Source organism: Juglans regia, chromosome 5, assembly GCF_001411555.2.
Source record: "Juglans regia cultivar Chandler chromosome 5, Walnut 2.0, whole genome shotgun sequence".
NCBI classification, from domain to species: Eukaryota; Viridiplantae; Streptophyta; class Magnoliopsida; order Fagales; family Juglandaceae; genus Juglans; species Juglans regia.
Genome location: NC_049905.1, coordinates 22,082,318 through 22,223,221, shown reverse-complemented (window position 1 = coordinate 22,223,221; position 140,904 = coordinate 22,082,318). Strand labels below are relative to the sequence as shown.

The window sequence follows — 140,904 nt, the reverse complement described above, 5'->3', positions numbered from 1 at the left end:
TCATTTTGGAGTATATGCCATATGGTTTGGATTTTCCATTGGGGCATTACAAATGGTATCAGAGACTAGCCCAACTAGAAATGTGAGACTTGAGCCATGCCACCTACAATAGACAGGCCCGACGAGGATGTCGAGAATTTAAGGGAGGTAGATTATGATACTCCATATGATATGAATAATGGTAGGTGGTGTATGAGATCTCACATTACTTAGGAATGAGAAGTTCTTGCTCTTTATAAGGTTCCAATAAGGCTTCAATTGTATCATTGACTAGTTCTTTTGGAGTATAGACCATGTGGTTTGGGCCTTTCATTCAGGCGTTACAAAATTGTGATATCTCATATGATATGAATAAGGGTAGGTAGTATATGAGATCCCACATTGTTTGGGAATGAGAAGTTCTTGCTTTTTATAAAGTTCCAATGAGGCTCCAATTATATCATTGACTAGTCTTTTTGGAATACAGACCATGTGGTTTGGGCCTTTCATTGAGGCGTTACAAAATGCTTTAGAATTGGTCAATGCATCCATATAACTCATATCTCCTTATAAACGAAAACATGTATAAAAACTTATTAATGTAAAAGAAAGTTAACAAGATGTATTAAATATAATAACTCAAACATAATGTGATTACATAATAAAGAAAGAAAACTAATTGTTATGGCCATATGCATCACTAATAAAAAGATCATTGTCTCCATTAGGTTCTACCAAATGTTTAGACGTTTGATAGGTACGTGACTCTGGATGCTAGATTCAGGAAACAATTTTGGGCTGAAGTTGTGACGTATGCCTACCACCTCATCAACCAATTACCCGTAGCTGTCAATGGCAGGAAGACACCAGTTGAAATGTGGAAATGTACTCATGCTACTGATTATGACTCTTTACATTTTTTGGATGCTCACCTTACTATCATGCTAAAGAAAGTAAGCTTGATCCTGTAGCCAAGAAAACAAAATTCTTAGTCTTTAGTATTGGTGTAAAAGGGTACAAACTCTGGTGCATAGAGTCAAAGAATGTAATAATCAGTAGAGATGTTACATTCAACGAGTCTAAGATGCTCCAGTCACATGAGCATAAAGACTCCCTTGAAGACAGCCATGATAGCGAAATACCTTTTGATTCGTAAAAGGTAGAGTTTACTAATCCAAAAGATTTAGGAGTTGCAAATGGAGAATAGAGACAACTTGAGGTTGATAGTCAAGTCACAGTATCTCCAAGCCAACCTGAATCAATTGCAACAAACAAGCCGAGAAGAGAGACACGTTTACCGGGACGTTATGTAGACTTTGTGATGTATGCATTTCTAGCTGAAGGAGATCAAATTCCAACTATTTACAAAAAAGCCATACAGTCTAGTGAACAGACTGAATGGAAAAGTGCAATGAGTAAGGAGATGCAATCTCTTTAGAAGAATCAGATATGGGAGCTTGTGCCGCTTCCAAAAGGAAAGAAGTCAATTGGTTGTAAGTCGTTTTCAATCAGAAAGATGATCAAGCTGCTAAAAGTAGAGTGTGATTCAAAGCTAGATTGGTGCCAAGGGTTACGCTTAGGCTGAAGAAATTGACTATAGTGAAGTATTCTCTCTAGTTGTGAAACATTCATCCATTCGGATATTGCTAGCTTTGGTTGCACAATATGACATTGAGTTAGCCCAACTTGACGTGAAAACAGATTTCTTACATGGTAATCTGGATGAGGAGATTTATATGTCTCAACCGGAAGGTTTTAAAGAAACTGGTAAAGAAAAATGGGTTTGCAATTTAAAGAAATATCTCTATGGTTTGAAATAGTCATCTCGGCAATGGTACAAACGTTTCGACCGCTTCATGATTTATGTGAAATATACTCGTTGCCAATATGATCACTATGTGTATTTCAAACAACTTATAGATGGATCTTTCATATATTTGGTTTTATATGTAGATGACATATTGATTGCATGTAAAAGCAAGGTAGAGATAGATCGATTGAAAATTCAGCTGAGTCATGAGTTTGAAATGAAAGAGCTAGGAGAAGCACAGAGAATATTGGGATGGAGATTGACAGAGATAGGGTGAAAAACACAATTCACCTTACTCAGAAGCAGTATCTGAAGATAGTACTACAACACTTCAACATGGACTTGAAGACGAAGCCAATAAGTACTCCAATGGCCCCATATTTCAAGCTCAGTGCATTGCAGTCTCCGAAAAGTGATGAAGAGCGGGACTATATGAAAAATGTCTCGTATGCAAGTGTTGTGGGAAGCTTAATATATGTCATGGTGTGTACACGACCTGATATCTCTCAGGCCGTTAGTTTAGTCAGTCGATATATGCATAATTCTGGAAAGACACATTGGCATGCGGCATAATGGATCTTGCAGTACATTCTAGAGACCACAGATCTTGGTTTGAAGTTTGAGAAGAGTGAAGATAGTCTAGTAATTGGATATGTTAACTTAGATTATGCAGGTGATCTTGACAAACGACAATCGACAATTGGATATGTGTTCACTATGGCTGGAGGACCAGTTAGATGGCGATCTATTTTGCAGTCTACAATTACACTATCATCCACAGAGGTTGAATACATGGTTGTAACAGAAATCTTGAAAGAAGCCATTTGGTAATAGGAGCTGGTAACATATTATTTAGGCTTTAAACAACAAGAGGTTATCATTTACTGTGATAATCAGAGTGCAATTCATCTGGCCAAGAATCAAGTGTATCATTCTCAAACAAAGTATATAGATGTCCATTTTCACTTCATACGTGAGATATTAGATGAATGAGTCATTATACTTCAGAAGATTGGTACTAAAGACAATCCAACATATATGTTGACGAAAGTTGTCATAGGAATCAAATTTCAACACTGTTTGGAATTGATCAATATCTCACACTGCTAAGCACTTTCAATTACCGAACTACTTATATATTACCTCTATCTTGTGTTTGAGTGTATTTTGGGTGATTTTGGCACAACACTTGTTTGCTCCGAAAGCAATTATAAAAAAAAAAAATGGGAAATGGAAATTTTAACATTTTACCTATTCTCCTCTTTGCTTACGTGAAAATGAAAAATTTTAAAATGAATTTAGTTTCTGTGTACTTGCCAAGAAGGAGCGGGACGGCTCTCACGCCGGATACTGAAACTGCCGGCGACGATGTCAGGGGCGACTACCAAACGTGGCTGTTGGGGACGGGATGTCGGCGAAGACTACCTTATCGGCAGACGGCGGGAACACGAAGTGTAAAGGAACGATGGGGCTGAATTTATGGGACTGACGAAGTGGGGGAAAATGAAATTCGAAAAAAAAGAACTGATAAATCCGAAAAAAATAAAAAAAACTGACACGTCACTGCCAGTTCAATTTGTGGAGCCTTTTGTGGAATCCTAGCGGGACTCAATGACAAATGTTGGATAGAAGACGACTGGATCTGTATGTTGGCTACGTGGAGCAGAACCAAACACGTATCCATTCCCTCCGAGCACGGATTGAGGGACCATTCAATACCAGAGAAGACACTCTGCTTCTCTCTGAAGCTATGGCATGCACGGCCTCCCCTGTACTGCCCCTCGCAAAACCTGATTTTATTCTTCTCTCCTCTCGGATAAAAAAGAATTTTGCATCATCTTCAATCTCTTGTTGCAGAACTCATCCCCGTCAATATTCAGTTCTTCACAGAGTTTCCAAGTTTCATCCGATTATCTCAAATGGGTGTGTCGTACAGTGTCGTTCAAACGATCAGGTTGAACGTAATAGCCTATCCAGTCAGGGAACGGCAACCAATAATGATCTCACGCTTGACGTTCAAATCCGGTAATGGGTTTCGAACCTTGTTATTTTGGAAATATTCAATTTGAATTTGTCGGTCTGGTTCGTTCTGCAGGAAACTGGTGGAAAAGAAGTTTGAAACTTTTCTGTTTGCGGGGTTTGAAATAATGAATTAATAAACCAAATTGTTTATGAATTAGACATGTGCATACGGACATACGTGTGTGTCTGTGCTTAACTATAGAAAACTTTTTTTTTTTTTTTGAAATATTAACTACAGAAGCTTAAGTGCATTGCTTGTGGTAAATTTGTTCTCTTGTCCCACCTTGAGGTAAATTTGTTGACCAAGATTAAGTTCTTTGGTGTTTTCACAGTTTCACTCTTTGTTTGGGTGATACTTAAAATAGCACTTATGGCATTATCTTAGGCTTGGTTTGAAAGTTTAACTCATTTCAATTCATCATTATAATTTTTTCAAATTTTAATATAAAATATAATAAATAATTCAATTTTTTTAAATCTTAAAATAATAATAATAATAAATAATAATATTTTAACAATATTTTAACATCTCAACTCAACTCAATTTAATGAACTTTTAATCGACCAATCTTGCCCTTCCTAAACCGATGAATGTTACTTCAAACATGTAGCCTCTACATCTACCACTTTCAGCCTTTACTTAATTTCTTTTTCAAACTTAATTGCTTTTTCAACAAACACTCCTCTATAGTATTTCAGTCATCGATCTTCATTGCGAGGGGCTGTATCTTCTTAGAAAATTTGTCATTTTTTCCTCTATTGGTGATGACACAATCTTCTTAGAAAGGGCTAAAGGGGTGCATATCTTACTTGAATCTATTTACCCTTCTTATAATAATCAGCTGCGCATTTTTTTCTTTCTTCTAACAAAGAGGAAGATGCAGAGGACTAAACATAAAGGACCTCACATGCACGAGGTTCTTTTTTTTTTTTTTTTTCTTGTTATTTGTTGTGGTACCATTAAGAAATTTACCAACGGATCATAACTTTCTACGATGTGAATGACTTCGCCAAAGTTTAGGAACATTTTGTATGATGTAATGATTCCTTACTGCAAACATTGAGTATCTATAGGCTCCTTGCTTCCATAACTAGAATATTTAAACCCTTCATGATGGAGGTAATCATTCATTTTGAAAGGTTACTTTCAGGAAAGTAAGTCAATAGATCCTTTATTTTTGCATCAAGACTCAGCAGGATGGCTGACAAGACCTATCAGTGGATGAGGAAGAATGCGTTTATAGTTTGCTTCTTTAGCAACTCCTCATTTCCTTTGTCTTCTTTTCCCTTCATGGAAATAAGCCATCCGAGCTAGGCTTGGGGCTCAGATCTTATTTATTGGGTCCCATTTTGTATATGTTGTTCCATCCTTGAGAAACCATTCTGCAGATGAATTTCCAATCCTCAAATCTGTCAAATATATATGAATTAGATATTTAAAGACATCTGGCTCCAAATACCAACTTGGCGTTGAAACAGGACGCTGCTGAACCTAAACAATACATGTTTTTTAGCATTTTATGATTGTGAAAGAATTATAGTATGCCTTTATTTAATATGACCTCAACATGCAACTAGTAAATTCAATATATTTTGTTTCCTTCATTATCAATGGGTAATAAAGAGTATACTTTTAATATAGAATGGATTGAAGATGGCCTAACCACTTAGGTACCTCTAGGTTGGTGCCTCTGCATAGACATAATTATGTTGGCTAATTGTCTTGTCAATAATAGTTGGTGGAAGATTTCACTTTGATAGCATAATAACCTAGGGGCCAGCAATGAGCCTAAAAATTCAAATTTCAGTGGTTCATACCATTGAGGCTTATGTGTGGAGCCTGGTTGTGTTTGTGGCGGCCTAGTTTGATGATCCAACCCGACTGACAAGGATACGATGTGGTTTTTTGGCGGATTTTTTTTTTAATGAGTTCCTATATATATATATATAGACACATATTGTATTATTCCCTGTACGGCTGCCTTACTGCCGCATTGCATCTGCTTATCATCTGAAATAAAATCCTCTGCGTCTCCGTGGATGTAGGCACGTTGCCAAACCACGTAAACCTTGTGTCGTATGTGATTGATTCCACTTTTTTGTTTTACCTTTTGTCTTACCATTCCTAACAGTCAACTCTACTTGCTGATCCTTCTATAAATGTGGAGATCGATATGCTTATTGGGCCCCCCTTGTGGTTGTCCTTCCTAGGAAATGTGAGTCCATATAAATTACTGTAAATGGCAATCATTCACTCTACACATTTCAATTTTCTGATTCTTTTGAAGTACTATTGCGTCTTGAACATGATCTTGAGTGTCTTCATATGAATACATTTTTTTTAGATCAAGTTCTATTACCTTGTTTGAATAAAAGCTTCACCATTATTTCATGTGATTGTTACAAACGATGCAAGCTTTTATTTTGTATATTTTTGTTTTTATTTTTGGACAGAGTCAATTATTATATTTTTCGTAATTTGTCTTTTTGTCTTGTAGTATGTGGAACTGGAGAGGTTATTCTATTCGCTACCAGTACTCTGGGAACAGTGGCCCTGCATTAGTTTTAATTCATGGTTTTGGAGCAAACAGGTCTACATCAATCACATTTTGCTTCTCATTAGCAGACACCTAATTGATATAGGTATTGAATGCATAAATTGCTAAGTATATTCATTCTTCATATAAACTCATGTGCTGATTGCATGCATACTCTGACGCTTGAATTTTGGTTTAAACAAGGGTCAGGTGGGACAACTTCTAGGCATGATTAGGATTGAAACTGTTTTAGTATATGGTTTGATGGTTTGTCTTTGGTGTCAATCAATATATTTTGTATTGTGAAGTTGAACAATGGATGGACCTCATTTAATTGGTAAAACTGCATTTGCCCACTCTTGTTTCTGTCTATACAGCATTGCAGGGTAATTTTAGGAGAAAAAACTCAAGCTCAGAGCCTATGAAAGTGTTATAACAAAAAGAGTTATTTCATAAAGTTTTAAATCATCCAGATTGATTACAGTACTGATGGTCCCTTATGTGACTTGGTACTAGGTGTCACACCGTTCTATGTGATAATCAAATCCTCATATCTCATCAGTGTTGGTGTATCATACTTCTTTGTCCTCAAAATTTCTCTTGTTAATTAAACATTTACTAGTATGAGTAATATTTGTAACCCAGAATTATGAAAGTGAATTTAGTGTTTAAAAGAAACTCAGTTTTTTAATATTTATTTTTTATTTTTTTGATAGCCCAATATGAAAGTGAATTCAGTGTTTAAAAGAAACTCACTTGTTTAATACTTATTTTTGATTTTTTAGTAGTCCAATCCTCTTCGTTTCTTAGCACAGGATAAACCCCCTCCCCAACCCAATCACCAGAACCCAAATTTGGTCCCTTTGGTTCGGGTACATCCATCCATATAGGGCAGTGTGGTTAACAATTAGTTTCTGGAGGATTGATGCATGTGTTGCAACATATAGGATTATGCTTGGAGAATCACTGGTATATCATTCGGGAAGGTTCTGCAATATATTTGTAGCAATAGTCATATTTGAAGCTCACCACAGAAATGAAACATCACATTCATTTTATATTTATCTAAATTACTAGACATGATTTTTGTACTGTGGGAATGCCAATAATGAGACAACATGTAGTGACTACTCTGTTTGTTAACCACTTCATTGATCATTATGGTTAAGGGATATACTCAAGCAAGGAACCAATATAATGATTGTTGAAATGTATTAACCTGACTGACATGACATCTCTGTGAACCTTCCCTCTTGCTTATTTTTAGCACCATGCATACTGATGCTTATGACTCATAACCAATGCAAGAACACATTGACACCTTCTATTTTTTAATGAGTGGAAGCCTAACCTTCTAGTTTATGTTAAGTAAAGTACTTCATCGTGGTACCCAAGAGGCTTAATTTGGAAAAGCTAGTTCTTTGAAGAGTATATTCCACAAATAGAACTTGCATAATTCTTTGAGGCTAGCCTTATATTTCTAAGCCTTTGGTTGAGTATAGCAAAGCAAAATGGATTTATGAGCATAGAAATGAGATCATAGAAGAGAATATTTAAGTATTTAATACTACTTCAAAATCTGTTTTACATCAGGATTGCATATGTTAAGATTGCATCAATTTCTATCTCTGGTAAATGAGCAACTAGAGGCGAAGCTATTATCTATTTGTAATATGAACTTAGGATGGGGGAAGTAGCAGAAGCTATTATCTATTTATAATCACCGGTACACAATTTTTTCAAAGGCATATTTCAGAGTGGCCCCAGTCAACAGAAAAAGTACAGCACTAATGGTTATGCATCGAATGATCAGCCAAGAGTCTAGCTTCTGAAACTTATTTACATGTCCAAGGGTCTATGAAAAGGCTCAATTCCTTTTGACGGGTTCTGGTTGCAATCTAAAAGCTTGATGGTTTTTTTTTTTTTTAATTTTTGTAGTGCTCATAATTTTCATTCTTAAATTATTTGCATCTTTGGCGTGTCTGTTAGTACTTGTGACTCAATTGCGGATGGCTGCAGTGACCATTGGAGGAAAAATATTCCAGTTCTGGCAAAATCACACAGGGTATACGCAATTGATCTTATTGGTTATGGATACTCGGATAAACCAAATCCTCGTCAATTTAGTGACAACTATTATACATTTGAAACATGGGCCACCCAACTAAATGATTTTTGTAACGATGTGGTTAAGGATGAAGCATTCTTTATATGCAATTCTATTGGAGGTAAGCTCCTTTTCGTTGTTCTGGCTTTAATAAATTAGTTATTGGTTATAAGCTCTGATACTTGGCTAATTTATGCATATTCTTTTTGATAAAAGCTTAAAATCCTATTGTTTTTTTAGCAGCAATGCAAAATTATTTTTATGCAATATGCAAGTGTAGAACTAATTTAAATTTCATGACTATCAAATAAAATATAAGAAGCACAATAAATGCATTTACTTTACAACTGTTGATTATTGAGCTAGGGTCATATTGCAGCCGAGTCTTATATGTTGTAGAGATTTTTATTTCATTATATACTGGTACTCTACTTTGGGTTTAAGAGCAATGTCGCACTTTTGGGTTGATGCATGCCAACTTGGAATCAATATGGTTTACAAAGTCTCAAAAAAGGAACTTGTATTCTTCTGTCTTTGCTAATTTTAATAAGATATAGTTTCCAATCATAAAGTGCGATGCGCGCTTATTTATATTGCTTTGCTCCCTCTCTCGTTTTTTTTTTTTTTTTTCAGTACTTGCTGCTGAGAATTTTTTTTCTAGGCACAGTTATTTTTAATACATTTATCAGACAACCTGAAGGACTATCATCTTGGTGTGTGAAGGATGCTTTCTTGCTCTTGCTCTTTTCTTAGAACTTTGTGAAAAGATACTGCTGTAAAATATGCTGTCTTTAAAACCTTCACGTCATGTTCTGTCATGCTTGGTGTTAAAAACAATAGGTATAAATATTCCCATCAAAATTAGCCACCTAATTCAAACCCATTGATATATTTCTTCTCTAGTGCTATTTCTTTGGAAACAAGCCTTAGATCTAAATTTTTTATTAAATTCAGAAAATTAGGTTGATGATGAATTTAATAATAGTTGGTGATAATGATGCATTCAATGAAATTTCTTTTTCTGGTATTTATGTAGGAGTTGTTGGTCTTCAGGCAGCGGTTATGGCACCACAGATCTGCAAAGGCATCATCATTCTAAATATATCTCTTCGTATGCTACATATTAAGAAGCAGCCTTGGTTTGGAAGACCTTTCATCAGGTCATTCCAGAGTTTGCTGAGGTAAAGATTTGAGTAATAGCTTCTTTGATGGGCTATTTTTAAGGTTGCATCTGTAAGACTTTTAAAGATAGTCATGCTGTTGTGCCAGGAATACTGCTTTGGGAAAATATTTCTATAAAATTGTTGCTACACCGGAATCTGTGAAAAGTATTCTTTGCCAGGTATTCCGATATACAAATACTGATATTTCTAATCAAATTATTAGTGCTAATTACACGAAGGGCTAATTGAAATAATGAATTTTAATGAATTTAGCACTAATGTGGTAGTTCAATGCCACCAAGTTCACTATAATTTTTTAAGGTTTACAATTTTACTTGGACCTGTTCGTATGTTTTGCAAGATATCACTAAGTATGCACAAATGTCTTCAGATGTTGTTAATGGTTACCAAATTTGGCAATGCTTCCAAGTCCTCCTCAAGGATAAAATATCATTTTCTTTTCCCTACATCTTTTCCTATAAAAGAATATAAACATTCTTCCTGTAATTTTCACCATTTCGTGGGAATTTGTAACCATTCTTCTTTTTCCTTCCACTTTTCTTTCACCATGTAAATTTCATTGATTCATCATCTGTAGTTCTTTATTTAAATGGAGTAATATCATAAGAAACTAGAACGCAAACCATGTTCAGTGGACCTAGTTGAGTTCAAGATATTCTCTTTTGGAACCATAATTTTCCCTTGGAAGAGGTGTAGGTATGTAATGGATCAGGCTTTGAAATTACAAATTTGATCTGAATTTAATCTTTGAAACATTGTTGATTCAGAACCAAATCTTGTATGCATCAGATATTTGCACTTCAAGCTTGGAATAATCTATCAACCCATTGACATTTGATGCCTCAATCCGTAGTGATCAGATTGATATACATGCTTTTTTCATTCGCACAATTATGAATTCATTATTTATTCCTTGTCACAAAGTCGGGAAGTTAAAAACTTGCCCTTTTACATACAACTAGGGCCTGTTTGGGAACACAAATGTTCTAAGATATTCTCAAACTATTTCACTACTATTCACATATATTCTTAGTATCCAAACAAGCCCTAAGAAGCTTTTATGCATATAGGTGGTAAAGTATATCAAGTTCATGACCAGTTGGCATCTTTTTTATGCACATAAATGGATCCACTAACTGTATATACAGGAAAAGACAAGACAAACAAAGCTACAAATGCGACATACTTGACTGTGTTGTCGTTGATTTATGTCTGCTGAATATTTCCTGCCTAAGAAAAAGCTTCCTTCAAGAATGAACCTCAAAATTTGTAAATTTTATGGTAATTCATTTTGGAGTTGAAATATAGGAAATGCTGTGGATTTTAAGTCAAAAGAGATGGTCTAGAGACAGAATATTTACAGGTCTTTTTAGACTAACGATTGATGCCTTGATCTTAGAAAGTGCAGTAGTGTACACTAGGGACTGAAATGTTGCAAATACCTATTCTAAGTTGTGTGTTTAACTGAAAAGAATGAATCCAGCCATAACTTTACTGGTGCCGATTGCTTCTGATTAAATGAGTTTCAGTGTTACCATGATACCTCCCAAGTGACGGAGGAACTGGTTCAGAAAATACTTAATCCAGGACTGGAACCTGGCGCTGCTGATGTGTTCCTTGAGTTTATTTGCTACTCAGGTGGCCCTCTTCCTGAGGAACTTCTGCCTCAAGTTAAGGTCAGTGTGTCAATTGTATTTCAGTTTGTTAACTACATCCTACGAGTACAAAGTTGCATGAGTCTTGAGAGCAAACATCCATGCCAAAAAGAAAAATGCTCAAATGTAGGACTGTATCCAAGCCACTCTTACAGGATCCATTGAAGTGAGACCTGCATTTGTAATGAGACTAATGATCCTACTTTTCTCTTTACAGTGTCCAGTTCTAATAGCATGGGGTGACAAGGATCCTTGGGAACCCATTGAACTTGGTAGAAACTATGGGAATTTTGATTCTGTTGAAGACTTTGTCATCCTGCCCAATGTTGGGCACTGCCCACAGGTACTTCTCTCTTTCTCTCTCGCTCTCTCTCTCAGATGCACAGACACACATTGACTAACTCCCACCCACCCGCCTGCCCTCACAAACAACACATGCGGCAATGTCTTGATTTGGTGGTGTTTGTGTGGCACGATAAAGAGTATTCTACACCTGCTTTGGAGGGCTATGTATATAGTTCTATTTATATTTTGTGTAAAAAATGTTAGCTCCTGCACAACTTGTACCGTGGTAATTATGTACACAGTTCATGGACGATTTAATCCATCATTATAAGTTTTTAATCTGTTAGGAGGCATGCAATAAAACTGGAATGTATCCAAAGCTTTGAGGTGTAAGGGCTGTACTAGTAGTGGACTCAACTTAGCCAAAGTTTAGCTAGGTTGCACAAAAATCCACTATAATGGACTCAATAAATGAACAGTAATTTTAGCCTAAGATTTTTTCACTGGCCAAATCTGGCCAGCCCCTTGGGCTGGCTAAATATTATTTTCACCATAAACAATTCTCTTCCTGTTATTTGGTGTCGTTAAAAAGTGGCTAGCTAAATTTATAAAAGTGAATTCTCTAGTTAAATTTTAGCTAAACTTTGTTGAGACTACTATTAATGCTCCAAGAATCTAAACAGAACTTTCTGTGCACGTGCTATCATTTCAAGCTCTAAAGCACTGATTTCTGATGTTCCATCAATGCCAAATCATTCATTAACTGTGGAGAGAAAGGCCCTTTTCCCTATCTATACTTGAATGTAATCGCTTGTTGTTTACACTTCAATATGAAGTTAATATTGTTATTGATGATAATCACTTTTGAATATAATGATTTGTTGATGGAAATGAAGGATGAAGCACCTCATCTTGTGAATCCACTTGTCAAGTCATTTGTGGCACGCCATGCTACCCCATCTGCTAGTGTCTCCACAACTATCTGATCAATGGCATGTCAGTTTGTTGCTAGCTGCTCCTTAGTGCGTCAGAGATGTTTATGGTTTATCCTTTTTCAAGGCACTGCTAGCCAAGTTTCGATTTCCCTTTTAATCAACAGTATGTTCAATTTCAGATGTGGGTTACAGCACTTTTTTCTTTTATTTTTCTTTTTTTGGGGGGAGGGTGGGGTTTGCAATTCTTAGACTTGGACAGCATTTATTGAATATTTTTTTAAGTTTTGAACCCGATTCAACTATCTGTAATTACATACCGTAAGAAATATCAAGTTTTGCAATTTCCTTGTTTACAATCTCAATCACACGCACCAAACTCAGTGGTTGGTTTATCATCATCCAGCTTGTGCAGAAGTATTAAAGAAGGGGCGGGCTACTTAGGTGCATCTTTTTGTAATTAAGAAAGCTTATGGAGGTATTGCAAAAGGATAAAATATGGGAAAATCATGGTGGAAGGACCCCTCAATTATTGAAGTGTCAAATTTGACTGAAATTCAAATTGAAGTACTGGATTAATTTTCGTGAACCACTTCTATAACTAATTGATAGAAAATAAAGTGCTCCAACTCCTGTCGATTCAACACACAATAAATGAACATAAATTTGTACAGACTTTGTTTGCTTCTGTTTGACTTGCATTCATCTGAACCAATTGGAGGATTTTATCGGGTGGGAAATTTTTTTTTTTTTTTTTTAAGAAGAGCGGAAGTCACATGTCCAATAGTGACCTCTTCTTAAATTTATTAATAATGTATTCACTTATGGCGGAAGAATACCGTGATAACTAGAAAAAGATCATGGGAAAACCCATCAGGCCTGCAACCCAGAAAACAAATTTATGACAAACCTATGTATTGACTGATAAAACAAAACCAGAATAAACTAAACTCTTAGAGATGGAAGGCCTAAAAAATTCAAACGGAGCAAGTCAGGAAGAGTTCGCGGCAATTCACAATTATTAGAAAAAGCCAAGTCAGCGCCTAAATCACCTTTCTTGGCTAACCAATCCGCCACCATATTACCCTCACGGAACACATGTTGAAACCGGCAAAGAAGATTACAAGTCAAACCAACAAGTTCTTTCCAAAAATCCTCTAGGTACCACACACCACAACGCCCTCTCAACCCCCACGATAACACTACCATCGAGTCCATTTCTATTATCATATTAGAAATATGTAAAGCCTTGCAAAATTTCAAATCTTGAATAAGCGCCAAAAGTTTCGCTTTGTTGTTGGAGCCAAAACCAATAGGAGAGGGATAAGCCTTGACAAGACAACCTGAATCACTTCAAATAACCCCACCGATGCCACAAGATCCTGAGTTTCCGAGACTACTACTATCCGTGTTCAATTTGTACCATCCCGACGGTAGCTTAATCCACATAACCAATTTGCAACAAGGAGCTTTGGGCACAATCGGTTTAATTTGCAAGGCCTCTAATATCTTACCATCCCGGTGAGACAAACACATAGGATTCTTCACTACATGACAAAGGGAACCAAGCCACACATAAATAGAATGAACAACAACTTCATAAGATTCCCGAATACCTTCCATTCTAGCAAGGCATCTTCTTCTCCATAAGTGCCAAGTAACAATGATGAGAATGATGCCAACTATAAAACCCACCTGAGAAGAGGAGCTAGCACGCCTAAACCAAATTCCATAATTTTGCTTTCAAGATCTGCCAAGAGGAATACCAAACAGAGTGCCAAAAAAAGACCATACTTTATGAGGAAAATCACCTTCAAATATTACATGGTTAATATTTTCAATATGACCTACATTACAACAGTCACATTTGGAAACAATGGGAATACCAAAAATGGTGCAAGCGATCATTCACACTCAAGGCCATATGCCAAGCCCTCAAAAAATGAATAGACATTTTTAAAGGAAGGCTTTTATGCCAAATCCACTCATGCCAGTCAAGAGGAGAACCTCTGATACGAATACAATGCCAAGTAGATTTGGTAGAGAACATACTTGTCTCCATAGGAGTCCAAGCTAGAATGTCTTTTTCAGGAATTAGGCCTAAATAAAGAGACTAAAATCTCATCCACCTTCTCCTGCCCAACCAAATTCTCTAGAAAATCCACATCCCAACTATCCAACAATCTACATTCTTTAACTTTTAGCAGGGGTGAGCCCACTACTGACATCTCATTAATAAGTGGACCATAATCCCTCCATTTGTCATACCAGAAAAAATCTCCCATTCTCTAATCTTTCATTTAGAATTATTCAATAAACACGGAATACAATTAGCAACCATTCTCCAGAATCTAGAACTTTTCGTGGCCTCTATTAAAGCCCAAGGCTTGGAACCCAAATATTTTGCTTTGAAAAAATTAGCCTATAGAGAATTACCTTGTATAAGATTCCAAGTAAAACGCATGTGTAAAACTTTCTGCATGTCATGAAGATGTCGTAACCTATGACCTCCTTCTTCCACAGGTTTGTAGAAATGTTTCCAAGCCATCCTTTTCTTTTTCTCCCACCCCTCGATTTCTCCCCAAAAGAAGAAGCTCATCAATCTATGAATCTTGTTAATAATAGCTTGAGGATCCTGTAAAACAGCAAAGAGGTGAATCACCATGTAGATATAACATGCTTCAACAGAACTAGTTTACCACCAGTAGAGAGTAGCCTCACTTTCCAACCACTGATTTTTTGCCTCACTTTATTTATCATGCCCTCCAAATGAGACTGCTTAAGACGCCCCAAAATTATTAGCACTCCTAGATATTTAAAAGGGAAAGTTCCCTCCATGAATCCTGTACGGCGTAAAAGTCTATGCTTGCTTATAGATGAAATATTATTCAAATAATATAGCGCTGATTTCTAAATGTTGATAGCTTGCCCCAACTATCTCTCATATTGACTTCAAAATATTCTGAAGTGCTCGAACCGATCTCTGGCTCCCATTAGAAAAAATCATTATATCGTCAGCATACATCAAATGAGACACAATTGGCATACCTCGGGCTTGATAAAATTGGCCGAATTTATTATCTCTCACACAAGCATGAATCATCTTGGAAAGCACCTCTTGTTGAATAATAAACAAATAAGGTGACAAATGATCCCCTTGGCGAAGACCACGATCTCCTGGAAGGAAACCCTTAACCGTAACATTCATCATAACTGAATACCAAGGACTTGAGATACAAAAATGCACTAAATCACAAAATTCAAAAGAGAAGCCAAACCTGCGCAAAACTGCAATAAAAAAGGCCCAATCCACACGATCATAAGCTTTCGTCATACCCACTTGCAACATAATATTACCCCATGAGTACGTTTGTTAATAGAATGAACCATTTCCTGGGTGAGGCTAATATTCTAAAAAATACTTGTTCCAGGAATAAAGGCTCCTTGCTCCGAAGATATCAAGCGAGGAAGGAGACCTGTTAATCTATTCATAATAATCTTGGAGCAAACTTTATAAAAAATAGAGCACATACTAAAGGGGAGAAATTTATTAAAACCTGTAGGCGAATCCACATTTGGTATTAAAACCAAATATGAGGTTGTGAAAATCCTTGGAAGTTGCTTGGACATAAAGAATTCCAAAACTGCATTCTACACATCAATTTTAACCACCTCCCTACAACTTTTATAGAAGCCCGAACCAAAACCATCAGGACCCGGAGCACTTTGAGACGGAATGGAAGATAAGACCTAAAAAACTTCCTCTATAGAAGGTGCACGAAGAAGTGAGACATTCTCTTCCTCTGAGATGACTGAATCAATTAGCTGTTCCAGTCTAGGTGGCTCAACCAATTGCTCCCCTTGAAGGAAAGAAGAAAAATACTCCACTCCCCCTTAATGTATGCTTTCCGCTGTCTCATAAACCGCCACATTTGATCTCATTTCCAGCACTCTTTTCCTCCTCTTATTAGCAAGGCAAGCATGAAAAAAATTTAGAATTTAGAATTTCGATCACCGTCCACCTTCTATTTTAATTTTGCCATTTGTGCCAATCGTATATCTTCTCGTCGCCGCTAGCTTGCCAAATCCGAGACTACCATATGTAATTCTCTCTCCAAAATTTCCTCCCAATTAACTAGAAGCTGTTGCTCAATCTCCTTAACCTGTTTTTCCAGTGCATCAATACAACCCAATGTATGCCCAAAGACATTTTTATTCCACTCCCTTAACACCATCTTAGTCTGCTTTAATTTTCTAGTCAAAATTTGAATAGTCGAACCCTCCGCCTGAAAGGCCCAACCTACCCGAACACAGTCCAAAAAACTATGATGGTCCACCCACATTTGTTGGAAACGAAAAGGGGCCAGGCCATAGACAAAAGGATCCTTCTTGAGAGCAATAAACATGGGAGTATGATCTGAAGTAGAACGTGGAAAATATGAATAAGTAGCATTATGAAACAATGCAATGGAGGAACTATCCATGAGAGCATGATCAAGACGTGCCCATGAACAGGCAAGCCCCGATTGCCCATTACACCATGTAAACATACTTCCTGTCGTAGACATTTCCATCAAACCCCTTTGGTGAATCCAATTATTAAAATCCTCCATAGCCATGCTAGGCTGAGGCCTACCTCTCCTCCTTTTTGAATCATTACGGATAATATTAAAATCACCCACAAACACACAAGGATGTGATCCCAAAATTTGAGAACTAGGATCATCCCAATGGAGTCTTCTCTCCGCCATGGTACATTTAGCATAAACCACAGTGAGTAAGAACATCTCAGTCCCTTCACCTACTAGCATAGAAATAAATTGCACTCCCATCCGAACCACATGCACCACATAGGTACTATTCCAAAAAATCCAGATCTTGCCCCCTTCATTCTCATTAGAAATGACACTATCAAAATTCAAACAACGTACCAATTTACGAGCTTATTCTAAATTTTGAAAAGGTTCTAATAGAGCAACAACTTTTTTACTCTACTCCTGGAGGTCCCAATCCCTCTAATATTCCATACAAAAATAGAATCAATCATTAAGCAAGGTTTGAAAGTCGGGCATGAACCCGAGATGAACTTCGCATTTTAATAGACATCTTTTTCTTATATTTCTTCTTACCTTCATTAGCTTCAGACTTCGTGAGATATTCTTTATCTTGCGGGAAGACCTCTGATTGAAAATCTGGTTTAGGTTTCGATATAGTATTCTCCAACACAAGCATCTACACCCCAGAGACCTCCTCATGCTCCTCTTCCTCACGTGGATTATTCCACACGACGCACATATCCCTCTCCTCAAATAGTTCACCCCCTGGCGCAGCATCTCCCTCTGTTAACAACAAAATTGAAGCCCCTTCGTTCTCAGGAAACACCACATCACCACCCACTGACTCAGACTAAAGAACTTCCTTAGACGAAAACAACTCTTCGACCACAACAGCCCCCGCTTCCAAGCTCATCACCAATGTTTCTTTCGTAGCGGGAACATGTTTATTCGCAATAACAGATACTAGTTGCACCGGTTCTGCCCCAGGTTCTTCAATAGCCTTTACAACCTCTTGATGACTCTTCTTTTCAACCCGAGACTGCCCAATCTTTCCTGCTTTACATGTCCATGAGTTATGTCCCTGCATCTTACATGTAACACAGTATGCAGGAAGAGTCTCGTATACAACTTCTTGTTTACGACTAGCAGGCAAACCCGGAGCCCCTATCCATAAATGAGTCAAGGTCGATTTTTCTGCATCTACTTCCCCACATAGATGCGCTCCATTCGTTCTTGTTGCACAGTGAGTCGGATTGTCCCGACGTATGAACGTCCCAATAGGTGCCATGAGTATTTTCAGATAAGCTTCACGATAGAAATTTGGAGGAAGACCCGGCAGGGAAAGCCATATCGTCACCCTTGAAGGCTCATCATCTTTATTAAATTCTGGGGACCAGCGAAAAGCACGATAGAAACTTCCATTAATTTCACATACGTCCCTCAATAAGGCCTTTGTAAAATCGGCTTCATTAGCCATTCGTAGGAACACATTCCGAGGACACTATATGGATGAAACCACTAGTATAGCTGAAAGGCCCCAGCAGCTGTGAACGAATGCACGCACGGCGTCCAGTGAAGTGAGTAGTTTATTGAGTAGTGTTACATGTATATATGTTTTTATTTATAATTTTATTTATAAGATTCATTTTATTAATTTTCTTTTAAATTTTAAATTTCATGATTTTCAGCATATCAAGCGTGCGATATAAGACTCAATTTAGCATTTTCCATGTTTATTATGCACGGATCTATTTAAAATCGAACATGTGATTTACTTGATGCTTTCATTAGTCATTTGATGTCACATCATTGTATTTTCATTCACATTTAGTTTGCACTCTCTTTTCCAATTTGACTTTGAGGTTTTTCCCTTGATTAGAGTATTATTAATGAATTAATGTGCAAATATATTAGATCCGAAGTTGTAGGCCGTAGATGCAACATTTTAACTTAATTTAATTGAGGGTTAAAGCAACAATCACTAATTATGACATCTGACATATGTTAGGGACAATCTCATCTCACCAACAAAAAAATATTCCCATTTGGCCTCTAACATCTTAATTCCTTTCATAGATCAGAAAGAAAAAGTCATATCTTAAAGTTAATGTTGAGTACTGTAAACATGTTCCAATAGCTAATTAAAACTAACATGTTTTCTTTAATTTGTACTTGAGAGTTCATGTAAAAAACTTAAAACATGTAAAAGTAGTTATAAAATTATAAAACTCATGAGGAAAGTATGAAACTCAGATAATTTTTTGAAAATGGCTTGACCATGTTCATGTTCGTCTATGAACCTTGCAAAAATAGTACGCTGGCCAGCTCACAAATATCAAACATGGACCATTAATCAACCATTGAAAACGACAGGAAAAGGGGAAGTTTTCTGTTTCCATCATTATGGTCATGATCGGATCATCGGCCTGGTGGGTTTTCTCAAAATCCATGTTTGAGCTACCAACTAATTAAAGGTGGGAACTGTTTATAAATATTCTTAATTACATGTAGAAGAAGGAAGGTTTGAAAATTAAGCTAGCACGCACATATATTGATGAGATCGATCGATCGATCCCGCTAACAAATTTGCATATAACAAAGCTAAAAGTGATTAATTTGATTGTCTTTTGGTTTCTTGTGGTTCCTACTTGTTTATGTGGATCTCACCAATAGCTAGCAATTGACATGATTATTAATTAAGGATGATTTCTTTGGCCAGAATAAATTACCGTGGCTCCCACATCATCATCATTTCTAACGCACGCTTGAAACCCCATTTTTATACCATATCATAATTACATCATGGCCGGATGAAGTCATGACCATTATGCATGCATTTACTAGTGCACCAACATGCATCCCAAGGACCCTTAATTTGCAGTACTGTTAATTAAGGTCCTTTTAACTCTTCCTTAAATATTCATGATCTCTGCCTGACCTGATCTAGATTTTATGAGGAAAGCATGCATGCATGAATCATGATTATCATGTTGACTAATTATTACATAAGAAATATGGAATTAATTGTACGTGTATTTGTTCATGTTAGAAGGTTTATGATCATGAGTTGTATATATGAATTACCCCTTATATATTAGGTCATAGCCCCAATATAAATATTATAAGACCCAAAAGTAAGAAACGGATCGAGAGGCAACTTACAATAAAAGGATTATGTTATATTATGTTAATTATTAGTAAAATCCACACCCATATGGGCATACAGATGCACATATATTAAATATACCACCTCCTAAATATTTCTTTAACAAAGCTTTTGTCGGCCAAGACGTGACTCAAACAGTACTAGATTTCTTTCTTTCAAAATGGAAAGCTACGAGATCATATCATCTCAAATTCCAAAGCTCACTACCTACCTACTATGTCTTTCTACTATATATATATATATATATATATATATATATATATATATATATGGAAGATTATATATATTTGTTTGTCAGTATATTTACCACATTTTGGCTAACTGAATGAGACCAACCTGGCCGGGCACGTTTTATGCAAGGAAGAAGGATTTTAGAGAAACTCTCTCTTTTTCCATTTGTCATTTTAAGTAGTAAAGAGCTATAGAGATGCCAAAGAAGATTAGAAAGTGGCGGGTGAAAACTAGTGTGTTACTACCTCTTAAGCTTCCATTGTTTTGTATGAAAGCTTGGTTGAAGGGCTTAATTAAGCAAAGGGACCTGTTATCACCTAAGGAAAATTATACTCCTAACTGTTCAAGTATAACACCAATAACGTGGCAGACAGTAAAGCCAACATTCTTTTATTGTTGATATAACTAGCATATCAATATCTATCATGTCAATGATATTACATGAGTATTACACTTGGAGTGTTACAAGTAGCAAAGCTCTATCACTATAACCTCATTGCTTTGTATTTGGAAATGGAGATCTTCTCCATATTGAGGAATCAAGCAATCACGTTTAAATGGGAAAAAAAAAAAAAAAAACAGAAAAATGCTTGACATTCAATTGGAGACAGACCAGTGCTTTTGGCACCCAAACATTTTGGGATAAAAGTGGTGAGTCTTTTTGTCCCTGGTGTGCATGTGTGATATTCCTCCTAACAAGACTACTCTGCCTCCTACCAGATTAGTGAGAGCAGTCAAAAGATTAATGAGAGCAGTACTCAAGTCAGAAAACTGACCACTAATTTGTTTGGTCTGCTGTGTCAAGACCATGACACGGTTCCTTAGATTCCAATGATTATTTCTAAATAGGAATTTCTAGAAGAATGTGTACGGTATGATTAAGTTGAAAGCACCTTAATCATATTTGACAAATCTCACCGCAAAAATGACAGCTAGGAAACAAATTTAGCAGAATATTATAACATAGAAGAAGGTAGGAAACAAATTTAGCAGAATATTATAATATAAAAGAAATAAAGGATTTAGGCTTGAGATTTTTGCATGCACCAATTAAGTAAGACTTAAAAATCCTTTTTACATATTTAAGATGAAGGTACAACTGCAATCCTTACCTTTGTAGCAGGAGGAGCCTGTGAAGTAGAAAGAGGAGCCTGTGATCCAGTTTCTCGGTACTAGAAAAGTTTTGAAGTTGTGCTCTTGATTTTTCTGAATCACTTTCTATGGTATTGATTTTTGTATAATTATGAAGAATAAATAGAAATGAAGTTTGACAATATGATAATACTCACGTGAGGATATTTATCTCACAAATTGATGATAGATAAAGAGAATTGAGTGAAAGAATTTGTGCACCAATGACCTATATTTATAGGCCATCATGCATCGGTTGGCAAATGGCACAATCATTGGTAACTCAATGGTTGGCAAATAACACAATCTTAAGAAGTGACACAATATTTTGACTAAATCAAAAAGTTATGTCTCTTGACACTTCCTTAACCATCACCCCTATGGGGACCATCACCATGGAGATGGTATCATTTCAAGGGGCACATAGTTTGATGATCATACCCATTAAAATTACATCTCCCACTTGATCATACAAAACGGTGATGATCTAGTTGAGTATATTACCTTGGTACCAATATGAGCTTTCCACTACTCAAGTCTCATTTGCATAACAAGCTTCTACGTGCACACATTTTTCATTTTTGTCATTACCTTATCTGACCTCCCTATTTATCATGTGTGCTTCCACTGATCACATATTAGGGGTGGCTTCATTTCACTAAAAAATATTTAGTGAATGATATCAACTCTCCGTAACTAGATCAATAATCAATATCTCTGTCACAATTGACGACTTCAGCCGAATACATGACACATGTATCGACCTGTGCTGAATTTTCGTGAAGTACTTCCTCTAGAGGCTATGCCTAAGGTTTTTCCTAATCACCTTATCAACGACTTTGCAAATGATTAATCATTTACTTGGGTAATCAAATCACATGTCACTAAAATTTTAGTGAATGACACTGAATTTCCATTAAGTATTTCCTCTCATGAGTCTTTCCTCAATCACCTTATCAGCGACTTTACCATGATCAACATTTTACATGGTTAATCAACCTACACTGAAATTTTATCAAGTACTCACCCTAAGGCCAATACTGAGGTTTTTCTTGATCACCTTATCAGTGATTGTACAAATAACCAAAATTTTCATTTGGGTATCATCATAACTCTATTGAGGTTTATATAGCATAGTATAAATGTATCTTATACTATTCAATTTGTAAAAATTATCCAAAGTTTCAAATTCTCCTCTTCTATCACTATTCAAACTTTTAATGGGCTTACCAATTGGGTTTCTACTTCAAATTTAAATTCTTTAAATTTCTTGATTGCCTCATATTTATTTTTGAGTAACTAGATATGCCCATATCCTGAATAGCCATCAGTAAAAGTAATAAAGCACATCATTCCTCTATAGGTTTTAATTTTAAAAGGTCTACAAACATCAGAATGTATAATTTCTAATAAATCTGTAGATTTCTAACTTTTTGAAAAAGATTTATTACTCATTTTTCCTATGATACATAGTTCACATATATCAAAATTATCTAAATTTATTTGTGGTATTAATCCACTTTTACACATTCTGATCATCTTATTTTTATTTATATGGACTAATATTAAATGTCATAAATATGCATAATTTTTAGACACATTCAAATAATCAGAAATAGATACTTTATTAATTTCAACATTCAGTACATACATATCATGATATTTCACTCCTTTCACTAACACATTGCCATTACTTATTATAACGGTTCCAGACTTAAAACTCAATTGTGTAACCTTTCTGATCTAGTATAGGCACTGGTATTAAATTCTTACGAATACTAAGTACATACAATACATCACTAAGTAAAATAATGGAATTATTCACTCTAAATTTACATGTACCTTGTCCCAAGATATCGTAGTATGTGTTGTTGCTCATATACACTATGTGCTCTCTTATTTGTTTATCTTCAAGTTTGACAAACATATCTTTGTTCATGTATATAGGTTTTGTTGCTACAAAGTCAACCCACCATGAATCTGATGCTGATTTCACAAGCATTACTTTTGAGACTATCGTCAAAATTTCCTTGCTTTCTTGTGCTTTTCCCTTATTAGGACATTGTAAGTTGTAATGTTCATTCTTTCCACACTTCAAACAGTTTCTAGTAAATGGTTTATTTTGTTTCTTTTTCAGCCGTTTCATTTTCTTAAACTGTTTTGGCTTCATCTTGTTCTGTGTAGAACGTTTGTCCTGAGCCATCAATAAATTGGATGATTCACTATCTTTATTCATTATCTTAATCATTTCTCCTTCAAGTACTAAAAGTACTAGAAGGGATGTCATTGTTATTTCATTTACACTATGTGTTAAAGAAGTAACAATATGATCTCAAGATGAAATAAGACTATTTAGTATGGTTGTAACTTGCATTTTATCAGTGAGAGGATGACCAACATCATGTAATTCTTTTGCAATTAACTTCATTAGAAGTATATGATCGCCAATATCATCATTCTCTTTCATACAAGTCCGGTTATACTTATAGAATAATAACTGTATATAAGTATCTGACCTTAAATCATACTTTATTTCAACTGTATCCATAATTTCTTTATCAATTTCATAATTTCATATAGTGCAAAATTAAAATTTTTGCCCTTACATTGTGTTCTTCCCATTTATCTTAATTTGAAGTGCTGCTCCCACTTTCATTTGCACCATTTTCTACAATTTCAGATGATTTTGGTGTTGTTAATGTATATAAGGTCTTTTTATGGGTTAGAAGAAAAATTATATGCCTTTTATAGGCCTGAAAATTTCTTCCATTCAGTTTTTCTATCCCCAAAGGATCAATACTTTTATTCGGTGTTATGAATAATAAACCTTAAAAAATTAACAAGAAGAAGAATGTAGAAATAATAAATGTGTACTATTTAAATACAATAGTTCAAACGTGAAAAATTAAAATTATTATAAATTTAATAGTAATAATAACCCTTGGATTTAATCCAAGGTGGCAGCCTCGAAATTCTCCTATTATATTTTATATAAGGAGAATAATGAAAGTGACGCCTCGATCGAGAATATCCGCGACCTTTCTTTGATGTTTCACCTCTTTCAAAAAACTTTTGGCGATAATTTCTACGAACGTGTGCATTGTAATGTTTTGCATGAAATTTGGAGCACAACTTTTGAACGGACTAATTTGGGCTTGAAATGATCTCGAATGGCCCGAAAAAATAAATCTATCACGAACCGGTTCAAAAAATCGAGTTAATCGGTTCAGTCGGTTCAAACCGGGTTCAAGAGAAAACTGGCTGTCAGCGACTCGATTAAAGGCTTGGTCAATGGCTCGGCTCAAAAATGGGCTTGCGGCTTAGCTTGGAGGAGATTGAACAACATCATTTGGAGGTAGGCGTTGTGCCTGTTCTTTGCCGAAAACGATGTTGTCGTTTTTCTCCTTAGGTTGAACGACAATGTTGTTTAGCCTAGATGGAATTTGAATCTCTTGAACGTTGGACGAAACGACATTGTCATTTGGCTGCTTGTCGTTTAGCCCACTCACATTTTGAATCTGATGACCTTTGGACAAAACGGTATAGGGTCTTCTTCTTCCTTGCACTGGGAGTTTTCAGAAGCTGTGAAGCTCTTGTCTTCACTTTTGTCTGCTAGACGGTGACCAGCGTTGAGGATTCTAACGTGCTCCCGAGATCCATGAAGTCTAATGGCAGTGAAGGGCTTCGGCGATGGCCGAAACAGTGACAATGTGTGAAAATGAACTAGGTAATTCATTGTTTCTTTGTGTAAAATAATACTAATAATTTTCTTGAAAATAATAACAACTTACAAGATTTTGAAAATCTCCAATGTACTCTAGACCCCTCACCGTGATTTGAAAAAGCTCCATTCATGGATTTTCAAGCCTTCAAGATGATTATAATATGCAAGTGTGGTTGCCAAACTTAGTACTTGTCTATTTATCATCTTCACAATACGCAAAAAAGTTCCCTTTGATATGACCTGATTCTTGATACCACTATAGAATTATAAAGAACAAATAGAAACAAAATTTGGCAATATGGTGACACTTTCATGAGGGTATTTGTCCTACAAGCTGGTGATGGACAAATGGAATTGAGTGAATGAATTTGTGCACCAATGATCCCTATTTATAGGCTATCATGCACCGGTTGACAAATGATACAATTTTAAGAAGTGACATAACATTTTGACTAAATCAAAAGGTTGTGTCTCTTGACACTTCCTTAACCATCACTCCTCATGGGAACTATCACCATGGAGAGGGTGTCATTCCAAGTGATACACCGTTTGGTGATCACACCTCTTAGAATTACAATTTTATCTTCTATGGACACATTGTTATCCCTAAGTTGGTCAGCCAGATTTTGGGCTTCATTCAGTCGGACCTCTCTCTCTCTCTTTATCTCTCTCTCTCTCCTCTTCCTTTTTTCACATGTATTCAACTTCTTAAGGTGTGATTTATTGGAGAATTTTTCACTTTCAACCATTCCTTAAAGGTTTTCATAAGCCTATCGAAGGTCGTCATCATTGCTAAAGCCATCTTGGGATAATTCTAGCATGATCAGATGGCATAATGCTACTTTCTACTGAAGTGATAAAGGCCATAAATTTTTAATCTCACCAATTGAAGAATCATTGTTAAAGTCACTAGAATCTGATTCAATGTGACTCAACATAGCATTCATGACTTTTCCTTATGATATATATATATATATATATATATATATATATATATTTGGACAGTTGGATCTAATTTCCCATAACCATTATATCTAAGCCTTGGAGGATTTTTTTTATTGGCATCCCTAGAGTCTTTAACCTTTTTATCTCTTTTGTTTCCGTCAAGGAATCCTAATAAAATCAAAGATTGAGATGTGTATGAGATTTAAGCTTAGGAGAAATTTTTCACGGACTGCCATTCTTCATGCTCATTGTGGGGGTGGATGGATTGCCATGCATATCAATGACCCTTGAGTGTCAAGGTGGGAATTTCTAGTGATGGTGGACTTTATTTATAAGAAGACATGTTATATCCATACCAAATGATCATGCAAAAAGAAGGAAAGAATGGGTATGTTGATGTCGTGTTTCGCAGCCCGAGTAGTACCACGACAGCCAAACTCTCAGGACCTGCAGCTAGGAAGAAGAATGAGTTCCGATGACGTCCGGGATCACTCCGATGCCAAAGTCAATAGAGAATATTTGAGTGACGAAGAAAGCTAAAGTGAGTCAAGTAGAAGAAGAGTTCAGAGAGCCTTCCCTAGGGAGGGATGGCTATATTTATACCTGGCTTGGACTCGACTACTGAGGGAGATCGTGGGGGTGTTAAGACGTGCTTGGGTCAGATCTGCCACCACCGTCCTGCCATGGCAGTATGTCAGGTCGTGGTTGTGCCGTCCTGGCAACACATTGTTGCATGTTGGGCTTCCTGACACGCATTGAATGTGGCGTGTCTCTGGTCTAGCGCGTCCATGATCGGACATGCCCAACTACCTGTGCCCTACTGCAGTTGTCCGCTACGTAACCTATTGTAGGGCTTGGCAGCCCTCTGAGGTCCGAGGCAATCAATGCCTTATGGTGGGCTTCTTGACGGGGCCAAGCCCCATGCCAAGGCCTGTTCGGATGGGCGGACAAGTTGTGGGCTTGGCACACTGCCTCTTGGGCTCTGGCCTGCTTTGGGTTTCCACCTAAGGGGCTTGGGGCCTCTGCGGCTTGATCTCTTTGGGCTTGGGCCTTTCTCCGGAGGGGCCCCTCACAGGATATCCTCTGCATGAATGTTAAGAGAGGGTACATGCTAAGAATTATACTGAACTAGTCGATAATGGAAAAGTGGCCAACGAGATTCTCTTCAAAGGATCATGGAAAAGTGGCAGTTGAAGAAGAGACGTTTCCGAGTTTCATATTCGGAATTACATGAGCATGGATGTGAACTGGTATGGGCTAGATATGTAAGTCAATTGTGACTAATCCCTTTTAGGTTTCATGCATGCAGATCAGGTAGGCGGCACATCTATTCCTAATGATTGATCGATGAATCTGATATGGGAGCCAAATTGATGATGACATTATTAGAGAGTTTTAGTCATGAGAGATCAGGCCGACCGTTACATTTGATATTAGATTGGGAAGGTATAATGCAGGCTGGACTCTATTATTGATTACTTTGAGACTCAATCGAGACTGATCTTTTTGTGTTTATCGTGTACATATGAGCCTCACTTGTATTATTTACGAATGCAGCACTACAAGCTGGAGAGTACTAGTTTGACAGAGATCACTTGAATTAATAACCAAGCGGATTAATTGCTAATTCATGGGATCGATACAGAGCCTCATCAATGGGCGGCAGTGACGAATTTGAGAACCAAATTAAGATAATCAAAGCTGCAGCTTGGTCTACATATACATATTACATATTTTTATACATATATATATATATATATATCTACGTAGCTTGTATGGATTGGAACACTAGATTCTGTATTTATAATACATTATTGGGGTCACTGTGGAAATGAGGTGTCCTTGAGCTATTTAGAATAATGTGAAGGAGAAATTGCATTAATCCGTGGCTATTCTAAGCCATTGAAAAATCAGTGCATGTAAGGCCTGGTTATTTGTTGAAAATGGGATTTACCCTTGTCAGTATTTTCCAATTAACTCGATCTTTGTAATTTAAGTAATGGTGTTTGTCGTTTTGTTTCTGCTTAATTGTAAAAGTTGTAGGTACTGATCTTAAATTCAATCATTATATAAAAAAACATTTTTCATATGTTGTTCTGGCACCTCAATCGGAGTGCCTAGCTTGCTGGGACAATAATATGACAGCACTCATAAATCAAAAATTATTCCCTGTGGGGGAAGTGAACTTTTTTGATATAAACTAACCACCAAACGCAAACATACACCTAATTGGATATAATTTCCAGATCCAAGGAGAAGATGATCATCATCAGAAACCTCCCGGCCCTGTATCACAAGCAGGTGAACAGTGGATATTATTGGTGCACCCACCAAAACATATCTGAGATAGAAAACAAAGGTGGAAAAGAAAGTGAGAATCCCCTTTGACTCGAAAACTTGCATTATTTTCATTCATATGGGCCATGAAAATGATCTCTCACGTGTCAAGCACGTCCTACGAATATAGTACTCGATCATATACTATTATGACGGTCACATATAATATAAAATAAAGTGTAGACTTATGAGGGGACTTGGTTGTATAGTGAATATTTCAGCTGTAGTCTTTTGGGTTCAAGAGAAAATGGGTAAGTTTCAAAGGGTCTGTGTCTTTTGTGGAAGTAATTCAGGGAACAGAAAGATCTTCAGTGATGCAGCTCTGGATCTTGGAAGAGAACTGGTCAGTACTCTCTCTCTCTCTCTCTCTCTCTCTCTCTCTCTCTCTCATACACATGATACACTAGTCATGAACACCTATATCCGGGTTTCAAACATTCTTTTAAGGGTTTTAAAAAGGTGTTTTGCTGCAGGCGGAGAGGAAGATGGATTTGGTGTATGGAGGAGGGAGTGTTGGGCTGATGGGATTGGTTTCTCAAACAGCTTTTGATGGTGGATGTCATGTGCTAGGGTAAGAGATTAAATGGGGAAGCATATAAACATAAGATCACTTAAGCTTTTTCAGTGTTTAACAAAGTAGAATAAATATATATAATATATATGTTCTTGGGTGTAGTTTTTCCTTTTTGATGATTTATTGGGTTTAGTTTAATGTATGTTCCAAGTCTCTTTCTAGTGCATATATTTCCGTATATATAGACCAAAAAAATCTGGACTAATTCATGTTGTCATTTCGTCTTTATTCTAACTGAGAATGATCTTTTTCCGTTTCTTGGTTAGAGTTATCCCAACTGCACTTATTCCTGTTGAGGTATATATGAAGATCTCTCTCTCTCTCTCTCTCTCTCTCTCTCTCTCTCTCTCTCTCTCTTGTGGATGTGACTAGTACTACTTATGAATTGTTCTCAGATATCTGGCCATGCAGTGGGAGAAGTGTTGATTGTATCAGATATGCACGAAAGGAAGGCTGAAATGGCTCGTCAAGCTGATGCTTTTGTCGCTCTTCCTGGTATATATATGCAGATATATGTGAATTTTGAGATCGAAAAAGAAAGTACATGTACATAGCATAAATAAGAGTTTCAATTAATTTGTTAGATATTGATCGATGCAAGTTTTTCCCCCTTAACCCTTTCTCTCTGTTATTTAAATATGAATTAGGAGGATATGGAACCATGGAAGAGTTGCTTGAGATGATAACATGGTCTCAGCTTGGAATACATAACAAACCAGTAAGTTAAATTGCCTTTTGCTCCTCATGACATATATGAACGTTTATATAAATAGAAATTAAGCACTAATTCAATTTAATTTGGGGCATTTACAGTAGTAATTCCCAAAGTTTCCTCAGTATGTATATATATATATATATATCATGATATATATATATATATATATAGAGAGAGAGAGAGAGAGAGAGAGAGAGAGAGAGAATTAGCTAGCTAACACCTGCATGGGTCATCATGTTAATTAGGCTGCATATTATTATATATATCCTTCAAAAGGAAAATGGCCACAATTATGACGCACAAAATTAACCTGGCCTATATATATATATATATGATCTAGGCCGGGGATGTTGATAATTGATCATCATTTTTCTTAATCAATTGTTCTGATCATGACCTATGATACATAATAGCATTAATATATATATATATATATAATATTATTCCCTGATCAACTCCAAGAAAGATCAAAAGGGCAGCTTTGATATTGTATTGACTTGAGGAATCTTCCTCGATCGCTAGCTGCATATATCTATATATATATATATATATATATATATATATATATATATGCTCATTATCCAATTAATTACATATTTTCAAAGCTAAGTTTCTTTTGAAGTTATATACACATGATCGATCTTGATCTCATGCATGATACATGAAGGATGATCAAGTTGACTTAGTGATCATTTATTAAAATTAAAGAATAAATTAAGATATATATATATATAGTACTTCACATGACATGACATGACATGGCGATGGAGTATGATTAATTTGGTGTTCATAAACTTAGATGCAACTAATTGAAGGTAGAATTACATTTAACAATAGAACATATATATTAAATAGAAGCATGTATGTATTAATTGTCGAGAAAAATATTATAGTTAAGTTAAGCAATTAAACACTGTTTGTAGTCCTTTTCGTTTTCATTATTATTTATTTACACCACTTTTTCTGACCGGCCTCTATTGTGGGAAATAAAGAGTAATTATTGAGACCAAATACCGGATCGATAACATGCAGTAATTGGGTCATGAGATCAGCCACAGTATTTTTGGGTTCGATTGATCATCATCATGTCCTAGCCTTAATTCATTATTCTTATCTTCCATATATATATATATATATATATATATATAGGAACTGAAAGTAACATGGTTTAGGCTTCATTTTTAATTTGTTTAAAAAATGTTTGATCCAAGGAATAATTAATCAGATAGAATTTGCACTGGATCATGCATGGAACTCCTCACCATTACTGGAAGTTCCAGGTAGCAGCAATATGCCTGAGGATGGGGATGTTGATGAGATCGAGGACCTGAGGTTGATCAATTATGATAGCTTTTAAGAGAGAGGCCTTTTAAGTTTAAGAGCACTTGGCTAGCTAGCTTATCAATGAGTAATATTATATGCAGTCATAGAGTATATAAGTGTAATACAGTTATTTTAAAAAAGAGTATGATTTACTATTAAAAAATTAATTTTTTTCATATGAATTTCGTATATATTTATTTTTTTTAAAATGATTACTTGATATTTACTTACTTACAACTACAACCATTATTTTTCATAATTAAAAGTAATAATATCTTGATGACCAGATCATCGAGGAAGCAATTAAAGTAAACCGTGGGGTTTGAATGCCTTAAGCCCGTACGTGTATGGCTTTATGTGGTTATTAGCCACATCTGGCCCTCGAGCTTGACAGCTGTCCAAATATGACAGAGATGGCAATGAGTCAGACTTAACACCCATTTTAGGCCCTTAATTAGCCTAATCTTTTCTTTGAAAAAAGTAGTTTATACATAGTGTCACAGCAATCGCTCTCATTCAATGAAAATGGGTTCCAAGTTTAAATAAGAGAAAGTTCGAAAGTACACATCAAAATTGAAGTCGGTGAGATTGAAGCCAATGAATGAGCACGATCATCAGCATGCATGCATGTTTCAGTAAAAAAAAAAAAAAAAAAGAAGCCTTGACTTTAATGCATTTCGGCCAGTTGTCACCTACTAAGCTCAGAACTTTCATGTGTTACTCCATATATATAAAATATATATATATATATATAAATATATTTCCTTATTATTTTTTAAAAAACAAAGCTCAAAAAGTTGTACTATTAAGGCCGTCATCACACTCAAGCATAATTTGGCTGCAAACACAGGTGGGTCTCTTGAATATAGATGGATATTATGATTGCTTGCTTGGATTGTTTGACAAAGGGGTGGAAGAAGGATTTATTGATCCATCTGCCAGGAACATTATCATTTCCGCAAAGACTGCTCGAGAGCTGATACAGAGGATGGAGGTACATATATATATACAATTTCCTTCTACATTAACCACATAAAAAGCACAGAAAATCTCACATTTGGTGAAAATTGCAAAACTATGTTCAATCAGGAAATAGTCGACCAAAAAAGTTAAATGAACAGATTTGAGTGAAGTGTTTAATTCTCCTGCGAGAATAGGACATATTATGAGGGTAGGCTAACTGGGCACATTAGTTATTTAGTTTCTAGGAGTCCTGTACTCTAACTGAGCATGGCAGAAACCTTGGTCAACTTCAAAGCTTCAGGGATGTCAAAGGTCCCAGCACGCTAGTTTTATATGATGACAGAATGCTTTACTTCGAATAGAGTTTTTCCACGTTCCAAAATCCAACCAAGAAGTTAAGCAGGCAAAGACTTTTCGATGAAAACGTGAATAAAAACTATGGCACTGGCATTTTAACTAGCAGTGATATAATCCCTGAAGTCATTTATCATTTATCTTATGTAACTAACTTGTTGCTTGTGGAATTTCTGTAGGAATACATACCCGTGCATGATCAAGTGGCAACAAGACAAAGTTGGAACATTGAAGAAAATCACAATGTAAGTTTGTAGCTGTATACCCTTCTTTTGCCCTCCAGGAGGGGAAGGGGAAGTGCTTATTGTAATAACATTTTCCTAAAAGGTAGTTGAAATCTTATGTGCAAGCAGATAATATAATAAGAATTAGAGAGAGAGAGAGACAGAGAGAGAGAGAAAAGATATTCCAAATGGACAAGGGCACTAATTCTCTGAAGAAACCCTTTCGCTGATTGTGTTTCTTCGATTGACTTCACAAATTGAATGCTTATAGCTACTTGAAGGCTGTGAGTGTTAATTTATGGACTCTCATGTTGCTCAGTTAATTATGCATCCAATTTCTATCACCAAAAAGATAAATATAAAAAAATCGTATAAGGATCAACCAAAGCGGACATGATTGTTCAGTACTCAGTAGACACCAAAATAAATTGATATATAAAAACAAGTACAGGAATTGTAATCACAAGCCAAAAGGGCAAAGCTACCCTGCTTCCCATTACATGGGCAAAAAGAAAAAACACCTCAATCTTCCAATAGCATCTTGTCAAAGAGGTAAATTCCAAGTGCATGCTATAAGGAACAAAAAGCTTTCATTGACCAGCAGAAATATCATTTACACAGCTTTCTTTTCGTCTGTGTTCTTCTTCTTCTTCTTCTCTTCCCTTTACATGATAAACTTAGTTCTCATCCCATATGGGTAAATAACAAATGAGAAAGTCTTTTGTGAAGCTTCTGGGTTCGGGGTAGTCATTAAACAATACAGATATGAGCTAGTCATAATGAATGATCGTCAATGCAATAAGGGAACATATGAACAAAAAAAAACAAACCAGAATTGACTCAAAGAATCAAAACATTAGGGGATAACCCAGCCCGTTCAGCACGTATTGACTCCATCCTTGCAATCTGTTGTCAAATTATAGAACGTTTCCACCCGTGTCTTTGCCCTATAAAGGACCTCAGTATCCACGGCAACTCTCATGTAACCATCAAACTCAACAGGTCGTCCATTATTTAGAAGCATTGTCTCATTGTACCATTCACTTGCATTGCCCCACAATTCTTTGTAATCATCGAGCAAATGTACCTTGTACTGAGATCTCAATTTATCAAAGTAATTGTAAAATGGCTCATTTGTGGCTATATACAGATTCCTCCATGGCTGAATCATACTTTTAAGCTTCGTAAACAGGGCATCAGGGGATGTATCAGAATCCAGATGAGGCCAAAGCTCTTTATTCTGTGCCTTCTTCCCTCGGACCACGTGGACAGCATCAAAATCCCAGTCCATTCGTCCACTGATTTCTGAAACAAGATTCATCAATCTCTTTGATTTCCAAAGAGCGTGCCATGGCCTCTGGATGTACTTGGCAGCTTGCCCTTCACATACTCTATACCAATAGTTCTCCGGCTCCAGAGCATCAAAATGCCTCCATATAACTGTGTTCTTATCTTTCTTAAGTTGCATCGGCGTCACCTTGTAACTCACAACCTTCCTAGTAGGAACTTTCCTTTTATGGCTCCGACGCCATTTCTTCCAACCCATCAAAAACTCACCCTCCTCCACAATCGATGCCACCTCCTTAAGATGCTCAAAGTCAAAATAATACCGAAAATCCTTTCCCTCCTCATCTTTATTACTCGGATTATATGCTGCTTCCAAGCATATACTCAAATCCATCACGAACGTCCTATTTAAAAACATAGCCTCCCCTAAACCACACAAGAAACTCCAAAGGTAGTGATTCATTCCCTTACAATAATCTCCTCCGCGGGAATAATACAAGTACCTCCCCTTGTTGAAATTCATCAACGATCCCAGACTTGGGATTGTGTCATTGATCTCCTCATCCCGGACCGGTGGGGGCACAATCTTAGCTTTATTTCCACTGCCCCTCCTCGTACCATTTCTGATTCTACTCCTAGGCTGCCGAACATTAACACCAGAATGCCATGCACCAGCCTGCACCACTTTATACGTACAATTCTCTCCAATTCCAAACTTGAACCTCCTAAAATCCCTATACTTCCTCCATGACTTCTCTTTCTTATTCCTAAACCTCCATGCAACATCGCACTCATCCGGTTTTGACCCGTTAGCTGTCATCTGATACTTCAAGAACACAATGGACTTAAAGACCCGCAAATTGAACTTCTCAACGGCAATCAGAACTCGTGGGTCCGAACAATTCACAACCTGCTTGGACTCGTCGCAAGCCAATTGAAATTCCGGGGTTGAATTGGCAATCTTCTCTTCGGCTTTCTCGATCACAGCCTCGGTAATTGGCTTGCTTTCAGGTGGCATCGCACGCTCCACAGGAAAATCTTCCCCAGTTTTGAGGATAGAATTGTCACTTTGGAAGGTGGCATTTTCAGATTGGGTGAACAGCTTGGTCAGGGCCGGAGCCGACTCAAGCCATGGGTCTGGGGGTTGGTAGGTGATGGCAATCACGGTGAACACGAGCACCGAGAATACAAACACTGAGAAACACACATTGCTTATTAATTTGATTAGGTTCTGTCCTAAGGGCTCAGTGCTTGGATTCGACTCTTTCATGGGTTTGTCCTGAAAGCTGTGATCTTGCAAGAACAACCCAAACACCCGAACCCCAAATATTAAAGTTTTTCCTTTCAGCTAACAAACAGGTCGTGAAATCAGTGCAGAAGAACAAGTAGGTTTATAAATGAAAATGTAAGGGAATTAGGATTCAAAAGAAAAAAAAAAAACTAAGAAAGCAAGTAGAAAGAATTGCACTTACAGTTGAAAACGGGAGATGTGGTATGGGTATTAGTGCAGAGATGTGTTTGAGAGCGTGTTTTGAGGCTTTAGCCATGAGCAAGCGAAAAGCCGAAAGTCGTGGGTGGGTGAGTCCCTGAGGGAGGAGGGGTGTTGTTGGATTGTCCTCGTCTGGTGAACCTCTTTACTCTTTGGTGGTTCAGCAGGAGCACTCTCCACGTCATTATTATTATTATTATTTTATTATGAAAAACTCTATTATACATCCACTGTTTGCTGCACTCGTTTACACACATGACGTGTCCGAGCCCCAACCCCCCCCCCCAAACGCACGTTTTCGGTTTCATTTTGAATTTTCACCCAACAAACGCACGTTCATCTTCCACATTCGTTCCTCTCCCCCCCAACCCTCCAGCGTCGTTTCCCCGAGCCCCCCAAACACGAGATTGCCCTTCATCTTCAAGATTCGCTCTCACCCAACCCCCCGCATTGCATCCCTCGCTCTCACCCAACCCCCCGCGTTGCGTCCCCCCCACCCCCGAGACTCCTCTGCCCTAAGGGAGGCCCTGCACTGCGATTTTGAGTTCTTCCCCTGAAGGCCGAGCTCCTCGCAGGTTATATCTTCTTCTTCTTCTTCTCCTCCTCTAAGATTTACACTTATTCGATGCAGGTTTCTTCTTCTTCTCTTTCTCTGTGTTCGACACACTCAGATTGAAGCCGTCAATCCACCGACGCGAAGCCCAGAGCTGCGGGAGGGGTAATGTATAGTTTCTTCTAAATAATCTTCCTGAACCATTTTCATGTATTACGTTCCTCTCTGATTCTAGGGTTTAGTCATACATTTATTTTTTTTCTCTGTATTTACAACATCTTTTTTCCTCTAGGGTTTAGTTACATGTTCTGTAAGTTAATAATATTTTTCTAGAAATTAATGGGGTTGTTTCTGGATGATGCATAGCTAGTATTAGGTAGAGATTGGAGGTTGCAGTCTATCCTGAAACTTCGATGAGATTAGAAAGCATGGCCGGGTTTGGAAGACATGTCCATACACACGAAAGCACATGTTCTCCTTGTCATTTTTTTTTGGTTTTTGGTTTTTGGTATGGAATCTGTTTGCAGTATATCAGATTTCATACATCCTAAGAGAATCATAGAATTCTATAAAATAAGATCTATATCTCTCGGTGGGTGAAGTGACATTGAGTTGAAAATTTTCAAACTGATGCCATTTTTGGCCATATTGATTTTAATTTTTAATCCTTAGTTGATGTTTATTCCTTTTCTCTCAATATCTGAATTTGTTAAATGTTTAATTTTGAATGAATACCGCAAGTGTTCATGAATCTGTTTTTTCTGCATTCTTGCGCATGCATAACAGGAGTTTTAAGTTTGTTTCTTGAGTTTCTTTGAATAATTAGAAGGTTTCCTTCCAATTTCTATACAGATAAATTGAATGGTTTGGGGATTCTCTGTATTTATTATTCACTTGGCAATGAATTGAGACTCGAGTTTTTATTCACAACTTTCCGGGGAATTTTGTAATTAGATGTGATATTAGATTTAAACAATTTTGTAATTTAGTAGTTCTCTGAGAATGAGGAATGAACAAAGCAGTTAATGATTGCATTCATTCCTTTGAATGGATTCACGCTAGATTTACACGTACATTCTTTATTTTAGGCTTTAGTGTTGCAACTCATGTATTTTAAACTTTACACATATATTCTTTATTCATTCCTTTTAATTTTTATCTTTGTTCACATGATTTCCCCAGGCCTAGAAGACATGGGATGATGTATTACAGCGCGAATATGCCATTCGAAAAAGGAAAGAAAAAGTGAGAGAGATAGCGAAGAATCTGAAAATCACCAAGCGAAAGTTATTGTGTTTGTACTAGATTATCACATTTGTAATAGTGTTTGCTTGGTTCAGATAAATGTAATGTAAAAAGCACGTTGTATGGATTATGTAATTTTTGAGTAGAAACAGCTTGTACAGGAATGGTTGAAAGTGAAAACAATATTTGTAAATTGTATTTTGTTAAATCAACTCTGTAATGAAAAGGTCTTCTGCCTATTCTATTGTTGCTAACAGTGCCTATTCTCATGAATGATTTCAATTTTGATTCCATTGTTGCTGATGGTGCAAAGTGAACCTAACTTCACTTGCTTTCTCATGTTGATGACTACATCAAGATTGCAACACAGTTTGTATCTGATCTTCAAGTTCATGCAAATGGAATAATAATGAAACATAAATTGTGAATAAGTAAAGTATGACACTGTGTTGCAATCCATTGTACTACTCATGCAAACGGAATAATAATGCAAACCAAATACATTGTACTATGCTTTCAAGGAACAAATTGTGAATCAATAAATTCACATACATTTTGTGAATAAGAAAAATATAACGTTGTCTTAACATTGTAATAACACTGTCATAACTCTTTTACATTCCCCCCTTAATTCTCTGGTAGCTTCTCCTCTGAAAACTGCAACAGCTCTCCAACAGTGTTCACACCCAAATCACTTTGTAAAGAACTCTCAAGCTTTCCTCCAAGCTGTTTCCTGAACACCATGTTTTCTTTGGTAGTAAGCATTGCAGTTCACAAGAACTTACCAGCAACACAATTTTGAACAGAGAAGAATACAGAAAAAAATAAAAAACTTATTTCCAATTATCTTTCCTTTTTGCAGCTAAGTAGCAAAATGACAGTCAGCTAATGTATACAGCAATATGATTTGCATCTCTAACTCAAGATAGAAGTATAAAATTGAAACAAAAACTCACATTTTCTTAATTGGCAAGGATCCGAGTAATCCTTTGACAGATGATAGGGGCACAAAAGTTTTTTGTGCAGGTTTATTCATAGCACTTGCAAGTTTGGCCAGCATCTGCTAACAAAGTCATAGCTAAACTAATGACAAAAAAATTCATCTGTTCCGTTAAGGAAGATTTTAAAAATTGACCGCTACCTACCTTATTATGAGCAATCCCAGTTAGTCAAGGTGCTGCAAACTCAAGGAGAAAATGAACGAGAAAGTGTAGTGGAAGTTAAATATCAGTGCATTCTGCAGATGTCGCTTTTGAATTGTGATAGTAAAGTTATTGTGCATTAATAATTATAAAGAACCATATTAATTAATCAAAGTAATAACCTGTTCAAGAACAGAGTTTATGTCCCTGCCCCTCTCAACTGTGTCACGTCTTATTCTACGAGCAAGTCTCACATCAGCATCTATAAGGAATTATTCACCAAAAAAAACATAATGAAGCATTTGAGAGAGAGAGATGCAATAAAATATAAACTTATAACACCTGTTCTCTATTTGCCAGTTAAAAATATATGAAACATAGAACTGAAAATGATCCAAGCTGAGGCTCATTCATTTAAAAGAACAAATTAAGATTTGTCTAATGTGGGAGTATAGCTATTCTTTTTTAACAAGAAAAAGAAAAGAAATTGATCAAATAAGCAGCGTTGTTGACTATCTACCAATGAAAAATCAAGGAAAAAAAACAATTCAAAGAACAAATAAAATTTAAAATAAAGAAAAGGCTAAAGCGAATAAAATTCCAATATTATGTTGAAAATTTTGAATCCCATATCAATATTAATGGCAATAACTTAAGAATCCTCTACTCAAGACCACCAATTTTTTCCCAAAATACAATCACAAAGGAGAAAGCATCCATAATCTTGGCCATTAATCATATATGGAGAACCAAGAAATCGACTCCATCCTTATGGATGTGAAATAGTAGATGATAGTTACACTGTATAGCTCAACAGTCACCAGTTCTTCACGTACTACTTTTTTTTTAATAAGTAGTTCTTCACGTGCTATACCAGTCTGATCTTTCTGATACAAAATCTATGCAGTCAATAAGAAACTCAATTCTGTTGTTCGATTTCAACTACAACACACTAAGATATATGTTAGGATACCCTTACCAAAACCAAACTTTTTTTTTTCCATCTCAGATATCCAACAAGTACATCATACACAAGCTTTGGAGCCGATAAATTTGCCATCCTTGGTGGCATCCGCACATCACTCTACCCATTGCAATGTCGTTACCCACATTCCAAAATCAGTTATTCTATTGCTTAATCTATAATATTTCTTTTTATCCAGAATCCTATTTATCAAAACCTCTCTTGTAAATGATGAGATCTTTACCTCCATGTGTCGTATTACATTATGTAGGTCACAAAAAACGTCTTTAATCTTGAAGTAATTATAGATCCAGATCTGGATTGGCATTTATGGCATAACTGAAACCTAAATGTTAAACTGCATTAATTAATAAAACAACCATAAAGTTAAATACATTGTCTTCGTTTAAAACACAATCACAAAATTTGTATATGGAACGAATTAAGATCATCTAGCCCAACAAAATATTTAGCTAGTAATGAAATCAAACAAATCGTGAATAACAAAAATGATCGAACAAACAAAAAACATACCCCACTAGAAATCACAACTCCAGCAACAACTGGAACAAGAGCAGCGTACGAGACCCAAGCCTCCCTCTTAAGGGTAACCACAACAAGACATTTTTACAGGTTTTGCCTCAAATGGTGCCTGGATTCGATGGGGGAAACTCGCATTAGAGCTTCAATAGGATCCCATATGTGCTTTAAAATTTTAAAAAAAATGACAACTATCGTTGAGTTTGATTTTGAGAGGGGTGTTTTGGCTGTGAGAGTGAAAGAATTATAGCTTGGATAGTGGGATGTATGATGTGTAATAAGGGGGAGGGAGGAGAATCTCACATTTACAAAGGCATTAATTTGAAATCAACCCAAGCATCCATAAATAAGTATTACAGAGAGTGAATGAACGAGAAAATGCAACGGAAATAGAGGGAGAGAGAGAGAGAGAGAGAGAGAGAGTTATTACAGAGGGGAGTGGCAGCGCTGGGGAGAAGTAGGAGCGTCGCGAGGTGGCGCTGAACAGAGAGATGCCGTTGCGAGGTGGCGCTGGGAAGAGGAAGCCGACGCGGGTTCGTGGTGAGGAAGGAGGGTGGGTTTCGCGGGATTCAAATCTGGTTTTGGGTTTGCTCCGTTCAACGAGGTCGCGGGAAGTGGCGGCGTTGGGGAGGAGCGCTACTCGGTGGCGCTGTCGACAGAGACGGTGTCGCCGGGAGGCACTGGGTAGAGGAACCTGACGCGGGTTGCTGTCGAGGGAGAAGGTGTTCCGCGGGAATGAATTTGAATGGGAATGAAATTATTCAAATTGAATCGCACGTTTTGGTTAAAAAAAACAAAAAAAAAAAGGGAGGTGGAAAGACAGAAGCCACGTATTGAGTGCACTGAGTGCACCGCTACAGTGGATTCCATATAGAAGAACTCTTTTATTATTATTAAGAAATTGATTTATAGATAAACAATCTTACTTTTCAATAATATTAGTAGTGAATTCAATAAAATTAAATTTTAGTTATAGAATAATTAGAGTGCACAATTAATACATTATAATAGATTCAATAAATAAACAGTATTTATAGCCAGAGATTAATTCATTGGCTAAATCGGGCTGACTAAATATTATTTTGAGACTAAGAAGTGATTTGGGTTTAGAGGTGAGTTGAAATAGTTTGTGAATAGTAAAATAAAAGTTGAATTATTTATTATATTTTGTGTAGAAATTTGAAAAAATTATTTTAAAATTTGAAAAAATTGAATTGTTTATTATATTTTATGTAAAAATTTAAAAAAATTATAATAATAAAATAAAATGAATCGAGATGAATTAAAATGAATTATGAATACAAACTAGGCCTAAAAAATTCCTTCCAGCTATCTCTACTCTCACGCTGCTTCTCTCTCTCTCTCTCACACACACACACAAACAACGCACATACATAGACATTTGTTAGAGAATGTTGCATTTTTTTAAACTCGGTCTGACTATATTTTAACAATACACAATATATTTACAACTAGAAAAAGATAAGAGGTTCGGGAAAGCTGGGTGATGTAGCATTTAGATATGTATTTGTATGTAGTTATTGACTATGCAATTGTGTGAATTTTGTGTACTGACTTTGTTTTTTTCATTTTTATTTTAAGGCAAAAGTAGTTCTGAATTATGAACATTAAAAAATTAATATATAATTATAATTTTTTAATAACGAATAAATATTTAAATTAAAATTAGAATTAAAATAAATAAAAATTTTAAAATTAATATTTTAATAAAATAGTGATAGATTTGTTGAGTTTATTATTTAGTGTCGTTGAAAAGTTACTATTTAAATTTGTAAAAATAAATTTCCTATCAAATTTTGACTAAAATTTATTGACGTGCTCATATTATAGGATAAACTTTGAATCTAAATAAAAAAAAATATTATTAATTAAAATGAATAAACGTGCACATTTTAAAATTATATTTAAAATCACTCTTATTGTTCTTATTAATTTATTATTATTAAGCACAACAAATATAAATTTATAAACTAGATTATTAAAAATATGCATTTCTGGAGGAATACGTGGCGAATTTATAGATCTAGATCAGATTTGAAAGAAAAAGATGTGAAAAGATTTCTGGCTAGAGTTGCAATGACAAGTGGCAATAAAAATAAAAATAATAATAATAATCTACCCATAAGCCGGTTTACCACACTCTATTTGGCAAGCTGGTTTAAGTACTAACAAGTGAACCGATTATGTCCTAATCCCTTCATCTCCCCTGCGAAACCCTCCCCTTCATCTCCCCCTCAGCGCCTTACATGTAGAAAATTTGATGGAAAAAACAAAATAAAAATCAAACCAATCCAAAACTAAGACCGAGAAGAGAGGAGTTTGAGGGAAGAGAGGACTGGTAATAGAGAGCTTGATGAGAGAGAGAGAGGGGTTGATGAGAGGGGTGGGTTTTGTGAAAGAGTTTGAGAGGAGAGAGAGATTGAAATCAGACAGAGATGGGTCTGATATAAATTAAAAAAAAAAAATTACATTAGGTGTGAAGTATAAAATGAATAATAACTTATGTATAGTATATATCATAAATAAAAAAAATAGCCTGCGAAATAAGGTGAAGTGAGACGAGACGAGGCAAGGTAAATTGACAATTCAATGATCCAATTAATATCACATATATAATGAGTCAATGTCACGATATATTATTAATTAAGATGAAAAAGGAGGATCAGTAATTACCAGTTAAGTTCTGTATGTATTCTACTTTCTGAATTGTTCAATTAATTACAATCAATGGTTGCATTGACACTGACACTGACACTGACATTGACGACGGAAGCTTCTTGCAAAAAAGTTGAAGGTTAATCAACAAAAATTACTGAAGATTATCGGATATAGAAATTTAGAATTTTGTTCAATGCTTTGCACAATAATCATAAAACTATGCAGCTATGCTTTTATGTTTTATTATTATTATTATTTTGGTCGGAGCTCTCTGTTGATGCCGTTAATTCGGTTTCAAAGCCACAAGCAGAGCCATACACTCAGACCCCTTCCCATTCACTCACACTGCTTTGCTTTATCCCATCTTATGGGATAATCAACTTAGATAGTACATTCGATTTCTAGTTTTTCACGCTTTCTTAGACCTCAACGGATTCAGAGCCAGGCCACGAACTTACACTTGACTCTACCTCTCCATACTTGTGAACATTAGCAGCTCCAAATTTCTTACCGTCTCCGGTTCGAGCTGTGAAACCAGTAGCCATGGAATCTATGAAAGCTTCCTCTCTTACTTCACTTAGCATTCGAACTGCATTCGATAGAACCCAATTCAGAAAACCCATGTTCCTGAATTTTCATTTCGGCCCAATAACCCGTTCATCGTTCCCTTTAGTTGGGACAAACCAACCTAAATTCAAGGTTTTTACCACCATATCATCCACGGATTCAACAGAAACCAAAAACCCACCTGACTCAGAGCTTGAAACACGCAGTAAAGATGAGAAATTTGATTGGTATGCACAGTGGTATCCAGTTATGCCGGTCTGTGATCTGGACAAGAGGGTGCCACATGCGAAAAAAGTGATGGGTCTTGATGTGGTTGTGTGGTGGGATAGGAATGAGTGTGCTTGGAAAGTGTTTGAGGATAGCTGCCCTCATAGGTTAGCCCCACTATCTGAAGGACGGATTGATCAGGGGGGCAGGTTGCAGTGTGTGTACCATGGTTGGTGTTTTAATGGCTCTGGTGACTGCAAGTTCATCCCCCAAGCACCTCCTGATGGCCCTCCGGTAATATTCTTCAAGCGTGGGGACCTTGGGATCAACATTATGTAAATCCTTTTGGATGTTTTCTTATTCTTTGAATATATTGGGATGTTGTATCTAATATTGGTCTGTGACACGATTCCAAATTTAGATACTTTACCCATTCCTTTTCATTGACTACACATCATAATCAGTTGGAATAAAGATATGAAATCAGATCTAGTATGTCAGCATAATCGAATTAGTTGCATCTACAAGTATGCCTTCTCTTTTCCTTGATCCCAAGCCTCAAGCCATAGCACAAACAAGCCTAATCGCTGAAAGCTGAACACCACTTACACTTACACATACAGGCCTAATGCGAATACAAGTCTAGTTATTTATAACAAAGATAAAATGTGAACATCCATGTGCTCTTGTTTCATCATCTTGTATACTGTCATCCATCTTTTGAATGTTTAAGACTTGCGAGGTTTACGATTTTATATAAAGATAAATTCTAGAAATTTACAGCGACAATCTTTCTACTCCATACTAGGATCCCCCCTGGTTTTAACCTCTTATATCACAGTTTTGTTTGATATTATTATATTTTCCCATATAGATATAAGGAACAGGCTATGCCAATCGTGTATCCAGGAGTCCTTACAATAGCATATGGAACTTGGTTTTAGAATTTTGCATAATTGAAGCTAAAGGATATTAATACTTGGTCTCACCATTGTTGCAAAAAATCAAAATACAATTAATTGGCTTGTTTCAAAAGACTAGAATAAAATGGTTAGGATTCATGTTACTGTTTTTTCCTTCTGCTAACAAGGTGTCTATGGAGTATAATGTAGACCTTTTTTTTTTCAGTCTAATGTTAAATCTTCTTACTGGTGTTGCAAAGTTTTGAGAACCATATAGTATATCAGTGACTCTAGAATGGGATTGAGGAGGGCCACGAAGCTCACTTATGAGCACCAGCAAGATTGTTTTCCAATTAAAAGAAGTTGACAAGTCATTATTATGCTACACATTCTTATTGTTTACTTAAAAGCACTCGAAAATTGAGAATCAACCACATGAACGAGGACCAATGTGTCCCTAATGATACTATTCTCCTCAGGTGCTGTGGCCATTCCTTCTGTTTATCGTACCTCTTTCAGTACTCTTCATTCCACTCGACTTATGATGTTGAAATCTCTAGGTCTTCCCTTCAAAGGTAAAATTTGAAAGAAAGAAAATATGAAGAAATTGACTTGGCAATTCCTTTTGTTGTTTAGGCATTGGAATCTAAAATTTTAATTAATTGTTCAGGCATTGGAGTCTAAAATTTTTTGGATTGTTGTAGCATGTTGTAGATGTCTACATATGATAACCTTGCATACGACTAATGGAAAGATGGGATAAAATTGTGTCAGTCTTGTATCATTTAGTTTAAATTAAATATGACAATGTCGAAACTGAACTTTTCTCAAGCAGTGCACACACTACAATTCCAAGTATTTGTATTTATTAGGAAACATTTATGGTGATTAACCTTTTCAAATTATTATGCAGGTGCACACATTCAAGAGAGCATGTGTAGGGGTTTATCCAAGTACTGTGCAGAATGACATTGTTTGGTTTTGGCCAAACACCGATCCTCAATACAAAGATATTATTATGGACAGAAAACCACCCTATATATCAGAAATAGATGATCCTTCTTACACTAAATTGATGGGAAATAGGGATATTCCTTTTGGGTATAGTCTTTCAGTCTCTTCTGAATTAAACCTGTTTTCTATTATAAAATAGAGACTTCATTGTTGCTACTTCTGTACCATATCTGGCCTATTTTCTGTTATATGTTATAGAACTTCTTGGCACACAAGATTTTTACATATTTACTGTTAGTTGTTTCTGTTTTTATTTTGGCCAATAGTGTCGAAAGAAATTATAATTTTCTTACTTGATCTAAAAAAATTCCCTGCCTTTTTATTTTGAATTATTATCTGGAGTTTCTTCAAATGAATTTCTCACTAGAAGCTGTGCATGTATTCATTGGGGATTGGTGTTTCAGTCATGCTTTTAAATATTTTCTCTTTAGAAAATCTGACTGCGAGCATTAATTTTTCATTCAGTTATGAGGTATTAATGGAAAATCTTATGGACCCTGCTCATGTTCCATATGCGCATTATGGAATAATGCGATCTCAACAACCCAAAAACAGATAAGTATTTTCAGATAATCCTTATTTCAATTCAATTTGTTCTGGTCTCTTAATTTATAACTGAGATCAAGTTGCCTTCACAGTGAAGGCTGATAGAGAGGGGGGCAGACCTCTCGAATTGATTATTGAAAGGTTAGACATCAATGGGTTTGGGGCAGATCAAGAGGAGAGGAGCAGAAGCAAGTTTTTTCCCCCCTGTGTGTTTTATGCTTATACTGACTCTATGGTGGATCAAGCTAATGGATCTGCATCATCCGCTGGAACCAAAAAGGTAGTAAATCACAACGAACAATCTTGCATATAATGCTGATCAACAAAAGTTGGGATCTATCTAGTCTAATCCTTAATATCTTTTTTTCTTTTCTTTTTTTCTTTTTTTTGTGTGTGTTCTTAGCGTACTCTTACTTAAGTAGTTTTTGGTTGATGCAGAAAACTTCAGTGCAGCGGAAATTTTCTTTAGTATTTATCTGTGTTCCAGTTAGTCCAGGTAATAGCAGACTGATATGGACCTTCCCAAGAAACTTTGGCCTTTGGATCGATAAGGTTGTGCCACGATGGATGTTTCATGTGGGACAAAACCTGATTTTAGATTCAGATTTATATCTTCTTCACGTTGAGGTGACTCCAATCTCTTTTGTTATTACAAAGTTATTTTCAATATAGATATTTGGCATATTCATTTAAAATTTACTTTTGCTTTTGGGGAGTTACTATCAAAATTACTGTAAGATCACCAGATCAACCATATTGACAGATTCCAAAGTTCTGCTACTAAAAAAGAAAACATGTGGAGTTTTACTTTCCATGTCTTATGAGAGTGGAAAAGAAAGTAAACATTCAGGGGAAAAATATGCCCTTCTTCTTTTCTGTTATGTTGGCAAGATTTGCGTTAGTCCACCACTACCCTATCCTTTACAACTGGATCAAAAGGGTCACCTATTTTTTTCCCCTTAAGAAAGTTACATCCTGGCCTTTTCTCACAACAACCTAGCTCGATGGTTATTTGCAGTGGGCTCAACATATTAGAATAAAATGTTTTTCAATGATTGTGCTTTAACATATCATGTTCTTTTTTTTCAATTTATTCCAGAGATGCAATGATTGCCTTGTGGCAATTATGGACTCCATATGGGCTTAAGCACCACTTAATTACCTAACACAACTAACCCCTAAGAATTTCCTGGAAATAGGTTTAAATGCTTGAAGCTTCCCCTTTCTTCCACCTGTACTACAGTGGATTGACTGCTGAAATCATTTTTTTTTTTTTTTAAATAGAGTGACTGCAGAATCATATCTTCATCTTGACGGGTGATTCCTTGGGTATATGAGATGAGACCTAGAATTCTGATTTCTCTAAGATGATGATCCAAATTTGAAGGTCCCCCATGCTCAGAATACTTGTGTACAAGTGAACATGAATTGCTTCCTTCCAGATAGAGTGAAGGTTACTAGGACCTAGTCGTTTGGCCAGAGAGTGTGAGTAACATGAGAGAGAGAGAGAGAGAGAGAGCTGCTGCATACCATCATAGCTCCTTCTAGCTAATTTGTTCTCTCTTCTTAATCCAATAGTCGAAAACCTCCCAATTCCATCCTCTATGCTGTCATGATGGATTGTTTTCATGATGCATCACTACTTTTTTCTGCTTGTCCATTTCAATTGCCCTATGTTTTCATGATGGATTGTGGGCTTTCTTCCCTTTGTTTCCTGAGAAAACAACAACAAATCTTGTGTCTTTCTGATGTCCACATTTGATTATTCACTTGTTAAAACATATAGCTTCTTTGATCTTTCTAATTTAGCTGCTGGTCTCTTGTTTCTATTTGAACAGAAATATTTAGTAGGGGTAACGTGTAGCCATGAAAATCTCTTCCCATTTCAATCTGCTTTAACAGATTATCTTGTGCTGCATAACAACAGTTCTTTATGGTCATTTTCAGGACTCCGCATAGAGACTTCACTTCTGACCTTCTCAACCCGTAAATGTCTAGTCAGTCTTATGAAAGCTTTTAGATGATGGGTTTGAAATCGATCACTACACTTTTCCACTACAGAATTACAATATTCCCTCTGTGATGGGTTCACTAAAGCACAAGTCTTTAGTCAAGTCTCCAGACTGGAGACCGAATTTAGCCATGACTGATGTTCTTTATATGCATGATCATCAATCACAATTCTATAGGCTCAGTAACATTTTATAATATTTGAATCTTGGCATCTGACTCTGGAGCTCTTTCTATAGGAGCGGAAGATAATAGATGCTGGTCCTACCAATTGGCAGAAAGCTTGTTTTGTGCCAACAAAGTCAGATGCCCTTGTGGTTGGATTTAGAAAATGGTTAAACAAGTATGCTGGAGGTCAAGTTGATTGGAGAGGCAAGTACAGTGGGGCTCTTCCCCCAACTCCTCCTAGAGAACAGCTGATGGATAGGTAATTCATACAACTACTGATGTGTATTCCTGATCCAATTTGATGAAGTTATTTGACATTGGGATTGATTACTTTTTCTCTTAAATTTTGAAGTATTTTACAAAAGTTCCATGGATCTTTTCACAAGAAGCTAAACCTGCTTCTTGTTGCAACCTTGAATGTTGAAACTGGAGGACACTGGAAGTTATGGTTGTAATTTGGTAACTTTAGAAGATTTAGAAAGTGCTCACTCTGAATTGATACATGTGCATTCATTCTTACATATGATGGTCCTTGAAACCAGTCTGCATTATGAGAAATAGGTCACAGAAACTATTTTTACAATCTTTTTCAGGTACTGGTCTCATGTGGTGAACTGCCGCAGTTGCAGTGTTGCATACAAGGGTCTCAATGTTCTTGAAGTTGTCCTTCAAGTTGCCTCTGTTGCTTCAATTGGGATAGTTGCTGCTATTAAGCAGGGTGCGATGTCGGCAGCTGCAAGAACAACCATCGTTTTGTTGGCAGTACTATGCTATGCATCCTCGAGATGGTTGGCTCACTTCATCTACAAGAATTTTCATTACCATGACTACAGTCATGCTCTTCGTTGAGATTAGTCTCGCTTACTTTTCGGGCTCAAAGTCTAATCTTTGGCAGTGTAAAATATAGCATCTGCCGTGTACAATAAAGGTGATGAAACTTGAAAACTATGTGTAAAATTTAAACTTGCATAAACTTGGGATTGTGTTGGAGGTTGGCCATTTCATCCGGATCTCTATTCAATTTTTGTTGATCATTATTCAAACAACAACTTCAATAGCATGAATGGACAGTAGTGAATTGTAGGAAAGGGCCATTTTGTAAGAATTGAGTGTAAGTAGTGAGTGGAAATGAATGAACTACCCTTTGTAGCAATAAAGGACAAGCCATTTTGCTGCCTTAACTACTTTCCGTTATTTTCAATGCCTGTCAATTTTTTTAAATTTCCTACCCAGAAATCAAAAGGTTTTTTTTTTTTTCATTACCAATCTATTTTCTGTAGCTGTAAACTAGTTGTATCTATATATTTTTGTTAAGTAAAAGCATGAAAGTTGCTGCAGTTCTTGGCATGAGCAAGCATTTGAATCTCTATATGTTCTTTTTCAAGTTAAAAGTATCTACTTGGAAAGCCTAATAATATCAATTATAGCATGCACCTGAAAATGACAAACGTGAGTGCCAAAACGTTGTCGTTTGTTACCTAGTCACCATCTATGTAGACTAGACGTTCTTACATTCATCCAGCAGTCCAAGAAACAAGAATTTCTTGTTTTTGTTGGCCGCAAGATCAGAATGCCACTATAAACAAATTTCTCCATCGTAAACTTATGTAGACATGTCAATGCATGCAGAAATATTCTCAGTTTTCCACACCGCCTTACCGCCTCAGACGAGACGGGTGAAAGCGCTGCTCCACCATGATTCTAAGCTACAAACAGAGTATTTGATTTGTACGAGAAAAGAACAATTATACAAAGCCCGTTAGTTGTGAAAGTCGGGAAGGTGGAGTTTCGGGTCGACATGGAAGTGCACAGGACTTCATTTAAACAAGCACCACCCGATATTGAATGAATACGTGACCTTGGCTCGGATTCTAATAGCCGCATTATTCTTATATAATACTGCAAGGCCAGCATTTCATTTGGTCTTGTGGGGCGGGCCTGCAAGTTAGAGCTCTCTTCAGTTCAGAGTTTGAAACCTTGAGGGCAGGGGATCCATGGAGCTCATATTAATCCTACTCAATCAACACCACGTATACTACAAATTGTTGAGAAGTGAAACCAAATAGATTGGTGCTAAGGACACTCGGAAACACCATAGTATCGGAATTGAAATCCCAAAGGAAATTTATCTATATTCAGTGCTGAGAATGCTCAGAAACACCATAGTGTTTGATGACTTCAGAAATAAACACTGCTAGGGAAAAATGTTATCTTCTTTTGTATTAAAAGGGCATCAACCCCACAAAATTGTACAATATTTTGCTTCTATACAAGATGAAGGAACAATGTATACGTGATTTTGAATGAAAACAGTGAGAAAGAATTCCTATATCATCTATTATATATTCACAGAAAAGAATAGATCAAACAGATTTCCTGATCCTACTCATCGCATTTAGCAATTGCAGTTACTTATTTCCTCTAATCAATGGGGAGGAGGATTGTGTTCACGAACGGTGATCGGTTTTTAGAGTGGTTGGAGCATTTTCCCTACCAGAACTTCTTGGCGTCAATACCCTAGAGCTCAGCCCTCTAACGAGTCGAAACAAACATGACCTAGAAAGGGCATCACTTTTTGGAGATAAGTTTACTAGCTCCAAAGCTTGGAACTGGAGCTTTGAGGGATAGTCCCTTACACAGCCAATGCGGGGTCCAGCTCCCGTTGTCCATTTGCAGGACAATTGCTTCCCTAATTGATATGAGTTCATTCCTTTATGTGAATTAATCCTTTTGAGAATTGATTCTTCAGGAATGATTTCTACTTCGATCTCTTCAGGCTGATCATCACCCAAGTTCTGCTTTGAAGCCAAGTAATCTTGTCCTGAAGATAATGTTTCTTCTGCTGTTTCATGACCACTCCCAGGAGATTCTGCAGGTAAACTGTTCAGACATGGTCCAAAATCTTGCTTTTCACTGTCCAACCTCTCATACAATGCATTCCTTTTCGGTATTTCGAGGTTACCAAATTTTCTTCTAAAGCTAGATAACCGGCTTGATATGGGCAGTTCCAATGCAGTGGTCGTCTCTTCTTCTGTTGAATCAGTTTTCTCTTGAGTCAAATCTTCAGCACAGGTCTCTTCATAATCGAAGCCACTCAACTTTTTAGTAAAGTCTTCTTCAGATGAACTTCTAAGATGACCACTGCTTCTTTGCTTGCTATATAATTCAAGTTCCTCATCGACAGGACTCATCTGTGTATAACAGAAAATAAAATCCTCAGTATATTGGCTTTTAATGCTTATCTATGAGGGGGAAAAAAGATCATAACTTTCAAAGAATACAAAGCCCTTTTGTTTTACCTTTACATCTGTGAGATCCACTTTGTTATCTTCGAGGAAGGAGACAAAGTCCTTAAAATTTTCTTCTGTCGGCTGATAATGACCACTGTGAGGCCAAACCGCCTGACGAGAGAAACCATTATTAAGAGACTGGTGATAATGGGAACTATGTTAAAAGGAAGTACAAATGTATTAGCTTTAATTCTTTTATTACCGGAGTTTCTTCTACTTTACCACAAGAATTAGTTAGCTCTGATCCAATAGCTATACCTTTAGGATTCCATTTTCAACAACTAATCTCCCAGCAGCAGATGTAGCTCCTCCGGCCAAGAAGCTAGAATGCTGGAAAGCACCTTTCTTCTTCTTACCAACATACATGCACATAGATGTGCTTAGAACAAAAATCCACTTAGCATCTTTGTCTTCTCCGACCGTGTCAAGGACCTTCCCACATTGCTTATAGAAGAACTTTCCATCCTCCACAATAACTTCATATGCCAACCTTTCCATCTATAAAAACAATGAAAAGAAAAATGGATCTCACTAAGTAGGGCAAAAAAAAAAACAAAAAAAAGATATAAAGTAAAGAAATAAAGGCCTACCGGACCCAAATACTTGATACACTGCTGTTGAAGTTTTGATCGAGGGCATTTTTCAACAAGATTTATTTCCTTCCCTTCTCCTATATCCAGCCTACATTTCCATAATCAGTATATTTACATTCAAATCCAAGCTCTTGACATCGGAAATCAAAATTCTAGTAGTGAAGCAAAAACATTTTGTTTAAAGAATATTACCAGTAGAAGAAGGGTTCTTTACTCTGAGAATGAAGCCATTTATCATAATAAAAGTGTAAATTATGTCCGTATCGATGCCGTGGATCAATCTGTTTTAGATAAATAAACATCAAAATCAGTAAAGACTGATGAATAAAAACTGAAAAATATAAATCTTAAACTAAAACATTTTTCTAGCGCAATTGACTTACAGCCTCAAGCCAGTGTTGTAAAGCGAGTTTTTGAGCTTTATCATTCTTTGATAAACCTTTTCCAACCTGCAGTAAAAAAGAGATGCTTGAACTTGGAAATAAATTACAGAACATAAAAACATAGCATATAGCATGTAGCAAACAGTTTGGAATTTACCTTCGCAGCTCTGGTTCTTGCTCTCGACCATCGTGAAATGGCAGATTCATGTTTTTCAATATCGAAGAATGATATAGAACTTCTCTTGAGTTCGGCAAAATCTAAGAGCTTCCACCTATAATCAATACATAATTTAATTAGTAAAAAATAGAAAGACATCAGAATTTTGTAGAAAATGACAGTATTGGTGCATGCAAACCAGATGTCTACCAGCTCTGCTCCACTAGAACTGCACAATCTGCTAGCTTCCTTCGGGTTCGGAAGCTTTTGTACACTTTCTGCAACTTCACTGCAGCCACATTCTCAGGGTTGGTGGGATCCAAAATTGGTAATGGTTGGACCATCCCCACCTGACCATCTAATTTTGGGGATTGATCATCCATTACTTTGTTTTGTTTGCTGTTTGATTCCATGCGTTCTTTGTCCAGTGGAGCCTTGACTGAGGCCATATTTTCCAATTTTATACTTTTGTCTCTAACCGATGCTTCTATTGCTATATTTCCAGAACTCAAGGTTTTGAATATTGTGGGTTCAGAATCTCCACTGTTGAAAGTGACAGATCGCACAGGAGTTTTGACTTCGTCATCCCAAAAACTGATGGACTTGACGATTATAGATTCTAAGCCATTTTGCACATCACTGTATTCAGCAAATGGGCAGGAAAAAGAAATCCCCATTTGATGAGGAAAGGTGTCTTCGGAACAATAAAACCAGATTCCTGTCAATACAAAACAAACAAAATGAATTGAAGTTAATCGAAGTGAAACATATTAGACTATTTATCATATACGGCAAACATCTCAAAGAATGGATTAGAGCAAGTTGCTGTCAATACGAGCTTAAATTCACAAAATCTATGGAAATAACAATAGATAATCGATAACGTTGAAAATCAAATGGGTTTGAAAGTAATTGACTGAAAAGGCAAAAAGCCAAAAAACACCCACTCTCTCCTAATAGCATTGTCTATAAGGTAGAACCTTCAATGTTTGATATAACTAGGGGAGCAATGGCTTGCTACCGAACATATTAGTTGTCGATAAGCCAATTAGAAAAGTCCATGGTATCTGCAAAAACAACTATCCGAAAAATGCTTCTCATTTTTATTTTTTTTTCCTATTGAAAGACAAACACGTATCTTTGAAACCGAAAACCAATACAGAAAACAGAAAATACCCATTTCATACAAATAGGATAAAAGCTTATTCTAAATGAGCTTAACTAATATTCCAAGACCCATCAGCTGAAAAACCATTTCTGGGGAGAGGAATCTACGAAAGAAAGCATCAACATATATCATCCTGTTAAAATCCAATTCAAAACACCCAGAACATGCATTTCATCAAAATGGCATAACAGCAAGGCTAATGCAGAGATACAAATGTATATACCATTCTGCAGTGGGTTCTGTATGATCTTGCAAACAGACACAACAAGAAAAGGATACAAAACAGTACAATATATATATATATATATAATATGGAAGAAAAGAGCTTTAAAACCAAACGATGATTAAAGGCTGTACCTTAAATTTAGGATTACTGAGAGATACCTTAAATTTAGGATTACTGAGAGAACCAACAAATGTGTGTTGTATATTAATGGAAAAGAACTCCGAATTTGATGGAAAGGTGAGAATTTTATTTTGTTTTTTATTGCTTTTGGTAAGGGTTGGCTTTGGATAATATTGCAAAGAAAGTTGCTCCTCTTTTTCCCTCCTCCTCTCTGTCTCTCCCCGTCTATACAAAACTTGCAGTTTCAAGGCTAAACGGTGATTGTATTATATATAGCGCAGGGGGCGGGGTAGGATTTTTTTGTTGTGTTTTTGTAGTGAAAACTGAAGAGAGAGAGGTTGTTACTTTCCAACCACGTGGGGAGGACTAAGGGCAGATTTGGGGGGGTGAGATAAGAATTTTGTGTTTTGTTTTGAAGTTTAAAATATTATGTTATAATATTATTATTGTTTTGAAATTTAAAAAATATGTATTGAAATTTGAAAAAGTTGAATTGTTTATTATATTTTATATAGAGATTTGAAAAGTGTGTAATGATGAGATGAGATGAGATGAAAATTTTATATTTTATTTTAGTTACCAAACCTGTCCTAATTTAAAGGGCGTAGCTATTTCCCTTTTTTTTGGAAAATGATAAAGTTATTATTAAATAATAATTTGTATACAATTATATAATAAAAAGTATTATTATATTTAAAAATTGATTATAAATAGAATGTTAACCTATCACTACCCTTCAAAAAATACTGTTGTATTTATATTTTTATCTATTAAAAATTTGTTGCGATTTGCTAAGTTGAAATCTAATATTTGTTTTCTTTGTCATTGATTCCACTAGATTTAAGTTTGGGGCATTAAGGGCTAGTATGGAGATACAGAAATTATCTCATATCATTTCATTTCATTTCATCTCATATTATTTTATTATTATAATTTTTTTAAATTTTTACATAAAATATAATAAATAATTTAATTTTTTTAAATATTAAAATAATAATAATATTAAAAAATAATATTTTAATAATATTTTATTTAACGTATTTAAAATCATTTCATCTCATTTTACTATCTAAATGCAATCATAAATAAGCAGGCATGTATTTTTTGACTTGAAAATGGGCAGTTTTTAATTGAGTGATAAATATGTGCAATGCTTTAGCTTGCACCGCACTACTCTTCCGTTTTCGTGGTAAAGCAGAGGAATATTACATGCATGATTTTCTCGGAAATGATCAACTCTCTTAAAAAGTCAACCTCACTGTCGTCTTAGACTCTTACATCATATGCTTAATATAGATATTAGCTTGAAACAAGTGCTATTTGACAGCTTCTCAATCGCCACTGCTTATGTCATTCGACTCATGATTCCATCACAGCTAACGTAACTTAGCTCGCAAGATTCATTTTTAAGTATGATTAAATTAATCCCCTCTATAGATATTAACCGTCATCCATCATTTGAAAAATATTTGGTCTATAAAAAAATTCAATCAAATTAAACTTATAAATTGACGTAATTTCATGCATGTAATACATTAGATTTTAAAACTCTTTTTATTATAAAATAGATTGATATCTCACATCTAACCATATGAATTTATAAATTTATTTTTATAAAAATACATTTGTTGATGTAACACTTCTCATAAAATTATATATATATATATATACACACATGCACATATGTAAGGCTATGATGATTAAATATTGAGATGAGATGAGTTATAAATAGTAATATTTTATAAATCCTATTAAAATGATTTAACTTTTTTAAATTAAGATGAGCTTAACTTTTTATTATAAAAAAATTAATAAAATAATAGATCGTATCAAGAATCAGTTTGAAATGAGTTTATAAGTTTATTTCATACCTTAATTTGCTGGGAAAGGGGACGACGTTTGAGCCGGAAGTAAAGACGTTCCATGATGTAATGGGCATGTATAGGTGGAGTGTGTTGTATGGACATGAGTTGTTGGAATGGAATATGAATTCGAATTAGTTTGCCAGCAAATGCAATGTCCCTTCATTGAACATATATGTACATGATGATTGGACAATACTGATCAAAGCTGAAGGTCTTCGAAACTTCCATGCAATCTTCTGGGATGACCTACCAGTTGACTTCATGTGTCCCAAATTAAATAGGGCCGGTTTGATATATTATTATTTCAAAAAGCAGTACTCCTTTAAGATTAATATCTAACTATTAACATCTCGTTTGTATTCGTAATTTATCTTAACTCACTTCAATTTATCTCATCTCACTATTATAATTTTTTTAAATTCTCACATAAAATATAATAAATAATTCAAATTTTTTAAATTTCAAAATAATTTTTTTAAATTTTCACACAAAATATAATAAATAATTCAACTTTTATTCTACTATTTACAAACTATCTCAATCCATCTCAACTCATTTCTGAATTCAAACCACTCATAATTATATTTAGTTTAATAAATAAATCACACGTCATATATAAGAAATATTGAAGCTAGCTAGCTAGGACTTCGATACATGAATTAATCATGAAGATACATACATGATGATCCATGTCTGTCCAAGATAATATTTTTATTCATAATGAGCGATTTATATATATATATATATATATATATATATATATGCATGGATAGTTTATTGATCATGAGCAGTACTACTACTACTACGTACTGCGCGCTGCTAATTAATTGAGATCACACGAAACAAAACACAAAAATGGTGCACATGATGATCATGTAGAAACAAAGTTAATTTTGCACTATTATTCACTGATCTGACATTGTATAAACAATACTGTAAAAACTTATATATTCTAGCTTATATATCCGTGCAGTACCATTTAATTTAGCATATATATGAGAAATTCTGATCTAATTCTGCAATCCATCGATCGATCCCTAGCTAGCTAGCTGATCTATGTATCATCAAATTAATAGTGAGTATATTAATATAATTATATATGTCGTTTTTCACATCCTTTAACCTACATGATATAAATATATACATACATGTATATATATATATATGTCCTCATCGATCGAAATCTTATAATTGTATGAACACTATATATATAATTAATCAAGACGTGTGGCTGCTGATCTTATCAAAGTAATTTACATCTACGTACTTTGGAAAGTACGTACATGCAGCATGCAGCACGTACTATGCGTATTAGCCGGGGGGAAAACACCTAGAAATTATAAAACTATATATATGTACTGTCGGAAAGTAGTCATGCACGCCAAATTATAAAAAATGATCATATGATCATATATATAATCAAACATTAATTGTATATTCTTAATTAAACTCTGATCTCTTTCTTTTAGAAAAACAGATCTAGATCCGAATTTGAAATTGATCATCAGAAAAAGATCATCATGATAAATACAAAACAAATTAATGATCTGTAAACTATATATATATATATATATATAAATCTATGGAACAAACTTAATTAATTTTGACATGAACGTGGATCATATAAGTGAGCCATTAATCCAGAAAAAAATATAATATCCTCGTCCCCACTGATCCCCAGAGTCCAGATCGAGCATACAAGCATGGCAGCTGTTTTCTTCCAACCACATCGATCTACGTACTACTGGTTGGTCAACCCCCTGAACCAACATGATCACTATGGATGGATCGATCTCGATCGAGGCTATATATATATATGTTTGATATTTTCTCTAATATCAAACTTTATTTAATCCCTCGATCGATCGCTCGCAGTCGCCACTAGTACTCGACCAGCTTTATGATGATTTTATAACAGGGGAACCCTAATTAATTAATTTTGTAGATCGAGGATGATGATCTCATTGTTATGAACAGTTCCGATCGCATGAATATTGTTATTTAAAATGTAGCAAAAATGCATGCAGCTGAGTATCATATAATACGCTCATCAGAAATAGTTAATTATATATATATATATGCTTAATTGCATGCATTAATAATTTAAAGCTAAAAATTCAGGAAAATTTAAATTATTTAATTAGCTAGGTAACCCCTTACCCAACAACATGGCTAGCTGGAGACCACATAGCTGGAAGCCTATGGCCTCATTAAATGATAATAATAATATATACGACTTATACGTACCTGTCTCTGCGTGCGAGTCTTGTTTAACTTAATTAATTTGTTTTCCGTCTATGGTTTACGTACGTACCAATATATCTCATTTAAAAATAAATAATTAAAATATAAATTCAACTTTAATTTATAAAATACTAATATTTTATCATTAAATAAAAAATAAAATTTTGTTAAATATTTTTAAGAGAATAAAATCCTATAAATAATTAAAATTTTTAATATAATTTAAATCTCATAATATTCTTAATTAACTAAAATCATTTAGATAAAATGATTTTTTTTAGTACTTCCTAAGTCATTGAGTAGTGTGGTTAAATTCTACAATTCATATATTTTATTAAGAAAACTATTCAAAATCTTTTAATTTTCATATTACTCATATTAATGTAATATTTTGTTATCATTATGATGCTTGTTAAAATTTATTTTTTTACTCATGTATATTAAATTATTAACTAATTAATTTTATTTAAAAAAACATATTATTTTTACATTTTATAGATATTAAATGTACCCAAAAATTTTATCGATTCTGTAAAAAGTTGTTTTTGTCAAAAAAAATTTTTTTTAATTCTTTAAGCATTTAAAAAAATAAAAGAATTCATAAATTCATTAAAAAACACTTTTTTAATTGTTAAGTTAAAAAATTAAAAAAGAAATAATTCGGTACAAGTATTAAATTTTATGTGAAAGTAGTATTTTCCAAAACATATAATATAATGTTAGGACTTAATAACATGAATTAATTTTTTTCATGTGTACGTACGTCGTGTTGTGTGGCAGTACTACTACGTACGTACTTTAGTCCGAGAATCAAAAGGTAAAAGTAGTCTCGTTTAAATTCGAAATGAATTGAGATGAATTATAAATAGTAATAAAATGGATTATGAATAGTAATAAAATTTATAAATTAAAATTGATAAATAGTAGTGAGATGAGTTGAGATGAATTATGAATCTAAATCGGACCTTTCTCGTTTATTTTTACAAATAAGATAAGATGAGATTAATTGAGATTAAAATTAAAAAATAAAATAAAATATTATTAAAATATATTTTTTAATATTATTTTTATTTTAGATTTAAAAAAATTAAATTATTTATTTTATTTAATATTAAGAATTAAAAAAATTATAATAATTAAATAAAATAAAATAAAATATTTTTTAAAAACAAACAAAACCTAGTTTCAGGTGAAAAGAAAACGCAAAAGTAGTAGTACTCTTACAAAGTAATTAATAATATGCTAGCTAGCTAGCTTTAATTCTCATGATTGTCTGTTACTCAAAAATAAAAAAATATTAATTCTGAATGGCTAGGTGGCCTGTTACATACGGAAGTACCAATTTGACGTAGAAAATAAAAACTAGTTGAGAAGTATTTAATTAATTAATTTGGTGTGGGTGTTACTAGAATTAATTGGAAGTCTAGATCAATTAATCATTCCTTCTTTGGCGCGCAAGACCCAATTAAGAAGCTTGCGGAGCAAGTCTTTCCAAGGTCGACGTACGTGACTCACGCACGCACGACCTTGTCAATTAAGCAACCTACATGCACTCTTGATCATCTCGACTCTTGATGGCCGGGTACGAAAGATCAACATGATCTTGTTCTATCTTTTACAGCTCATGCGTAAAATCATTTGAAAAGGTCAGCCATGTTTTTCAATATATATATATATAGCGCAGCAACCTTTTCTGACTCAACTCAAATATAATCGGACGTGTTGACCGTTAAAAGAGCATCCACATTGCTCTATACATCTTTATAATGAATTTGTATTATATATTATAGATAATGGCTCAAAATAATATCAGATCATCACGGCTCATTGTCGTCGGTTATTTACATGATTTTAGGCCAAAATACTTGTATATATATCTTTCCATTTATAGAATAACGTAAACTGTAATAATTTATATTTATATTCTTTCCTTTTTTATTTACATTTGTAATAATTTGTATATATACAACGGATACACATGAATACAATTGAATCAATTTTCATCAATTATTTATCTTCTTTATGGTATCAGATAGCTCTCTTATCTAACGAGATTGTAAAATTTTTTCCTCGATCCTATGGCTTCCGACAGCTCAAACACTCCAGTATCCAACACTCCATTAAACTCTTTGACAGAACAACAGCCCCTGGTATCTGTTAATGCCAGCACCCAACTTCCTTTGAAGCTTACCCCTACCAATTATCCTTCATAGCGAGCTCAGTTTGTCACTCTTCTCATTGGATACGATCTTATGGGATTCATTGACGGCACATCTCGTTGCTCGTCTCACGGTGACCTCAGTTCGCCACCATCAACTGCATACAAGTTATGGTACAGGCATGATCAACTCCTACTTCATGCCATATTTTCCTCAGTCTTTGAGACTGTGATGCCCTTAATTGCATCTGTTGCAACATCCCATGCAGCATGGGAGAGACTTCGACACTTGTATGCCAACAAGTCTCGTACTCAAGTTATGCAGCTTAAGGAGGATCTCACGTTGATACAGCGTGGCAATCGATCTGTTAGTGATTTTCTTCAATCTGTGAAAATGCTTGCAGATGAACTTGCAGTAATTGTTGCACCCCTCTCGCCAGATGACATCGCACTGTATGTTCTCAATGGATTAGGGACATAATTCAAGGATATTGTGGCGCCCATTAGAGCTCGAGAAAACCCTCTAAATTTTGAAGAACTTCATGATTTATTCGTTGGTCATGAAACCTATCTCAAAAGAATGGACTCTGCTACTAGTAATCTAGTTGCAACAGCCAACTCTACTCAATGCCGTAGCAATCAAAGTAAATTCCATAACAAAAAACAGTAAGGGAGAAATTTCAATGGTGACAAACGTTATTCCAAGCGAGACAAAGGAGGAAAGCCACCTATAACCTGTCAACTATGTGCTGAACAAGGTCACACAGCCAAGCAATGTCCTGCATTCACCAAAGGCTCACCATCTGCAAACTGTGCAACCAATGGAGGTGCCTTGGACAAAAAGTGGCTGGTGGACTCGGCAGCATCCCACACAATAACCTCAAACTTATCAAATCTATCTATTTATTCTGAATACGATGGAACCGATGAAGTGGTTATAGGGGATGGATCAGGTTTGCGTGTTATGTGTTGGATCCGTGTCAATTCCTTCCAAATCTTGCACATTCAATTTACCTGATACTCTATGTGTTCCTTCAATTCATAAAAACCTTATTTATGTGCATTCTTTTACAAAAGCTAACAATATCTTTCTTGAGTTTCACTCATTTGAATTTTTTGTGAAGGATCGGAGCACGGGAATGACACTCCTTCGAGGTAGATGTCAAGATGGTGTTTATCCACTTCAAATACCAGTTGCTACAAGTTCATCCCAACCGCTTGCGCTAGCAGGTGAACGTGTCTCACTCAACAATTGGCATCGGAGGCTAGGTCATCCAACTTCTACTATTGTGTCTCAAATTGTCAATCAAAATTTCTTACATGTTTTAGCTAAGGATTATTCCTTGACAAATCTTTGTATCTTGTGCAAATGCAATAAAAGTCATCGTCTTCCTTTTAGAACCACTTAGCTTATCAGCCATAATCCTTTACAATATATATATATATATATATATATATGCTGATGTTTGGGGTCTTGCATCCTTTACCTCTGTGGATGGTTACAAATATTATGTAATATTCATTGACCATTTCACAAAGTACACGTGGTTCTTCCCTCTTTGCAAAATATCAAATGTGAGTTCTATTTTCCTTCATTTAAAGACAATGCTTGAAAACCAGTTTCAACACAAAATCAAAAAATTTTATTTAGACAATGGGGTTGAGTCCAAGCATTGCGCTCCTTTCTTGCACAAAATGGATTTAGTGAACATCTGTCCACATCACGGTTTTGAATCCTGGAGTTTGGTGAATTATTTTTACACTGGTTTCACTCCACAATGCAAGTAATTTGTTCAGACTATGTGCAATGGAGAATTCTTTAGCAAGGAACCTAATAAAGTATTGCTATTTTTTGACTATCTTGCTGAAAACGCACAACAATGGAACACTTGAATTGATCGAGTTTCATTGACAGCACAGCCACTAAGGGCTATTGCTGGTGGGGGCAGTTATGAGCTTAAGGAGAACATAGACATTCAAGCCCGAATAGCTGCATTGACTAGAAGATTAGATGTCATAGAGATAGAAAAAGTGAAGGCCTTGAAAATAGTAGAGGCATGCTCTATATGCACTTATTCGAATCACAAGACCCAAGATTGTCTGATTATGCCAGTATTTCATGAAAGTGGCTTTGAGCAGATACAATCAGTGAACTGGGTAAACAGAGCACAAAATCAGCCTTTCTCCAACACATATAATCCAGGGTGGAGGAATGATCAGTCTGGCCAGTCTCCGCCACCTTCTCAGCAGCCATTTCATCAGGCTGCTCCTCAGCACCAGTATCAGTCATATCAGAGTTCTCAAAGCTATCTTTTTGTAGCACCTCCAGGATTTCAGCCTCATGTAGCTGCACAGAGTTCTCAACCTCCATCATCTGTGAAGAAGTCTCTAGACGACAGTATGACACAGATGGCTAATACACTTCAGCAATTCATGCAGAGTCAGGCCAACACAAACAATTAAAACACTCATACCATAAATGACTTGCGGGGTACCATCAATAAAATATACACAATATTGAGCACTCAAGAGAAAGGAAAATTTCCAGCACAGCTTTAGCCTAATCTTCAAGTATACCGGCAACAAGAACAGCAAGTACATAATGTCTCAGGGGAGGTTTTTGAGAAAGCGAAAACCGTTCATACTTTAAGAAGTGGAAAGGAAGTTTCCCGACCAGAGATGTATATGGACACACAAGTAGTTACTCCAACACCTGAAGATGTAACAGATACTGATGAAGTTGAAAAAGAACCAGAGGTAGTGAGACCAGTGTCAAAGATGCTTGTGAATATAGATAATGAAACTAGTATGTGGTACCGACCGGTGGTTCCCTATCCTCAGAGATTGGCAGCTAGCCAAAAGAATAAATACCACACTAAGATTCAGGAGATCTTCAAGCAAGTAAATATTAATATTCCACTCTTGAATGCCATACAACAAGTGCCTTCGTATGCAAAATTTTTTAAGGACTTGTGCACAGTGAAGATGAAGCTGAATGTAAAGAAAAAGCACTCCTAACAGAGCAAGTTAGTGCATTGATATTGAACGAGACTCCTCAGAAGTTTGGAGAACCCGGCTCTCCCCACATTTCCATTTTGATTGGTGAATCACGCAATGTGAAAGCTCCACTTGATTTGGAGAGTAGTGTGAACTTAATTAGTGTATGAGCAGTTGGGGTTATGTGAGCTAAAAAAGACCTCCATCAAGCTACAATTAGCTGACAGATCAGCAAATGCGCCGAGGGGTATTGTTGAGAATGTGCTGGTTTAGGTAGACAAATTTTACTATCCAGTAGATTTTGTAATTCTTGATATGCAGCAGCCAACCACTACTATTTACCAGGCGTCTGTCATGCTTGGGCGCCCATCCAATGCACAGATAAATTGTCGAAATGGAGTACTGAAACTCACATTTGGGAATATGACATTGGAAATGAATGTGTTCAATACTTGCAAGATATCTGGTGATTGCGATAAGTCAGAGGTGCATGTTGCTGATGTGATTTTAGAGCTTGATGAAATAAAGTGAGAGGCCTACGACAATTCCTGCTTGGCAAAGGAGCGAAAGAAGGCCTTGCATGACAAGAAGATCCATGAAAAACATCTTGTCCCTGATCATAAAGTGATCATCTACAATTCAAGACTGCATCTTTTTCCCAGGAAGCCAAAATCTCAATGGAAGGGCCCGTATATTGTAAAGAAGGTTCATCCTCACGGTGCAGTAGACATTGTCAATCTGAAGAATGGCAATAGCTTCATTGTCAACAGACAACGTCTAAAGCCTTTTATGATTGCCTTTGATCCACATGAAGAGATCTTGCTTATGCAAGATTCCAGGTAAGTATTTTGATTTTTTCTCCCTTTACAGCTTTCTTTACTTGCGTTTTGTTTTTATTTTATTTGTTGTTTTGTTTTGATTTTATATTTCATGTTATTATTTTATTTTTTTTTTTGCTTTGCTTACTTATTCATGTGCACTTTGTTTTCTTTCGTTCGATTCATTGAGGACCATGTCTCTCACTAGTTGGGGGTAGCATGTGTGCACATATTTAAAAAAAAAATTGCATTAATGTGATGTGAAGATTTTGTGAAATCTGAGCATCTTGGTGGAGTAGTTGAGCATAATCATTTTGAGAAGATTTATTTTTAAACTTGAGCACAAAGCATGATTTTTTATGCATCATGTTTTGTTGATGTGTAGTTTGAAATACTGGGATGCTATACTCATTAAGATGAGATTTGGTGAGATTTTTGTAGAACGAATGACAATTTTGAAGGACATTTTGCACATGCTTACATTTGTAGTGTTCCTCAATTTACTGTTCATTGATTTAACAAAAGAAAAGTAAACTGCAGGACTACTGAGCCTTTTTCAAAAAAAAAAAAAAAAAAAGAAGAAGAAGAAGAAAGAAATTGAAGAAAGAAAAAAAAAAGAGAAGAAAGGAAAAGAAAAAAAGAAAGAAAGATGATGGTGATTTATGGAACTTTCCTAAATTAAGGGCTAGAAACAGTTATCCAAAACTTTGAGGGTTGAGTGTTCAACCTTTAAAAATAGAGCTGGCGTGAAAACTGCTAGTCTCTTGAATTTTGAGGTAGTTAGAATCATCAATGATTAATCTTAAGGTTGAAAAATCATATGACAAATCATGGCTAGTAATGAGGAACACATAGCTAGTTTAGCTCCATACACACATTTGAGTTCTGAGACATTTGTCTCAATTCTATGCGAAAGATTGTTGAGATAGTCTTGATGGGTATAGCCGTTGAGTAGTGACGTGTCACTTTTGTGAGAATTCTTAATTGTGTTTGATTATTTTTGTTTAGATTTCGATCTTTATGCAATATTCATCTCAATTAATTTTCACTATTTTGCTCAAGGATTAGCAAAAAGTTAGTTGGGGAGTGTGATTGAGCTAAATTATTGCATATTTTATACATTTAGAACTAATATATTTTATTTATTTCATTACATTATTATTGGTTTTAGATGGAAAAATAGTTAAGATGAATAAATTCGAGTTGTGATTCAAATTGGTTAATAGCATAATTTATGCTTAATTTTATAACTTGTAATTTAATTGGACAATGTCCATTTTCATGCACAACATATTTTTTATATTCTATTCTTCATTTATATTTTATTTTATTTTATTTCTTTTCTAATTTTATTTTTTATTTTTATAGGCTAAAAAATGTATGGAAAAGTAAAAAAAGACACCAACATCTTGGTGTTGGGAATTTGGATTAAAGCACCACAGGTTTTTTTTTTTGGTTTTACACGCTGGGCAACACACGGAAAATAAAAAAAGAAAAAGACAAAAGAGCTATTTCGGAATAAAAGCTAAGGACGCTAGAGGGTTTTTTTTTTTTTTTTTCTTTCACTTTTGTGGGGAGAGACGTAAAAGAGGGAGTTTGAATTCTTTTTTTTTTTTGGTTTTGGACGCACACAGTGCTGTGGCGTGAAGAACCTCGAGGGGTCCAAACTGCAGCTTCTCTAGCCTCCTCCATTGCTACCACCTCCATCTCCATCCATTTGGTTTGCTCTTTTCACTTTCTACTACTTATTTAATTTTTGTTTAAAGTTTATGATGTATTTTTGAGATATTTGACTTAGACCTTTGGGCATTTTATTTGCTGTTTATTTACTTTGTATTATTTATTATTCTCGCTTCTTTAAGCTTCCATTAAATATACATTACAATTATTATGGATTAATTTTGAGAATTTATGATTTAAATGTAAGGATGAACCCTTGAATTTTAATTTTGGGACTTTTCAATTTTCAGCTCATATTCCAATTTTAATTAAGATTGTTTAGCTTAATTGATTCCTTAATTGTTAATTTCAATTTGTTAGTCTTTTACATTTCATTTCGACACTCAAAAATTCAAAAATATGAATCTAGTCCATGACTAATGCCCTTTTCATTCCCGTTGCACTCTTTCATTCATTGCACATACCACCACTTTTATTTTCTTTTTGTGAATATTTTCACAATTTTAAACAAGTTTAATTTTAAGTAATTTTCCCTAAAGAGATTATTTAGGAATTTATTTCTAATTATTATGTGACACCCTCCTGCACTTGGGATAGCCTTTATGCTGCTCATTTTTTAGTGAGTCACTTACCATAGAAGGAAACTTCGGCTAGAATGAAATCTCTGGGAATTCCGACTTCTTTTGGCATATCCAAAAAAGAAAACTACAAAGAAATGATAGAGAAAATTAACAACAAACTTGAAGAGTGGAAAACAAATGTGCTATCACAAGCTTTAAGAACTATGCTCATTAGAATAGTTGCCAGTACCATTCCATCGTACCAAATGACAACGCACATAATTTCAAAGTCGGTTTGTAAATCCGTCAATACCCGTTTCAAAAATTTTTGGTAGGGAATAAAAAAGGATCAAAAGCATAAACTATACCTGAAATCCTAGAAAACCATCTGTCAGTCGAAAAAAAAAGGTGGTTTAGGATTGAGACTTATGAAAAATATGAATGCGGCCTTACTTGCGAAAACGAGATGGGAAATGAATCAACCTAACTCTAGTATATGGAAAAATCTTATAACCAAGAGATACTTGAGTCAGGGGAACTTTTGAGCAAGTTGTGGCGAAAGTAACAGACTCAAGCCTTTGGAAAGGCATTCTCAAGACAAAATCACTGCTAGAAAAATGTATGTGCTATCAAATTTCAAATGGCCTGTCAGTTATGGTTAGATCCTTGGATACTAGCTCTGGAAACCTTCAAGCCCCTACCACTATTCCATATTACTGAGTTTCCATTGTCTCTCAAAGTCTCAGATCTGATCAACTGTGTCACAAACTCTAGGGATATCCAGAAAATGCAAACTCTTTTCCAGCGAAACTACATCAAAGAAATATTAAAGATCCCTTTGCCAACCTCCACTCAAAGATTGAATAGCTTGATTTGGACAAAAAATCAAAATGGGAAGTTTTCCAGTTAAAACAACATATCACCTTGCCGCCGAGATTGGGAACACTCTCCAAACACTGGCTCCTAACTTTCCAATGGATAAAATTTGGTAGCTTAAGATCCATGATCGCCACAAGCTTCTACTCTAAAAAATAGCGTGTGATATGCTTGCAACAAAAGAGTGACTCATAAGCTTTATCCCCAATATCCCTTCTCTCCAATGCCCATAATGCGATGAACAAGAAGAATCTCTTGTATATTTATTCATCAAATGCCCAATCACAAGAATATTATGGAGTCAAAGCAGCTTGCCTCTAAACCTCTCAACTTTGGACATAAGCTCCATGAAGGACTGGTTAACATCATTTCCAGATTTTTGCAGCATTAATCTTAGATTTTATTTGGCGACCACGAAATGATATAGTTCATAATCAAACTGAACTCTTTCTACAAAAAGTCTCAAACCTACTGAATTTGGCATACCAGGAAAATCTTGATGCTTGGACTGGTAAGATGATGTTCAAAGTTGAGCAAAAATGGCAAATCCCCTCCTTGAATCAAACCAGCATTTCTTTTGATGTTGCGGTAAGAGCCTCTTCCTCAACAGCTTCAGCGATAAGCAGAAATTCATAAGGGGATATCATAGAGATATGAACTGAAGAAAACCCCTCTACAACCCCAGTCATCGCAGAAGCATTTGTTGCTAAACTGGCCACCAAAATGGTGTCTCATCTGAATTACCCGTCTATCTCTTTAGAAGGAGATGATCAACTGGTTATTTCTTCAATTGAGGGAGAGTCTACAGATTGGAAGATCACCAACATTATTGGTGATATCTTAAATACTCTGGAAATTCACAAAGGCTGGTACTTTAAAAAAATTAATCGATCTCAAAATGGATTTGCGTACTTGGTGGCGCAATGAGCCGCTACCAACTTCATACTTGATAGCATTCTATTAGATATTATTGCTTTTAATTTTTTGTTGATTGATAGCGGGAAGCATCATTTTAGACTTGTTTCGTTGTTTGTTTACTATATTTTATATAATGCAAGCTTTATTAGAGGAGTTTTGCTATACAACCTATACCACACTTCATATTATTTTAAAATTTTAAATTTTTTAATATTTTTTTTATTTTTTTTTTGAATTTATTCTTTTTAAACTATTTTAAATTTTTTATTTATTATTCATATAATAAATATTTGATAAAAGAAAAAAAAATTAAAAAAAATATGAAGTGTGAAGTGTTGGGAGGTTGTAAATATTTATTCTTATTAGAGAGAGACAAAAAAAAAAAAAAAAAAGAGTACTGAGCGTTGGGCACGCGTTATATGAAGAAACCCTAGACCATCGCCACTCGAGATAATAGCATAGCCCTTGGCATATACGCTCTCGAGCGCAGCCGTCTCGTCCAATTTCAAAAAATCATATCCGAATTCCGAACCCAATACTCTGGCAAGAGCCGAAAGCCTTTTCGGCCATACATAGACCTCGCGGATTCCATCTTTTTAGGTCTCTCTCTCTCTCTCTCTCTCTCGATAGTTAGGGCTTAGGGATCTCTGTTGTGCCCTAATTTGTTCTCTCTCAATTTTTATAATCTCGAGCTCCATTCACGTACTTGTTCTCTCGATTATGGCTTCTACTAGTTTGATTTATCATTTCGTTTATGTTAAAATTCTCGCATTATATTGTAGGGTTTACTGTGCTAGTTAAATTAATTGGAGTTTTATTATATTCGACACACAATGCATGTGTTCTCTGCTAAATTTAGGGTAAAAGAAGTAATTTTCTGTTTTCTTAATACAAACTTTTGGTTCTTTTTGAATTATAAATTATATGTACAGTGATTTCAGAAAACATTTGTTCATATAATATCGATTTTGCATTAGAATGCTCCCTTTGTTGTTTAGACATCTTTTATGCTGGTTTCTTTTATATATTTGAAGGGCTCCTTATTTTTTCCTTTGAAGACATTTTAAAGTAAATTATGATGTAAATTTCTTTAATGATTTGTATATGTGATGGGTTTGTTAAGAACAACGATTAGTTGCTTTTTGGGTGGTTAAAAGAGGACGATCTACTGTAGTAAAAATTTGTTGGGGTCAAGGCATTGCAGAAATTAGTTTCTTGTTGGTCCTTTTTTTTGTGGTTTCTAGGGGAGGCAGTTTAGGGGTTGTAATGGGTTTTCCAGCCTTTTGAAAAAAAAAAAACTCAAAATATTAATTTGTGATGTACATTATTTCAGTAAAATGTGCTTCTTATTTTCATGTACTTTGTGTGGTATCTGTTAGTCATTTTATGAGTTCTCTTCTAGAATTAGATATTTTTTTATACTTTTATACTAAGCTTTGGGCTCAAGTAGCCATTTGATTTAATAGCTTAAGTTTGTTGCATGTACGTTGGAGTAAATGTTTTTACTTCTTTGGGCTAAAGCTTTGCCATTTTGCAGTTTCCTTGAATCTCTAGAAATTGTTGACAGGTCCTACTGTTTTCTATAAATGAGGGGGAGGAGTTATACCCCATCACCACCAAGGGGTCATGGCAGGAGAGGACGGAGCCCTAGCCCTAGGGGTCGTTATGGTGGCCGTGGTAGGGATGGTCCTACTAGCCTTCTTGTTCGTAACCTTCGCCACGATTGTAGGTTTGTTCTCATTAACCATTATTCCTACCTTATTGCTAATAAAGAACTATTATCCACATTATTAACTAACTATCATGGGATAGTTTAAGAGAAGTATGTTGATTAATTTTTTTAAGCTTAAGATGACCATGTTGATGTTTCTGCACTGTTTATTTTCTAGGGAATTTGATGGCTTTGTATTTTTTGTATGAAATATGAACCTAGAATGATAGTAAGCTTGTGGGAAATGAAAATGGCATATAAATATAAAATTCTAGTAAGTCATTATCACTTGTAAAGAAACAAGATCATGTGCTTATTATTTTTGTTTATATCACTTTCATCATTGCATGGTTAGATGCTGCATTGTGTGGCTTGAACCATGTAAAGCCTATTCCTTGCGTAATGATTTATGGTTTATGATAAGCATAGGTTTTTTAGAAGATTAAAGCTGTTATAGTTTTTTTAGAAGATTGAGTTTCTATGATGTCTTGCCAATACACTTTTTAGAATGTTGGAGGTTCTACATTAGATATTCTCTTTATGAAATGGGACAGTAGTTGAAGTTTGTCTTTATTATATTATCCCAGGATAAAATGTGGTTGTGAAATTGTGACTGATTGGCATTTCTGCAACTGTCTATGATCAAAATAATTTTGTTTGAGTCATATCCACAAAATTTTATATATGCTGGAATTATGCTCACTTTCAATACATGCTTTTATGCAGGCCAGAGGATCTTCGTAGACCGTTTGGGCAGTTTGGTCATCTCAAGGACATTTACTTGCCGAAGGATTATTATTCTGGGTGAGCATATGTGAGATATTTGTAAGAGTCGATTTCTATATGTAAGTTAAGATCTTTGTAAGTACATAAGGATTATTTTCCTTGCTTGATGAAGACAATGGCAAGGTATGATGTTGTCTTTAATCTTATTAATCTTCGTTGGTAATAAGATTAGCATTTTGCTTAATCTTATTATTTTGAAAAATTTGTTACTAGAATCATTCGACTTCTCGGCTATTTATTCTCTAGAACTTCTATTGAAAACCTCTCTCTATCTGTCTCCATCTTTAATTCTCGTAGTGTTGTTATTTATGTGTTTCATTCTGAATCTTGGCTGAAGAAACTTGTAGATATAGAAAATGATAATTTCTCAAAATCCTCCTCCTTATATATCTTGTTAAAGGTTTGGGACATGCTAACTATATTCAAAGCTCTCATTTTGCAAAATGTGGCCCGTCCTGCTAAGTTCCTTCTTTTGAACTGTTTTTTGTTGTGGGCGTTTTTCTTCATAATCTACTCTTTTCTTATCTCCAGTTGGGTGTGTTAATTGAAGTTCTTGAGATTTAACAGTGAAACTAAAGTTTTGAAGACAACAATCAAGTAGTTAGAGTTCTTTTGAAGATGATGTTAATGATAGTGAAGATTGGAAGGAAGTTGGTTTTGAATACATGTTGAAGATGTTCCAAGTCTTGGAGAATTTGAAGTCAATCTTAAAACTGATACTACAAGGTCAGCAGCCAAGTGCTTGCTTTTTATCATGACCTTCCATATTACTGAGGATTATCTTGGACAATTTCATCCGTAAGATCTATGGCATGCAAAGTATGACTCAAAGTTATGCCTTTCAGCATAACCCATGTTTTGACACTGTTCTCTTTCCCTTTGTTTTGTACACATGTATTTTTCCAGGGAACCCCGTGGTTTTGGTTTTGTGCAATATGTAGATCCTGCTGATGCTGCTGAGGCAAAATATCAAATGGATGGCCAGGTTCTTTTTGGCCGTGAGCTGACTGTTGTCTTTGCTGAGGAGAACAGAAAGAAGCCATCTGATATGAGGGCAAGGGATAGAGGGAGGTAAGATTCCCTTTCTGATTGGGATTTGTTCAGCTGTAAATAGAAATTTTTTAGTTTTTTTTGTTGGTGACATGACCATTAATCTTTTTAGACTTAGCTCAATACTTTTTTAGAAAGTTGAATTATGCTTTCACACAGAACTCGAAAGATTGTCTTATTATAAAGGTTTTGTTAGAATGTTGTACAGACTTCTCTCTTCTTGAATGACTGTAATTACGAGAGTATTGGATCATCGAAGGGACCTGCGGATGGTGTAGTTTGTTTTTTTTTTTTTTGGGGGGGGGGGGATCTTGATCATCATGTTCAAAGGAAGAAATTTGATGCAATTTCCATAATTTTGGAAATGAGGATACACAAAATCCATAGTCAGTCTTATCAGAAAATTTCATTGCTGTCTAGTAAGTGAAATGATTTTAGTCATTTCACCTTTCAAGTTTAAAATGCCAGATGCATGCATGGAAATGGAGTATAGATATTGGATTGGAAAGTGCACATCCCGCGGATTACTGCCCTGTATATATGGATTTGTGCTTAAGTAATGTGTAGAATTTGTGTTTAGAGTAAATCTGCTGCAGTCAGATTCTGAAGTTTTTCTCAAGCTTAGCACGTAGAGTGATGACTGGGATTTGGCATTGGATGATTTGTCTGAAAGTTGACAAGAAATTTAACAATCCCTATGGAATATGCAATCTCTATAATACCAGGGAGTGAATTCCTCCGATTTGGTATCTGCTTTTATAAACGATTAGAGTTTCTTTGTTTTTGTCTTTTTATTTTCATTTTTTAAAATTTTTTTGTTTACCATTCATTATAATGTTTTAATTTTTTAACACTTTGCAACTAAATGTTTAAAGTGGACCCATTTAGGTGGTGCTTCTTCCCCTAAAAATTTCCCACTAGAAATAGCCATTGGCCAGACAATTTTAAAAAAGAGAAAAAATTTCACCTAACGAATAGAGCAGGAATTAGCATGAGGCTGATACTAGTGAGATCATGGAGTGATGAAATTGTCCCTCATAGGGCCCCATAATCAATTTATCTTTCTGATTTTTTTTTTAATTGAAAATAACAATGTAGGAAATGCTTGGATATCATTACTAATCTAGAAAACTAATGTGGCTGTGGAGTTGTCAAGCCACATATTCTTACTGTCTCTGTGAATTGATGCCCAGAGTGTGGAGTACATAATCGGTGGGTGTTACCATATCGTACTTAGCACCATCATAAATCATAGCAGGTGTAATGGAGTTTTATGAAATTCTAGTACTCCGAGTATCTTACTACTGAACAATTTATAATTTTTTTTTTCTAAATTTCACTTATTAAAAAAATATTTTCTAAGTTGCATTTGTGATTTCTGACTTGACCTTCTAAATACAGTCGGAGTCGAAATCATGATCGAAGACGATCACCCCCACGTTATTCTCGCTCACCCAGGTACTCTCAGTCTCCGCCTCCACGTCATGCAAGATCTCCATCCCAAAACCGTGATTATTCCCCTCCTCCCAAACAAAGGCATTATTCAAGGTATGGAATTAAGCAAATCTCTGTTTAATTTTATTTATCTAACAATGTGCAATGCATTGTTTCAAAGTTTAGGGGTAAACCTGACTTGTTTCGTAAGATAATTGTAGTTGGTTGCTCTTGAAATTGAGGAATGTATCTGTGAGGTGTTAACTGAATATTGATTTATGTTTGCAATGTGTCTTTAGGGCGAGTGATTAGATGACTGCTGAACTATAGATATCTTTATCTTCTTCCCCCCTTGCAATTTGATGCCTTATTAAGTTATTGTTGTTCCTTTCCACTTTGTATTCATACATTTTCCACTGTGGCAATGCGGTATCTTATTTTGAGGCAGATCTGTTTCACCCCGAGACAGAAGGTACGGTCAAGAGAAGTCATATTCACGTTCGCCCTACAATGGCTCAAGGAGCCGCAGTCGAAGTCCAGCTAGAGGTCCGAGCCGTACTCCGAGCCGAAGCCCTAACCGTGAAGAATACTCGAGGCAACCAAATGGAGATAGGTCTCCTAGTCAGTGAGCTACTCTGAACAGTCTACTGTTATGATAGCATTTTGTTGGATCTTGTTTGTAATTTGGTTCTGTTCCATGAATTTGACTCAGATTCTGGTACCCTTTCGTTGACGATTTATTTTCTTGAAACTGATAGCTTATCTGTGATGATAGAATATGGTTGAATGTGTCGTGTTCTAAAACCTGTTTGATGCGGATAGACTATGGTTGCTTAATATACTGTGCCAAGTCTATTTTAGATACTCCAAAAGAATGGAAGGCATTCAAAGCGAGTGCGGAGTGCCACGGATTAACCACGGTTTCGTTGCTGATATTGTGAGCGAGGCAGTTAAGAATTTTTTACCTTTCCCCTTGCCCCTTGAGCATTTACTAGGGTCTGATTTCATTGAAAAAAAAAGGGGTAATTTTTCAGAAGTCTAATGGGGGGGTGTTTGGCTTGGTGAATCAAAATTTGAATTTTCAATAATGTAGTTAAATGATTAGGAATCTATATATTTGTGGAATGAAGATAGATGGTTGCAATGAAACAGAGAAATAAATGGTAGCACTAAAAAATAACTAGCTTTTCTTGTACAATAATAACAATATCCAACAAATTAGAAAAAATAAGTAAAAGAAGTCAAATAGTAGCATTGGATTGTGGATTCCTATAATTATAAAGAAAACCAAGATTTCCCTTAAGAAAAAGTTCAAGAAGGATTTTAAATTAAACTAATATATATAATTTTACATACAGTTGTTTTTACATATTTTTTTACGAATTTTATTAATGTGATTATTTGTATTATTTTTTTAATATAAAATAATTATTTTGATCAATCATATTAATAAAATATATAAAAATAATTGTTTTAATCAATCCCATTAACGAAATACATCAATATCGAGATTTTATTCACTTTTAGTTATCCTCGTCCAAACATCCCATTAAGTTTCCAATGATGATGTTGTAGTCCAACCAAATACAGTCTATAAAGAGAGAAGCGCTTTTTGACGTTTGGTGTTACGTCCACAGCATTTTACCCTTTACAACTAATCAGCTAACGTTCAATTTCTTATTAGTATATATGCTTTTACACCTTAAAAGCAATTTGTGTGGTTTATCTATAATCCTACTACTCTCTTATAATTTATTTTATAATCGTACTATTTTATTAAAAATACACTTTCTCTATTTTATATAGAGTTGTAAAATAGTTGCAGAAGAGTTATAAGTTAACTATTTTCATATTTATATGTTTAGACTTGGTTTCGTTTGTTCAATCATTTGGGACCCATTTGTGTTGAATTTTGAAGCTTTGTGAGGCTCAGTCTGTCACTTTTCTGGGTTGATGTTAGATGTGTACTCCTTTATGCAGCAAAAAGAAAAAAGTATTTCTGCACAAAACCTTTCACATGAAAAAAAGGTTAGTAGGTAGTGGGAATTTCAAGTGATTTGAGTATTAATTTATCGAAAAATATTTTATATATAAATAGATTATATATAAATAATTTTATAAACTAATATATCTTCACATGATTCGTCAGATTATAAAATTATTTTTATGATAAAATAAATTTAATAGATCATATAAAATCATGTCAATTTGTGTAACCTCTTTGTGACTAAAATTCCATTGCCCTTTATAATCTGCGCTTACATTCTTCTATAAATCCCATACATTCTAATCATAATCTTACTTAAAAGTTCGCTTGAACGGTGTAAAAGCACAGTACTCCTTCAATTCAAGTATACAAGAAAATATATATATATATATATATATATATACACAAAGTCCAACAAATAAAGCTTTTTGGAATCATTTTCCAAGTCCAGTTTCCTTTAGTATACAACCAATATCAGATTTAGCTCCCCATACCATATTAGTTATTATCACAACCCTCATATCTACTATAGCATTTAGGCCCTAACTTTAACGAACATCAACACTCACAGCTCTCCAACTGAGAAAAAAGACCATTTGGGAATTTGAAAACAAAACAAAACCAAAGTTCTTGTGGAGCAGTCACTGTCTTCGAATGTTGTGGGCCCGTTGTCTTTTGGGGCATCTTCAAATAAAATAATAATAATTATAAAAGAAAAATTCTTCTCATAAATTACTATTTATCACTCTACATTTCATACCTTATAAAAAACATCCTCATACTCTATGAAAAATACGTTCACTCTATAAAAAAAACTATAAGTATAAGATGTGAGAATGAATAATAGCTGATGCATAGTAAATCTTATTATAAAAAGAGCTATTCTGCCTAAAAAATATTTGAAAAATATTTAATATAAACCCTAAGGGATTGGTCTAAGTGGTGAATACTTTAGTATTAAACTATCACTCCTCAAAATCAAATCTTAAATATCTCACGAGTGTAAATAATCATTTGAGATTATATTCGTACGGAATTGAGCCTTATTGTGCAGGAACAGGTTTGAAAGTCCTGCTTGGAGAGGTTCCCGATATAGTAAAAAAAAAAAAAAAAATTCTAATATATATATGAGAAATTCTATTTGCAGTCCTCAAGTGGAGACTGTATGTGCAGACACATTATTAAATGAGAGAAAATATCATTTTAGGAGGGATAATTTTGTAATTTTAAAAAATTTTAAAGTTAAAATAGCCTAGGCTTACATTGCAGTCCCCATTTGGAGACTGTACCTAGCATTGCTCTATATATATATATATATTAATATAACTCGTATCATGCGTGGAGTGATAGCTCATAAATTCAAAAGCAACTACTCATAATTGAAAGAATTATGAAGCATGACTTTTTATATATCTTTTCATGATCACCAGCCAATTAATTTAATTTAAAACCGTTCTGCCACCAGACTTTTCAGCTCCTTCTCCCTTTCTTTCAAGCCCACAGAGTTTACGTTTGGAGGGAAAATCACTATTTTGTTCTCTTGCATAGTCTTACATATAATCTTAATACTGTCTATTAATGTGCATTAAAATATAAGTAATCGTGTAAATGAGTGATAATCCCCATCTTTTAGAATCAAATTCAATAATCAATAGGTTTTAACTCGTTAAAGAAAAGGGAGAACAGTCCAACAGACAAAAAGTAGTGTGTTGTTGTCTGTATGTCTGTTGACTGTGTTACTCCGTTCCTCAGACTAAGAGAGAAGCTGCCATTACAGGTTTCTTCATCTCCGTAACCTTATTTCTTATATTGGGTCAGCTCTGAACATCTTACTAGTAGTGTTGGACGTGTACTGGTTCTATATTCGTTTATAATAGATTTGGTCTGACGGGGTATTGTTAGTAAGGACTTTTGTTTCCAGAAAATGGTTCGTATAGTTTGTTGTTCTGCTGTTTTGTAGTTCCACATTTAAGGAATAGGTCTTTTTATTGTGGGGCTTTGAAATTCTTTCTAGGTGTTTTCTTAGATTCCTTGTTCTGGGCGGTCAGTTTCGTGTCTCGAGTATGTAAGTAACCGTGCCGGGTTTGCTGTAGGGTTTTGTTTTGTCAGTTCTTTGGAAGTGGCTTGGAGTGTAGATATCTCACTATCTCTGCCCGTTCAGCTGGGTCATTTGGATCAGGTACTCTCTCTATTCACTCTCGATTTCTACATCTGGGTTCAGTTTTTCCTTTTCCTTTCTGGGTACTTTGATAATCGATGCTCTTTGGGTTTTTGCTGGCATCTCGGCGCTTTTCAATCTGATTTTCTTTTTTGACTGGACGGTGGCAGTTTGACCCCCGGGTTTCCTGAGTTTAGGACTTTTATTTTTATTTTCTAATTGTCCCTTTTAAAACTTCGCTAAATCTTGAATGGCTGATATGCACATAAGGATTTGAGTTCTATTACTATTTTTTTTTAAAGGAAAAGATTATTCTTCTGGTTTCGGCTATGAGCAGGAATATCTTCTTCAAAGGATGTACAACTTTTCTGCCTTGATATTTGTAATTATATCTGGCCACTAATTGAGTCTCCGAATAATGTCCTCGAATTGGCTTATGCAATTGTAGTTTAGTGTTGTGTTTTTAAGGTTTGTGAGAGTTGAATGTTAAGACCTTTGGGAAGTGTTTACTTTTCTCCGTCTTGGGTTAATTTGTAATATATCGATCACTTACTCTTGTCATCACTACTTGAATTATGGCTCGATCGCTAAACTAACCACACCACTCTTACGTGATCATTCCAACAACCCCTTCCCCCCCCTCCTTCACGTGTCTTCTACCAAATTAAATTACATGGCTGGAATCCCCCTTGAACATGTCTGATGAACCCTCTGAAGGCACTCCCCTCTATGCATGGACCACCAAATATGATCCAGATGGACCTTCCGTAGGAGAAGCCAAAGCCGCTCTACTAGCGGTCAAGGAGGCTTAAGCTCAAAAGCAGGATGATATCATTCTAGAGAGCGACTCATTAGGGTGGTCACTGCTATCCAACATAGCCACCTGACAACCGACTGGAGAATAGGTCCCCTGATTAAGGATATCATCGGCAGCTTAGAAGATTTCTCCACATTGACAGTCCAAAGGTCCACGGAAGTGCCAACTACTCTTTCACAATCTTGCAAGCTGGGCTGCTTCCTTGACATTGTAGGAAACATTCCCATCGCCAATATCCCAAACCATGTATACACCTGTCCGTGTTGCAATTCCCCCTGAACCCCTAGCCTTTGTTATCCTTTTATTCACAAAAAAAAGTCTGATACTCACCATTGTAGCACATTTACTCAATCTTTGAGTCAAGCTAATGTAGAAGTTATCTTGTACCATAAGCACATTTTCTTCACTCAAAACCATAGTCTATAGTCAACCATGGGTATAACTAACACGAAAGTCACCATTGCTCATTGTGGGAGCTACCAACCTGTACAGTCACATTGAATGCTCGCCCCATCAACTTTGATATCACTTATTGGGGATTAGGAGTTTATAAAAAGTTAAGATGTTGGTAATTACTGTAACTCAAATAATGCTGAAACTGGCTTCAAACATTGCTCTAACTGAAATAATTTTGTGGATAATTCAGTTTTAAGCCTTTTGGAGGTTATAATTTTAATTTTTGTATATTTAAATTTAATACATTATCTGTCATTCCTATTTTTTTTGGATAAGTAAATTATCTGCCATTACTATTTATATATTCTGCAGGTCATTACAATAAAATTTGTGGTTTTTACTTTAAGTCCACACTGAAAGTTTCTGCAATTTTTTTTTAATCCCCTATATTATCCTTAAGTTATGGCATTGGTTTTTTTTCTGAAGTTTTCTGGCTATTATGACATGATTGCATTCAGCACGTGCTTGCTGAATCTGGCAGTTTCAGGTTCATTACAGAGTGAAAAGCTCATAAGTGTACATCTAGGCTTGACATTTTATCGGATCGGATGAAGCTTGGAAAATGGCTTGGAATTCTGGTTTTGCTCGTTGTTGGCATTTTCAGTCGTTCATTAGGTAATTGTACACAGTTCTGATCTCCATTGCCACACTTCTTTTCATGCTCAAGGTCAAATATGTTAATTAAACTATGAGCAAAATCTGGTTTAGAATTGACAATTGCCTTTCTGGTAGGAACTACGGATATCAACAGTGAGAATGGTTTTCATGAGGATTAAACTGATTTATCATTGCCAATTTTGTGTCTATGTGCTTGCTCTTTGATTGTGCAAATTACCATTTTTTTTTTATAAGTAATAAGGTATTTTATTTATCAAAGAATAGGCATAGCCCCGGTACACTGGAAGTAGATTGTGCAAATTACCATTGTAATACTTAGGCTATAAAGTACTTCTTTTGCATGTTCATAAGTTAGAATTGTTTTCTATGATTGTGGAAACAAAACAATGTTTATTTGACAATGGTCTTTGTGATACTCTATACTGAGTAATGCCTCAGAACGTATGGTTTTTGTAATACTCCATATTGACTGATGAGTATAGGTGGTGTATAAGATTCCACATTGCTTAGGAGGGAGAAGTTATTGTCCTTTATAATCATTCCAATGGGGCTCTAATTGTACCACTAACTAGTCTTTTTGGAGTATGGACTTTGATGTGGCTTGGGCCTTCCTTAGGGCTTTACAAATGGTATCAAAGATAACCAGAAGTGTGGAATTTGAGCCGTGCCACTTATATTGGAATGACCCGATGACAACGTTGGGAAAATAAGGGTTGGAGATTGTGCTATCCCATACCGAATGATGAGTATTAGTGGTTTATAGGATCCCACGTTATTTGGGAGGGAGAAGTTATTGTTCTTTATAATGATTCCACTGGGGCTCCTATTGTGCCTTTGGATAGTTTTTTTGGAGTATGAGCTCAGATGTGGCTTAAGCTTTCCTTGGGGCATTTCAGTCTTAGGTTGTCATGGGAGTTAGCATGAATTATGTATTTTTTAATTAGGAAACTAATCTAGCCAAATTTCCTGATGTAAAATAATATCTACCTGTCAATAAAGAAAAAATACCAGATGTTAAACTATATCTTAAATATGTTCTGCAACCTAATGGAAAGTTTGGGCACTGCCAGATGCAGAAGCTGTTGGGTGTTGGGGTCATTTGGATCTTGGGGGGGAGTTTATATTCAATCATATTATTCTTTCTCATAGGTTGTTGGTTGTCACTGAATCGTAACTGTGAATTGGTAGGTGCATTTGTGGGGATAAACATTGGCACTGGTGTTTCCAATTTGCCACCAGCTTCAGATGTTGTTGCGATTCTCAAGGCCCATCAGATTACTCATGTACGCCTTTATAATGCTGATTCTCACATGCTGAAAGCCCTATCTAACAGTGGGATTGAGGTAATGGTTGGTGTCATAAATGAGGAAGTTTTAGGGATCGGTGAATCTGCATCAGCAGCAGCAACCTGGATTAATAAAAATGTTGCAGCTTATTTGCCTTCAACCAATATTACGGCAATTGCCGTCGGCAGTGAGGTCCTCTCCTCAATCCCTAATGCAGCTCCAGTTTTAGTTTCCGCCATGAATTACCTTCATAAAGCACTAGTCGCTGCAAACCTCAATTTTCAGGTCAAAGTTTCAACTCCACAGTCCATGGATATAATTCCTAGACCTTTCCCTCCCTCCACTGCCACCTTCAATTCTTCATGGAACTCTACTATTTACCAACTCCTCCAGTTTATAAAAAATACTAATTCCTATTACATGTTAAATGCCTATCCCTACTATGGATACACGAAAGGAGATGGCATTTTCCCAATCGATTATGCTCTTTTCCGACCACTTCCCTCAGTCAAGCAGATTGTTGACCCAAACACTCTTTTCCACTATACCAGCATGCTTGATGCTATGGTGGATGCTACATATTATTCTATAGAAGCTTTTAATTTTTCTGGAATCCCTATTGTTGTAACAGAGACTGGCTGGCCGTGGTTTGGTGGAGCAGATGAACCAGATGCCACTGTGGAAAATGCTGAAACTTTTATTAAGAATCTAGTCAAACGAGTTCTAAATAATTCAGGTCCACCTAGTCAGCCAAGTATTCCCATTAATGCTCACATTTATGAATTATTCAACGAAGATAAGAGGCCTGGGCCAGTGTCAGAGGAAAATTGGGGTATTCTTTTTGCTAATGGTTCGACTGCTTATCCATTGAGTTTGAGTGCTTCTGATCGGATTACAGAGAATTCTTCTGTGGTTTTCTGTGTGGCAAAACCTGGTGCAGATTCTGATAAGTTGCAAAGTGGCCTAAACTGGGCTTGTGGACCAGGCCAGGCTAACTGCACTGCCATTCAACCCGGGAAGCCATGCTATTACCCTGATAATCTTGAAAATCATGCTTCTTATGCTTATAATGATTATTATCAAAAGATGCGAAGTGTTGGTGGAACGTGTGACTTTAGTGGTACAGCTGTAACCAGCACTAATGATCCCAGTAAGTTCGTGTAACTGTTTTCCTTATTATCTCTTGAGCTCATAACATGTATTTGGATTTATTTTTTGTTTACATATCTTTTCCTTTTGGTTTCTTGTTTTCTTTTGGACCAGTTTTCTAGAAGCGGGTATGTGACTGACATTTTCTTTCAGCAATCTGTTTCTTCCAGGAGAAACAGTTTCTTTCAATATTTGAAGATATTTATTGTGAATTCATTTGGCGTAGGTACTATAAAGGATTTTCTATTCTCTTACAATTGAGTCAATATTGTAGAGAAAACATAAAGTAGAGAAATCATTTCCACACTGTTGGTTTGTTGAGTTGAATCCCTCACGGTATACCACTTTATGATCTAAAGATTTTAATATTTTATTGATTCCCGTTAGCCTGAAGGTTACCTCTACTGATAGGAGTGCCTATATTCAAATTTGGATACTTGTTAGTTGCTAGTCTCCTTGGAGGCTTGAACGGTTGCCTTCATCTTCTATCACCCCCTTCCCATGTGCTTGCCCACCACAAAAGATCATAAAAAATAAAAGAGAAGGCCATGATGATCGTTGCTATTGATTCCTTCTTATATGTCAGCCTTGCATTTTTATATCCAACGTCAATTCTTCTACAATCCGATCATATAATAAGCTGTGTCCCTTCCATCTTCCCGTCTCTAACATAAATATGTTTTCGTGATTCTTTGTTGATGGATACCATCCTGCAGGTAATGGATCATGTCAGTTTGCAGGAAGGTGAGAATCTGAATATATTTATTCCAGAAGAAACCTAAATTATTATTTAAGGTTATTGGCTCTAAACATGTAATATTCTGAAACAGTTCTAATTCAAGCACAAGTGGGGGATTTTCACCTCCTGTTGCACTTGGCCCTGCAAACCTATTTGACGGGAGCTCGAATTCAATGAGGCACAATTCCAAGCTTCAGCACATGATATCTGCCATATTTGTTGCTCTAGCGTTACATTGACTTGTAGAAGATCCTTCAAGTTGTCTTCCATCTTGAGCGTTAAAGCATTACTGCTGTGATTGTAATTTCAAGTAATGATGGAAATCTTCGCATATCATTTTCATCATGGCTGTTCATCAATTTTGGTTGTTTCTTGTTTTGCTTTTATGGTCCGTCCACCTCTGCTTCTTATCAGGCGGGATGTCTTTTGGGTTCATTCATTGTAATGTATTCTTTTTAGGTAGTAGTAGGTCACTAGGATTTTTGGGACGATGTAATTGTACCTTTGATTTTGTTCTTTAACAATGAACAATTCAGCGTACAAATATCCTTTCATATTAGTCCTTTGTCTCTGGATATATTTGGTTATAGACTCATGCAAACATTTGCTTCCGATGTTGCAGATCTTTATATTGTGCATGGTCATCCAGAACTAGAAGAAAAGCATTGGGCGGTGCAGATAGAGTAGACACGTCCTTAGATTATAATAAGTTGTCAAAAATGTTTATCTATTATTTTGAGTAATTATTAGGTAGTCTTTACGGATGGATACATGCACTCTTCCTGTCATAAATGATTGGAAATTTTATTTATAATATACTTAACAAAATAGTTGCATGACATGATTTTTTTTGAAAGAGAAATTTTAAAATCTGAATTTTACGAAATCAAAATTTTTCATGTAAGTATATGGATGACATATTTTATTGGCTTAAAAATATAATAACTTGTGAAATAAATTTAACAATAAATCACTAAACAATAAAGGAGTACTAATAAACAATGTAGACCATCATACTCTATTTGGATGTTGAGCTGAGTTGAGTTTTTTATGAATAGTAATGAGTTGAGATGGTTGAGAGAGTTTTGTGGGATTCACCTAAGATGTATTTATGTGTTTGGATGTTAAGATGAGTTTAGATATATTTATGGAAAGTTGAAAAAGGTTGTGGGTCTTGCTTATAAAGAGGTGTTGAGTTGAAAAAAATTATGGATCCCATGTGTAAAGAAATTTTGAGTTGAGATGAGTTTAATAATTTGAGAGTCGAGTGTTTAGATGTTAGACTCAGTTTAAAATTATATAAGTTTGACTAGTGTGATGAGACAAAATTCTCATCTTATAATTATAACTTTTTCAAATCACAAAATAATAATAATATTAAAAAATAATATTTTAAACTTTAATCTAAAACAAACAATTTTCAACTTACTATCTAAACCTAGCAAATGGGGCCTCAAAAACTTGATTTAGATATGTTGATGTTATGAGCAACAAATCAGAGTGGCGCAGCGGAAGCGTGGTGGGCCCATAACCCACAGGTCACAGGATCGAAACCTGTCTCTGATAATTTTTATTTCCATTTAAAGAGTAAACTGGTGGCTTCCTTTCTCCCTAGTCTTTTGCAACTTTTTCCTTGGACCTACGGATACGATGCGTTTTTGCACAAATTGCTCTTGCATTCTGCTTCTCCTCTCACCTCTCTTCGTCTCTCTGGGTGAGTTTACAAAGTTACGGTGCGTGCATAGCGCAAGAGCGAGAGCATCATGATGATATCAGGAGGAAGAGGAGGGAAATCTGCGCCATCGGCCTCATCATCCCCATCTGTTTCTTCAACGACAACATCGTGGGCAGTCTCCGCCTCTGGGAAGAGGATCCAGAGAGAAATGGCAGAGCTCAACTTGGACCCACCTCCCGACTGCTCCGCTGGTCCCAAGGGTGACAATCTCTACCATTGGGTCGCCACCATCCTCGGTCCCCAAGGTCCCTCCTCCTTGTCCCCTTTCATTCACTCACTCTTCTACTACAACTTCAACTAGTTTTTTTTTTTTCTTTTTTTTGTCTCTGTTTTCTTTTGTGTGATAATTATTGGGTTTTATCTTTTCCACTGAGTTCTTACTTTAAGCTTGATTTTATTCTTTTTTCCTCCTTGTGGTTTCTGAGCGAAGTGTTTGCTATGGAGTTTTGGTTTTCAAGCTCTGAGTAATGTGACTGTGGGCGTACATTGGCTTGAATTACTATCTTGCCATTTGATAATTCGGAGAAATGGGTTCGTGATGAAGTCCTGGTTTTCAAGCTCACTCAATATGATTGTTGGGGGCAGGGGGGTGCTTTGTTCGAGTAGGAACTCGAATTTACTCGCTTCATTTTCTTTATTTAAGCTTGAAGTTTGAGGACTCGGATTGACGGGCGGATGGCGAAGTTCTGATCTTTGAGCTTAATTTGGCTGTGCTTTGTCTTTGGGTGTTAGCTTTGAGCTACCTTCTCAATTTGGCTTCCTAACTTAATTTTATGATTTGGCTTTACTTTGCTTGGTGTGTTAGCTTAACTTCTTTTCTCAAATGAAGCTTGGTGTTGATGGTTTTTAGTGGATCTGGTGATATATTTCTGGTTTCACCGCCGGAATTCTAATGATCTGTGTTTACTTTTGTTTTGAGCATGAGCTTAAAATCATTCCCTTGTTTTAAGCTTCAGTTTTCAAAAGTTTGAGTATTGTATTGGTGATTATATTCTCGTGTTCATGGTTGATTTCTTTAGTAGGGATCTCATTCTCTAAGTTTCTTGTTGAAGCTATTTTATTCAACAATTAATGGCAGTGTCAATCTTTTAGTAGCTCTCTCCCTCTCTCACGTTGTGATCTTGTCCTTGTAGATAATTAGCTGATGGCCTTGCTCAATCTTTTGTGTTTGGCTATCTTTCAACTGTTAGTATTTGTATCGAGTACTTATTAAAAAAAGTATTTTCTTAAGTCAGTAGGATGAAGGACCTGTTTGGTTGAGGACAAAACTGCTGAAGAGACCGACTTGTGATTTTATGCTGGTTTTATCAAACTGGCCAAAATCATATAGACTTGGTTTGACTCGTATAAACTCATATAAACTGGTATCACTATGTATGCATTGTTTTTATTAAAAAAAAAAGTTCACTTTGCAATGAGAACATCTTAAATATTTTAGAAAATAAGGGAGAATCATGTTCTTAGTGCTATGTCATTTAGAGCCTTATGAATACAAGTCTTGATATAGATATGTGTGGGCATATATATAACTATTTAAAGCTATGCATATAAATTAAAATTGGTTTATTGAAATCTGTAGATAAAATCATAAGATATAATATAAATAACCCATTTTGTGATAAAACTTCATATATGGTTTATTTCAAATTTTAGATCTGTCAATTAACTTTTAGAAGCAAGCATATATAGTTTACATAACTGACTAAATAGTAGAATTTTAATCTATTTAAGTAACTAATTAATGAATTTATGAAAAGATATAAGATTATGGTAATGGAATTTATGTTATCTAAGAAAGTGACAAATTAATCAAGTTATTCGTGAACAAGTTTGAACTCTTTTAAAAAATAATTGAATTTATTTTGAACATAAAATGTAGCTCGGTGATAAGCTTGAGGTCAGCTCGTGTTTGAATAAAAATCAAACAAATAGAGTTTGAAGATACAATATTTAGCTTGACTCAACTCGATTGCAGCTGTAGATGTGAATACGAGACCCATTGTGAGTTTTTTTGAGTTGAGGGTTTCATTCCATCCCTGGGTTCTTGGCTGATCACTGTAATAAACAAATGGATATGATTGATATTTCAGATTTCAGCTATCTTGGCTTATTTTTCTAATGCTAGATGCCCGGATTGTAAGGAAATACACTTGTGTGCCATTGGCATGGTTGACATGACTATTTTGATCAAATTTTTCTTGCCCACCTTCTTAGGAACACCATATGAAGGCGGTATATACTTCCTAGACATAACATTTCCAAGTGATTATCCATTCAAACCTCCGAAGGTATGTTGATTTGAATTGAATTGAAATGATTTCAAGTGGTATTTCATCTGGAACATCAGAATGCATATTTTGTTGCAATATCACCACTAAAAATATTTTCTTATAAAAAAAAATCTAAAGCAGCAGCCCAAAGAAATGGAATATTGAAGAAAGTTTTTAAGGTCTTTCAGGGTCTGTTCATGGCCCTCAAAATTTAATCATTCCTTTCCCTACACCGCACAAGACAGGTGAGAGCCATCTTTCACACTGCCGATTTGTGGGCAGCCATTTAACCCTATCCAGTTTACAAAGAGGTCTACTATCATTTTAGGCACAATCTAAACCAACCCAATTCTACCAAATAAATCATTCCACAAGTCTCTAGCTAATGTTTATTTTGATGCAAAATAAAACCAATCGTGGGTAGGCAAGTATTTGGGAGATTTTTTTTATTGGTTCAGTAGGTTTTGAACCCATAACCTCATCTCCACCTTTTCCTTTCAAGGGTAGGAGGTCCCAATTGAGCTAAAACTCGTTAGCCTGGGAGGACATTAACATCATGATGTACAGTGAAGCTCTATAGATGCTTGACAGTTGTAAAAGCACATACTGTTGTTGCATATGGTGAATGCTATTGCTATCCAGTACATTAAGTACCAAATATACCCTATGAGATTCTAATTTATTATACCATGATGGCATAGAACAGGCGTTTGAGGTTACTGTTTGAAGCCAGGCTTGTGATCTAGAGAGATCTAAGGTTTTCACTTAAACAATCCATAGATTTATGACAATAAATCAATATTAAAGTTTTGAAAAATAAAATTGTAATTAAATGCAAATGTGTCCCTGTTTGTAGGAATTCTAAATGTGTCTGCTTCTTATGCTTTAGTGTCATTATTTATTAACTTTACCAACAAAAAGTCGATTGTTTAGTCCTATGTTCTTTCAGTTATTAACATTAGGTTTGCAGGTAGTTTTCAAAACACGAATCTTCCACTGCAATGTTGATACTGCTGGTGTTTTGAGTTTAGACATTTTAAAGGATAGTTGGAGTCCAGCTCTAACAATCACCAAGGTGCTTCTTGCAATCAGAGCGATTTTCACAAATCCTGACCCATGTAAGTTTTCATGATTTCTCTTGGCTATTTGTCTTTCAATAATGGTTTAAACATAATAAAATTTCATAATATGTGTTTGTATGTGACCCAAAAACACGTGCTAAACACACGAAGCTGGCCTTTTCACTTATCAAATTGTGGAATGCAGACACCTTGATATCTCAACTGAGAACTGAGTTTTCGCAATGTAACTCTTGAATGTATGGGGCTTTCTTGTACTGAATGTATTTATGTTGTTATTGCAGCAGATAATCCGATAATCCCTGGCATTGCCCGATTGTACTTGGCAGATAGAGCCAAACATGATGAATTAGCTGCAGAGTGGACAAGGAGATTTGCCAAGTGACTCTTGTGAATCTGATGCAAGTGCCGTTTCAATTGCAGATATTCCTTGAACATCTTAATTCATGGATTGGTATAACGTCCGTGTAAAGTAGTGGGAAAGATTACTTGCAAAGTTTACACAGCATCCTGCTAATTAGTCTAAGGTTCTGACCATCCCGGAATATATGATAATGGCTGAAAGAGATATAATGGCATGCAACACGGACTATGAGAAATCCTTTCAAGATTCAGGGGCTATGTAATGTAGATATAATAATAATATATATATATATATATAATATAGTGCTTAGTTCATAGTTGGCTGGTGAGTGTCGTTTTGCAGTGCGGATAGCCACCGACACTGTTGAAGATAGGGTCGCGCGGCCCAAAGTCATGTCAGAATGGAGAAGTGGGCATATTTATTATTATTTCCGTTTCGAAGAGAATTATGCACTAGCGAGTAGCAGGCACAGTGATATTTGATTCGTATAAAGTAAATGCATGTAACGCCTGATTCGGTACGGTACAAGGAGAAACACCTTTTTCAAGTTTCATGAAGTACATAATGCAGGAATTATATGTCAGCTTCTGATTTTGATCCAACAAAAAGAAAATCTTGAAAATGAAAGAGAGAGAAAGACTGGCGTTTCATGTTTGTGAAGTTCTTTTACAATGATCATCTTTCCCAGTTTAGTTCGGAAAAGTATTCAGATACTCATTGAGAATAATAATAAAAAATCAACGCCAGTCCCGCTACTCCCTAGAAGACAAAATTTTCCTACCACAGAAAATGGTGGTTGTTGAAACAGGTGTCGGCTTGGTAGGAATGGTGGGGGAAAGTCCACTTGACAACAAAATATAGCACACCATTATAATCTAATGCTGACAATTAACATACCTACTTCGTTTGAATTGCATCTGTTGAATTGCACAAGGAGAGATTTGTAGAGATGAATGGTATCAGAGTGTTGGAGGGCAAGTGTTAGAGATTAATGGAGCTGAAGCTATTTGGAAGGACTGTTCATTGTTCAATAAACATGAGTAATTAGTCAAATATGCATGAATCCGTCTCTTCCTTTTCCTTACCATTTTCAATTTGGAAGAATTTGCTTTAACAAAGTTACGTAGCCACCCATTTCAACTTGCCCCCCAAAACAACAAAAAATATGAAGTCCACACACGTGGCCAACCAACTCCCTCCTTGACACTTCCCAGTTCCCACCAACTCTCTTAACAAGCCACCTTACTACTTCCGACTATCTAAGCTGCTTCCAACAGCTACTATTCTACGTCAACAAGACAACAACGTTGCACACAGAGAGAGAGAGAGAGAGAGATGGGAAGGAGCATCAGTGCAGTAGGAGTGGATGACTTGGTGAAGGCAGGCCTAGCGATCGAAGAGGCCAAGGAATTCCATAGGGTGCTTAAAGAAACAGTTTCGGGAGCCAAAGGTTCTGACCCACGAGAGGTGTGGCGCGAGCTGCTGGCTCGGAAGGTGTTAAAGCCATGGTACCCGCATGGGCTGCACCAACTGGTTTACTACTCAGTCTATGCTGATTGGGACCCTTCCACCAACGGTCCTCCTATTTACTGGTTCCCTTCTCTGTATGTTCTTTTCCTCTTTAATCTCCCTCTCTATCCTTTCCTATCCGCTTTCAACTGTTTCATTCGTGGTTTCTGATAGTTCAGCATAATTTTCTAGTTGGTCCCTGAATTTTCGTTTGTGTTTCTTTTGTCTATTTGTCTTCCTAGTTATTAGAGATTTTTATTTGTGGTTTTGTCATGTCATCGTGACAAGAGATTGGACTCATCACCTAAGCGGTACCAATATATTACTATATTGGTAATATGCTTTTCTTTGTACTAATCTGATCTCCTTTGAATAATGCTGTTAAGGATTGAGCTTATTTACATACGTTTCTACCCATGCCTTTTGGAACATACTATAGAAACCTACTGATGTTTAATCTTAGGCTAGCTGTGATTGGTAATTAACATAAGCGGCAATTAACATTGTGCTGCTGCTGCTGTACTCACTAAATCTAATTTTTTATGGTTAATGCTTATATCAGTAGTAACTGAAACTTTTCCACATCTTTGTAGCAGATAAAAGTTGCTAGTATGCGGGTACCAACTGATAGGTCAATTTGATTGTGTTGTAGTGACTCTGAGGTTCCCTGTTTCATCTCTCAACGGTTATTATTGTTACGATTCTTACTCCTGAATGATCATTTTTTTCTCTTTTTATCAGATATCAGTCTAAACAAACAAATTTGGGACGTCTGTTGGAAAACTATGGCTCAAAGATACTTGGGGAATCATATAAGGATCCTATCACAAGTTTTAGTCTATTTCAGAAGTTCTCTGTTCAGCATCCTGAGGTAAATTTTGCTTTTTTTTCCCCTACATTGCCGACAAATGCCAAGTTGGATGCACAGAAGTACTTAAAATTAGAAGAATTGAGGTTTGATTGGAGTTCTGGGTATGGCAATGATTTTCAGGCTTACTGGTCAATTGTTCTAAAAGAGCTTTCAGTTTCATTTCATGAGGCCCCAAAGTGCATTTTCGATACCACTGACAAATCGAAACATGGGGGAACATGGTTTCCTGGTTCCTCTATGAATATTGCTGAATGTTGTTTGCTACCTAGAAGTCATCCAAGAAAAGAAGATATTAGCTTGGCTGTTGTGTGGAGGGATGAAGGCAGTGACAATTCTGAGATCAGCCATATGACATTGAAAGAACTTCGAGAGCAAGTAATGTATGTTTTCCCCAATTGACTATATCAATCTATCATAAGGTGCAGTGAAAATAGGTGGTCTCCAAGTGATGCCAATGTTATTACCTCTCTCTCTCTCTCCCTCCCCATATCTAGGTGAATGAAAATGGGATTTATTAGGGATACAGCCTTGTCCCATAGAATTTAGTTCTTTTAGATTATGCACTTTTAGGAAATTTAATGCTGTTTTTTTTAATATTTTTGGTATGTAAAAGAAACCTAAACGTTGAAATGCAAGTTTGAGTTATGAAATCTGGTTGGATTTATGCTTCAATTTTAATACTTAAATTCAGTTAAAGAAGACTGAAAGTTTGACATTGTTTAAGGAACAAATTTATTACAAGAAGGCAGATTCAGATCATTCCCATCCTCAGTTAATTGCAGAACAATTCATGACATACATGAGAAACTCAATACAAGTTGTGTGGTGTAGTGACTAAGTTGGCACCATGACCTCTAAGTGGCATTACTGCAATCAATCAAGTTGGCTTGAAATAAGTGATGTTTTGAGTAAACCAACTATATATTTTTTATGTAAAAACTTTTAGCACATTAGTGATCAGAAATAATGCTACTTTCCTATAAATGAGAAAATAAATAAATAAATAAACAGGAGGTCCCTTCCTGAGACAAAATATAAGAATCGAGTGCCGAAGTTAGCAAGAGCAGTAGAATGTGAAGTGAAAATGAGTTGTGGGAATTAATTATCTCAAATCTTGATATTTGGCTACTAAATTAGGGAATATGGGAGGCAGTTGTTCATGTATAGCTTACCAATAAAAAAAGGTATACTTTCTAATAATTTCAGTCTAGTCATTGGTACAAACACCTTCTTTCTTATAGTGGGATTTTATTATAATTTGTGTTCTTTGAGCTAGCATAATAACACAAAGAAAAACTTGGACTAGGTGCTAGTGATAACTAGCTGTATTCTTTGTTTTTTGAAGTCTTGTTCGGCAATCTTGTAAATGGTAGCTTTATTCACAGTCTTACTTGGACCTAACCAGCCAGTACTGTGAGATAACACTATTAGGAGGAGTAGAGTTGTATATAGGTGCATGCTTTGGGTTATTCTCATTTTGGAAAACAAGCATCCTTCCTCTCATTTCCTGTTTCTCCTAATGCATCATATGTTCTTTATTCCTCTTGTCACCTTGCTAGATCATATCTTAAGGTCACCCACCTGTTCCTTTATCACCTACCTTTTTGACTTGGGTGATGTGTTTACAATATGACTTGCAGGTTGGTGGCAAATGCACTGGATGCAATATTTTCAAAGGGTGATGCAATTGCAATTGACATGCCAATGACAGTGGACTCAGTTGTCATATATTTGGCAATTGTACTAGCAGGATTTGTTGTTGTTTCAATAGCTGACAGCTTTGCCCCAAAGGAAATTGCAATTCGTTTGCGTGTGTCAAAGGCAAAGGCTATCTTCACTCAGGTGATCATTCACTTCCACGTTACTTAAAAAATATAGGATTTCTTTAGGAAACAGACCAAGTTGGCCCATGTCCATCCCCGCTCCCCAAAAGAAGTAAAAACAAAATACTAATAAAAAAAGAAGTAAAAACAAAATTCTTGTGGCAAGGATATTTAAGGTGATTCTAATTCTAAATGTGCCATCATACGTTAAAATCATCAATTGGCAGGAATATTTGTCTGTTCTATATATTGTGCTATCGTGTAAACCTCATAGATGAAGTTGATGTTCCAAGGTGCAAAAGTGGTGGTCTGAACATTGCCTTCTGCCCGACATATTCAGTGATTTTGAAGACAGTTCCTTTCATTAGAAATAAAAGAAGTTTTTTTGTATGGTTGAGCTATTTGATAATTAGTTTCACTCATGCATCAATCTGCTACTTTCACTAGAGTCAAAAAGGGTATTTGCCTGCTCTTTAATTCGTTCTGTCTTTCCTTATCTTTTCGCCCAGTCGTGAAGTGAGTAGTACAACTTATAGTGCAGCGTCAATCCCTTCCTAACAGCTAAAAAGCTCCAGTTGCTAGCGGGGTTAGTTATCTCCCCGATGCAATGAACTATACTCGCGTTGTCCTAATTCCAAAATCAAGCGGTCCCGCCTATATTCACCACTCTTGGCCATTTGGCCTTCACAATGTAATACAAAAGTTATTCTATTTTCAAGCCGGTGTGTAAAGCATATCATCCACATCACTTAAATGGCAAGATTTGCTTTGTAAGATTTAAATTTTAAAATTTATCTTTCAAATCAAATTATGTCATGTAAGCAATGTGTGGTGTAGAGACTTTAGAATAACATTACCTAAAGGATCTGAAGCTCTCTCTCACCCTCTTATACAACAATAAAAGTGTTGTGATTTTCGAGCTATCAAACTCAGCTTAGAGGGACTTCCTGTCTCTCATCTATTATTTGCATATGACCCAATTATCTTCATTCATGCATAGAAAATAGGAGCTTCAGCCATTCATAAGTACCACGAAACCTATTCTACCTAGTCAGGCCAAACTGTGACAGACACAAGTCTAACATTCACTTCAGCAGTTGACAATTGTAATCTTGGGTGTTCAGATCCAGCCCTAACTTTTTGTAGGCTTCTTGTTTAATCCATTCTTTCTAATAAATGATTGGAACGAAAATTAATGTTCTTCTTTTCAGTATTCGCCCCTACCTTCGCCATTGCCTGGTGGCAATATGACCAAAAACACATATTCCATTATCAAGGCTTCCCATGAGTTTTTTTTCCCCTCAGCATTATACTCATCTTCCTACCAGATTGTCCACTAAAGCTTTACATTCCTGGGAGGTACACTCTGGTTATCCAGACCTTCTCATTGAACACATGAGCTACCTAAAAATATCATTCCATATCCCATAGAAATTTTGATGGGTTTCAATTGCTATTTTTATAATAATTAGATGTCATCTTTTTTAGTTGTTTCCACATTTCCTCTTGGTTCATAATATTTTGTGATAATTTTTAGATGTCAATATTCCAAGTTTTTTTTTTATTTAAAAAAAAATTAAGTTGTCAATGTCCGCTTTCATCTCAGCCTTTGATGTTCTTTTCCAGCTAGTAACTATTAGTAAGGTAGTGAAATTTGGAATAAAGAAGGAAAACAATATGTCTTTGACTAATAGTGATTTTTGGAGAGGCTTTTATCATATTATGACTCTTTATAGTATACTTCTATCCTATGGTAAGAGTGAAAGAGAAAATGTATATATGAGGCATTGACCAACAGTGAAAGAAAAATGTCAGCTCTATTATATTAATCACAGAACTTCCCTATACATATCAAAATTTTTATACAACATCCATTTGGTGTTCTCTCCGTTGTGAGTTTGGACTTACAAGACCAGAAATGGAGATCAGACAATTTGGCTTAAGTTTTCATGTGCTTGCATTTCTAAACAAGCTGTGATTGATTTTACATATAGTAGTTTGTTCTGAAAATTATCCGTTTTCATTTTGTATTCAGGATTTCATATTAAGAGGAGGTCGAAAGGTTCCATTGTACAGGTAAAGACTGCCTTTATACAGTTATGACAAATGACACGGATTTCTTCTCTCCAACTGGAGGTAGAATTAATGTGACAAACGATGCATGTGAAAGCTAAGCTCACCCAAGTTGAGACTTAAAAAATGTCACTCTTGTAGAAAAAAACTGCAAAAATACAATTTCCGTCTAAGTGCTTAATAGGCACTTCATGTTAATTACTTTTTCTGTTCTCAGAATTATTTGCTTAGTTGGTAGGAGACTATGCATTATTCTAGCAAAACTTTGGCACCATCGTGGCTATTCTTCTCTCTTTGCAGTCGAGTCGTAGAAGCTTCTCCAATTAAAGCTATAGTGCTCCCCGTGACTGGGAATAATGTAGGGATTCAGTTAAGAGAACAGGATTTATGGTGGAAAGATTTTCTTTCCAGTGCCAATTGCCATCCCGGGTATGTTTATAGCAATGGTGTGAGTTTAGTCAAATAAGAGTTTTATTGATGAAAATAAGGGTCCACCTTTATATTATCATACAAAGAATGTCCAGAGAACTAATTACAGTGAGGACTATCTCTTGGCAGATCAAATAGTTATATTCCAATCTATCAACCTGCAGAATCCGTTACTAATATTCTCTTTTCATCTGGAACTACAGGTAGAAAAATTTTGCACGCACATTTCTATTACTTATCTCGCATGCACTATTGTGCAATGTTCTCATCATAATTGTGTAATTTATTTATGTGTTCCTTCAGGAGAACCAAAAGCTATTCCATGGACACAACTTTCACCAATTCGAGGTGCTGCTGATTCGTGGGCCCACATTGATGTTCGAGTTGGAGATGTTTTCTGCTGGCCCACAAACCTGGGGTGGGTGATGGGACCGATATTACTCTACTCGTGCTTCCTAACTGGTGCAACTCTTGCACTCTATCATGGATCACCTCTTGGTCGTGGCTTTGGAAAATTTGTTCAGGTGAAGGCATATATATTAGTATACTTTCGGGTCTATAAGCATTCTTAAATAAATTGGAAAGAAGATTTACAAGGCCTACGGGGGGAGCCATCGGGTACATGAGAATAAAACCAAGGGGATAAGGCCTTGAGGAGGATCAGCATCCTAATTCTTGGTCCATCATATCCTTAAAGAGAAACTCACATATCCCTCAAAATCCTATAAACTACCATTGTAGACTTGTAGTTGTGGTTGCTTAGAAGGCGGGATTATTGGTTAGTGGAGGAAATAAGGAAAACCTTTCCCCGTACATTCTTTCAAGGGGGAAAACGTTATTGTTGGGAACAGACTCTTAATTGGGTTGGAGGAAATTTGTTAATTGTTCATTTAGCATGTGAAAATCACATGTTTTTTAATATCATTACAAAGCACGTGCTTCTTACATGCTCAAGGGACATCTGAAAATTTTATAGACTAGACTATTAAAAAAACATGTGCTTCTCCTTCAACCTAGCTTCAATCTATCAGTTGCTTCTTACATGCTCAAGGGACACTTGGCAAATTTGTAGACTAGATTAAAGGTGCTCCTCCTTCAACCTAGCTTGGAGGAAAACTCTGCCTGTTTTTATATGAGTTGTAGTAAGGAAAGCAAGGACAAAAAAGATAGGTTTAAATGATACCCCAGGAGTAATGTGATTATGTATACAAGTATACATAAATTAGTCAATACTAGAATTATATTTTGTACTAAAATTGTTAGCACCCTCTTCCAAATACTACTTTAATATTTCTCTTGCTTTTGTTCAGGATGCAGGAGTGACCGTTTTGGGTACAGTTCCTAGCTTAGTAAAAGCCTGGAAGAGTACAATGTGTATGGAAGGCCTAGATTGGACAAAGATAAGGTTATGTCCCTTTGCAATTTATTGAAATATCCTTGCATATAACTCCAACAAGAATAACTTACAAATTGTATATGTGCAGATCATATGCATCAACTGGGGAAGTATCCAATATTGATGATGACCTATGGCTTTCTTCAAGAGCTTATTACACACCCATTATCGAGTGTTGTGGTGGAACAGAACTTGCGTCATCTTACATCCAAGGAAATCCACTGCAGCCACAAGTTTTTGGAGCTTTTAGCTCAGCATCATTGACAAGTGGCCTTGTCATCCTTGATGAGCACGGGATACCTTATGTAAGAATACTTTCTGGATTTTTTGTAGTAGGGGCTCATTTTCTTTTAGTACTGTTGCAATTGCCAACCTATCATTAGATCAGGTCTTCCCAGTACTTGCTTGTATCTGTTATTGCAGACTGGCGATGAGTAACTTCTAAGCAATTGCAACAATTCTAGTGGTTTTGAAAATATGCGTGGATGAGCCAAGCAAAATGACTGATATTTAGGAGTACATTTTGTATGTATAAATCTGATCCCTTTGACCTTTATGACAGCCAGATGACCAAGCTTGTGTTGGTGAAGTGGGTTTATTCCCTGTATACATGGGATCAACTGATAGATTGCTTAATGCGGATCATGAGGAAGTTTACTTCAAGGGAATGCCAACTTACAAAGGAATGGTACGCTTATACCTGCCTATTCACTAATACTCACATATACACCTCTTTGTATTCATAATTTGATATAGCTTACTATGTATGAGAGTATTAGTGGTTTCTTCCCCATAAAGCAGCATGATTAGGGCCCTTACCCTATCAGGGATTACTAATAGTTGAAGTCCCATTTTATATGTACATCTTTGTCTGCTAACTGGGTTATACTTTTAGATGGGCGCATATGTTTTGGGTTTTGAGAGACTTGAAAATTGATTGTGAGCCTGATCTTTTTATTAATATATGTCTTTATCTAATCCATGGAATAGGTTATCTTCTGATCCACATAGAGTGTTGCTATCCTCTAGTTCTTGTGATGCACTGACGACCAAAACAAACTTAATTGTAAGAGGTTCAAATGACAACAAATTTTAAATGTAAGATATTTTGCTGTGTGTGATAACCTGTATTGAGTGAGTATAGCTAGTGAATGGGATCTCACATTATTTGGAGGAAGAAATTCTTACTCTTTGTAATGATTCCAAAGGACTCCAAATTGCATGATTGACTAGTCCTATTGGGGTATGAGCCTTCCCATGAGACATTACAAATGATATTAGAGCCAATCTCAATCATAAATGTGGGTTTTGAACTGTGCCACCTATGATGGAATGGCCTGGTGAGGAAGTTGAGAATTTAAAGGGGGGAGATTGTGATACCCCATATTGAGTGAATATAGGTAGTGAATGGAATCCAACGTTGCTTTGAAGGGAGAAGTTCTTTCACTTTATAATGATACCAAATGGCTCCAGTTGTACCGTTAACAATGACCTTTTGGAGTATTTGCATGAAGAAGGCCTTCTATCCTATCTTATATCGATAAATGTGTTGGCAGCACCTAAGGAGACATGGAGACATCATTAAGAGAACTGTTGGAGGCTATTTAATTGTACAGGGTAGGGCTGATGACACCATGAACCTTGGAGGAATTAAGGTAAGGCAATTTCAAATCCTCTCATTCTTTAATTTGATGGCTCAACAATGACCCTGCTACATGCTATCATAGTTCAATTACCGTCTTCAACTGAATAATCACATTCTTTAGTCAGAATGCTTGGGCTAATTTTTAAATGCTGGGCACTGAATATTTCTTGGTATGCAGACCAGCTCCATTGAAATTGAGCGAGTATGTGATCGTGCTGATGAAAGAATCTCAGAGACTGCTGCAATCAGTGTTGCACCAGTAAATGGTGGTCCAGAACAGCTGGTTGTATTTGTAGTATTAAAGAAAGGGTTTAATGCTGAACCTGACAAGTTGAAGACTATATTCTCAAGGGCTATTCAGAGCAACCTCAATCCTTTGTTCAAGGTTTGACTCTTAAGCTTATTCTTTTCCCTTATCAGTCTTACCGTCATTTGATAATTCCTGTAGGTACAATTCATACTTGAGATTCAAGAGTCATCTTTGAACTTCTGTGTCCAAGTAGTGTTCATTGAAAATCCAATGATGTTGCCAAAAGTGTCAGAAGCTTATTTCAAATCATAATGTAGATGGGATGAGACAGATTTCAATTCCATGATGGTCCTCACCAATGAGCACATGTTATTTTGAGTTATTGATCTACATTTCTCCACTCTTTAACCAATTAACAGGTGAATTATGTTAAGATTCTTCCGGAGTTTCCCAGAACAGCTTCTAATAAGTTACTGAGAAGGGTGCTGAGGGACCAAATGAAGCACGAGGTTTCAGTTCGGAGTAGAATTTAGCAGCAACATCATCAATCGTCGATGCATCAGATCTCAAGAATCTGTTCATGTGAGCATTTTGAGAGGCTTGAATGCAAATTGCACGAATAGAATAAGAAGAAATGGTTTAGAAATATGAAAACTATAGTTGGAAATCCTTGGTTGCTGTTTTTTATGACATTAATGGATAGAAGTGCATTAGTTTTGAGGCTCTTACCCCTTCAACCGTGATGATACAATAATGCAACTGTCATGGAGTTGCAGATTGTGAGGTGTAGGAGGCTTCCAAGTTGCAATGGCCTTTTGACAAATGAAAAAACTTGAATCTAAATATCTTTATTTTACCATTAAATGCAAAAAAGTTAATTTTTTAAAAGGTAAAATACAGTTAAATGAGTACAATCTAACTATTTTGAAATGAAAGGATTGCCCTTTATTCATTCTTAAATCACAATCTCTTGGTTGAAGCTTAGTTCTTGCTAGTGCTCTCACCAACTCATTTATTACCTCTAAAGACCTGCTATTGTTAGCACCCTATTTCATTAGATATTCAAGGTTTCATCATTTGCAAGACTGATTTCTAATTAGCTGGATTGTCTTTTACATCGCCATCTAATGAACTTTACTCATTTGGCACATATACTAATATTAATTGAATGACTTTAATTTCACTACTGAACAATACACATTATTCTTTAAAAAACTTCAACTGCTTTTGTACATTCCACAAGTCAGCGACTAGTATTGTATGAAATATGAGGAATGACATTATTGATTGTAGTTATGCCGACACACTGATGTTAATTGGTTTGATTTTAAAAAATAATATAAAACTTTTTGAGAGATTTTATTAAACCAAACATACCCTACCCTAATCGTATCTTTGCGGACACTTGTGATGGTGCTAAGATGATGGGATGATATGAACATGCGGGAATAAAATTTCTTGAATCCACAATCAATTTGAAAACTCTCCAAGAAAGTCAAAAATCAAGTCAATGGATGGAGAACCTAAATCCGATGAGAATTTGTTTCAAGAACCTAGATTATATTAAAATCTAGACCCGTTGAATAACCCATCTCAAGAATCCAGATTATAAAAGAGGAACGCCACAAAAGTTATGATTTACCTTTGATAAGTTCAAAAATTCAATTTATAATAAGATGAGATAAACTTGGAACCAAGGTGGGCCTAGTCTTAAAGATATGTTGCAAGTTCCAGATGGGCCAAATACAAGTTCAAGGGCTTAAAGGATGAAGATTCAGTTTTGATTAATTTGATAAGTTATGGAAAGGGAAACAACATGACTTAAATGATTTGAGCACTTGAAGACTTTCAACTTATTTAATTCATTTAAAAGACCTATTTTATTAACTTAAAATAATTAGGTTTATTATGGGAAGTACTTAAGTGGGCATATGCAATAGCATGTTGGAAAAATTATTATTTTATTGAATTAGGGTTAGGGTTACTGTAGTCGAGTTACTGTAGCGCTGTACTGTAGCCGCGGTACTGTTCACTCAGGAGTATTTTTGAAAGATGGGGCATTATTTTGGCTAGGGTTTTAATTAGTTCTTGGTTTAAATACTCTTTGTAACCTCATTTTAATCGGTTTATGAAATTTGATGAATTTATTCATTGTAAATTGAGTTTTACTCCTCTTATTTCCACCTTGGTTCCCATCAGCCCACCTTGGTTCCCATAATGGGGACAGCTATTATTGTTTGTAGGAGTGATCTTTATTTCGTCAAGAATAGCTAAGAGAAAAGAAGAGGCATTCATACATTGCTGTGCGCATATCCCCATGCATTAACGCTTCCGTGTTAGGGAAGGAGATCATGCCTTCTTCCCACCACCAGCACCAGGACACCCAACTGGAATGAATTTTAACACAATGAATCTCACTGTTTGACAATGGCCGGCCTGCGTATCATGGCCAATAATGGCATGATCTCCTTCGCCACAAAGCGAAGGAAACCAGGATTACATCCTGACACCTTAGATGTAAAAGTCCAAAAACAAAAATATGTAAAAACGAGCTAAAAAAAGCCAAAAACTATATCTTTACACTAAAAAAAACTCTCTTTCTTCGTAATATAGGCAACCCTATTCTATCAATTTTCAGAAGCCCTGTGATATCTTTTGGAGCTGACGTAAATTCTGTAAAGACCCTTCGTTTTGCAAGAAAATCCTTAGCTTGGTTTATTTCTCTATAGATATGCCTTATTGCTATGTTCAGATCCTTAGCTAGACACATTATTCTTTCTCAAACTTCCCTTACAGGCTACAGCATACTGAGTAATGGAACGTCACCCGCTCCTTGCCACCAGTTGGCCATAAGTACTTGAGAATCAGTTCCAACTTCAATGTTTACCATCTGAAGCTTTGAGCATACTCTCAGGTCATCTAGAAAAGCCGCCCTTACTTCAGCCATGGTTTCCGCCGTTCTTAAATTGCTGGTCATTGTTTTGGTTGTGCTAGTCATGATCTAATACAAGAGTACTTTCGAAGTTGGGAGAACAGCATCTTGATTGGATAAACCCGGACTCCTAAGTGCCTTTTTTTTTATCCCATAACACATTCATTACACGCTCACACAAACAAACGTTTGTTCAAAAAAAAAAAAAAAAACAAAACGTGAAACCCCATTTTGTACAATCTACCATCTTGAAAGGATTCTTAGTCCTTGAAGCACGAGTCTTATTTCATACCAATGATCTCGATGACAATAGAACAACGCACAACACCCCATAAAATACAATCTACCATCTAGAAAGGATTCCTAGTCCTTAAAGCACGAGTCTTATTTCATACCAATGATCTCGATGACAATAGAACAACGCACAAGACCCCATAAAAAATCATATTTTTGCAAACTCAACCGTGTTCTTCCCATCATGAGCCTTCCCGAAAAAATGCTTCACATAATCCGAATACAGAACTTGCCTATATGCTGCTTTCTCCCCTCCGGTGAGCATTTCTGGGAAAGGACCAATTATCTCGTATGGCTTTGGATTCACAAAGATGGGAACCGAAATCCTGTTCTGGCTTCCATTGGCAAGCACACGGTGCTCAATGCTCTTGTATCGTCCATTACTCATTATTTGAAGTGCATCACCAACATTGATAACGAGCGAGCCACTTATAGGTGGAACATGGATCCAGCTATCATTTTTTCCTCGCACATAAAGTCCACCAATCTCATCTTGAAGCAAGATAGTGAGGGTTGAGACATCGGAATGACGGCCTACTCCCACTGTGAGCTCGGGATTAGGACAAATGGGATAGTAGTTAAGGTTGATTCTCTTTGAACCCATCAACAGTGATTCTTTCATCTCATCGATTTCGTTCACATTTAGTCTCTTCATTAGCACCTCTAATAGCCGTTTGATAACAACTTCAGAGCTCTTCATGTATTCCAGCACTTGATCCCTGAAAGGTCCAAACAATTAGTCCGCAGCAACTATTTACATTTATTCATCCATCAGATTAAGATAGATATTAGTCATGTGTGTAAATGTAAATGCGTAGAAGTGTTATTTATTTGTTATGTGGCTATGTTACTTGCAGACGGAAGGCCATGATGCAGAGGCCTCATCCTCAGAAACATAGAAGAGGCTGAGATAATCCTTCCATTCAAGAGCCTTCTCTGCTTTAGGAGAAAAGCTGGTTCCAAACCGCACATTTCTTGAAGGTGAATTCTCTTTTAGGAACTTCTTCTTGTCCTCAGCTGGCAACCCAAAGAACAAATGGGTTGCATCCTTCACATTCTCAAGCGCTTCAATGGACACCCCATGGTTAATAATCTGAAAGAAACCCCATGTCTCTGCTGCATCACAGATTGATTCTGCAACTTTTGGGTCGTTCCAGTTTGACATGTCAATGATGGGTATGGACTCTTGAGGCATGATGTTGCTGAAACTGATCCTTTCTTCTAGGGGTTGGATAAATCGTTGGGGAAGGCATTCGAGTCCCATTTCAGAGAGACCCTTCACTCCATTTCCTTTGCTTATAACAAAGTTTGCGATATCTGCGGAATCGGTGATTGGTGTAGCAATTGTTGGAGCCATTGCTTGGAATTGGAAATATTAGAAAAGACAAGAAGGGAGATCTTTGGTGGTGCACTTTGAATATACCACCATAGCTATTTATAAAGCATTGTCTCAAAGGAGATCCTTTTGTATGTGCTTCAACAACTCACATGGCAATCTGCATGCCTTGCTAAGCTGTGCTCCCAATTGATCGAAGCTGATGTTCAGTTTGATTCAGCACACATAATCCTCCGGTCCTACCATTTGTCTTTTAACTTGACTTTGATTAAAAACTAGAAAGGACGTCGTAAGTTGAGCGACAGAGATTTTCACCTTCAACTTTTTTTTTAAGTGCTCTCGCCTTTACTTCCCTTTTCTTTCTCTTGGTATTGTTGTTTTGAGTGAACAGAGTAAAAGAGGTTATCTACTAGTACTTTAATGTATCGGAGATGCCTAAATTAAATGGCGGAAGGTCACATGTGCTCTCTTAAGTCGGGTTTAAACCATAAGTACTTAAAAACATCAATTCTACTAGAGAATTTAAACAAATTTTAGACAATTAATACTAATAATTTAAAGTGAACCCGTATTTGAATTTGTGGATATTATTATATAAAGTTATTTATTTCAAAATTAAATTATTTTCATGCATCGCACCGATTTAGGAGTATTAATAAAAGAAAAAAAAAATTGAAAAATAGTTAGGATAGCTTGGCCAATTCTCATGTCAGCATGCAGCTCATTAAACTAAATAAAAAGGAAAACAAGCTTGAAAGTATAAACCAACAACCCCCTCGAGAGGAGTAGTGCGGCTCATGCATGCTTAATCGGTAAATATCTGAGACGTACAGCGATAAGACAGCATTATTAATGTGGTAAAAATATTCTGCCGTACCAGGGCAGGGCAGAACAGAACGATGTGTTTTCATGGCTTTACTTATTAAAGGAAAGTGATCTAGTGAGTTTTTGGTACAATATATATATATATATAAATTTAATCGTAAGCGATTCTATGTATTAATATGTATATTTATTTATTTAATATAATTAGTTAAAAAGTAAATTTTATTAAAAATAATATTAATTTAAATATAAAATATAAAAATAATAATATTAATATATAAATTAATACATAAATTTATTTGTATATAATAAAACTATATATATATATAAAATAATTTGAAACGGCCTTGGGTTTGCCTTAACTAACCTCGTATTACAGACAGGACTATTATATGGTCAGCAATTAATTAAGGTTCATGGGATGAGTGCGGTGTACATGATGTACTTGTGTGATTGAGAGGAAAAGCAATGAGAAATAAGAGTTGAAAGTGCAGCTAGCAGGCCAGGCGTGCTTTCTGCTTTAGATCAGGAAAGTCGGGTTGGTGGCGTGGGTGTTAAGGTATCGGATAGGAAAAAAGTATCTCACCTTTGATTGCCATCGTCATCGATGATAGGGAGAAAAAAAAGGCTTAATCTTATGTAAAAGATTGGAATAAGACATACTTTTCGTTTGGAAGCTGAACTTATTTTAATTTATTATTATAATTTTTTTAAATTTTAACATAAAATATAATAAATAATTTAATTTTTTTTAATATCTAAAATAATAATAATAATAAATAATAATATTTTAATAATATTTTATCATATCAACTCAACTCAACTCAATTCAATTCAGTTCAACATCTAAACGCATCCTTAAATGAAGCCTTTAAGACTTAAGTCAATCCTGTACAATCTATCCACCTTTCCCATTTGTCTTCTTGTTGAAGACTGCAAAGGGTATTTAAATACATAGGTAAGAAAAGTGTTTTGGGGCCTACCCCCGCCTCGTCCGTCCTGTCCCGCATAAAAGATACTCTTTGGAAGGGGTGGGGGACGACCCAAGTGGGATGCCGTCCCACTCCCTACTCCACTCCCACTTATATATTTTTTATTTATATATAAATATATATTACAATTTGAGTCCCACATTATTCAAGTAAGATTTTTATATTGTCTTAACCTCCTATATAAATATTGGTTTAGAAGACCATTCCAATACAATATTATGAACAAGTCTAACAAATATTAAAATTGATAACTAGTTATTATGTTATTAGTTTTTAAATTATTGTTATATATTTTAATTTTAATTTACAATTTAAATCATATAATAATTTGAATTTGGGTCTAAAAAAATATTTTTAGACCAAAAAATAATTTTTAGGTCGAATGGGACTGAAGTAGGAGGGGTGGATGGGATGTTCGCCCCTCCCTCTCGGGGGTGGGGTGCTGGGGTGGAAATATCACACCTCGCATATGCGGGGCGGGCCCCACACCCTTATATGAGGGTATTACCCCTAGAAAGAGCAACAAAACAAAAGAAAAAGAGAGAGAGATGGGTACCATACGGTGCAACAAGTGAAAAGAAAAAGGCAAAAGTTTTTCTTCTCTCTTTTGGGTGTGGATTTCACACAGGTATTTTTCTATACGGTACAAATTGAGAATTTCTCTAAGTGGTGTTTTTCTTTGGGTACTCTAGTGAGTTCTAGTATTCAAAGTGGGGATTTCACAGGCATTATCAAACTAGTGGTTTGTATTAAAATCTCATAATTCGAATTTGAATATGTCACAAACAAAAAAATCTCCAAATCTCAAAAAGAAATCATATTAGCATCCCAGACTTCAAACATCTCAGGTTTAAGACAATAGACATATATGTCACAAATAAATAAATCTTCACATTTCACAAAAAAATAATATTAACATCTCAGAATTCAGTTTAGGATTCAGATTGACTACTTGATAACCATAACATAGAAATTTTAATTATAAATTGACAGATTTATGTCGATATTTTTAGAATTTTTTTATTTTTTATAATACATATTATATACATGATCTACATAATGTTTATAACTATAATAAAACAATTTACAAGAATCAAGTCACAATTTTGAGATATATACGACCAACTTTTATAATGGTTGAGCATCCCAACCTAGGTATCAAATCAGCTGAGTGAGTTTTTCTCTTGGTCTTCTTGGTGCCTATTCACACCAGAGTTCAGCAAGTTGGCTGAATGAATAGTTATATAGTCTTATCATACACTTCAAAATACACATTACATAAAAAATGTATGTGACTATTCATTTAACTAACCTGTCGAACTCTGGTGTGAATAGGCACGACGAAGACCAGGAACAAAACTCATTCAGCTACTTTGATACCTAGGTTGGAATGCTCGACGATTATAAAAGTCGGCCGTATACATCTCAAAGTTGTGACTTGGTTCTTGTAAGTCATTGTATTGTAGTTATAAACATATGCACATCATGTGTATAATATGTATTGTAAACAATAAAAAAAATTATAAAAATATAGACGTAAATCTGTCCATTTATAGTTGCAAAAAGAAAAAAGAAAAGAAAAAAAAGTGGTTTAAAAATAAGATGAGAAATATTATTTTTATAAGAAAAGTCCATGATGCATACACTCAAAGTTTTATGTCATGCATACATGTCTATACATGTATTTGTGTTTACTTTTATATGCCCCTATGATATCTATGGTATGTTATTTGTTTAGTTATTAAGATTTATCCAAATCTCACTGTGATAATTTTCACTACCATTCTTTATTCGGAATGGTCAAAGTTGTAACAGAATTAGAAAATCTCGATGGTAAATTACAAAATGACAGCAACTCTTTCGGAAAGGATTGTGCCTAAAATGGTTATAAGCTTGCCCAAGCCCTCCATCTTGGAATGCCTTGAGACAATTGACCAAGCTATCATAAAGATACTCACCAATATAGAGAGTTTCAAACGTCGTCACAATCGAGATAAAAATTGGAATCTAGAGAAAAGAGTGAAGTTCAAAACTTAAGATATTTTCTCGTACTTACTTTTTGAAAAACAATATTTTGATAAATCTCATGTTTGTGTTTTAGATTTTAGACTATGCATATACTTAAATTTTATTACATCAACCATTTTATTACATGTCGTAAAAATTGTAACAAAATCACTGAATATGGAAAAAATGAGAACGTTTTATGTTATAGTTGCAAAAAAATAGAGACTTCACAATTAACGTAAACATTTTCTCTCATATTCTGGAGTTAAAAATTTTTATATTATAATTAGAATATATTAATTGCTAATATCAATAAATAATAATTTATTTACTATTTTTAGATATCAAGCTTATTTAGAAATGTGTGATGATAGCGTATCAATTCCAATAGTTGCTTTTGGATATGTAATAGAAACTTGTGTAGCTGTAAATGTATTTGTGGAAATTCCTATGCTATAGTCATGGATATTTAGATGATATATGTGATATTATTTATGATTAATGAAAAAATATTAAAATATAGACAAAATTATTACATTTCATAATTATATATATTAATTTATTTTTTATTATTACATATTTTTACAGAAAATTCTTATTTTTAAAAATATTTTTCATATTTTTACAACTAGGCACACATGCAATGCAGGTGTTTGCCCTTTACTGGTATATAAATATATAAATATATATATATATATATATATATATATATATATTTATATATTGGCACAATCAAGCCATTCCAAATATTTCCTTTTCGGGTCCAACGATTTTGCAACATTGGTAAGATGGCCTCTAAATTCATAATTAGTTGAGAATATATAATTCCTTTTTCTTATCCTTTTTTATCGAGAAGAAAGAGATTTACCTGTGAGTTATATTTTTTTGAAGACAATGATATTTGGATAATTTTCTGGATTTATGATTTTGCTTTGAATGTTTTAAGTTGGGGACAAATATAATTACAGAAGTCTTCTGTCTTTGGGCCAGAATGCACCAATGTCTAGAAGGCAAACCAGAGTCGCAAAATTACTAACCAACCCTCTTTAAGTTACAGGGATTTTTGTGGTTTTATAGATTTTTCATGTCTTGTGCTCTTATTTAGGTAACGACTGTGATCAAACTAACAATGACACCATCAGCAGTGGGCTTAGAAACTCGATAAAAAGGGCAAAACGAGCTGCCTTCATTGAGCTCATTGACATTGTTTATAGTATGCATACACTTGGAATCAGCAAGTATACCTTGGAGCACTACAGACTACTTCCTTTGTAGTAGTAAGTCTATATGTAGCCTTTCCTGTTCAAATAGAAGGAACAAACTACGCCTCTTGGAGCCAAATTATCCCTAAAATATCTGCATGATAAACTCCTGAAATTCAATTGTTTTTTAATGCGATTACAAGTTCTGGATTCTACATCGTATAGACTCTGTCACAAGAGGCATAGTTCATGGACTATGCTCCGAAGGAAGAACTTCTCATGCATTTATATCACATATTCTTCACGTGGCAGTACATTGCCAGACTAAAATATATGCCTTTGAAGTTTTAAACTCCACCATACATCCGTACAGTCACATTCTAGGCTCAGAAAGCACAACCAACCTAACTTATCAAGTCAACTAGTCAAGTATAGTTGTACATAATGCCTTTGAAATTGTCTTGTTCTTCATCATAATTAAGTTTTTAGCAAATCAATTGTCCATGTCATTTGCAAATGCTGGTAGAAAAGGGAAAGGAGAAAAATCTGCAGAAGATCAATCAAGACCCATACAAATTACAATCATTGATTACGGATCCCCTCCAAATCCTCATCTTCAATTTTTTCTCCAGCGTTGTTGAACTCGAGCCACAACCTGGACTTGCAAAATTCCATGAAGAAGTACCAAGCAATCCCAGCCAATGTCAGCAGAGCACTTACCAAAAAAACAGTGCTAGTAGCCACTGCCATTACATAGACCAAAAATCCAGATGGGATCAAGCACATAACCACCAGCCCTGGCAACCCCAAGGGAACTTTAAACGGTCTCTTCACTGCTGGCAACTTCCTCCTCAACCAAAGAAAAGATGAAAACTCCAATAGCATCCCCAAACTATACAAGAAATTAACTGAAGAAATAATGTTCACAAAACTCATGAAAGAAACTGCGAGAGTAATCAGTGTTGAGAGAAAAATTCCCACCCAAGGTGTCCTAAACCATGTGGATCTTGCACCGAAAATTCGCGGTAAAAATGCTAAATCTGCCATTCCAAGAAGTTGGTATGCACAACTGCTCAATTGGGCTTCATAGAGTCCAATAACCGATAAAACTGCACCAATTTCAATCCAAACTTTCAACCACTTGCCAGCAATGATTTCTGCAGCATCTGCAAAATACCCATCAACCCAATCTTCTTGGTGTAGAGGTATAGACCCAGTTGCAGCCAGGAGAGGGATCAAATAAGCCAAACAAGTGAGCAACCCAGCAGAAAACAATGCCTTTGGGTATGTTTTCTGGGGTTGCTCCACTTCACCAGCTAAAGTACTAGCGTTGTCCCAAAAATTCAAGTTCCAAAAGAGGGTATTGAAAAACAATGTCCAGTCTTTTTTTACACCGTCCTGACCCAAACTGATCCACCTACTAGGATCAATCTTCGGAATTGCAACCAAAGACATTACTATAAAGGGCAAAAGTGAAACAACTCCTAGAGTTACTGCAGTGTACCCTACTATAGTCAGACCGGTATAGTTCAAAAAAGACAGCACCAAAGTTGAAACAACTACAGCAAAATAGCGAGGTAGGCCGGATGAGAAAATTGGCAATACCAGCTTGAGATAGTCTACGCATAGAACTGGATATGATGCCAAGTTTATGACCCCGCTGAAGAACTTCCAGGATCCCATTAAGGAGCCCCAGAAGGGGCCAAAGGCGTGGTTGGCCCAGATGACATAACCACCATTGCCAGGGAAGGTGGTGGCGAGCTCGGCAGTGACCACGGCCTCCGGTATGCTCCATATGAAGGGGAAGATGAGGAAACCAAGGATCGCAAAGAGTGGCCCGGCGGCCCCAACCGCAGACTCTTCGCCGTAGGGGCCGCCGGCGACCTCGAAGTAGATGAGGAAGACGAGCGGGATTAGAGCTAGTTTCTTGGGACTTTTACTCGATGGTTCTTGTTGTTCGAGAAGTGGCTGGGTATTCGGGGAGGCGAGGCGGGTTTCCATGGTTGTCCTTTTTGGGCTAATGTTTGTTTGGTAGGTTGCGCAGCCTGTGCTTGTGCTTTATTTTCTCAATGGATTCCAAATCCAACACGGTGGGGTCCATCATCCATGTAATGTTACATGTGCATTATCATTATTATTACTTTTGATGGCACATGTGCATGAATTAGCCATACTATAATCATTGAATTTGGTTTACTAATATCATATTCCCTCATCGCATTTAAATAAAATTTCCAATAAAATGCGACCTCACGAAATCATAATCCAAGATGATGAAAAAAAAGTTCATGTATATTCTTTATTTACTAATGTTTTATCATTATGTTATTGGTTAAATCTATTAATTTTTACCGGTTATGGGTGTTCAATTTTCAACCGATTGGATGAGAGATGAAAATAGAAGCAAGCGAGACAACATATCTCCCGTTTGGATATAAAAATGTTTTCAATTTATCTCATTATATCATATTAATTTAAAATAATTTCATCTCATTTCACTGTCTAAACAAATCGATAAGGAAGAGTGAGGGCTGAATAAGGCCACCTAATAGTTGTACTCGACTGTTCTCACAAATATGCAACATGGTTGCCCATGATGGGCTCGTTCATGTATTTATGATAAATGCTATAAAGAAGTACACACCACACATTCCCAAAAAAATAATATGATATGGCTTTGATCAGGAGTGACTCGTGTCCAAACTGTCACCAACTGGCGAAGTAGGGATTGAATTTTCAATTATTTTCCCATGTTGCTTTCAATGCAATTTTGTCCAAATAGTCTGGTCCACACAGACACTCCACACTAGGTTGAATTTCTGCTGGCCTTTAATTTAACCCATAATTAATATCTAGATTTTTTCCTTCTTTCTTTCGTAAACTACAATTAATACACGTCAAATTAAAAGATTTTTCAATTAAAAGTAATTAACTAATATCTAGATTTAGGTTTACAGATTCCATGTATCTTCCACTATCTTCATGTGAAACTATATTATGAATCACCTTATATACAGCTGTAGCTGCTACCAATGTGACCAAATAAAGCAAACAGAAAATTGATTTCCCGTGAGAAAAAATTTTCTCCATCAATTATTATTTATTATTTTACACTCTACACTTTATAAAAAAAAAAAAATTATAAGTATGAAGTATAAAAATGAATAATAATTGATGTATAAAATTACTAATTTTTTTCCAATACCAAGATACAGAAATAACTGGAAACAGAGCAAGAGATTACAACAATAATTCAGTCGTGAAGGGACAGACTGGTCTTCTGTACATATAATCTGCAAGTAAGGACCATTCAGTACTAGTGGATCTCAAAGCCAAGTGCCCCCACGCCAACATCAACTTCCTTGCCTATGACCAAAAAAAGGTGGAATTTTGCTTACAACATAACCTTCAAATTCCACAGATGTAGATATTCATGTCTGTTTAATTGACATTTCAAAGGTCATAAATGAGAAACAACCCTCTCCTCGTCATTTTCTTCAAACCCAATTTCTTCCCCACCAATGTTGAACTGAAACAACTTTTTTGACTTGCAGAGTTTCATCAAGTAGAACCAGCCAATCCCAGCAACAGTCATTATTCCACTCACTAAATAAACAGTCTTGGTAGCAATAGCCATTATAACTATAAGAAACCCAGATGGTATCAAGCACATGAGCACCAGCCCCGGCAGCCTCAATGGAACCCGGTATGGTCGCTTCAACATTGGCAACTTCCTTCTCAACCAAATAAACGAAGCAAACTCTAACAACATGCTCAAGGAATACAGGAAATTGGCCGAGGATATGATGTCTGTGAAATCCATATATGAAACCCCCAGTGAAATCAGAGTTGATAACAAAATCCCAACCCAAGGGGTGTTGAACCATTTAGACCTCAAACCAAAAAACTTGGGCAAAGATCCTATATCCGCCATACCCAGAAGTTGGAAAGCACTGCTGCTTAGTTGTGCTTCGTATAGCCCAATTGCTGATAACACAGCACCAACTTCAAGAAAGATCTTCAGCCATTTCCCGGCAATCATTTCTGCAGCTATGGCCATAAACCCGGATTCCCATTCGCTTTGGTTCACGGAGAGAGATCCTGTCACGGCCAAAAGTGGAAACAGGTATGCCAGGCAAGTGAAAATCACCGCAACGAAAAGAGCCTTCGGATATGTTTTCTGGGGCTTATCAACTTCGCCGGCTAGAGTGCTGACATTATCCCAGAAATTCAAGTTCCAGAAAAGAGTGTTGAAAAACAAGTTCCAATCTTTTTTCACACCTTTCTGCCCCAAACTGATCCATCTATGAGGCCGAATCTTGGGGAGTGCAATCAAGGTCATCAATATAAAAGGCAGAAGTGAAACAACAGCAAGTGCCACAGCAGCATATCCAACGATTGTCAAACCAGTATAATTAAGAAAGGAAAGGCCTAAAGTTGAGCCCAAGATTGAAAGGTACCTAGGAAGGTCAGATTCCAAAGCAGGGATTAATTGCTTCATGTAGTTTATACAAAGAACTGGGAAGGCAGCGATGTTGATGACACCACTGAGGAACTTCAATGTTCCCATGAGAGATCCCCAGAAAGGACCAAAGGCACGCTCAGCCCATATGACAAAGCCACCGTTGCCAGGAAAGGCGGTGGAGAGCTCAGCGGTGATAAGGGCCTCGGGGATACTCCATATGAAGGGGAAGATGAGGAAACCGAGAATGGCGAAGAGGGGTCCTGCTGCTTTCACCGCAGGTTCCTCTCCATAAGGGCCACCGGCCACTTCAAAGTAGATGATAAAGATGAGAGGTATGAGAGTCAGCTTCTTTGGGTCAGGACTGCTTCTTGTTGTTGCCGCCAGGGTGGAGACAGGGAGCTGCTGAGGCATGTTTACCGGTTTTCTCGAGATTATGGGATCTATTGTTGCGTGATGGAACTGGAAGTGATGAATTAGACAGATGCCAGAAGATGCAGGAATATCGGCAACGGAAGTTGAGGCCTATAAAGGAGGGCAACCGGGGCAAAGGATCTGATCGATCTATAAAAGGCTATACAAGCCACCCGCTTGTGCAAGGGAATCGAATAAATGAGTATACTTATACATGAGATCGATTGCCAATTAATATAAGATGTTATTGTCAGAGGGCCGACGAAATAATTTGGAAGGAACTTTTCTGATCTGATCAGTATACATATAAACTTATTTTGAAGGATATTCTACAGGGTGTGGGTAGTCAAAATAGTCAGCTCGTCGGCTGGATCCTATAAACATAGAATCTATTCGCATTTTCTAAGGTTTTTTTTTTTGTTCTTGAATAAGGAGCATGCGGAACGTGGGTAGTGTTTTCCGGATTAATGTGATGCCGTTACTTTGGGCAATGGTGATGATCGAGTGATATCTGCATTAATAAGGGAAAGATATCCGAAAAATATGGAGTCACGCATTTTTCTCTCTTTTAACCCCATCCATTCAGTCTCAGTGTAATTAGGTGCTAACTTATTTTTATAATTTTTTTTATAATTTTAAATTTTAATTTAGAAAGGGAAACATATCTATCATAGCATTTTGATTATTTAGAATTTATCGAAATACATATATATATATATATTTAAAGTAGCAAAATAAAAGCATTTTAACCTTTTATTATACATGTAATTACATTTACGGAATTAATTAGCATCGTTTATGCGAAATATTTACTCTTTATCTACGCGTTTTACTTGTAATCGGTTAAAAGACAGAAATAGGCAACAACGTGAGTGCACGTTTGGAGTGAGTCTTTTGTTTAATACTAGTTAGTGGGTAGTAGCAGACATTTCTCTTTTATATTCCTTTTCTTGTTTCCTCTCTCTTTTTCTAATCTTTAATTTCATTCCCTAAGTTTGGAATAACATTATTGTTTTGGGTAATTTATTTTATCACCAATTTTATTATTTTATAGTGATGGACTTAAAAGTAGGTGTGAATAATGCTATGCTCACAAGAATTGAGATTGATAGATAGATGGTGGTGTGATAAACACTAAAGCATCGGTTCATGAAACAATTTTAAGCCTCTTAGTACACCAATTTTAAGAGCAATGGAAGTTTATTCAGTCAAACAAACAGAGCACAACTTAAGAGTGACAATATATGATAAGATACGTTGACCCAATACGAATACAAATACGACACGAAAATAATATATTTGAGTTTAATCTTAACAGGTTCGGGTCAAAACGGATTGATCCGTTAAAATACGATTGCTTAATGGGTCGATAACGGGTCAACCCGTTAAGAAAGTTAACATTACATTAAGAGTAATACGACATACAGTCGTTAGGGGTGTAACCGGTCCGGTTTTGGATAAAATCTAGGACCGAACCAGTATGTACCGGTTTTGTATTTTTCAAAACCAATTATGCACTGGTTACCCTCCTAAACCGGTACTTCCGGTTTTACCGGTTTCCGGTCCGGTCCGGTCCGGTTTTTCGGTTTTTTTAAAATGTAAATTTCACAATTTATCATTAAAATTTTGTTTATAAAAAAAAAATGATTTAAAAAAAACTGTTTTTTACTTTTATTAATATATTAGGCTATATAATAGTATTAATATTAGACTATTGGTATAGTTATAAGTTATATATTAGTATTAGTTATAAACTTTTAGTGATTTGGTATTAACATTTTATGTAATAATTTATAAATTATAATAAGAAATTATTTCATATATGAATATGTATATTATATATAAAATTTCACATAAAAATTTATAATTATACATTATATATAAAACTTATATATATTAATATTTAATATATAAAAAATATTTTGTATAAAACTTATATATAAAAATATTATTTTTTATTTTTTTTAATCAACCGATCCCGTTCAAAAAATCTCGGAACCGGCCAGTTTTTACATTTTAAAAACCGGTTCCGGACCGAATCGGTTCAAAACCGGTAAAACTGGTCGGGTTTTCCGGTTTGAGTTTACACCCCTAACAGTCGTGGAGTGTCAAGCGTCGTACAGTCGCTTTGAGAAAAAGAGTGGGGTCCACTATTTAAAAATTATTATTTTTTCATGTGGATCCCGTATTTATTCACTTTTTTCAAAGTAATTGCGCCGTACTTGCATACTCATGACTGCAACTATCATTTCTCTTACATTAATACCCTTATACCTAAAAACTAAAAATCTAAACACTAAAGACTCCTGCCGCACTCTCAATCACTCGACTCACTCCCACACATTCATCTTCATTCTTCACTCGAAAAAAGGTTGTCCCTTGTTCTCAACCCTCTCTCGCCACTCAACTGCCAGCTTCTCTCCAGATCTCCAGCAACAAGGTAAGTTAACATCTCAAACCCTAGCACTTGAATTTTCTTCATCTTTAAAAATAAAATTCTTACTCAGTTTCAAAAAGGTCCAAAATCTCCTAGATTTCAAGCACAAATTCAAAGAAACGTAGAGTCCCATTCTATATAATACGTTAGCATACTCAAGATGCTGGCACTTTCTTTCTTTTTTTAACAAAATTATATGGTCTGGGACCATTCATGAACATTAAGTCATGCTAGCTTTTAATTATGAAGATATGGTTTGGGACCATTCATTTTGCTTAATTTGGCTTATTTTCTACTTTTTGCACATTAAGCTTTTGACAAAATGGATTATAATTTTCTATTTCTTATTTGAATTCACGGGTCTAATGTGGTATATATATAAAGTGAGTCATCCGTTAATTTTTGTTATGATTATTCATATGATCAATAAATAATATAGGATCTACTTCATGTATCTCTCTGATAAGTATTGAAGATATTAGAATTCTAAACAAAATTTTTAAAGATCTTACTCCTAGCTTAATATGCATGTGAGCTTAATTAGCTTAATCTTTGAAATCTATGTATCTAAATAGGAGATGCTCTCCCAGCTTACAGTGATCATGAATATGCATGAATGGGTGTATTATGGCGGCTTGTTAGTAAAACTTCCTTGAGTCAATTTGAAACTTTTAAACCATGCTTGTTTGTTATGGATTGTGGTAGTGTTCTAGAATGCTAATGTTATTGTTATACACTTGTAAAATCATGCTAATTTTTCATGTTCAATTTTGTTTTGTTATGTTAGATGTCTGAGGCAGCAGGCAAGAATAATGATTTGATTGACTTGGACTTGCTGGAAGATGTCTCAGCAAGTTGTCAAAATGAGGGAGGGAAGGCGAAACGGAGGAAATATTTGTAAAATAAAATGGCCCAAAGAGGCAGAGGACCCCTGACAGTGTATATGAGAGATCTAGGCACAGAAGCAAAGGAAAAACACCGTGAATATGCGGCAGTCGGGGAACAGCTTGATAAGAGAAGCATAAAAAGGAAGTGCGTCTGCCGGGAGTCGAACCCGGGTCTATTGCTTGGAAGGCAATTATCCTAACCGTTGGACTACAAACGCCAACTGGGAGAACATCTTTTTGTGTCTAATATAAAATTAAAACCATGGCTCAAGTGCAGCTATGGAGCCGCTTTCTCGAAGGCAAACAGAAGAAGGATCCACACCCAAACTGGACATTTTGGCTTCAGTATCCCATCCAAAAAGTCCGATCTCCACGGTACGTACTAACTTTGTTTTCCATGGGAAACAGTTTTAAAGGTCTCAAATTTTCAGCTCTTTGCTTACTAGCTGCCACCACCTCAAAATTCATGTTTGGTTCCTTTTTTTTGTATTTAATTGGGAACCCAAAAAAATTGTTGTTCTTTTAGATGGTTTTGTGGGCTGGCGTATTTCGCAAAAAACATTAGTGTCTAGTTTGCTGTAAAGCATAGATTTTTTATAAGGTTACCTGATATGAATATAGTGCTAATTAATAAAACATTACTGATGAAATTTTTTACTACTTAAGAAAACTGGATAGAAAGTAAACAATTACGTTGATCGTATTGGGCTGTGTCTTTAGTATTTTTCCGTAAACTTGTAATTTGTACGAGTGTTCAATCCACTTTCAGCTTACCTGAGTTGACAATTTTTAAGTCTGTTTGAATTCGACATAATCTATGTCATAAAAATGGTGCTTGTTTTGCCAATAAAAACCAGTCACTCCATTGTGATATGCTAAACTATGGAGTACTGTTGTATGTTATTGATTTCACGTACCTTTAGACAGTATAAACCAGTCATGACTCCTGGTGTGATATGTTAAACTTATGCAGTACTGTTGTAGGTAATTGATTTCACATACCTTAAGACCATACTGTGTAAATAGTTAACAATATTGTCATATTGTATAGTGCAATTTGTCGTTACGCTTGAATATGATAATATGACGTGATATGATACCCATCATTTTGTTTCTTAGAGCTGTTCAAGAAACGATGCCAAATCAATGTAACTTAAGAAAACTGAAGTCATGTGTGCATGAGTTGAATGTGCGTTGTTGCTTTTAATGGTAAAGGGTTTGTTGGAAACAAAGTCGGTAGTGAATGACTTTTGATGGTGGTTGGAATGTAATATGTGGTACTTTTGGTGCTTATGGTTTTGCCCTTGTTTGTAGCCTGGGAGGTAAATATTGTAAGAGATCCTTAGCTTGGAAGCTCTTCCCTTTCAATGAGTTAACTTCAGGTCCTAAGCAAAGTATATCCTGTATGGTATGTCTGTAGATCCTCTGCAATGATTTTATCTTTCTGTAATTTCAATACTGCTCCGAAAAAAGTGATTCTAGTTCATATCAAAGTTGGAAGTAGCTCCAGGATTGTGTGTCATGAAGTGATTAAACAACTGCAAGGGATGATATGAAACAGGCAATTGCAAGGGTGCACGCCCCAAATAGTCACAGAATTCATTTGCTTGGTTTTAGGTTTCTACTTCTGTAGAGAGGCCACCTTCTGATTTGTATTCAAGAAATGGCTACAAGCCACTGGGAAGTGTGAAGTGTTCTCTAAGGTTATTTATCTGAGTGTTTTTCTCTTTTTGTAGTGGGGAAAATCTGTTTCTCCTCAAATGTTAAATCAGAATAGATAGCAGTTCTATTCTAACAAGATTGAAGTGAATTAAACCATTTGCTTTATATTCTAACAAGGTTGAATTACTTCGTAGTATTTTTTTTTTTTATATTCGAGTAAATTAATAGGCTTCTGCCCAGATTTTCAGGTCTATGCAAAACCTTCCCGCATCTTGCCAGCCAAAGACGTGAGTTTCTGCACAGATACCTCAGCAGAAAAGTTTTTTTACACTTTTAAAGGAGGATAGATCTCAGTTTTACCAAGTACTAGCAGCATCTATGGCTCAAGTCTGTGTGACTTTAAATGACTTTCGATGACTTGTTTATGAAAAATTGATTACTTCAAAAACTGCAAAGCAACATGATCTATGTTTGACCAGAAGAGCCTAACACCTCTTCTCTTCTATCTTCAAGGTCAAGTTTAGTTGAAACTGGGAAATTTGAGCTCTGAGAGTTGTTTTTGGATTCCAACCTTCATTAGAAAGATGGTGATGAACTCAAGTATAATTGTTTCCGATACGCTTTTCAATGTGAGGACTTTTTGCCCAAAAAGGTGGAACTTAGACCCTGCTTCGCTAACCAAGTTTTATGGGGTCGATTCCTTTGCGCTCTTGGGCAAAAGCCTCTATGAACTGACTTCAGTTCAGGGTCATGGGATTTCAAATGACGAAAGCACAACGTCTGTTGATGGTTGACCAGCTCTGGTCGCAGCATATACTTCTACAAAGAAAGAAAGGACCAATATCAAGTCTGGTACCAGTGATTGGGTTTTCCATATTCATTGTGAAGTATAGCTATGGAGATTTGCCCTTGACATTGACGCCAAAAGAACTCACTCGTCGCTGGGGTGTTGGCAAAAGTAAAGTTCATGCCAATGGCTCCAAAGGTTAACAAGTAAAGTGGAAGGGCAGGGAATTATTAGTATGTCTAGAACCGAATTTGTGTCACCCATCTCATCTTGTATAATTCCAGTTCTATTTCCCTATAATTCTGCGTAATTCTCCAAAGGGCGCGCTTTCAATTCCCCATCCACCTCTAGCATTGAGCCACCCACACCTTGTTGGTCAGATTAGGAATTATGAGAATGCCACACATTCTGGGCCTAGCTAATCGCCCATTTCCAAAAAAGCAAAATACAAATGTGCGTCTGCCGGGAGTCGAACCCGGGTCTATTGCTTGGAAGGCAATTATCCTAACCGTTGGACTACAAACGCCCACAGGACAAGACATTGAAACTAAATATATCAAACGTAAACCTGATAGGGGTCTGCCTATATGCTCCCCATATATCCACTTGGAAAGCAACTTCATCTATATGCAATAAAGAGTCTCGTTTGTTTTCACAATTCATCTCATTTTATCATTATAATTTTTCTAAATTTTCACACAAAATAAAATAAACAATTCAATTTTTTCAAATTTCAAAACAAAAATAATATTAAAATATATTCTAATAATATTTTATTTAACTTTTAATTTTAATTTCAGCTCATCTGCAAAAACAATCGAGGCCGGAGGACAAAAACATGGGAAATGAAATATAAAAGGTTTTGAGGGGGGAAGAATCAGAGGTGATCAAGATTCTAAAACCAGGCTGCACAATAAAGACAGATTTTGGAACAATGCCATGTTGGTGAATACAAGACAAAAATTACATCATCTTTGTAAAATACATTATTCCCTTTCACCATATAATCGTACATTCGTCTTTATAATATAGAATAAAATACAACATTTGCATTGCATACTCCACCATATCGGCATCTAAGCATCTTGGACCATTAGGCGGCACAAAACCATCCAGTTTCAAATAATTCTACAACTCCCTAATTTTTTTTTTTTTTTTTTTAACTGGTTTACTTGAAATATCACACTTCCTAGTTCCATCCCATGTTACCAAACATGTTTCACTTTTTCAACATCTCGGATCATCAACAGATGGAGATTCCTAGTTTGTTACCTTAAAGGGTGCCATTATTTGAATCATATTATTTCACCGGACTTTAATGTGAGATCATTCTCTTATACCAGACAACCGGCATCCTTGTAAAACACGCTGTGAGACCATTCTCTTGTTCCAAAGGAGTTAGAGAGTTTCAAAGTTCAAACAATTATATATATATATATATATATATGCACAGATTACATTATTAACGTACCAGCCGTCTTGAAGCACTTTTGTCAATTAGTAAGTTTACTTTTGTGAAATCTCTGTGGCCATAGCACTTCTCTATTCGTCTTCTAGAGGATTCTAGAACTCCCTATTTTGATGGATTAAACCATTACCATTTTGATATTATCTATTTTACTAAGAGGATTGTTGTCCCACCAAACACAGAGAGAGATAAATTTACTTCATATCCCGGAGAAAGCACCGAGTTTTTTGAATTATCTAATCCCACATGCTTAGCTTTACACTCAGAGGGAGTCCTCGTTCCCTCGTAAGAGTATTTGACATTTCTCTCTTACCCGCTCGACATTTAGAAAGGAAGTAACAAGAATTAAGGACCAGATGTGTTCAATGTATTCTGTTGCAGTTAAGCCTTGCATCAGGGTGAGCAATGGCAAATGCCCCTCTCGAAAATCAATTATTGCAAGAGCTGAAGTCACTGTGGCTCCCCAGCACAGTACCACACGCATTTTCCCTTTGTTGTCAAAGGATGGCATTCCTCTTGCTGATTTACATGTACAGGAAATTATAGAAAGGCAGTCTCAGCATAATATCTTAGCCAGGGAAGATCCTTGTAAAAAGCCACGCTTCCACCCTACGTTTCTTGAAGAAGCATATGAAAAGTGCAGAAACATTTGTGCAGAATATGCCAAGACCTTCTATCTAGGTCCAACTCCATTTCCCTTCTTTCATCAGTTTTGACTTATCCAATATATTGTGAGTTATCAAATCTTATTTCGTAGGATTCTATGATTCTCTTAGGATGTATGAAGTCTGATATACTGCAAACAGATTCCATACCAAAAAAAAAAAAAAAATTGACAAGGAGAACATGTGCTTTCGTGTGTATGGACATGTCTTCCAAACCCGGCCATGCTTTCTAATCTCATCGAAGTTTCATGAGTTTTGATACTAATTTTGGCGTACTGTCTTGATGCAGGAACTTTGCTAATGACCGAGGAACGACAGAAAGCCATATGGGCAATATATGGTAAGGATGTATCCTGGAATTTGCTTGTTTTTCATCTTTGCGATGACAATAAGATATCATGTCCAGATTTATCGATGCATTTCAACCCACTGCAAAAGTAACACGAACCATTTTTGCACAGATCAATCCTCTTAAATTAATGCTAAAACCGGCAACAGAAATTACTCTGGTCTTTCTTTGAAAATTGTCTCTCTGCAGTCTGGTGCAGGAGAACAGATGAATTGGTCGATGGCCCTAATGCTGGTTATCTAAGCTCTGCTGCCCTTGATAGGTGGGAAGAGAGACTGCAAGAAATTTTCGATGGACGCCCTTATGATATTCTCGATGCTGCATTAACTGATACAGTTTTCAAGTTCCCTCTGGACATCAAGGTGGTTAGAATGTGAATCTCTGCCTTTTAAGCATTTTACATTTAATAGATCCATTTCTTAATGCACTGATATACTGTTTTGCAAGTTGCCTTAATAAAATGTCAACTTCTTAGTGCATTGCTAGTAAAAATAATTTCTTATGAAAACTCATGGATTCCATTGTGCTAATGAAAATAATTTCATAAAAAAAAAAAACCATTACTAGTTTCACTCAACAAAATTTTCTTGTTCTTCAATCATAGCCATTCAGGGACATGATTGAAGGAATGAGAATGGATACAAGGAAAAGTTGCTATGAGAACTTTCAAGAACTCTACCTTTACTGCTACTATGTAGCTGGAACTGTGGGCCTAATGAGTGTTCCAGTGATGGGAATTGCACCGGAATCCCTGGTTTCTGCTCAAAGTATATATAATGCAGCACTCTACTTGGGTATCGGAAATCAACTGACCAACATTCTCAGAGATGTGGGAGAGGAGTAAGTTTTACGTACCTCCTGTACTTCACTTCCTCAACATTCACTTGACTAATCTCTTCAATTCTTTTTAATCTCTCTTCTTTCAGTGCGTTAAGGGGGAGAGTATATCTTCCCCAAGATGAGCTTGGACAGTTCGGGCTATGTGCCAATGATGTTTTATCAATGAAGGTCACTGATAGATGGAGAGAGTTCATGAAAGAGCAGATTACAAGAGCAAGGTTCTACTTCAACCTTGCTGAGGAGGGAGCTTCTCAGCTCGACAAGGCTAGCCGCTGGCCAGTATGTACCTCCTTTCATTTAGCCTCTTTCTCTTCCTTGCATTGAAGTTTAAAGTAAAAGTCCATCATCTAAACTTGGGATGTTATTGGATTTACAATTGGATCTCTAAAACGTTTTTGAAACAATCTAAAACTCTAGAAAAAGAACAAACTTCCATTGTCAATATCATGCAAGTCACATGTAAAGAATGATGAAGTTAAGGTTTTGCAGAAGTTGATGCGCATGGTTTGTGGTGATTTTGCAGGTATGGTCATCCTTGCTATTGTATCGAATGATCTTGGATGCAATTGAGAATAACGATTACGATAATTTGACAAAGAGAGCCTACGTAGGAAGGAGCAAGAAACTTCTCATGTTGCCTCTGGCATATACTAGATCTCTATCGACTCGCAAGGTTTTTTTATAAAGGGCAGTGAAATATATAATGCTGGTGTATCTCATTAAAAGTAGGTAAATGTACTTTATAATGTTATAGAAGAAACAAAAACTCTAGGTAATCACTTTTGCGTACTTATGCATTCTACAAATGTGATTGGCTGTATCACTTTTTTTTAATATAAAATAAATGCCGAGTTCCGCCACATCACATCAATGGAGTGTGCAAGGAATACATAAAAATGATTGTATGTAGCAAAATTGTTTTTTTTAAGTAGAAAAATTATTCTCATTAGCTACTATTCATCATCCCACACCCCACACCCTATGAAAAACACTCTTACACCCTATGATAAACACACTCACACCTTATGAAAAAGTTATAAGTGTGGGATGTTGGAATAAATAATAGTTGATGCATAACATTTTTCATTTAAGCAAGTCTAGTAAGTTTGAATTGTACATGAGGATACTGCCTATATTATCATTGCATCAAAAAGAAAAATGAGTGATAGGACTATTGGTTTTGTGACCGATATTAAAGTTTCCACGTGTCATTCTCTCAAGGATTAATGACTAATGTTGAGAAAATCTAATTCCATATGATTTCAATGGGAACCAATTCACCTACAATCTTATGAATCCTTAGGTTTGTTGGTTTATTACTTTGCAATGATTGTTAAAAATGGGCATGCATTCCAGGTTTTTCAGTACCCTTTTATTTCTTTTCTCATACGTAATCAACTCCACGTAAGAAGCGTGTGAAAAAATAAAAAGAGGAAAATCAAAATAACACAGATAACAAATCTCAGAAAAGTCCGCTTGATTACCAAAAATTAAAACAAAGAACCTATAAGAGGAATCGTGTAAATCAGACTCGAAAATTTTTTTATAAATGCACCCATTTATAAGAAAAAATTACACATCGTCCCTCTACAGAACCCCGACCAAAAACCATCCATCCATCTACATAGAAGTGGAGGAAAATAAGGAAAAAAAAAAAAAAGAGAAGGAAAATCAGAGCTAAGAAATAAAAAAGATGCCAATTTTGTTCGATGGAATTGGTACACATAAGCTCCTATAGTGTCGCCAGCTACGCTCCTTCCTCTCCGGAAATTGAGCATACTCGAATAAGAAGTCACAGTAAAGCCCCCCCACCTGCACATTTTACATACTTTTTCACCACTCCACCACCACCATAGCAAAATTATGAACGTTTAAATCTCATAGACGCCCTCATCGTGAAACAGCTAGCCACTGGCCCACTAGCCGCTTCCAATTCAGCAACTAATTTACTGCTGCATCATAAGAAGTAATCTGGTGTTCTTCTCGTCACATCAGGCTCCCCCCTCCTTGGAGCAGGCTCAAACTGCACCCAAACATAAAAGAGTTCAAGCTCGTTGTCGTGCATCATTCATGTTGCAAAGGTGGTCAGTCCAAAGAGAGAGATAAGAAACCTGAATGAATGTGTGGCCCTTGCAGTCATCAACTTCCAGGATAGACGCCATGTTTCCACAGCGATAACAATAATTAGGGGCACTAAATATGGTAACCACTTTTTGTTCCTGTAGCAAGGAATGCAAATTGAGCACACAGACTGACCATCCCAAACAAAAAAATTATGGCCAAATAAAACCTCAAAATGCAGCTTGGCACTTACATGACCCCAATTATATCCTTCCATAACCAACTGGTGAGCTCTAGCAATCAGCTTTAGGTTATTAGTATGGTTGAACTGCTCAGATATGTCCTGCAAAAGATACGAGCAAACTGATCAACAGAGCTTGAAATTACGTGGGGAAGACAGATTTAGTGAAAAACAGAAATTAAACCACCTGGCCAAAGGTGTATCCAGCACCCCTGGGAGAGATACCCCAACCACAGCGATCGTCTGGGTCAGACCATAATAGATCGCACATGGGTCCCTCGTGGGGAACTTCTTGAACGCGGTCAAAGTTACGAATGTTATCTAGGGTCTCTATGGAAGGGGACAATCCACCATGCAGACAAAATATTTCAGATTCAACCTTCAAAAGATAAGAAAAGGTTAGCATATCATCGCACGATCATCCAGAACACCTTCCCCAGTGTCCTTGGGTTGTGGGTGTGCCCCTAGCGCTTTTTCAATTATACAGGGGATTGTTACCCATTAAAAAACACAATATTTAACACTTATAAATCACCACAGCTTATGTAACATTATTGATTTGAGAACCATGACAATCAGAAACTGAAAGATGGTCCCCAACTACAACTCAATCATATGCAAAATTATGACGCACGAGCAGATAAATAATAATATATACTTCGAGTTTTGAAGCAGCAACAGGCTCCAACAAAAAAAAATAAGTAACCAAATGCCTAGGCATAAATTGAAATCAACCAGGCAATCATACAAGAATATGAAATCTATATTCTTCTAAAGCATGATGATCATGAGATCGACTCCTTTGCATTGAAGAGCTTCTGTTGCTGATATAACTCGGCATTACTAGCAGGGGAACTGTACAATTTTTTTTTTATAAAACAGGGGAACTGTACAAATAACAATACAGTTGGACATAGGGTAATCCATAACAGTTATATTATGCCATGATGTTATAGTGCCAATGATCACGAAGAGGTTGCAAGAATCAGCTATCAATCTTCTTCAAAATCTTCAAAGATACATGCATCAATCCTTCTCAAAAGCAATCACCTATGCAACTCTGGCTCAACAAAACTTCATTTCATCACAGCTATATGGATCAGCTACATATAAATGGTTCCTTACAATATTCCTAGATTTTTCTCCTTCCATTTATAATAAATGGATGATGCTGACGGCAGTGTACATGACAAATCAGATGAAATAGATGCAGGATAGCATTACCCTACAACAATCATTTAAAGCATCAAGGAAATAGCAAATATAATTATACTAACCAATGCTGTTAGCGGGAAATAGTCAAACAAATCTGTAAAGATCTTCCAAACATTGGCATTACCATACCTGAAAATAAACCAAGGCAAAAGTACCTTTAGAGACTATCAGAAATGGTAATATTCAACCAAAATTAAAGAGGTCAAAGGTTGGGGAAAGCAGTAGGAATTGCACGTAAGAGACTAGCTGCAGATCTTGAATGTAGCATATTTTCAAAATATTTACCAAAAACAATTGTCAATCCACAAGTGAAGTCAGTTTTGAGCTGTTGAATTTTAGTGTTTATGAACAAAGCACGATGTATTTCTCAATAATCTGCCACACTCAAATATATTGGTGCACATATCAGTCATTTGGGACAAGTAAGAAAAGTATCATACACATTTTGCATCCCACAGCATGGATGTAAATAAATTGACACCAGATTCAAACCAAGGGGCATATGCATGAATGGTATGGATATTTACCACTCTCCCAATAACATGGGTCATTTACAGCCTAGAAAAGCCCTTTTCCAACCAAAGAGATAGGGAGGATAGATAAAACGGAAAATGGAAGATATTGGTTTCCCATCTTGCGTGTTTCATTTACAGCCTAGAAAAGCCCTTTCCAACCAAAGAGATAGGGAGGATAGATAAAACGGAAAATGGAAGATATTGGTTTCCCATCTTGCGTGTTTGGTACAAGCTATGAAAAAGTGAAAGAAAAATGATCTCATTTTCCCTTGACTGGTAAAGATCGAAGTATGAAAAAGAAGAAAAGATAAACTAGTTATTTTTACATTTAACACACTTAACAAAAAATAATCATTTAAAGAATTGAGGCGTAAATTTGTAGATACACATTAACCATCAAAAATCATTGTAGAAACACATTACCCTACATAATCCATCCCATTTCTTTTTTTGATAAGTAAAATTTTAACAAAGCAGGGTAAATCCATCCCATTTCTTCCAATTTAGGGATGATCAATTCCATCCTGATTTTCCCTCCTATCAAACAATGAGAACACTTAATTCTGTCTATATTTTCCTTCTTCCCTTCTTCATTCCTCTCCCCTTTACCTTTGTACCAAAAGGACAATTAAAGAAAGAGAAAAAACCGGATAATAAAAAAGATAGTCACGAGAATCTCAAGCTAGAGACTTGAACTAAAGTCACAAGTAATGATAGCAGGTATTTTTTTCATAAGTAAAACGAGGGGTGCAACACGAGGACTAATGATGGCAGGTATTACATTAGTAGGTCAAAATGAGCTTGTGGCAAACCAAAGATATTAAGAAACTCACTTTCGAAGGCACTCATCATAGAAGCCATAGACTTGAGTAATCTGTGCAATGAGAAACATAAAGCAATAATAAGCATAAAAAACTCGTTGCAAAAAGAATAATAACAAAAGGCACAAAAGAATCGCATCATAGAAAAGTGAAACAAAAATTGCATTACACCTTACAACCCAAACGGGAAAATGGACGGAACCCCAAAATGAACCTCCTAATTATAATAAAACAACAGCTTTGTGACCAGCTCCTAACAATACAATGGCATTTACTATAATGTTATTAGCATAATAGAAACAAACCATTACGAAGTCATTTAACAAGAATAAACAGAAATTCTTAAAAAAATAATTCCAAATTATTATTACCTGGCGGCTTTCGTGATTTCCTCTTAGAATAGTAATCCGATGGGGATAACGCACTTTTAAGGCCACCAGTAGCTGAATAAAGGAGTTAATCATTACAACAGTAGTTGCAACTCAAAGAAATGTCACCAAGCTAAATGAACATCTAGATAATGGAAACAAAAAGCATGAGGAGCATCCGATTTGTTGGATTTAGACATACCAGATAGGTATTAAACAAGACCCTTAACTATTGCATAAAAATATATGGTACATTCAACAAATGCAACCCTATAGGCAACATTCAAGGAAATATAAGAGATACTGTCACTTTATAACGAATGCAACCCTTCATTCCAAGCCCAGCAGCATATGCAACAAAATTTACAAATCATAATGTGTTTCTAGGAAGAGCCAGAAAATAAAATCCATGGTCATTGTGCTGCCCAATGGCAAGGGGCAGTTGAGAGAGAGACACAGAGTGGTGTGGGGCCCAGTAGGACCCATGCAACCTGTGGGGCCCGCATGTCTCTCTCTTTCTTCCTCTCAACTGCCCATTGCGATGGGGCAGCACAATGGAAGGGGAACCAGATCCAAGAGCCAGAGCCTTGTGAATGAATGAAGCTACAACAATTGATTGACTCAAATATTATGGCCTCAACTTAAGTTAATAAATTTTGTCCCAAGAATCAAGAAATTCTTTGTTGGTAAAATTTAAAACATCATACATCAGAAAGAATAAAAAACTTTCAAATATAACTTTTTTTAATAAGTAAAGCAACTGTTAGAAAGACATAGAATTTTAACAAAGCTAGAAAGTAAAAAGTATCAACTTATACTTACAGTGACAGTTTCGACTGAATAGTAGCCACGATCAACATAATCTCCCATGAACAAGTAATTTGTATCGGGACACTGTCAACAAAAATATGCAACCAAATATGGATATTATAGTTGTAAATGTCCACTTATAAATAAAACCAAGAAAAGACAAATGATGGAACAGGAAGAAAAGCTCAATGCAATAGCTTAAACAGATGAAATGTCCTATCGGGGAAAAGTAAATGCATCAACACAACTATTAGGTCAAAGCACAGTATTTGTGATGCATATCCTATGTGGTGACACAGAGACTCTAGTAGCAGAAGTAATTGGCATTACAATTATAGGCTATGGCCGTAAAAATCTGAAGGCTCAATATCCATGTGGAGAAAACAATGACAACAACCAGACACGTAAAGATGGCAAACTTCTTGATCAACCAAGTTCATCCTACTTGTTTGAGACAGCCAAAAGTTGCACAGATAGGCACCAAACTGATGAAAGAGACAATGATCGCTCAAAGCCTGTCCAACTTACAATGTTACCAGAAACTTAAGGCCTCGTTTGGTTACACACATGAGATGAGATAAAAGTTAAAAGTTGAATAAAATATTATTAGAATATTATTTTTTAATATTATTTTTGTTTTGGGATTTGAAAAGTTGAATTGTTTATTATATTTTGTGTGGGAGTTTGAGAAAGTTGTAATGATTATATGAGATGAGATGAGATGAGATGATCTGTGAACCAAACCAGGCCTAAGACTGAAAAGAGCAGAACTGGTACATGCCATGTGTTTTTTTATTGGCACATGACAAAGTCGTGACTACTCCCGGTGATGCATAGACCCTAGGCAAGGAGTTTCCAACAAGTACACCTTGGGTAATTCAAGGGAGGTTTTTCTCATTATGATGGCCACAAGAGTGTGAATGCGGAGTTTAGAACCAAAGATGTCCGGTTTATACGGGTCACCCTAGGACCACGATGCCACCCCTTGGGGTTTACATCTGTGATCAAGCACTTGTAAGCATTCAACTCTCAAACATGCCTTGTCTTGATTTGCAGTAGAATAAATGAAATTACCAGGCATATCAAGGTGAAAGGCACTTTATTTAAAAGGAAGAATGAAGTTCTAATATACACAACTTTCATGATAACTTATTGGAACAACATTTTCATAACGGAGTTTCAAGGGTTAGATCACATAATAATATTGGGCATTCTTGCACTGAATGTTAGAGGAACATTCAGATCGACCATCGTTTCCTATACACATGCTTTATTAAGTTTCCTTTAATACTTCTCATTTTCTTCTACATATTATCACATCGCATTTAAATTTTATAAATAAAACTTACACGAGACACATTACAAGCCACACTCTCTAAACTTCTTGTTTTGCTATTCCACAGCTCTAGAAGCGTGGCTCACACATGCAACAATGAACATCTTAACGCATTGCATTAAACCTAGATTCCAATTGGAGAATTTCAATTTTCAAAAGCAGTTAAATTACAACTCCAACCAGTTCATAAATCCCATGCAGTAACAGATCACCATACCCTTCAGCAAGCATAACATGAGTAGAATGTTGACAGCCCTAGTCAGAAAAATACCTTCCCTCCAATGCGAAAAAGCTCTGCAAGATCATGGAATTGCCCATGAATATCACCACAAATTGTAACAGGGCTTTTAACGGGCTGCAGTGGAAAAAAGAAGTTACAACTTGCAGTCAGGTAAATAAACATAAGAAAAAAACCCAGTGATTCAAGAAAAGGCAAAGCATGAGTGCAATAAGCACAAGAAACCCATTGAAAACGTACAAATATTGAATCATGCAATATAATATAAAGGATGCTTGTACATTCAAATCTCATTCAAATCATAACTAAGCACTGATAATAGTCTGAACCCACATTGTTTAACCACAAAAGTTGGCACATAAGAGAGAATGGAAACCCAACATAATACAAAAACTAAAGGCATGTTTTAAAGAAAACAGGTCTTTTAGGATTGTCTCTTTCATCAATAATATTCATAAAAGCGGCATAAAATAGAGTAGGTAGGGAACCAACATTTTTTTTTTAATTTTTTGATGGGTAGGTAGGGAAGCTTTCCTAACTCATCCAACAAAATTTCATCATAAGTTTCTAACGCATCAATTGTTCTACAAAACGAATTGTTACCATAACACAACATATGAATTAAGAATCTCCATAATAAGATGGAAAATGACCTCAAAGCGCAAGCTACGTTTTGAGTAAAGCTACAAATAGTTTCTTTTCTATGTAGAAAGGGAAAATTCAGATCGAAATTTCAGCCATTAATCTCAGCCACTTAAGTTAAAAATTCAATTAAATAATAATGCAGTAACAAGAGCTTCCAAAAGTCAATCAAATACTAACTTTGTCAAATATCAAGACTGGAGCAATAAAACTCCATCATTAATTAGCATAACACCTTAGTTCAATACTATGAATCACATAGAGTGAGAAGGTTATAAAGATAATCATGAGTGCTAAGTCACACATTGGCTACTTACTAGATGAAACTAGACTTTATAAATGATTTTAGGGAAGCTTCAAATTGACAAATCTTTTTGGAGTTATAGTATAGATGTAGCTAGTGCTTTCTCTGGATTGCTATATATGGTATCCACGCTACCTAATAAAGCCAACCATATGATACTGAAGCATTAAAGAGTATGTCAACAATCTAAGAGGAAGAGTATGTAACACCCCATCCCACATTGGAACAAGGAATGAGTCATATAGAGTGGGGTTAAGCCAGACAGGTAATAAGAGCTAATTCCCAAATTTGGCAACTTAGTAGGTGAAATTGCACTTCACAAGTGATTATAGTAAAACTCCAAATCAACCAGTCTTTTTGGGTTTACAGTGCAGATGTGACTAACGCTTTCCTAGAGGTCGTTCTAATCAGGAAGGAATCTTTTTTTTTTTTTTTTAATACATAAATCAGGAAGGAATAAACCTAACCTACTAATGGAAGCTGTTTCTTTATGGGTTGGTGGAAGCTCTTTATATGCCTTTTAACAATCCTCACCAACCTAAGTGCATCTATAATTCTAAAATCCATAACTAATGATCCTTGTTACTTGAGGTTGGGGTGTATAATATAAACAATTTGAAACATATATGAAGTAAGATGAAGCAAATATATGAATAATCAGTATTATGTAATGAGACATCACAAAAGAAAAGATAGAAAGCCACACCTGGACATTGCTTTCTTCCATTAATATCTCCTTGGCTTTATCACACAGCACCCGTACCTACATCAATATAAAATATTAACCACCATTATTGATAAATGATTTTGGATTGGTGACAGAAAATAACTGAAAAAATGATAGCAAAATCTAACATTCTGAAAGTCCATTACCCAAACTTTCAAGTAGTTACAAGATCATCAAATTCCATAGCCAATCGTATTGGACATCGCACTGCTTTGGTCTTTGACTCATGACACTCTATAATGCACACAATATAACCCAAATCCAATGGAACTAAATTCCATGTCCAAAAGATAATATATATCCAACTTTATACAACATGAACCTAGACTTTATGATCATAATAGTGTCATGCGGTTTTTCCCATCAAAAGCTTAAATACAGCTTATCTGCATAAAACTGACAGAGACCCAGGAGTAAACCACCATTAGTAGCTTTAAAAGTAAAGAGATCAAAATCACCTAAATATCCACCATGATGTATCCCGCTTCTATCCCCCTAGAATCAATAGCAACCCATCATTCGGTGAGAAATGCTATTGAACTGTCTCGTAGATTACTACCAGCTGTCAAGATTTGCACTCAGCTTGAATCTTGCCCACCTTAAGCCAAGTAAGACTACCGTGTGACACCAAAACATCCTCCAATGAAACATCTTTGTTCCATTAGATTTTTTTATTGGTAAATAAGATTTTATTGATTGTAGGAATAGGCAAAAGCAGAAGTACACGGGTCATATACAAGAGCAATGCCTAGGAGTGATGTTCTGGTGATACAAGAAACTCATGAATGGTCATGCCATTGAAATTAATTACAATTGATCATTGAAACAAGGTGTTAAAAAAGAAGTTCTAAATTCATCCAATGACCGCTCACGATTTGTGAAGTTTCGCTCGTTCCTCTCCCTCCAAAGACACCACCATAGGCAAATCGGAACCATCCAAATCGCGGCAATATGAGAGGTGCCTTGGAGACCTCTCCATGAAGCTAAGAGGTCGATCACCCTTCTTGGCATCACCCAAGCCACCCATCCTATCAAAAAAGTCATTCCACAAAGTCTGTCAATCTCACAATGTATTAGTAGATGATCGACAGATTCTCTGCTCCTTTTACAAAAACAACACCAATCCAAGACTATGATTCAGCATTTCCTTAGGTTGTCGATAGTGAGAATCTTTCCCAAAGAAGTTTTCCATACAAAAAAGGATGCCTTTAAGGCGGCCTTTGTCTTACAAATGCTCTTCCACAGGCATAGAGATGGATTGGTAGATGGAGAGTACTGTGAACTTCGCTTTCACCGAGGGGCACCAAAAAAGCTTGTCTTCACCTCCCCTCCCTCATAGGGACAGAATAGACTAGGTTGTAAAATTCAGAGATTGTGTCAACTTCCCAATCATGGACAGCTCTAAGAAATGTGACATCCCATTGGGGAGTGCCGTTAGATTGGTCAAGGAGGTCCGCAATCGAGGCTTCCATCATTCTTGCTATACCAATTTGGCTAAGCTTCCTTAAGTGCCCTGTCACCACACCATATGTCACGCTAGGATTTGATTTGGGGCCCGCCATCTGCCTCAAAACAGGTAAAACTAGAAAGTTTAGTCCATCCACGTCTAATGTCCTTCCAAAGCCCCACCCCATAGGATCCACTCATCTCATTCGAGCACCAACCTCCCCATACTCTACCATACTTTGAATCTAAAACTGTTCTCCACAAAGCTCCATGTTCTATGGGATATTTCCATAGCCATTTTCCCAACATCGTCTTATTAAAAAGCTGCAAATTTCGGATACCCAAACCTCCTTCGGAAATAGGGGAACAAACGGTAGCCGATTTTACCGGATGAAATTTGAACACATCATTCATCCCTTCCATTAGATTTCAGATCCTCGGACTTTAAAATTTTACCTATTAACAGGGTCTACCCACCAAATGTGCCCTACCAAAACCCACATCGCCAGGGAAAAAGGGACCAACATTTCCCACCATAAACCCACTCTAGGAAGGTCGCTACCTGTTGAATAAATGGGAACTCCCATTTTCTTTAATGAGAAACAAACAAAAATTAGTTCAAACTGTGATAACCCCAGTCTTGTTCGGGTTTTTTGTACGGCAGATACGATAACTTTATACAATAAATGGAATTTCAGTTTCATCGGTCTGTGCTATCTCAACATCAGTCTACGTATACTTAAAGCAAGCCTGTGGTTTGAAACACAAGCCGAAGAAACCAATAGGGCCATATTCGACACATATCCTACAATGGATCTGGTTCAATTACAAATAAATCTAGAGCCTCCCCACTAAATGGATCCCAAAAATCCCTAATTCAGCTAATCTCACAGATCACGCCCATATCACGCGCGCACGCAAAAAACCATAAATTATCCGATCTGGCTAACGCAAGCCCCAAGGGTCAAACCCGATCCATCATATTCGCGAGAAATCGAACCATAGATAGATCAAAACCACCAAGAGAAGCAAAAAAATAAAAAAGAGGAAAAAATTAAACATAAGAGAAAGGAGAATGAGGATGAAGAAGAGCACCTCTTGCTCGGACAAGGGCTTGCACTGCATGAGCTGCGAAATCTGCTCGTCCAGGTTCCCATGTGAGTTCGAAGGGACCGAATCCATGCTCTCCTGCTCCTCCTCTCCTCCACCTTTTTCTTCCCTCAAACGCACCGTTTCACAGACCAAGATCCCTCCCAACCTCGCCCCAACTCCACAAACTATAGATCTCTGTAAACCCTAGCAAACTTCGTCCAGTTCTCCCGCTTCGTCCTGTAGTTCTAGAAAGAGAGAATGAAGCCCACGGGAGAAACAGAGAGTGGTGGAGAAACCAAAATGGTTTTGTGTCTTTCCGAGCTCCTTCTGTGGGGGGAAATGGTAATTATATGTTTTTAGCGGTTTTAAAATTTTCTGGAGAGAATACCTATTAAAAAAATAAAAAAAATAAAAACAATTCTGGAGAATAGATTGGTAGTGGAAGGGTTTCAGTCGCGCCATTAGCGCGTGTAAGGCTTATAGTGAAGTCCTGGCGGGCTTTGATTAAAATCAATGTGCACGCTCCTTGATAGCGCGTGCTAAATGGAGAGGAAGTATTATGGATGAAAATGTTTTTTTTAATATTTTAAAAGTTTCATTCAGTTTCATAAAATATTAAAAATAAGTTTATTTGCTAACTGCAAGTGTTATCGTTAAGTTCTCAATGCTCGATGTAAATGATTTTTTTTTTTTTTTAATGTTGGGTAACCTCTTTTAAGGTAGGATCCTTTGAATCTATTCTCGCAGAATAAATTCTGATTCTATATATTATATTTTTAAAATTTTTTTTATATAAAATTAGTTAAATCGTTAATTTTTCACCGTTCGAAGATATATTGTGTTTATATGTCTACGAAGTTTCTCATAAATACAAAGGTTGGTTTTAGATTTGGTGTATTGGACAGTTTGTCTAAACAAACTCAAGCCTAGAATATGCACAATTGTGTGCATGAAACAAGCATACATAACTTATTTGTAAGATGTTCTTTCTTGGAAAAAGCCCAAACAATTGCCCTTGTTCTACACCAGAATGAGTTGGAATATGCTGTGCAATGGTGCTTCATTTTATAATAGAGAAATGATACTTGCAGTCGTGAGCGTGCAGTCGCCGTGCAGTCGCTTTGAAAAAAGTGAATAAATAAGGGACCCACCTGAAAAAAAATTAATTTTTTAATAGTGGACCCCACTATTTTTCAAAGCGACTGCACGGCGTTTGCGCATTCCACGACTGTATGTAGCATTACTCTTTATAATATAGAAACTAGAAAGTTCATATTAGTTTTGTGCAATGGATTTGCATAATGATGCAAGAAAATAATTGATGATTTGGATTTAATGTTTGTAAGAGTTGGATTTGTTTTGGACTAATGGAGTTTTAAAGCATTGTTTATGAAAAGTTTTCTTCTTTTATTTCTCATCCTTTTGTTAGTTTTTTTCCGCCTTGTTTTAGTTTTTATTTCCTTCTTTTTGGTGGGTTAGGGTTTGTAAAATATGCAGTAGAGATGAAGATAGTCTCTTTTCTACTACATCTTGTTTTTCTCATAAGCATGTTCATTTCGGATATGCTTGGCAAGTAGAATGAGACACAAAATTTTCATCTAATATCATCATTACAATTTTTTTAAATTCTCATACAAAATATAATAAATAATTCAACTTTTTCAAATTTCAAAACAATAATAATATTAAAAAATAATATTTTAAATTTTTATCTAAAATAAAAAATTCTAATCTCACTATCCAGACCTACACAAAATGGATCAATCTATTGTTGAGGCTCTTAAATGGTAACTTCTCCCTCTTGTCAAATTTTTTAAAAGAACTTTATAATGAAAAAAATCTATTTGTAAACTCTTTTATTGACGCACCAATCGCACTACTAATGTAGAAGTATGTCATATCAAATTACATTAAAAAGTATTAGTACTTTGACTCATTTTATGAATATAATTGATCATACAATAAGTAGTGTGTTATATGTCATACTTGTAAATAGTATATTTCTTTCTATAATATTATGGTTTTGCCAACCACATGAAAGAATGAAGTCAATTTTTGTTCAATATCCAGAAAAACAAATATGATAGTTGTTACATAAAAGTATCTTTTTATATGACTACTTTGAGAGTATTATAATATATACATTATGCACTTATCATGTAATGAATCAAATCCCTATGATTGGGACATAGGGAGAGGCACGGGATTCACTTGGTGTAAACTAAAGTTTTTTTTACTGTTCATTACTATTTAAGTAAACTGCATTAAAAAAATTAAGTAAAACAAATAAAAACTGAAAAAAAAAAAAAGGGAGAGTTACCATGCATTAACAGTATCCTCATTACTCAAAGATTATTGTCTATCTACTCCTTCCTAATCCCTTATTATCCTCTTTCTCTGTTTATTTATTATGTTAATAGAATTATTTTTAGTTGTTTTAATTATTTTTATTTTCACTTTTCCTCCAAGGTCAAAAAGACAAATTTACAACTGCTCGACCAATTTCAAGATGCATGTGCCATATAAGAAGACTTTCAGGCCGTCGATCCTTCGAATAGACGAAGTGTGTGGGGCACACACATTAAACTGAAAAATTCCCCACCCTTGGATCTTCTAAATCTGACCTTCATGGTCGTAATGCAGCATGCATGTGGGTCCCACGTGTTGATGCAGATTCCAATGTCTCTCAGAGTTAGCTCAAACTGTAATTCATCTATTTTCACGCTCTGTCTTACTACTTTTTTCGTAATCTAATTGTTCGAATACTCTTATATCTAAAAGGTAAAGTGAGCAACTCAAACCCTTCGTGTCCGATGATCACCCCCACTTCTTTAGTCCCTCGACGATCCACATTTTTTTAACTTTGCCTCTGCACAAAAACCACATGTATCTCTTTAGGAGAGTGTAGAGTTTTACAATGACGTATAACACGATTGAGTTTGGAGTTTTTATTTGATTTTTTTATTATAAGAGTTGTCTTACTTTGCCATAGGATCTTGAAGACGAGGAAGTAGATCTCTCCAACTGCCATTTTAGAACAAAATATAATCACATCAACCACTATTACCTCTGGCCATGGGTTTAAAATTCATTTGTCAAATTGCATAAAAATCACCATTTTTTGCAGCTACCCCTTGAGAAGGAAGTATAGGGAACATTTATTTGTTTTCAATGCTATTTTTTTTCTTTAGTACTATACTAGTTGTGAATGAGTATTTGTCGGATTCTCCCTACCCTTTGTTCATATACTCCTTTATCTGTTAAATATAATATATCAAGCTTGCTTAGAATAAAAAACTATAAAAAGAATATGGCTTCTCATGTTTTACGATTGGTTCGCTCAAGCACACACAATTGGACGTTTCATGAGTCATTGATGAAGTAGCACATTCCAATTTTCAATTATGCAATTAGGAGTTTAGCGAAAGATGTTTTTTGTTATAAATATTGTCATCTCTAATTATACTTGTTGTGTGATATCTTAAATATATACTATTTAAACAATTTGTATATAAAATCATTTAAAATATTCTATGTCAATAAAAATGCAGAAGGAAAACTAGTATTATTGTTTTTCTAAAACATGGGCTGGATGGCCTTAATGATAATTCCCATGAACCTCATGCTTATGTTATGTTGCCTTTAACATTCTTCTACATGATTATTCAAATATCCTATAATCAAAGGCAAATTTTCATGATTGATTGATGATGCCAAGTTGTGAAGTTAGAGATATAATCCTCAATGATATTTAAAAAGATATAATAAATTTGTCACATCCATACTAAAAGAAAAGAGACAAAACTTGGTTATGAAATCCAATAGCATATTTAATTCATAAATGTGAAGAAAAAGACATCACAATTGATCTAGTAGTTGCAAATAAATGTTGATGGTGTTTCGAATGGTCATTTCCTTCCTTGAAGGGTAAGGTGGAAATCTTTGCCGTTAAGCAAAGGTATCATCTCTTAAATTGTGTCTAAAGAGTTTCTTGTCATCACCATGATAGAAGAGCTCTCCTTTCTATGGGAAAGCCTAAAACTTACTAAAGAGGAGAAAGTAGAGATTTTTCTATGGGAGAAAGCTATGAAAACTCCAATCTTAAGATGTAGACAGTGCCTTCTTGCCCTAATTTTAATGGGGGAAAAAAAAGAGTAAACAATGAAGCCTTCAAGAATACTTTGTCCAAAATTTGAAGCTCAGAAGGATGGATAATATTTCAGAATGAGACAGACAAGGAAAGATTATTACTTGGAAGACCTTGGATTTTTTATAGGTTCTTGATCTGTATTCAGGAGTTTGAAGGGTGTACACCCCTAAACAACATTTGCTTCATAAACGAACATTTTTTGGTGCAAATTCACCATATGCCATTGATAGCTATAATAGAAGAAATTGGAGAAACAATAAACTCTGTAATTGGTAAAGTACTAACGTAAATGTAGATAAGGATGAAATTGGTTGGAGGAAATTCTTAAAGATAAGAGTTAATATTGATATTACAAAACCATTAGCAAGAGGGAGATTGTTGAACATGGGAGGAAAGCAACTACGGTTTGAGTTTAAGTATGAAAGGCTGGCTTTAATCTATTTTCACTCTGGTGTCCTAAAACATAAAGGAAAGATATGTTCCATAGAAAAACTATCCAACTAACACAAAGAGTCCACAGTATGGTTAGTGACTGAGACCATCTTCAGCCAACCCGAGTACACAAGGAAGCAAAAAATTTTGGGGTCATAAGGAACAAACATGATCAAGTTATCCCTATCAAGGCAGTACTGAGAAGGGTGAAAGCAGGAAAGTAACATAAGAGAAAGACGACCAACCACACAGAGTGGGAAATGAGGTAATAGCTAGAGACTCTATAGTTCACTCAGAGAAAAATCTGGATACTAATACTCCAATTATAAACAAGGGATATTTTCCTTGTGTGGATTTTATAAATCCTCAAAAAGGATATAATACTAATCTGGTTAGCCATCCAAATCTAGATACTGGAGTAAAGGAGTAACCACATGGATTGAGGGATATAGAGGCTCTTGCTAACAATACTCCTGAAATGGTTAAAGATCATATTTCAACCTCTCCTCCAAAGCACGCCAGCTTGAACACTGATCCAGTAAGTCATACTAACATTTCTTTAATGAAATTCTTTGTTAATGCAACTAAGGTTCCTAAGAAAATTGGGTGGAAAAGGAGAGCAATGGAGGCTCATTTTTTAAATAGCATAGAAGTCGATTGTAGGAACTCACCAAATGGGGAAACAACAATGAACAAGAGGGGGAGTGAAGACTGGTCCTTTGTTAGCCTAGAAAAGTCACTAAAAACAAAGCTCAATCTTGAAAGGAGCATAAATCAGAACATAATGGTGAAGACTGCTAGTCAGCCCTACCAACAAAAATGAATTACTTAAGTTAGAACTGTTGAGGATTTGGGAAACCTCGAGCAGTCAGAGAACTTCACTATTCCAACATAGTATTTCTCATGGAAACAAAAAACAGTAGGAGAAAAGTGAAAAATGTTAGAAATCAAATTGGTTTTGACCAAAGTTTTGTGGTTGATAATAAGGGATGGAGTGGTGGTTTAACAATGTTTTGAAAATCTAACACGGAGATTGATTTGGACTCTTTTACTAGAAGGCATAACTCTGTAAAAGTCAAGCAAGAAGACAATTTAGAGGGGCCTGGCTACTCACTTGTTTTTATGGAAACCACCAGCTCATATGGCTTGGCTATGTATAAGGGATTTTAATGAGATTCTTCATATACATGAGAAGTGTGGAGGCTCGATTGGCCTTATGCTCATATAGAATACTTCAGAAAAGCAATGGAGGACAGTGGCTTAATGATTTGGGCTATAAGGGGGACGGATTTACTTGGAGCAACAATATAGATGGGAATAATTTCACTAAAGAAAGACTTGACAGATCATTGGGTAATTCTGATACGATCAACCTGTTTTCTACCATTAATGCTAGCAACCTAGCCGTCTCTAGCTCAGATGATAACTCAATCCTTATCTCTCTAACTAAAGAATGTGAACCTTTTTCTGGGAAGAAGAGAGACCTTTAAGATATGAAGTTAGCTGGGTTAAAAGAGGGGAATGTAGTGATCTAATTAAGGAAGCTTGGTTTTGTTATGCATTTTTCAATAGATCTCTAAAAGTAGCCATTGAAGGTTTGACCAGATGTAAAGTTAGATTGATGACATGGAGCAAGGAGAAGTATAGAGAGCAGAAAGGAACCATTGAAACCAAATTAGCACAAAAAAAATCTCTCCAAGAAATTAACCTTGGATATCACACTAAGGAAGTCAAGCAATTACAGAAGGAAGTGGACCTCATGTTGGAAGTAGATGATTTAAAATGGAAATAAAGAGTCAAACACAGATGACTAAAGGAGGGGGACATAAGTACAAAATTCTTTCACAAGTGTGCATCTCATAGAAGGTAGACAAATACCAACAAAAGTATCACTGATGGGCATGGGGTAACAACCACTGTTTTTAATCTCGTACCGTACCGGCCGGTACAATCGATATTTTCCGTACCGGCCACTAGGCCGGTTCAGGTACCATCTACGTTGCGTATTGGCCCAAATACTAGCCTCAATTTCGGCCTGTACCGGCCTATATTTCAGCCTTTAATTGTTTTTTCATTTTTTCAAACTACAAGCTTATTTTTTTACCTCCAATTCAGATTAGGCCATTTATAATTTATATATATGTATTTATATATAATTTATTCATATATAGACTATTATTTTAGAATATAATTTATATATGTAATTTATTCATATATCAATTATTCCAAAACGGTACACGAAACGATACCGGTATCGAAATATTTTGTTCCAGTACCTTGACTAGTACGGTATTCAAAACATTGGTAACAACTACCTCCTTATAGGAGATAAGTAAGATGTTCCAAAATTATTTCCAAGACCTTTTTACTAAATCAGATTGTAAAGAAATTAAAGATTACTTGCAATTTATGAAAACTATAGTTATTGAGGAAATAAATGAAATGTTGCTACAAGAGTTTACTTCCACAGAGATAAAAGAAGTTGTTTTTCAAATGAATCCCCTAAGCTCTCCTAGACTAGATGGCGTCCATGTAATCTTCTTCGAAGATCATTGGAATATAATTGGACAAGACGTTATTATGCATTCCTGGCAGCCTTTAATTGAAATAGATGGACAAATAATATTAATGGGATATTCATAGTACTGATTCCTAAGATTAAAGCCCCCATAAAAGTCATTGAGTATGAGCCAATTAGTTTATGCAATGTAGTGTACAAGATCATTTTAAAAGTCTTGGCTAAAAGAATGAAAAATATACTGCCAATGATCATTTCTCCCACTCAAAGTGTGTTTGATCCTAGGAGATTAATATCAGATGGTATGATGGTTGCATATGAATTGATGCACACAATGCAAAGTAGAATGAAGGGAAATACTGGGTACATGACACTAAAGTTGGACATGAGTAAAACATAAGACAGAATTAAATGGAAGTTTCTTAAGGCAGTTATGGACAAAATGGGCTTTTTAGTAAATGGACTGACCTCATCATGTAGCATGTCTCTACCGTGTCTTACTCGATTATTCTTAATGGAGTTTCACAAAGTACCTTTCAACCATCAAGGGGCATAAGCCAAGGTGATCCATTATCACCTTACATTTTCATCCTATACTCAGAAACACATAACTCGCTGCTCAATAGAGCTGATGAAAAATGTATGATCACTGGCATCTGAATGGCAAGATGACA

General features: G+C 35.7%; 16 protein-coding genes and 3 non-coding genes across 26 annotated transcripts; 10 read left to right on the top strand and 9 right to left on the bottom strand.

Moving 5' to 3' along the window:
* The first annotated feature begins 2,041 nt into the window (after positions 1–2,041).
* Positions 2,042–2,620, top strand: LOC118348467 (secreted RxLR effector protein 161-like). The gene is made up of 2 exons (XM_035690106.1): positions 2,042–2,272; positions 2,375–2,620. The coding sequence occupies exons 1-2, from the start codon at positions 2,042–2,044 to the stop codon at positions 2,618–2,620; spliced, it is 477 nt and encodes a 158-aa protein (XP_035545999.1).
* An 819-nt stretch (positions 2,621–3,439) lies between these two features.
* On the top strand, positions 3,440–12,876 carry LOC109019107 (uncharacterized hydrolase YugF). The gene is made up of 8 exons (XM_019001324.2): positions 3,440–3,814; positions 6,310–6,402; positions 8,368–8,576; positions 9,492–9,636; positions 9,725–9,797; positions 11,169–11,315; positions 11,512–11,637; positions 12,476–12,876. The coding sequence occupies exons 1-8, from the start codon at positions 3,540–3,542 to the stop codon at positions 12,563–12,565; spliced, it is 1,158 nt and encodes a 385-aa protein (XP_018856869.2). The 5' UTR covers positions 3,440–3,539; the 3' UTR covers positions 12,566–12,876.
* A 453-nt stretch (positions 12,877–13,329) lies between these two features.
* On the bottom strand, positions 13,330–17,262 carry LOC109019106. The gene is made up of 5 exons (XM_019001323.2): positions 16,816–17,262; positions 16,609–16,674; positions 14,948–15,146; positions 14,207–14,261; positions 13,330–13,390 (listed from the first exon to the last, which is right to left on the bottom strand). Exons 1-5 carry the CDS (start codon positions 17,260–17,262, stop codon positions 13,330–13,332), a joined length of 828 nt encoding a protein of 275 aa, XP_018856868.2.
* Positions 17,263–28,808: 11,546 nt separating this feature from the next.
* On the top strand, positions 28,809–33,064 carry LOC108980627 (cytokinin riboside 5'-monophosphate phosphoribohydrolase LOG8-like). The gene is made up of 7 exons (XM_018951611.2): positions 28,809–28,944; positions 29,075–29,172; positions 29,442–29,472; positions 29,571–29,670; positions 29,823–29,893; positions 32,064–32,207; positions 32,710–33,064. The coding sequence occupies exons 1-7, from the start codon at positions 28,849–28,851 to the stop codon at positions 32,785–32,787; spliced, it is 618 nt and encodes a 205-aa protein (XP_018807156.1). The 5' UTR covers positions 28,809–28,848; the 3' UTR covers positions 32,788–33,064.
* A 70-nt stretch (positions 33,065–33,134) lies between these two features.
* On the bottom strand, positions 33,135–35,655 carry LOC108980625. 2 transcript variants are annotated; one of them, XM_018951609.2, is made up of 2 exons: positions 35,514–35,655; positions 33,135–35,334 (listed from the first exon to the last, which is right to left on the bottom strand). In XM_018951609.2, the coding sequence occupies exon 2, from the start codon at positions 35,309–35,311 to the stop codon at positions 33,632–33,634; it is 1,680 nt and encodes a 559-aa protein (XP_018807154.2). In that variant the 5' UTR covers positions 35,312–35,334; positions 35,514–35,655; the 3' UTR covers positions 33,135–33,631. The 2 variants fall into 2 exon arrangements, with proteins under 2 accessions (XP_018807154.2, XP_018807155.2); XM_018951610.2 differs by having other exon boundaries at positions 33,135–35,327.
* Positions 35,656–42,898: 7,243 nt separating this feature from the next.
* Positions 42,899–49,071, top strand: LOC109009814 (protochlorophyllide-dependent translocon component 52, chloroplastic). Its single transcript, XM_018990437.2, has 7 exons — positions 42,899–43,721; positions 45,243–45,430; positions 45,809–45,898; positions 45,980–46,169; positions 46,328–46,516; positions 48,139–48,326; positions 48,661–49,071. The coding sequence occupies exons 1-7, from the start codon at positions 43,197–43,199 to the stop codon at positions 48,914–48,916; spliced, it is 1,626 nt and encodes a 541-aa protein (XP_018845982.1). The 5' UTR covers positions 42,899–43,196; the 3' UTR covers positions 48,917–49,071.
* A 164-nt stretch (positions 49,072–49,235) lies between these two features.
* LOC109009813 (IQ domain-containing protein IQM2-like) lies at positions 49,236–53,929 on the bottom strand. The gene is made up of 9 exons (XM_018990436.2): positions 53,882–53,929; positions 52,701–53,208; positions 52,491–52,605; positions 52,334–52,399; positions 52,143–52,231; positions 51,948–52,038; positions 51,616–51,855; positions 51,367–51,468; positions 49,236–51,258 (listed from the first exon to the last, which is right to left on the bottom strand). The coding sequence occupies exons 2-9, from the start codon at positions 53,165–53,167 to the stop codon at positions 50,515–50,517; spliced, it is 1,914 nt and encodes a 637-aa protein (XP_018845981.1). The 5' UTR covers positions 53,168–53,208; positions 53,882–53,929; the 3' UTR covers positions 49,236–50,514.
* A 14,632-nt stretch (positions 53,930–68,561) lies between these two features.
* Positions 68,562–73,938, top strand: LOC109009811 (serine/arginine-rich SC35-like splicing factor SCL30A). 2 transcript variants are annotated; one of them, XM_018990431.2, is made up of 6 exons: positions 68,562–68,720; positions 69,688–69,849; positions 70,558–70,635; positions 71,524–71,688; positions 73,069–73,215; positions 73,550–73,938. In XM_018990431.2, the coding sequence occupies exons 2-6, from the start codon at positions 69,707–69,709 to the stop codon at positions 73,728–73,730; spliced, it is 714 nt and encodes a 237-aa protein (XP_018845976.1). In that variant the 5' UTR covers positions 68,562–68,720; positions 69,688–69,706; the 3' UTR covers positions 73,731–73,938. The 2 variants fall into 2 exon arrangements, with proteins under 2 accessions (XP_018845976.1, XP_018845977.1); XM_018990432.2 differs by having other exon boundaries at positions 69,658–69,849.
* Positions 73,939–76,708: 2,770 nt separating this feature from the next.
* Positions 76,709–82,865, top strand: LOC109009810 (glucan endo-1,3-beta-glucosidase 4-like). 4 transcript variants are annotated; one of them, XM_018990430.2, is made up of 6 exons: positions 76,709–76,865; positions 77,182–77,267; positions 79,001–79,134; positions 80,326–81,573; positions 82,289–82,316; positions 82,403–82,865. In XM_018990430.2, exons 3-6 carry the CDS (start codon positions 79,068–79,070, stop codon positions 82,548–82,550), a joined length of 1,491 nt encoding a protein of 496 aa, XP_018845975.1. In that variant the 5' UTR covers positions 76,709–76,865; positions 77,182–77,267; positions 79,001–79,067; the 3' UTR covers positions 82,551–82,865. The 4 variants fall into 4 exon arrangements, with proteins under 4 accessions (XP_018845975.1, XP_018845972.1, XP_018845973.1 ...); XM_018990427.2 differs by having other exon boundaries at positions 78,978–79,134; XM_018990428.2 differs by lacking the exon at positions 76,709–76,865 and adding an exon at positions 76,872–77,015 and having other exon boundaries at positions 78,978–79,134.
* Positions 82,866–83,805: 940 nt separating this feature from the next.
* Positions 83,806–83,877, top strand: TRNAM-CAU. The gene has a single exon. It is a non-coding gene; the product is annotated as a tRNA-Met (tRNA).
* A 56-nt stretch (positions 83,878–83,933) lies between these two features.
* On the top strand, positions 83,934–88,003 carry LOC109009812 (constitutive photomorphogenesis protein 10). Of its 2 annotated transcripts, none has more exons than XM_018990435.2 (4): positions 83,934–84,291; positions 86,261–86,334; positions 87,287–87,434; positions 87,683–88,003. In XM_018990435.2, the coding sequence occupies exons 1-4, from the start codon at positions 84,075–84,077 to the stop codon at positions 87,778–87,780; spliced, it is 537 nt and encodes a 178-aa protein (XP_018845980.1). In that variant the 5' UTR covers positions 83,934–84,074; the 3' UTR covers positions 87,781–88,003. The 2 variants fall into 2 exon arrangements, with proteins under 2 accessions (XP_018845980.1, XP_018845979.1); XM_018990434.2 differs by having other exon boundaries at positions 87,680–88,003.
* A 662-nt stretch (positions 88,004–88,665) lies between these two features.
* LOC108988662 (probable acyl-activating enzyme 18, peroxisomal) lies at positions 88,666–98,598 on the top strand. 2 transcript variants are annotated; one of them, XM_035690194.1, is made up of 14 exons: positions 88,673–89,363; positions 90,010–90,139; positions 90,260–90,519; positions 91,780–91,981; positions 93,998–94,038; positions 94,336–94,464; positions 94,594–94,667; positions 94,768–94,988; positions 95,775–95,869; positions 95,949–96,165; positions 96,423–96,548; positions 97,417–97,515; positions 97,684–97,890; positions 98,175–98,598. In XM_035690194.1, exons 1-14 carry the CDS (start codon positions 89,095–89,097, stop codon positions 98,286–98,288), a joined length of 2,184 nt encoding a protein of 727 aa, XP_035546087.1. In that variant the 5' UTR covers positions 88,673–89,094; the 3' UTR covers positions 98,289–98,598. The 2 variants fall into 2 exon arrangements, with proteins under 2 accessions (XP_035546088.1, XP_035546087.1); XM_035690195.1 differs by lacking the exons at positions 97,684–97,890; positions 98,175–98,598 and having other exon boundaries at positions 88,666–89,363; positions 96,427–96,548.
* Positions 98,599–100,869: 2,271 nt separating this feature from the next.
* LOC108988663 (feruloyl CoA ortho-hydroxylase F6H1-2-like) lies at positions 100,870–102,389 on the bottom strand. Its single transcript, XM_018961988.2, has 2 exons — positions 101,833–102,389; positions 100,870–101,700 (listed from the first exon to the last, which is right to left on the bottom strand). The coding sequence occupies exons 1-2, from the start codon at positions 102,336–102,338 to the stop codon at positions 101,130–101,132; spliced, it is 1,077 nt and encodes a 358-aa protein (XP_018817533.1). The 5' UTR covers positions 102,339–102,389; the 3' UTR covers positions 100,870–101,129.
* Positions 102,390–107,778: 5,389 nt separating this feature from the next.
* On the bottom strand, positions 107,779–109,370 carry LOC108988664 (probable polyamine transporter At3g13620). Its single transcript, XM_018961989.2, has one exon. The coding sequence runs from the start codon at positions 109,342–109,344 to the stop codon at positions 107,926–107,928; it is 1,419 nt and encodes a 472-aa protein (XP_018817534.2). The 5' UTR covers positions 109,345–109,370; the 3' UTR covers positions 107,779–107,925.
* A 1,150-nt stretch (positions 109,371–110,520) lies between these two features.
* LOC108988661 (probable polyamine transporter At3g13620) lies at positions 110,521–112,709 on the bottom strand. Its single transcript, XM_018961985.2, has one exon. It carries the CDS (start codon positions 112,217–112,219, stop codon positions 110,804–110,806), a length of 1,416 nt encoding a protein of 471 aa, XP_018817530.1. The 5' UTR covers positions 112,220–112,709; the 3' UTR covers positions 110,521–110,803.
* A 2,980-nt stretch (positions 112,710–115,689) lies between these two features.
* On the bottom strand, positions 115,690–115,761 carry TRNAG-UCC. The gene has a single exon. It is a non-coding gene; the product is annotated as a tRNA-Gly (tRNA).
* A 2,685-nt stretch (positions 115,762–118,446) lies between these two features.
* TRNAG-UCC lies at positions 118,447–118,518 on the bottom strand. Its single transcript has one exon. It is a non-coding gene; the product is annotated as a tRNA-Gly (tRNA).
* A 1,159-nt stretch (positions 118,519–119,677) lies between these two features.
* Positions 119,678–122,174, top strand: LOC108981322 (phytoene synthase 2, chloroplastic-like). Its single transcript, XM_018952438.2, has 6 exons — positions 119,678–120,141; positions 120,415–120,465; positions 120,664–120,836; positions 121,079–121,314; positions 121,401–121,593; positions 121,838–122,174. The coding sequence occupies exons 1-6, from the start codon at positions 119,817–119,819 to the stop codon at positions 121,997–121,999; spliced, it is 1,140 nt and encodes a 379-aa protein (XP_018807983.1). The 5' UTR covers positions 119,678–119,816; the 3' UTR covers positions 122,000–122,174.
* A 652-nt stretch (positions 122,175–122,826) lies between these two features.
* LOC108981323 (serine/threonine-protein phosphatase PP2A catalytic subunit-like) lies at positions 122,827–133,455 on the bottom strand. The gene is made up of 11 exons (XM_018952439.2): positions 133,134–133,455; positions 130,572–130,628; positions 128,953–129,036; positions 127,358–127,429; positions 126,539–126,610; positions 126,180–126,220; positions 124,894–124,960; positions 123,804–123,995; positions 123,629–123,718; positions 123,426–123,533; positions 122,827–123,337 (listed from the first exon to the last, which is right to left on the bottom strand). Exons 1-11 carry the CDS (start codon positions 133,218–133,220, stop codon positions 123,272–123,274), a joined length of 936 nt encoding a protein of 311 aa, XP_018807984.1. The 5' UTR covers positions 133,221–133,455; the 3' UTR covers positions 122,827–123,271.
* Positions 133,456–140,904: the final 7,449 nt, after the last annotated feature.

What these genes read in the sequence shown, in the direction of transcription:
- LOC118348467 (XM_035690106.1), top strand. Translation starts at nt 2,042, where the DNA reads ATGGAGATTGACAGAGATAGGGTGAAAAACACAATTCACCTTACTCAG. An exon ending in GAAGCTTAATATATGTCATG is followed by an intron (nt 2,273 to 2,374) that starts GTGTGTACACGA and finishes TGGATCTTGCAG; the next exon opens with TACATTCTAGAGACCACAGA.
- LOC109019107 (XM_019001324.2), top strand. Translation starts at nt 3,540, where the DNA reads ATGGCATGCACGGCCTCCCCTGTACTGCCCCTCGCAAAACCTGATTTT. An exon ending in ACGCTTGACGTTCAAATCCG is followed by an intron (nt 3,815 to 6,309) that starts GTAATGGGTTTC and finishes TTTGTCTTGTAG; the next exon opens with TATGTGGAACTGGAGAGGTT. An exon ending in AACTTCTGCCTCAAGTTAAG is followed by an intron (nt 11,316 to 11,511) that starts GTCAGTGTGTCA and finishes TTCTCTTTACAG; the next exon opens with TGTCCAGTTCTAATAGCATG.
- LOC109019106 (XM_019001323.2), bottom strand. Translation starts at nt 17,262, where the DNA reads ATGGCGGAGAGAAGACTCCATTGGGATGATCCTAGTTCTCAAATTTTG. An exon ending in TGGAGAGAGAATTACATATG is followed by an intron (nt 15,147 to 16,608) that starts GTAGTCTCGGAT and finishes GCTGTTTTACAG; the next exon opens with GATCCTCAAGCTATTATTAA. An exon ending in TACTTGGAATCTTATACAAG is followed by an intron (nt 14,262 to 14,947) that starts GTAATTCTCTAT and finishes TCCTCTTGGCAG; the next exon opens with ATCTTGAAAGCAAAATTATG.
- LOC108980627 (XM_018951611.2), top strand. Translation starts at nt 28,849, where the DNA reads ATGGGTAAGTTTCAAAGGGTCTGTGTCTTTTGTGGAAGTAATTCAGGG. An exon ending in TGGATCTTGGAAGAGAACTG is followed by an intron (nt 28,945 to 29,074) that starts GTCAGTACTCTC and finishes GTTTTGCTGCAG; the next exon opens with GCGGAGAGGAAGATGGATTT. An exon ending in AGCTGATACAGAGGATGGAG is followed by an intron (nt 32,208 to 32,709) that starts GTACATATATAT and finishes GAATTTCTGTAG; the next exon opens with GAATACATACCCGTGCATGA.
- LOC108980625 (XM_018951609.2), bottom strand. Translation starts at nt 35,311, where the DNA reads ATGAAAGAGTCGAATCCAAGCACTGAGCCCTTAGGACAGAACCTAATC.
- LOC109009814 (XM_018990437.2), top strand. Translation starts at nt 43,197, where the DNA reads ATGGAATCTATGAAAGCTTCCTCTCTTACTTCACTTAGCATTCGAACT. An exon ending in CACCTCCTGATGGCCCTCCG is followed by an intron (nt 43,722 to 45,242) that starts GTAATATTCTTC and finishes ATTATTATGCAG; the next exon opens with GTGCACACATTCAAGAGAGC. An exon ending in CATCCGCTGGAACCAAAAAG is followed by an intron (nt 46,170 to 46,327) that starts GTAGTAAATCAC and finishes TGGTTGATGCAG; the next exon opens with AAAACTTCAGTGCAGCGGAA.
- LOC109009813 (XM_018990436.2), bottom strand. Translation starts at nt 53,167, where the DNA reads ATGGGGATTTCTTTTTCCTGCCCATTTGCTGAATACAGTGATGTGCAA. An exon ending in TTGAAAATGGAATCCTAAAG is followed by an intron (nt 51,469 to 51,615) that starts GTATAGCTATTG and finishes TTCTCTCGTCAG; the next exon opens with GCGGTTTGGCCTCACAGTGG. An exon ending in TGGATCTCACAGATGTAAAG is followed by an intron (nt 51,259 to 51,366) that starts GTAAAACAAAAG and finishes TGTTATACACAG; the next exon opens with ATGAGTCCTGTCGATGAGGA.
- LOC109009811 (XM_018990431.2), top strand. Translation starts at nt 69,707, where the DNA reads ATGAGGGGGAGGAGTTATACCCCATCACCACCAAGGGGTCATGGCAGG. An exon ending in AACCTTCGCCACGATTGTAG is followed by an intron (nt 69,850 to 70,557) that starts GTTTGTTCTCAT and finishes GCTTTTATGCAG; the next exon opens with GCCAGAGGATCTTCGTAGAC. An exon ending in AGGGCAAGGGATAGAGGGAG is followed by an intron (nt 71,689 to 73,068) that starts GTAAGATTCCCT and finishes TTCTAAATACAG; the next exon opens with TCGGAGTCGAAATCATGATC.
- LOC109009810 (XM_018990430.2), top strand. Translation starts at nt 79,068, where the DNA reads ATGAAGCTTGGAAAATGGCTTGGAATTCTGGTTTTGCTCGTTGTTGGC. An exon ending in AACCAGCACTAATGATCCCA is followed by an intron (nt 81,574 to 82,288) that starts GTAAGTTCGTGT and finishes ACCATCCTGCAG; the next exon opens with GTAATGGATCATGTCAGTTT. An exon ending in TCATGTCAGTTTGCAGGAAG is followed by an intron (nt 82,317 to 82,402) that starts GTGAGAATCTGA and finishes ATTCTGAAACAG; the next exon opens with TTCTAATTCAAGCACAAGTG.
- LOC109009812 (XM_018990434.2), top strand. Translation starts at nt 84,075, where the DNA reads ATGATGATATCAGGAGGAAGAGGAGGGAAATCTGCGCCATCGGCCTCA. An exon ending in CACCATCCTCGGTCCCCAAG is followed by an intron (nt 84,292 to 86,260) that starts GTCCCTCCTCCT and finishes CCACCTTCTTAG; the next exon opens with GAACACCATATGAAGGCGGT. An exon ending in ATCCATTCAAACCTCCGAAG is followed by an intron (nt 86,335 to 87,286) that starts GTATGTTGATTT and finishes TTAGGTTTGCAG; the next exon opens with GTAGTTTTCAAAACACGAAT.
- LOC108988662 (XM_035690194.1), top strand. Translation starts at nt 89,095, where the DNA reads ATGGGAAGGAGCATCAGTGCAGTAGGAGTGGATGACTTGGTGAAGGCA. An exon ending in CTAGATTGGACAAAGATAAG is followed by an intron (nt 95,870 to 95,948) that starts GTTATGTCCCTT and finishes GTATATGTGCAG; the next exon opens with ATCATATGCATCAACTGGGG. An exon ending in ACCTCAATCCTTTGTTCAAG is followed by an intron (nt 97,891 to 98,174) that starts GTTTGACTCTTA and finishes ACCAATTAACAG; the next exon opens with GTGAATTATGTTAAGATTCT.
- LOC108988663 (XM_018961988.2), bottom strand. Translation starts at nt 102,338, where the DNA reads ATGGCTCCAACAATTGCTACACCAATCACCGATTCCGCAGATATCGCA. An exon ending in TCATGGCCTTCCGTCTGCAA is followed by an intron (nt 101,701 to 101,832) that starts GTAACATAGCCA and finishes TGGACCTTTCAG; the next exon opens with GGATCAAGTGCTGGAATACA.
- LOC108988664 (XM_018961989.2), bottom strand. Translation starts at nt 109,344, where the DNA reads ATGGAAACCCGCCTCGCCTCCCCGAATACCCAGCCACTTCTCGAACAA.
- LOC108988661 (XM_018961985.2), bottom strand. Translation starts at nt 112,219, where the DNA reads ATGCCTCAGCAGCTCCCTGTCTCCACCCTGGCGGCAACAACAAGAAGC.
- LOC108981322 (XM_018952438.2), top strand. Translation starts at nt 119,817, where the DNA reads ATGTGTTCAATGTATTCTGTTGCAGTTAAGCCTTGCATCAGGGTGAGC. An exon ending in AGTTCCCTCTGGACATCAAG is followed by an intron (nt 120,837 to 121,078) that starts GTGGTTAGAATG and finishes CTTCAATCATAG; the next exon opens with CCATTCAGGGACATGATTGA. An exon ending in ACAAGGCTAGCCGCTGGCCA is followed by an intron (nt 121,594 to 121,837) that starts GTATGTACCTCC and finishes GTGATTTTGCAG; the next exon opens with GTATGGTCATCCTTGCTATT.
- LOC108981323 (XM_018952439.2), bottom strand. Translation starts at nt 133,220, where the DNA reads ATGGATTCGGTCCCTTCGAACTCACATGGGAACCTGGACGAGCAGATT. An exon ending in TTTTTCGCATTGGAGGGAAG is followed by an intron (nt 127,430 to 128,952) that starts GTATTTTTCTGA and finishes TTTTGTTGACAG; the next exon opens with TGTCCCGATACAAATTACTT. An exon ending in ATTTCCCGCTAACAGCATTG is followed by an intron (nt 123,996 to 124,893) that starts GTTAGTATAATT and finishes TATCTTTTGAAG; the next exon opens with GTTGAATCTGAAATATTTTG.